Below are 113194 nucleotides of genomic sequence, written 5' to 3'. Positions count from 1 at the left end.
AGTATAGGTATGTAAAAGTGTTGGTTTTTATTTTTTGCACTTCCATAAATTATAATTTTATGGTTCTATATTATTTAATTTCTATTACTATCCCAGGATATCTATTTCTTTGTTTATTACAAGAGAAATGAGTACTATATTCATACTGATTCCATAATACAAACAAATACTCACATTCACATTGATTTTCTGTGTAACAATGGTGAATTTTCTGAATCCCATATCTTACTCAAGGTGGCGCTGATGTGTCAGTGATTGCCGACTTACATTTGACATTGCTATTAGATAAAGAAACAACATGGAAGTAAACTATAGCAAGTGTAACACATGAACAGTATGATATGACTATTGTCATTTGGGTGTGCTACTGAAATTATGTAATTGTGCATCTGTTTAGACTCAAATAGCGAGTGAGAAAATACTCATGTGTGTAGATTATGTGTTATGCGTAGCTTAATATGTGTTTTATGTGTAGCTCAATATGTGTTTGACAGCCAGTTGCATCTCATGAAATTTCAGTGTGAAAGTGATGAATCCTGTTCTAGATTTGTCCTTTATTTGTTGCATTTTCTCTTTGATTTATGGAAAATAAAACATCAAAATATATTTTATTTTATTATTTTTTAATTGTCTTGAAAATGTTACAATGTCTGGGCATTTTGTAGATCAATTTTTGATAGATATACATGCCGAGTCTCTAAAGACCCAAATATGTAAGAGTGTTTGGTGAAATTCCCATTTAAGGGTTAATTAGATGAATTATCAGATTAAAAAATCTGCGTTTTATGTAATTAATTCGATTAAAAATTGTAATCGATTGACAGCCCTAGTAATTTTTTATTAATGAACATTTGCTTGTAGATCTTTTTTCTCTCTCCCCTTTTCTCCCTAATTTGGAATACCCAATTCCCAATGCACTCTAAGTCCTCGTGGTGGCGTAGTGACTCACCTCAATCCAGGTGGCGGAGGACGAATCTCATTTGCCTCTGTGTCTGAGACCGTCAATCCGTGCAACTTATCACGTGGCTTGTTGAGCGCGTTACCGCAGAGACCTAGCGCGTGTGGAGACTTCATGCTATTCTCCGCGGCATCCAAGCACAACTCACCAAGCGCCCCACCGAGAGCGAGAACCACATTATAGCGACCACAAGGAGGTACCCCATGTGACTCTACCCTCCCTAGCAACCGGTCCAATAGGTTGCTTAGGAAGCCTGACTGGAGTCACTCAGCATGCCCTGGATTCGAACTTGCGACTCCAGGTGTGGTAGTCAGCGTCTTCGCTTGCTGAGATACCCAGGCTCCCTGCTTATAGATTTTTGGTGTTGTTTAAGCATTTACTGTTTGGTTTTTATCACATAAGCAAAACAAAAGAATTTTTTTATTTTATTAATAATATTTTATTGTTACGTGTCGTAATTCACGTTTATATTCAGCAATAGCAACATCTAAAAAAATGTAACTTCAAAGAACACCAAATGTCTTATGACTGCAATTATTATTATTATTATTGTTTTGCAACCTGGTGCTTTTCTTTAACCTAATGCACTTATAATTAATGTATGTCTGCATATCTGTAATTCTTTGTTACCCGGAAATAAAAAATGTAATTTTGATGAAATAGTAATGAAACACCTGGAGCCACCAGGGGTCAGTTTAACATTGAACAGCGTTATCTGTAGAGCGGAAGAGGTAATGTTCTTTTTAAAGGCGGGATCAGGAAGCAGCGCAGTGTGAGTCTGTGAACAGCGAGGCGTCCGTGGATGAGAATTGAATCCTCTCAATGGTAGTTTCAAGGTATGTTGTAAACTAGTGTAGCCATAAGTCTGATTATTAACCAGAGAATCACTTACCGTACAGTTTGCTACTGAGGTTATAAGTAATTAAGCAGATTGTAGTGGCGTGTGTCTGCAGTTGTGTGGAATGACACGACTGAAGAATGAGACAACAAAATCGAATTTCATAAAACTTTAAATCTATCGACTGATTAATATCACTAATAAGATTTAATATTTACTTCTCCGTCGCAATTCTATGATGCTTTTAAATGTATTAATACAATTTACGTGTGTGTTTTGCTTGCAAATTTGTTTTCACTTTCCTTTTCGCGGTCATTCAGTGATATACCAACACTATCCATCCATAGTGAAGGATGAAGTTAGAATTATAAATCAATTTTTTTTTTTTTATTATAAAGTGCACTGCACATCGTTTTCTGGCTGGACTAATTTTTGTTTAGCTGTGATTTATAAAAAAGCAGAAATGTGGTATTTGAACGTGCTTTTTTGACGAATATGTAGACGATTATTTTTGAGGTACCAAAGAATTATGTGTGCTAATCTTCCTTGTTCTGTTGTTTCTCTCTTTAAGCCATTGAAGAAAGTCGATTTGGGTAACACAAATCAATAATGTCTTCGACATCACAAAAACACAAGGACTTCGTGGCAGAGCCCATGGGGGAGAAGTCCGTGATGGCACTAGCAGGAATTGGTGAAGTGCTTGGAAGGAGATTGGAAGAGAAGGGCTTTGACAAGGTAAGATATACTGTAGTCAACCTTGAATTTGAATTGTTGGTGTTGTGGGATTGAAATGGCTTGTTTGAATTTTTCTTTCACTTTGATTTTTCTTCCCATAGGCATATGTTGTTCTAGGACAGTTCCTGGTACTGAGGAAAGACGAGGAGCTGTTTCGGGAATGGTTGAAGGATACATCTGGTGCAAATGCCAAACAGCAAGGCGACTGTTATAGCTGCCTGCGAGAGTGGTGTGACTCTTTCCTGTAGTCGTTTTTTTTTTTTTTTTTTTTTTTTTCACTGTTGTATTTTCATCATATTTTGCCCCCACATGCCGAATACATTTTCCTCGCTTCATCAATTTGACCATTTGGACATTGTTTGGATGATCCAGTGCTAACATTTAGCCCAGAATTGTACATTGTTATATCACTATAATGTCTTTAGATTGGGATATTTACAAGATCACAGCTCCTTTTGTGTGTTGTTCAAAGCATCATTCACCATTTCACACGATGTTTAGTATGGAGAGGGATTGTTTTTTGGTTTTTTTAGAGACAAGATTCATTTTAAATTTCTGTATTTGCTCATCAACAAAACAAAATGAATTTGTCACATGCAATTCGGTTGAAAGGCTGTACATAATTGCATACTACATTTGTGCAAACACACTGATAATCATTTTCATGGTAGCCTGCCTTCTCTGTTTATTGTGATGTTGTTTGAAGGTTTTAACTGACAATGGCCAAATTGTATCACAATAATAAGCTTTTAAAGGTTTAAGTTTGTCACTGTTTTCAAATATCTATTACCTTAGAATAACATGTATGATGGTATCATATTGCCATGTGGTTTTATGTCTCCAACCCTCAGTTGTCTTTAAATAAATTAAAATGCCTTAAAATTATGGATTATTATTATTATTTTTTTTTCCTCAATGCATGTGTAGCCTTTTCAATGGCTCTATAGTTCACAATTGCTGCTCTCAGATGTTTTAAGTTGCTCCATGGGTAGTCTGTAACAAACACTGACAAATATGTTCTCATGGCTCTAAAATCTGAGTAAGGAGCAAGTTGTGAACCTCTTTGTGCATTTTAATCCTTTTGAAATAAAGTATAAATGTAATGACAGGGTGTGGTGTTTGGTATGAAAATCAATATTAGATCCAGCTCACTCTGTGAAATCATGTTCTGATGGAACAAGCTAAAGATTGCATTTATTTTAAACTAGGTTATCTTAAAGGGAAAGTTCACCCAAAAATTGAAACTTTGAAGCTTCAAATATCACGTAAAGACAATAAAAGGAATAAGAATGTGATTTATGGTATAAATAAAATGACTTTGATCTATTGATCTGTTTCTCACCCTCACTTATATTGCTTAAGAAGATACGGATTAAACCACTGGAGTTTTATGGATTACTTTTATGTCACCTTTATGTGATTTTTTTTGGAGCTTCAAAGGTCTGGTCACCATTCACTTGCATTGTATGGACCTAAAGGGCTGAGATATCCTAAAAATCTTTATTTGTGTTCTGCAGAAGAAAGTCATACACATCTGGGATGGCATGAGGGTGAGTAAATGATGATTTTTGGGTGAACTATCCCTTTAAAATCACACCTGCAATATGTTTACCAATAAGTCATATACCCAACTGTATTGTGTTTTAACATTTTTATTCATAACCTTATTGGATTCTGTCTGTAGTATTTTAATCCATCACTTCGGACCACAAAATGCTGTTTTGACGTTCTCTTATTTTTCTCCAATAATTTATGCTTTATGCTAACAACTCTAATTTCCATCCCTTACTGTATATACCACTATTTTGAAAAATGTGTGAATAGGACATCATTTTCCTTTTACAAACCCCTTTAAGAAGGCTATATACTTATGTTAAGTATTAAAAGCCTCACTTTCTTACATTAATCTAAACTTTAAATGCTATACCATTTATCCAGAAATCTCTACCAGCTTACATAGCCACCACAAACAAAATTTAATCAAAATGTATATACAGAATCACTGTATTATGCTGTGTGAAGAACTCCATAACATAGAGAATGTTTTTTAAATATAACAAAAATTGAAATTACTTAAATATCCAGACCCACACCTATTTCCTTTTGACTGATTAAAAAACTGTGCTTGCATATGTGTGTATGTGGCGTTCTAGCTGATCAATTTGCATCAGTCTTTGTTTATTTTTTCCTGTGTGCCCTGAAAGGACCAGGGTTTCCCATTAAACAGGAGAATAACAATGAATATCCTCACACTCATGATTTTCTTACATTTCGGCTTCTGCACTGACAATTAATGATAATTAGCATCCATTTCTCTCCATTTTATTGAAGCGTAATTTTGGATTTATTTGGCTGTGTTGTGTCTTGTCAGGTGTTGTGTTGTGTGATGTGCATACACAAATCATTATAATTTAAATGAGACTAATCCTGTTCTTCATGTGTCCTGCTTAGAGAAGAGCACAAAAGAACTTTTTCTCTCTGAATGGGTTTTCTGAAGTGGGCACAGGGGTGATGAAAGGGTCCTCACATGCATGGGCATCACAGTAGGCCATCAAGTCTGCTGCTGCCTTAGAAACCTAAGAATGCAGGATAGATTGTTAGTGCTTATGTTAAATGTATTTAGATATAGGACAGCTATTGATTTTGATGTAACTGAGGATAATGATCTTAAAGGAATATTCCGGGTTCAATACAAGTTAAGCTCAATTGACAGCATTTGAGCCACAATGTTGATTACCACAAAAAATTATTTCAACTAGTCCCTCCTTTTCTTTAAAAAAAAAAAAAGCTAAAATCTGGTTTCCAGTTGTCACAGTCTGTCTCCCTCATGTTCTTCAAGGACTCTTATTTTGAAGTTTTCCCCTGGACTACATCTCCCATAGTTCACTGCCCTCATCACGTCCATCTGCTCCTCATCATCCTCACTTGTATTTTATTCCCTCATTAGTTCCTTTTTGTATAAATATCCTCTAGTTTTGCCCATTCCTTTGTCAGTCCCTGAAGTGTTACATTGCGTTGTAGCTTTAATTTTTTTCCACTCCAGTGATTGCTATTAAAGTATTTATTCCTGCTTCTCCACTCCACAAACCAACGTTACACCAGTGTGGCACTTACAATGGAAGTGAATGGGGCCAATCCATAAATGTTCAAATTCACTGTTTCAAAAGCCACAAGACATTAACAATATGCATGTTAACAAGATTTTAGTGTGATAAAATTTCTTATTTTCTGTGTAAATTTATTTCTAATTTTGTAATTTTGTTGCCATGATGATGTAGTGCTGTAAACACTTAATCCCTAAAATGACTGTTAAGTCATTTTTAACTTTACAGCTCAGATAATGAGTTTTCACATAAGGGTTAATGTAAGTGCTTTTATAAGCTTTTTATTTATTTATTTTTTGCCTTTTAAACTCTCCAAATATTGGCCCCATTCACTTCCATTGTAAATGCTTCAATGTAATCTCAATTTTTGCTTTTTTTTTATTTTTTATATTTATATATATTTATTTATGCATTTGGCAGACACTTTTATCCAAAGCAACTTACAGTGCCCTTATTACAGGGACAATCCCCCTGGAGCAACCTGGAGTTAAGTGCCTTGCCCAAGGACACAGTGGTGGTGGCTGTGGGGATTGAACCAACAACCTTCTGCTTATCAGTTCAGTGCTTTAGTCCACTATGCCACCACCACTCCACTTATGGGTGAAATTTTTAAAAGGACAGATGATTTAAAATTATTATTTTGTGGTAATCAACATTATGCCACAAATGCTGTCAATGAGCTTAACTTGTATCTTTGTCATTGCTCTTTAAATGTATATTTCACCCATAAATGGTCATCCTTTACTCACCCTCATGTTGTTCCAAACTTGTATGATTCCTTCCATGTAACACAAAAGTCAGACAGAATGTTAGGAACTAAAAGCCTCAGTCACCAATAACTTTCATTGTAAAAAAGATACTCTTAAAAAGTAAAAAAATAAATAAAAGAACTCTTCTTTCTTTCTTTTTTTTCTTTTCTTTTTTTTCCATGAAAGAATGAACGTCATATGAGTTTGGAACAACATGAGGGTGAGTAAATTATGAAAGAATTTACATTTTTGGGTGAAATATCCCTTTAAATTTTAATGAAAGCAAGCATAATTTGAGAAATACTACAGATAGAGTTTGTCCTTGACTATTTATGCTCTTTATTTGGAAAATAAATATATTTACAATACACTGCTCTATACCTGCACCTTTATTCATTTGCTAGGTTGAGGTCAATGTTAAAAGATTTTTAAGCTGTTGAATGCTTCATATTATACTTGTAGGACATCCTTTACCAGTGAGGATTATAGAATTAGGTCATACCTATTAACCTGATTCTAGATCTTTGCTCACATATGATACAAATCAGGCTTCTGGTTACAGACTAATATAATGAATTCATAGGCATGCAAAATTATAATTGATCTGGTTCTACTTTAACACATTTTGCTCTTGTTTCACATTGCAACTTTCACCTTGATTCTGCAAAAACTGGCTTCAATCTTCAGCTGTTCTACCAGCTTCCTAGCCTGACCGACGCTCATGGTGCTGTTCACAGGGGTGTCTCCTTTCATCCTGCCAAACACACAATTTTTATATTTGGGTGAGTTTTCTCTTTAATATCTATCTGCAGAATAATAAAACAATCAAGATCCAGCCTCTTTTTTTTCTCTCCCAATTTGGAATGCCCAATTCCCACTACTTAGTAGGTCCTCGTGTTGGTGTGGTTACCTCAATCTTGGTGGTGGAGGACAAGTCTCAGTTGCCTCTGCTTCTGAGACAATCAATCTGCGCATCTTATCATGTGGCTTGCTGTTCATTACACCGTGAAGACTCACAGCATGTGGGTGCTCATGCTACTCTCCGCAATCCACGCACAACTTACCATGAGCCCCATTGAGAGCAAGAACCACTAATCGCGACCACGAGGAGGTTACCTCATGTGACTCTACCATCCCTAGCAACCGGGCCAATTTGGTTGCTTAGGAGACCTGGCTGGAGTCACTCAGCACACCCTGGATTTGAACTTGTGACTCCAGGGGTGGTAGGTAACGTCAATACTCGCTGAGCTACCCAGGCCCCCAATAAAGGTATCTTGATTAATGCTGTATAACGCTACCACTGTTAATATACTGTTTTTAGCAGGGGTGTGAAAAGTACTCAGAAATTATACTTAAGTGAAAGTATGGATACGGAATGAAAATTTTACTCAATTCAAAGTCCAAGTATCTAGCCAAAAACATACTTGCCTGAAAGTAAAAAAGAAAAAGAAACGTGTCTCCTAGCTAGAGTGAAATCAAGAGAGGAAATTGTGTGAGAGAGGATGTTGTTAAATTCAATTGGTTTGTTAAGTCGCCTTTTTACTGTCTCTCACGGCTGTCATATTTCTTCCCCAGTGGCATTTGCAACCTGGTCACAGAATCATGTTACAGTAACTACATTTTTGCAAAATTATTTTTATGTGGCCTGTTGTACGTAACACGGCAATTTCCTGGAATGAACAATAATGACTTTATCCCCTTTCACTCAAATAACGAGTAAAACTGCAGATTATCAGTTCATAAACACTTGCTTTTCACCCTGTTCATCACACAATGCTATCTTATGACATCTTAACACTTTTACTAGAGCACATGACTTATTTTAACATTTGCATTACATAATCAACTACATTTATAAGCTTGTTCAAGTGTGATCAAATGGTGTGGTAGCTCAACTGATAGAGTGTTGCATTTGCGATACAAAGGACCAGAGTACGAGTCTTGAAGTGCACAAGAGTCAACACGTGAGCCCATAGTGTCATAGAAGCACCACAAAATGACATGGTTGTGTTTTTCATTTCACGTTTGCTTTTTCTGACACTATCGGTTAGGTTTAGGTTTAAGGTTTAGGGTAGGGAGGTCGGTTTTGTTGATTTAAAACTTATTTAGAGTATTGACTAGAGCATTAACCTTAAAAACCTCATCTGTTCGGGAGAACATTTCACTCGCTTCTAGCGCCACACAGTGGAAATTTCACTTCAGAACTGCCCTGAGACCTGTAATGAGCCACATAATTTAATTTTGCAAAAATGTTGCCACAGTCATGCAAAATTCTTTGCATGGGAGAAGGCACACACGAATTGCATGTCAGAGCACCCAGCCCACTGAGACAGAGAAAGATAAATAAAAAAAATAAATAATTAATAACATTTCAAAATAAGCTTTCAAGAAAGTTTATAATGTTATTGGTTTTGTGAATTGTTTTCTGAGGTTTGCTACCAAACCTTGCTGTTGAGCAAATGGATGAATTCAATAAAATTCATAATGATTATTTACTCAGATTCCATTATTTTTTTAATCATTATTATCATCATTATCATCGCTGGTTTTATGGTTATTATTAATAGTTGTCTAACAACAACAATAATAATTCAGCAAATAGGGAGTAGAAATTCATAGATATGATTTAAATATGAAGGCAAGTGTAGAAATAAATGGCATGTACACATTTAATTTCAAAAGCCTTTTGTTTTGCAAATATATATATATTTGCAATGTGAATGATCATTTTTGACTACATAACTTCATAAAGTTTAGGACAAAAACTGTAAGTGTTTCTCAATTCCAACTCATAGTTTTGAATGAATTCATCACATTCAATCGGGCGGTCACATTCGTTCTCTTGTCACACAAATATATCAATGCATCTGAAGTTCAAATCAGATCCTAATTTTCACCTCTGCAGATGGTCGAAACTCCACACAGCCACCGTGCAACACTCCATTTAAAATGACTGACCTCTAGTCTGTCATCTGTTGTTTGTCAGATATAGTAAAAGGGCGGCTTTAGTCCAGTAAGACGAAAGAAAATTATCTGCAAAAATGTAATGAGTACTTTTCAAGTTTAAATAAAATTGTATGGAGTAAAAAGTACTATTGTTTCTTTGGAAATGTAATTAAGTAAAAGTACAAGTATTCCGTTTAAATTGCACTCGGGAAAAGTACAAATCCCCAAAATTAATAATTACACCCCTGGTTTTTAAGGAACAAATTATGTGCAGATTCTGTTTATAGCACACAGTCTCCAATAGAAGCCTCTTGCATTTTGAAGCTCTCATATACAGTACCTCTGCTTCACTTCCTGTCTTTCATCTCTTGGTATCATTTACTACTGCTTTGCTAAAAGCTGCTGCCCTAGAAAACCAAAACCTCACCTTGGATTGTGATGATCTGATAGCAACACATTTCATTATTCTGAAACCTCAATGGATTCACTGTGATTTCATTCATTTCCAGTTCATGATTAAAAATCATCATGTACAAATTGGTACGGAATTATTTATTTTTATCCAAAATATCAATATAGCAACCTAATGTGGTCTTTAAGTAGCCTTAATTTGAATAGTATTCCAGGAGTGTATTGGGGCATGCCGGCCCCATTTTGCACATATTGAAGGATGTGCTCACAGGCAAACCGATCACCACGTGAAATGCACCATATTATTTTGAGAAATTACACACAAAATTCACCACTTTTGATTGTAATCTGATTAAATGTAATGTGTGTGTGGGCAGGTTAGGGTGGTTTACGAGGAAATTTTTTAGGTTACAAACTGGTAATTACAAGGGTATTATGCTATAAATGTGGTTTATTTCTAGTGTCCCCATAATTTAAATCACTTAAAAAACATACTAAACAAGGTTTTTTTTGAAAATGTAAAAATGCAGAATGTTTTTTGTGAGGGTTAGGTTTAGGTGTTGGGTTAGGGGATATAATCTATTGTTCCTGCAGTATAAAAATCATTATGTCTAAGGATAGCCACACCAACATGTGTGTGTGTGTGTGTGTATAAAAAACACTAAGCCAGATACATAAATGACAATCACAGCTGCTCAAACAGATATAAGTAATAATTTAGAAGATCAACTAAACCATTGAATGTAATGTGGTAAAAATAAATCATGCATTGACATTAATCAAATGAAACAAGAAAGAGAGGAAAAAAACCAATATATTATAAAAAGTCGCAAAATAGAAAATGGGAGTAAACTGAGAGCAAGAAGCAGAAAAAAAGACCACAGGGGTGTATTTGTCTATTTCTACCATTGTGGGCCTTTAATATTACCCTCGCTCTCCCTTCCCCCTTTTCTCCCTCTTTCTTACCCTTGATGTATTCCTCTTGTGGTGATGTCTCTCTCCTCTTCTTTCCTTCTCTTTCTCTATCTGTCTGTGTTGTTGCTTTCAGTGCAGCCGGACCGCACCCTCATAGACTGTGTGGATGCTCCCCAATTCTGTACAGTCCTGTGCACTGCAATTCTGCTACAGTGAACACCAGTCTCTTGGTACATACACAAACTCCCCTCTGCAGTTAGTGGAATGTGCCAAGCAGAGGGAGGGGGGCTCTACTGAAAGTGATTTATTCTGTGGGGTTGCTCATACCATTTCTGCAGCTGCATGGAGTGGATGTAGGGGGAGCTAAATGTAGTGATGGCTTTTTTAATTTTTTTTACTAAAATCTCACAGAATAGATTTGCATTGAAAAAAACAACACACTTGATACCTATATATATTTCTTTTGATAACTGTCTGTGCTCTCTTGCTGAAGCTCATGAATCAGTGAGCCTTCATTCTCTCTACACTGTTACCATGGGAACTGCTGCAGTCTCAGCCTCTTTGTCTTGTACTGTGGCACCATTTTGACTAAGTGGTCTCTCCCCACCTTGGTTAAGATCTTATACCCCCCTCCACATCTTTATATGACCCTCCCACTCCATTCATTCACATGCAACATTCACATTGCTGCAAATCTGCCCCCTAGATTCCTCCTGAGAAATGAGAATACACTCTTGTGTGAAATGTTTGGCTGGGAAAATAAAAATAAAGGGCAGACAAATTCTTAATAGTCCTCACCAATCTTAAACATTAGATGTTTTGATAAAGATTTAAGGTGAAGCATTTGTTATTAAAAATGATAAAACAATGGACATATATTTATCATTTTTAGAATACCTTGCTGTAACATTAGGGGAGCACCTCATTTGTTTTTGCATCTGTCTGCACTGTTTTTCAATAGCGCTGTTCAGCTTGTAGACCAAAAACCTGGAAAAGAATTCCTCATTGGGTCCCTTCAGGTTTTTCCTATGGGTCTTTATAACGGGGTGTGGCAGGGAGGAGGGCAGGGCCGGGTCGTGATGCTGCACACCCGGCCCCTAATCAGGCTAATTAAGCCCTCGAGAGGGATAAAGGCGACCAGAGGTGGCAGTTCGAGAGAGAGAGGGAGTTACGGGCAGCTGCCCTGTATATGTTTATGTTTATGTTTTTGTCTTTTTGTTGAATTAAATATTACTTTGTTGCTTCATCCAGTTCTCACCTCCTCCTTTCCATTTTACCTTGTTACATGGGATTTTTCAACTTATGAGTAAAATAAGGTCTGTGGTAAACATTACTTGACGATACATGGACATTTTGCTTTACAACATAAATTACACACAGTAACCAAATGTGAATTTTGAAGCCGTATTGAATTACATACTTAAAAACAGACACACACACACACGGTGGCTTCAAAATTCACGTTTGAGGTATGACTGTAGTTTGAAAGCATATGTAAGCTAAACAGATAATTAATACATGTTTTATCTTAAAGCATATGGTGAAAGAAAAAATGAGAAAGAAAGAAATATTAAAGAAAGAAAAGAAAAAGAAAGACAGACAGACAGACAGACTGATATAAAAGAAAGAAAAATGTACGAAAGAAAGATATAAAAGAAATAAGAACAAAAGAAAGAAAAGTAAGAACGTCAGACAGACAGACAGACAGACAGAAAAGAAGACAGAGAGAGATGGACCAATGAAGCAGAGCTGGAACTACAAGCCTGCTTTGACTGCACTGATTGGTGTGTTTTTGAGGCTGCATACACCAATCTGGACGAGCTCACAGATACTGTTACATCATATATCAGTTTCTGTGAGGATATGTGCATCCCTACTAGGACTTATTTAACGTTTAACAACGACAAACCATGGTTTACAGCAGAACTCAGGCAGCTTCGTCAGGCCAAAGAGGATGCTTACAGAGGTGGGGATAAAGTCTTGTACAATCAGGCCAAGAACACACTGAATAAGGAAATCAGAGTGGCTAAAAGAAGATACTCTGAGAAGCTGAAAAAAAAGTTTTCAGCTAATGACCCTGCAACAGTGTGGAGTGGCACAAAACAACTTACGAATTACAGGACTCCTACCCCCAACCCTGTGGTGGACCAACAACTGGCTGATGACCTGAATGTGTTCTACTGTAGATTTGAAAGGCCCAATCTCACACCCCACACCCGCTTTGACCTTCACTTCACACAAACACCAACACCTCCTGCAACCCCCCTCATCCCCCCTCCTGCTACTTAACCTGCACTTAAGATCTGTGAAGATGATGTGTGCCGTGTCTTTCGACAACAAAGATAAGGAAAGCACAGGGCCCAGATGGCGTTTCACCTGCATGTCTTAAATCCTGTACTAACCAGCTGGCCCCCATCTTCACACTGATTTTCAATAGATCACAGGAGCAGTGTGAAGTTCCCTACTGTTTCAAATGCTCAATCATCATTCCTGTCCCAAAGAAACCAAAAATCACAGGACTTAATGACTACAGACTTGTCGCCCTGACGTCTGTGGTCATGAAGTCATTTGAGAGACTGGTTTTGGCCCACCTGAAGGACATCACTGGACCCTTTCTAGATCCCCTTCAATTTGCTTATCAAGCAAACAGGTCTGTGGATGATGCAGTCAACATAGGATTGCATCATATCCTGCAACATCTGGACAGACCAGGGACATATGCAAGGATCCTTTTTGTGCACTTCAGTTCAGCTTTCAACACCATCATCCCAGCTATTCTCCGGACTAAATTACACCAACTCTTTGTTCCCACGTCTATCTGTCAGTGGATTACCAGATTTCTGACAGACAGGCAGCAGCTTGTGAGACAGGGGAAATTCACTTCCAGCACCTGTACAATCAGCAATGGTACCCCCCAGGGATGTGTGCTCTCCCCACTACTCTTCTCCCTCTACACCAATGACTGCATCGCCAAGGACCCCTCTGTCAAGCTCCTGAAGTTTGCAGATGACACCACTGTCATCGGCCTCATCCGAGATGACGATGAGTCTTCATACAGAAGGGAGGTTAAACAGCTGGCTGTCTGGTGCAGTCAAAACAATCTTGAGCTGAACATGTTCAAAACAGTGGAGATGATTGTGGACTTTAGGAGGAAGACCCAAACACTGTCCTCCCTCACCATTCTAAACAGCACTGTGGCAGCAGTGGAGTCATTCAGGTTCCTGGGCACTACCATCTCACAGGACCTGAAGTGGGAGACCCACACTGACTCCATTGCAAAAAAGGCCCAGCAGAGGTTGTACTTCCTTTGCCAGTTGAGGAAATTCAACCTGCCACAGGCGCTGCTGATACAGTTCTACTCAGCAGTCACTGAGTCTGTCCTCTGCACTTCTATAACTGTCTGGTTTGGTTCAGCTACGAAATTGGATATCAAAAGACTACAAAGGACAGTTCAGACTGCTGAAAGGATTATTGGTTGCCCCCTGCCCTCCCTTCAAGAACTATACATTTCCAGAGTGAGGAAAAAGGCTGGAAAAATCACTCTGGACCCCACTCACCCTGCCCACTACCTTTTTGAACTGTTGCCTTCTGGCCGATGCTTCAGAGCTCTGAGCACCAGAACCGTCAGGCACAGGAAAATTTTTTTCCCCCAGGCTATCCATCTCATGAACAGTTAAAACTGCCCCACTGAGCAATAATTAATGTTCAATACATAGCTTAGTCTTTTTATATTATCCAACACATCCAACCTCTTCTGCCATTACATTCCCTTGCACTGTATATAACCGATTTGTATTTAGATTTGCACTACATATGTGTATGTGTGTATGTATATATGTGTGTGTCTGTGTGTGTATGTATATGTATGTATGTGTATGTATGTGTGTGTATATATACAGTTGTGCTCAAAAGTTTGCATACCCTGGCAGAAATTGTGAAATTGTGGCATTGATTTTGAAAATATGACTGATCATGCAAGAAAACTGTCTTTTATTTAAGGATAGTGATCATATGAAGCCATTTATTATCACATAGTTGTTTGGCTCCTTTTTAAATCATAATGATAACAGAAATCACCCAAATGGCCCTAATCAAAAGTTTACATACCCTTGAATGTTTGGCCCTGTTACAGACACACGGTGACACACACAGGTTTAAATGGCAATTACAGGTTACTTTCCCACACCTGTGGCTTTTTAAATTGCAATTAGTGTCTGTGTATAAATAGTCAATGAGTTTGTTAGCTCTCACGTGGATGCACTGAGCAGGCTAGATATTGAGCCATGGGGAGCAGAAAAGAACTGTCAAAAGACCTGCTTAACAAGGTAATGGAACTTTATAAAGATGGAAAAGGATATAAAAAGATATCCAAAGCCTTGAAAATGCCAGTCAGTACTGTTCAGTCACTTATTATAAAGTAGAAAATTCGGGGATCTCTTGATATCAGGCCAAGGTCAGGTAGACCAAGAAAGATTTCAGCCACAACTGCCAGAAGAATTGTTCGGGATACAAAGAAAAACCCACAGGTAACCTCAGGAGAAATACAGGCTGCTCTGGAAAAAGACGGTGTGGTTGTTTCAAGGAGCACAATACGACGATACTTGAACAAAAATGAGCTGCATGGTCGAGTTGCCAGAAAGAAGCCTTTACTGCAATGCCACAAAAAAGCCCCGTTACAATATGCCCGACAACACCTTGACACGCCTCACAGCTTCTGGCAAACTGTAATTTGGAGTGACCAGACCAAAATAGAGCTTTATGGTCACGACCATAAGTGCTATGTTTGGAGAGGGGTCAACAAGGCCTATATTGAAAAGAATACCATCCCCACTGTGAAGCATGGTGGTGGCTCACTGATGTTTTGGGGGTGTGTGAGCTCTAAAGGCACAGGGAATCTTGTGAAAATTGATGGCAAGATGAATGCAGCATGTTATCAGAAAATACTGGCAGACAGTTTGCACTCTTCTGCACGAAAGCTGCGCATGGGACGCCCTTGGACTTTCCAGCATGACAATGACCCTAAGCACAAGGCCAAGTTGACCCTCCAGTGGCTACAGCAGAAAAAGGTGAAGATTCTGGAGTGCCCATCACAGTCTCCTGACCTTAATATCATCAAACCACTCTGGGGAGATCTGAAACGTGCGGTTCATGCAAGACGACCAAAGACTTTGCATGACCTGGAGGCATTTTGCCAAGACGAATGGGCAGCTATACCACCTGCAAGAATTTGGGGCCTCATAGACAACTATTACAAAAGACTTCACGCTGTCATTGATGCTAAAGGGGGCAATACACAGTATTAAGAACTAAGGGTATGCAGACTTTTGAACGTCTATTGTGTATTCTATATATACTTTTTCTTTTCAATATTTATTTATTTTGTATTCAATTTTTAATTATTTAAAAAAAATCTTGTTGCTGTTTTGTATTGTTGTGTACTGGAAGCTCTTGTCACCAAGACAAATTCCTTGTACGTGTAAGCATACTTGGCAATAAAGCTGATTCTGATTCTGATAATCATGTAAAAACGTGCATGTAAACGTGCTCAATATTAGTTAATTCCATACCCTGTGCCTCCTTATTGACTGTCCATCCAAAGCTTTTTATTTTACTATACTCATATTCCCAACACTTTTTTAACTGGAAGTCTCTCCAAATGACCCTTTAAGGTAGTCCAATATGTCATATATGTCAGTCCTTCGAATTCAGACCCTGCTCCTGCCACCCCCATAAAAAAATCCTGGAACCGCCCCAACCCCCATCTCCACTTGCATTGCTGAAACTGGTGATGATCTAAATGCTCCACAGCATATGCGCAAAGCTTGTGATTGTTTCGCCTCTATCTTTTTCAGCCATGTATTAAATGCTGAACTATATATCATACTTACGTAATCTATAGCTGATCTAATTAATGCACAATATATATTTCTAAGTGACTGACAACTTGCACCCCAGTCAACTCCTGCCAAGCATCTTAATATGTTGATGCCTTTTATACATTTCTTCAGCATCTGTATATGCACTCCAAATGTCAATTTTGAATCCATCCATATTCCCAGAAATCTGATAACTGTCACTTGTTCTAGATGATGTCCATACATATTAATATTAACTATAGGTGTGGCTTTCTTTTTAGAAAAATTGATTACTTGTGTTTTGGCCACTGAGAATCGAAAGCCATTTATTGGCCCAGAGACTATTTAGCAGATATGGGCCACTTTTATTCAAATGAATGGGAGAAATCGCCCAACGGTTGTCGAAAAGGAAGTCCTGCCTTACAGGTAAAAGAGCCAATCAGCTTTTAGATAAAGATATCGCTTGTCAATCAAATAGAAGATGCGCATTAGCTAAACTTGCCTGAAAAATAGTGTTTTTTAGCGTGATCTGAGCCAAAGAAGCACAATGTATAAAACCATTGTTGTCAGGTTTTACTTCTGATTTGAAATATGTTCTTTGATCGTAATCTTGACCAACCGTTTTGGAGATTCTGGTCTTTTCCCATTCAAGTAGATAGGAGCTGTACTTTTATGATGCTTGTTTCCACAGAAAATAGCTGCCTAGCCAGAGAGTCTGTTATTTACTGAGATGACAACCTCTGCTGCTCTATCATAGGAGAGCGTAACGGTCAACTAGTGTGTTAGGACCAGTGTTGGGTGTAAGTAATTAATTACTGTAATTAAATTACTTTTTCCATTGAAAAAGTTAAAGTAAGGGATTACTCTTAATTTTTCAGTAATTTAATTAGTTACTTCTGCTGTAATTGTGATACTGTATAGACTATAGAACAATTCTATATAAAACAATAGTGAATTTAAAATCGAAATGTCTAACATCAATAAAAATAAAAATAAATAAATAAAAAAAAAGAACCTTTCTAATAGTGTACCCACAAGCTTTGCCTAAAATAGGATAACGCGGCGGTCCCATAGACATGCAATAAGCGGTACACTGGCGAGGAGACAATTGGCCGTTCTTTAATGGATGTATAGGGAGGAGATGCTTCCCGACGGCGAATAAACTAATTTTGTGAGGAAACAGAGGAATTGATCACCTGTTCGGTCTTCTTCAACATGTTCTACACTAAAAAATCCTTTTGGAATTAATCTATGTGTGTGTTTACTACGATAAATTTAAAACAAGACATGGGAAATTTTGCGACATGTAGGTTTCAGTTTACGGTTCTCTCAATTGATTTGTAAGGTGTCCGCAAACGTTGACTTACTGTCGTAACACGCTAGTAGACCGTTACGCTCTCGAATACGGTAAATCAGAATGAGAAAGCGCGAAGGCTTTTATTTATATATAGAAGATCTCCGAAAAAAACGGCCGTTGCCTCCTCGCCAGTGTACCGCCCATAGAATGTCTATGGGACCGCCGCGTTATGCTATTCTATGCTAAGCTTGTAGGCTCTCAATTTGATAGAAAGGTTCCAGCCGCTGATTGGACTGAGTTGCCTTGAAAGCAACTTTTGGCTGTGTAAAGTTACAAACAACGTTACCTTTTAAAACTCGTCTCGAGACACTTGCATTCTGTTATGTTAGTTTTCTAGCTTATTTATTTTTTTAACGCAAGAACTCGTTCTCTCTGAATGGCCCTCTATAAATAGCAATCTAGCTTGGAAATACATGACTGCATGGGCACCACCTATTCTGAAACGCATTAAACGTAGATTAATCGAAATATTTGTACCTCTTGAGTTGCCGTATGTGTGTTTCTCTTACACCAGCAGGGGCGTGATAGTGAAATGCAAACACTTGTTATTGTGGTCTGTGTACATTAAATGACAAACATTCACTTTTGTTTTGCCTAAAATATGTTTTGGAGATCTGCTTCTCTGCCAGGAAACGCGTGAACTATGCGTCACGCCAACCCATGAGAAGAAGAGGAGAGGAGTCGGTGCACTACAGTTCGTCAGTTTGTTTCTGAAGCATAAATATGTATTTGTCCATGGCGTGTTTTAGAATTAAAGGTGAGCTGTCATTTTTCCCCTCCTTGATAATGGTGCTTTACAGCAGTTTAAAAGCAAGATAAATGCATTGACCGGGAGGTATTGCAGCTCAAAGACACTAAAAAACATATATGTGTGTGTTTGAAGTCGTGGGCTTTATTTTTTACATGAAATATATAGTCAGCAGCCTATATGTAAACACATTTGTGCTTTTCATACTCTGTGTAATTGTTTTGCACAGTTGTCTATATTGTCAGTGTTCTGCAGTCTGAGCCTATGATGAATATTGCATTAGTAGTCCTGTATTCCTCAGGGGGGGAAAAAATTATATACTCACTAATTAAATTGGTTAGTGGATATATTACACTGTTATTAAATGCATTATAATTATATTGCAGTTTAAGTGTTAATAAGTATATCATGTTTAATTCTGTCCTGTTTCTCTTGTTCCATTTTAGGGCACTGTAGGATTTCACCAAAAATAGCTGAAGAATGGAAGAAATGCAAATTCATTTAGTCAGACAAGAAACTGGCAAATCACATACTCACTCAGTCAAAGTATTAGGATCCAAAGTTGATTTTTTTTGTTTTTTAATTTTAATTTTTTCTTTATTATGATTTTGGTTATCTTGACCTTTTAACCCCCTTAATATTCAAACCATTAATTCTCACTAGATGACAATTTTTAATGTAATGATGCAGGTTGGATTTATAAGTGGATCATAGTCTGGGGTTGTGTGAGGTGGTTTGTATGAGTGAAGTGGGGCAGAGCCCTTTGCCTGCAGTAGAAAGGCTGACAGGCAGACCCAGTGCAGAGATCAGAGGACCACAGCCCAGACGTGTAGGTGAAGGTTTGGCATCTATGTATGCTGAAATGGGACCATTGCTGCTTTGGCTTCAGGACGTGGCAGCTGTGACCCTGCTGAGGGCACGCAGGACGCTACTAAGGGCTGCCATCCTTTTCTGTGTCCTGATGCTTCTCCTCTGGGTCTCCATGTTTCTTTATGGAAGCTTCTACTATTCCTACATGCCCACCGTCAGCTTCTCCACACCAGTACACTTCTACTACAGGTGCAGATACAGCAGTGCTAATCGGGAACATTCCTGTCTTGTTCTGACAATGGTCTTGCGCACGACTGAGTTATTAATTAGTCTGGTCCAATGAGCAAATACTGTTGGAGGCATTACTAGATTCTCTGTATTGCATATGAAGCTGATACCTGAAATTTTATGACTGCTTCTTGTTGATTTTTTTTCTTTGTTCTGCTTTTTTAGAACAGACTGTGATCCTTCTGATTCAGTCCTCTGTTCTTTCCCCACGGCTAATGTCTCACTCTTGAAGAATGGCAAAGACCAGGTACACAATCCCATAATCAGTAAACTGGTATCATTCAAGGGTAAAAATGTGAGTACATGTAAGGCATACTTATTAAATCACATTATCAGATAACAAAATATCAAACCAAGTAGCAGCATTTATTTTATAGATAGCTTTTAAAACAAAATTTTTCAAAAAAAGATGTATGTTAGGTTTAAATGATAAAACATTGATATACGGTTCAAAATGAAGTCAAAAGTTCATGGACACTTTCTGGATGTCAGTCTTGGTAGAAATGTGATGAACTACACCTGTGGTTACTTTATTAGGGCACCTGTGTGGGCACACTAGGGGAACATTTTAAAGGAATATTCCGGGTTCATTACATGTTAAACTCAATCGACAGCATTTGTGGCACAATACTGATTACCACAAAAAATTATTTCGACTCGTCCCTCATTTTCTTAAAAAAATGCAAAAATCTGTTTTACAGTGAGGCACTTACAGTGCAAGTGAATGGGGCCAATCCATAAACTTTAAAATACTCACTGTTTCGGGGCCTGGGTAGCTCAGCGAGTTTTGATGCTAACTACCACCCCTGGAGTCATGAGTTCGAATCCAGGGCGTGCTGAGTGACTCCAGCCAAGTCTCCTAAACAACCAAATTGGCCCAGTTGCTACAGAGGGTTTAGTCACATGGGGTAACCTCCTCGTGGTAGCTAAAATGTGATTCGCTCAAGGTGGGGCACATGGTAAGTTGTGTTTGGATGCCGCGGTGGATGGCATGAAGCCTCTACACACACTACGTCTTCGCGGTAACGTGCTCAACAAGCCATGCGATAAGATGCGCGGATTGACGTCTCGGACGCGGAGGCAACTGAGATTCATCCTCTGCCACCCGGATTGAGGCGAGTCACTACGCCACCACGAAGACTTAGAGAGCACATGGGAATTGGGCATTCCAATTTGGGAAAAAAAATTAGAAAAATACTTACTGTTTCAAAAGTTTTACCACATGACGTAAAATATCTGCATGTTAACATGATTTTATTGCTTGCTAAGCTTTTCTGTGTAAAGTTCTATCCAATTTTACAACTTAGTTGCCATGACGCCGCAACACCGTAAACACTAAAACCTTAAATGACCGTAAAAACAACGGTTTAAACAACTTTACAGCTCAAATAACACATGCATTTTACAGAAGAATTAATGTAAGTGCTTTTATAAAATTATAAGCTTCACATTTCTGCCTTTAAAACCCTCAAAAAATTGGCCCCATTCACTTCCATTGTAAGTGCCTCAGTGTAACATTAAATTGAGCTTTTTTTAAAGAAAGGGAGGGACAAGTCGAAATAATTTTTTGTGGTAATCAACATTGTGCCACAAATGCTGTCGACTGAGCTTAACTTGTATTGAACTCGGAATATTCCTTTAATTGTGGCCTAAGAGTGTAAATACTTTTTGGGGCCACTGTAATTACCAATACACATCATGTAGCACTCATACAAATTCTCGAATTAATTGAGCTAATTCCAGTATGCCAGCTATGAACAAACTTGCAAACTTTGCCATGTACTGTATGTAAAAAGCCCAAATAATGCTGTACAATGGTAATTTTAACAAAGGGGAAGAAAAATTACACTTTTTGACACCATGTAATTAATATTTGCTAGTTGATGTCAGTATAAAAATGGATCATATTTACAGCTAAATTAATTTGTCTTTTTCTGTCTTATAGGTGATGATGTCTGATCAGGCCTACAGGATCTCTCTAGAACTGGAAATGCCTGAATCTCCAGTTAATGAACAGCTCGGTATGTTCATGGTGAAAATTACCTGCTATACCCGAGATGGGACAGTCATCTCCTCTGTGGCACGCTCAGTGAGTGAAGAAAAATACATCTTAACTCCCTGTTGTTCATTCTGTGTGGATAATTAATGGCTGATGTTAATTTGTCAGATTTTTTTTGTCAGTTTTGGCTAAACATACCAGCAACTTTCTGAGTTTTTCATTAATTTAAAAGAGGCAGTTTTGAAATGCCTTAAAGGGATAGTTCACCCAAAAAATTTAAATTCTCTCATCATTTACTCAACCTCATGCCATGCTAGATGTGTATGACTTTCTTTCTTCTGCAGAACACACATAACATTTTTTAGAAGAATATCTCAACTCTTTAGGTCCATACAATGCAAGTGAATGGTCATCAAAACTTTGAAGCTCCAAAAAGCACATAAAGGCAGGTTTCCCAACCACTGTGCCACAGCACACTAGTCTGCCATGAAAGATGTGCTGTGGAAAATTATCAAATTCCACAAAATAAATAAATGCATGAAAAATAAAATTATAATTTCAGGGATCCAAACTCCTCACCTTTCAGAGAAATTCGCCATTTTGAAACCATAATCGGCCACTTTTGTGATTGTGAAGAGCTATGATTAATGCAAAGGTGATATTTATACGCGTTAAGGGTCTTTCACATGACTCGCGTCAGCGCTGCAGAATACACTGAAGTCTATGAAGTGACGCCGCTTTACACCAAAGTGTTTTTCACACACACGTTTTTGCCTCACCAATACTAAGCAACATGAAATATTTAAAAACTGTCCAAATTTGTGAAGAGACATTGAATGTCTCATAATTTATTTTAATTCAATATTACCTTATTGTTTATGAATATCAGAGACTCCAGTTATTTAACTAATTTAAATTCACCAAGAAAACGTTTAGACCTAAACATAAATGACTCCTTTTATTGCTTTCTGCTAACAAAGCAACTTTTTTCTCTCTTCCAAATACATGTTTTCAATGTTTATTGTGCACACCTCCCGCTTTCTTGTGTGGCAAACTCATAAAATCGCCCCTCTGTGACGCTTTCTGCAACTCTTGTCATGTGGAGGGCAATGCGGCGCTTGACTCTGGCATTGAACGGAGTGTTGATGCCTCGTCTCAACTCATGTGAAATGCTCTTTACAATGACAAAAGAACATTATTGAAACTCAGAATTATTATTTGTCTGTTATTGTGGTCTTTTCTAATAAAAGCCATGCTCAGCAGTTTAAATAGGCTACTGTAGGAAAATGATACAGTAGATCTGCTTTGTGTTTATAATTCTTATAATGAAGTCAGTAGATTTGTAGCCATGCAAGTTTTAATAAAGTAGAAGGTAAGGACATTATTGAAGCTCACTATTATTAGACTATTATTGTTGTCTTTTTGGATTAAAAATAATGCTCAGACTGAAGGAAGACTATAGATCTGCTCTGTTCTTTTAATGCTTAAACACTATAAAGTATCTTGGTAGATTTCGGTCATGAACGACTCAAAATGATTCACTGACTCACTCATAGCACATAAGACGCTCATTTGTCGCCACCTAGTGACATTTCCAGAATGGGTCACTGAACTAATCAGTTAATAAAATTGAACACATTTGTGACGGAAGCAAGCCTCACCAAAATACTCTTTATTTTGCAGCTAATTCTGCACAATTGTGCAGTTAATTTGATATACTTGAATCACTAACATCGCTGGAATTGGTGCTTTTAGCTTATATAAAAAATATCCCTGGAAAAAATGTTTGTGGACCAGTGATTGTCTCACCTTTTTCGCCCCTCATGAATTCTCATCCCTGTAATTTGCTGTGGCATTGCAAGAACAAATCTACAAATTAGAAAAGAAGAACATTTTTTGTTTTTTCATTTCCCAATTAGCGCTCATGCCACCTGTGACCTCATACAGTGTACCTATATGGCTTGTGTTTTTTGCATAGCTGAGTTTCAAACATTACAAGTAAACATGCTACTAAGATGGACAGAAAACATGGACAAGTTCTTGAAAAGGAAAAATATTGACGATGGTTATGTGGGATAGTGGTGTGCCGTGGTATTTTTTATTTGTAAAAATGTGCCATGGCAGAAAAAAGTTTGGGAAACACTGGTTTAATCCATGTCTTCTAATGCGATCCAATCGCTTTTGGGTGGGAACAAACCAAAATATAACTCCTTTTTCACTGTACATCTTGCCATAGCCGTCTCTAGGCACGATCATGATTTCAAGCTCTATTACACTTCCTAGTGCTTGATGCATGCGCAGACTGTATATTGTGTATTATAGTGAAATCTTTTTTTATTTTTTGGTTGGTTCTACTCACCCAAACCGATTGGATAACTTCAGAAGACATTTATTATACCACTTGAGTCTTATGGATTACTTTTATGCTGCCTTTTTGTGATTTTTGGAGCTTGAAAGTTCTGGCCACCATTCACTTGAATTGTATGGACCTAGAGAGCTAAAATAGTCTTCTAAAAATCTTTGTTTGTGTTCAGCAGAAGAAAGTCAAACACATCTGGTATGGCATGAGGATGAGTAAATGATTTTTTTTGGGGGGGGGGGAGTGAACTATCCCTTTAAGGGTTTGGTGGCTCTGGTTAAAGGATATGAGTTATTTCTCTTCTATTTATTATAGGAGCATTTCTATTTGTAAGAATCACATTTGATGTTTACAGACACACATCTAACCTTATCAACTCTCAATAAATGGGCATTTACCTCATATTAGCACTCATTTAGTTGTTCTGTGTTTTTTTTTTCCTCATCAGACAATGCTGCACTACCGTTCTAATCTGCTGCAGACCATGAGCACACTGCTGTTCTCCCCCCTCCTGCTGACAGGTGTGTCTGAGCAGAAACAGCTCATCGAGGTGGAGCTCTTTCCTGATTTCAGATCAGACCTTGTGAGTTATCCTTGGAGTATGTTACAAAACTGACCACAAGACTGACAACAATTATGTGATTATGAGCTTTGAGATTTTTAGTTTTGAGAAATTCTGCATTCATGACTCAATAAGAACAAAAATATATATTTCATACAATTCTAAAGTTTGTCAGTGGTGTCTTTCACATATACAGTGGAGTCAAAAAGTCTTAGACCACTATTGAAAATCCCAGCTGTATATATCAATACATTTATACAATGTAGCCAATATACAGTATAACGCAGGCATTATGTTGATCTGACCCCAAAATACCAGCCTGCCATTGGTGCTGTGATCGAGATTCAGTCCCGCAGGGTCCAGATTTATTCTGTACAGCTCAGGATCCATGCCTACTTCACTGGTATTAGGTATATTTACCATTGTTTTGAGGCATTCATATTTTCATTCACACTGACCAGATGTACAGTAAGCAAAGTTTTGAGAAGATATTTTAATGCGAAGTGACCATCCTGTAATTTTCCCCATGACCATCCTCTCGCAACAGATATCTCCTGTATAATTTCCCTGTGATGTCAGCAATTGTTGGAGTGGCCAGTAACTTCACCTTCCTCAGTGTGATTGTGCTCTTCAGTTACCTGCAGTTCATCTGGGGAGGGCTGTATCCCCCAGACCAGGTCAGAGTGAGGGTACGCCTGTCTGATCTATTTAAAGGGACAGTTCACACCAAAATGAAAATTCTGTCATTTGCTCCCGCTCATGTTGTTCCAAACCTGTATTAATTTGTTATACAAAAACAGCCTCAGTCACCAATCTTTTTCATTGCATAGAAAAAAGATGCAATAAAAGTGAATGGTGACTGCGACTAAGCATACTGCCTAAATCTTCTTTTGTGTTTCACGGAAGAACAAAAGTCATTTGAGTTTTGAAAAACATGAGAATGAGTACATGATGACCGAATTTTCTTTTTTGGGTTTCAACTATCCCTTTTTACCCTTTTCACATTTCCATTGTATACATTCCAAATGTCTGCTTATGTCTCATTTATGTATGTAGGTTATGATGGGAGACTCAACACGTCTTCAGCGGAGGAGGGAAGAGGCACGTAAACGCATGCACTCATCCTCCAGCACTCCCAGTAAGAACACAGTTCAGTTCAGACTTACATATACTGTACCATATAACAGCAGCAAAACACATCAATCACTAATACACACTTCTCCAAATGTCCCCCTAGACATGACATATGGAAGAGACACCAGTGGACCAGCAGACCCTTCACAACAACCCAAACAAACGGTTTTGCGTAACAAAGGTAAGTGAGAACATGTCTGACAAAAGGCATCTAAAGACAGCCATGCAGTAGATGCTGCATCTCTAATAGTACATTATTTACATTTCTTATGTAAGCTGATTTTATGCACAATAAGTGCAATGATCAACACTGTTAGGGAGAAAATACAATTAATAACACAAATAATTGTGCCTACTGCAATCTGGAATACTATGTTGAGACTGTAAAGGATTGATAAAGGATTGATCCTGCTCTTTAAACTCTTGAAGGTGTGCTCAACTGTATAATGCATCTGTATTATACACCGATCAGCCACAACATTAAAACCACCTGCCTAATATTGTGTAGCTCCCCCTCGTGCCGCTAAAACAGCACCAACCCACATCTCATAATACCATTCTGAGATGCTATTCTTCTCACCACAATTGTACAGAGCGGTTATCTGAGTTACCGTAGACTTTGTCAGTTCGAACCAGTCTGGCCATTCTCTGTTGACCTCTCTCATCAACAAGGCGTTTCCATCCACAGAACTTCCGCTCACTGGATGTTTTTTGTTTTTGGCACCATTCGGAGGAAATTCTAGAGACTATTGTGTGTGAAACTCCCAGGAGATCAGTAGTTACCAGCCCGTCTGGCACCAACAATCATGCATGCGATTATCTAATCAGCCAATTGTGTGGCAGCAGTGCAGTGAATAAAATCATTCAGATACGGGTCAGGAGCTTCAGTTAATGTTCACATCAACCATCAGAATGGGGAAAAACAATGTGATCTCAGTGATTTGGACTGTGGCATGATTGTTGGTGCCAGACAGGCTGGTTGAGTATTTCTGTAACTGCTGATCTCTTGGGATTTTCACACACAACAATCTCTAGAATTTACACTGAATGGTGCCAAAAACAAAAAACATCCAGTGAAGGGCAGTTCTGTGGACAGAAATGCCTTGTGGATGAGAGAGGTCAACAGAAAATGGCCAGACTGGTTCGAACTGACAAAGTCTACGGTAACTCAGATAACCGCTCTGTACAATTGTAGTGAGAAGAATATCATCTCAGAATGCTATTCTGAGATGCAGGTTGGCGCTGTTTTGGCGGCACGAGGGGGAGCTACACAAAATTAGGCATGTGGTTTTAATGTTGTGGCTTATGTGCTGTTATTACACTCTTGTCCAACATTTGATGAATTACAGCCAAGTTAAAACTTAACATACATCATTTGGTGAAATATCATGTAATGATCTAGAAAATGAACACAAACATCTCTCTTAACCTCCTGAAACCTGAGCGTGACTGCTATGTGCATTTTCCATTTCCCTTTTTGATTTGTAACTATTAACACCTAATACAAATGCAAAAAAAAAAGCTAATACTTTTACTAAAAATGTATTTTACGAGACTAAGTTGTAAAATGTTCAATAATACCAAGCTATAAAACAGTGTTTTTTTTTTTTTGTTTTTTTGATGGCCCCCCTACTTCATCCCCCCACCCCCCCCCATTTGTGACATAATTTTAAAGCGGAGATTTTGTTGTTCCAAAAAAAAAAAAAAACATAAAATACAAAACTCAATATTTGTGTTATTTGCTTAATTTGCTCAATGCAACTTTGATGCATTGCATAATTTTAAAGATTTGTTAATAAATTCAGCAGGCTTACGCGTCCTGAATGTGAGACCAAACTTTGCGTTTCTTGAATTCAAGCAGATGGAAGGCTATATCTGGGGACTATAAAATGAAAATGCGTAGACAGAAACTAATAATAAAAGTGATGTTAATATATTTTACATTTGCCTTTTTGAACATTTTAATTTATTCATTAATTATTTATTTTTTATAGTTTTAACATTGTATATGTAACAAGACCATAGTAAATACATGGAAGCATGGATCTTCTTCACTACCATGGTTAGCTGTAACATGATTTCTATAAAACAAACTATGGCATTTTTGTAATCATAAACAGTAGACCTACTCTAAACACATGTAAAAACAATACATTCAAAATATAAATATTTGTAAGTTGTAACAAAAATGTATTATATTCCCTCACTCCCCTAATGTAGCTTATGACAAATGTAATAGAGCTCAAGTAGTGATATGATCATATTTATTATCTAATAAATCCAATTGATAAAGTACAGTTAGTGTTACTATAGTAAATTCAAGGGTGGTGATGTAGAATTCTGTGCTAAATTCAAATGGTTTCTGCTTCTCGTGCTTTGCTTCTCACTGTTTCTCGCAAAGCTGCGAGTTTAAGAGCTCGAGCTTTAAGAGCTTTGCACTCGCAGTGCTCTGTCCATTGAGCTGTATCCATCTACAGAGCCATACTCTGCCTACAGAGCCTGTGTATTTGACGCTGCTAAACCAGATACTTCAGATGCATCGCTAGACTTCAAAATCAGATGAACCGCGGTACAAATGCGTACCAACCCGTAAAATTGAGAACCAACTGATATATTCAAGTCTAGATAAACGTTTTAATGCTTAAGAGGAACTTGACTATAGATTTGATTATTATGACCGATAAACGCCCCCCCATTTGTAATCTAACGCCCCCCTCTCTATTAATTTGCTCTCAGTACACCCTGGCATCCTTTGAACGCCCCCAGTGTGGTACCACCCCTGTTGAGAACCCCTGCTATATAAAGTCAGCTTTTTCAATCAAATTGTTTATGTTTCTAGAAGTGTTGCTTATTCATGTTTTTGAGACGTTACAGACATTACAGTTGATTTTCTGTAAAGCTGCTTTGGAAAAATGTGTTTTGGGAAAAGCACACACACACAAAAAAACCTAATCAAATAAAAATTATTTGACTTGTTACAATTTTTTTTTCAACTTTGGCAACACATTCTCAGTGTTCTCTCTTTTCACTGTCAAACCAATAAGAGATTGCTAGTGCTGAAGTATTTTACCAATCAGAAATTAGCATAATCAATTCTAATACAAGTAAGGCCAGCATCGTTCAGTCACTGCCAACCATGTTAAAATAAAATGATACATTACCTACATACCGTAACCTACACTACCCTGCCTACACTACCCTACCTACCGTAATCTACACTACCCTGCCTACACTACCCTACCTACCGTAATCTACACTACCCTGCCTACACTACCCTACTTACCATAACCTACACTACCCTACCCTACCTACCGTAACCTACACTACACTACCCTACCTACCGTAACCTACACTACCCTACCTACCGTAATCTACACTACCGTAACCTACACTACCCTACCTACCATACCCTACCTACCGTAACCAACACTACACTACCCTACCTACCGTAGCATACATTACCCTACCTACCGTAACCTGTACTACACTAATCTACCTACTGTAACCTACGCTACCCTACCTACACTATCCTACCTACCGTAATCTACACTAACCTACATTACCATACCTACCATAACCTACAATACCCTACCTACCATAACCCACACACCGTAACCTACACTACCCTACCCTACCTACCGTAACCTACACTACCCTACCTACCATAATCTACTCTACCCTACCTACCCTAACCCTTACCTACCCTACCTACCCTAACTTACACTACCTACCCTTATCATAACCCCATAACCTATTGGGGCTAGGGGGAAACAGATTCCAACGGGGAACACGATTCGATGTACACTTGATTTACGTAAATGTTCTTAAAATAAAAATTAAGAAAGTTCTTAGGATAAATTATAAGAAGTTCGTAAGAATGTTCCTAAGTGCAATTCTTGAAGAATTCTAATATTTTCTTAAGAACATCTTAATTTTTTTCTTAAGAATAAAAAGACAGGCTTTGACATTGTCTGATCAGCCTGCTCATGGGCTTGCCTTGTCTATTAGCCTACAACAAATTCATTACTTCAACACTGGTAAATTGTAAAGATAAATTTATCTATTAATCTTTTTTTTTTAAAGTAGCAAGCACCTAGCGATAATTTTCTTGAATGTAAAGTACATGAGATGTTAGTTTAATAACATTAACCGTCAAAGGAGAACTGACTTGCTGCTAACCATTTGATAACTTTTAATTTGATATGGAGGAAAAGAAAAGAAAAAATAAAAACTTCAGGAGACAAGAGCTGTATGCTCTTGTTGAGGAAATTGCTTAATTTCCAAATTACTTAATTTGCTCTTAGTACACCCTGGCATCCATTGAACGCCCCCAGTGTGGTACCGCCCCTGTTGAGAACCCCTGCTATATGAAGTCAGCTTTTTTAAATCAAATTGTTTATTATGTTTCCAGAAGTGTTGCTTATTCATGTTTATGAGACGTTACAGACATTACAGCTGATTTTCTGTAAAACTGCTTTGGAAAAATGTGTATTGGGAAAAGCACACACACACACACACACACACACACACACACACACAAAAACCTAATCAAATAAAAATTATTTGACTTGTTACTTTTTTTTTGTTTTTTTCAACTTTGGCAACACAGTCTCAGTGTTCTCTCTTTACACTGTCAAGCCAATAAGAGATAGCCAGTGCTGAAGTATTTTACCAATCAGAAATTAGCATAATCATCGTTCAATCACTGCCAACCATGTTAAAATAACATTTAACATTATAAATTCTGAATCTATGTACTGAATGCCATTGCCACATTATCTGCAGCCTGAAACTGAACTTTTCATAGGAAGTTTGGATTGAATGCACTTGGCTTCATAGGAAATATAAATAAGATGCTCCCTTGCTTCCCATTTAGTAAGTGACTTCACCTCTAGTGTGCTCTCTGTCAGCACAAGTCTCGGAACAGTTCAAAATGCACCTTTTTTTTCATCCTGACTCCATATAAATTCTCTAAAAGCAAAACATTTTTCTCAATGTGAAAATGCACAATAAATATAAGATTTCTAATGAAAACCTTGTGCTATTGTCCACTATGGTGTATGTTGTGTTTAGCAGCATGGCGTTTTGCGATATATCACTCAAATTTAAAAAATGGAATATCAGATGAAACTAGAGACTCTAGTGTTTTGACTCAGATAGGTTTCAATGTAAAAACCAGATATAGTTTTGTTGGAGTTTCTCCCAAAGACAAACACTGCTGTGATTGGTGCCATGTTGTTTTGTCACATGACTGACAGCACAGAGTCTTCTGAACTGAGATTAGTCTGTTTAAATTAAATTAAATATGCGTTGTGTATAGCGAAGCCAAAATACAACATCCGCGCATGTTCAGCGGGGTCATACGTGGGTAAACAATATTCTGTTTACCGTCTGCTCTCCATGGCAATAATAGTGCAACATTAATTGTGCCAGGCAATTTTGTGAATAAGGCACAATCTATAATTGCTTAATTGCTTAAGAGCTTTATTTGCATAGAAAGGAGGCATTTTGACTAAAAAGATTGACAATGACTTAAATATGCATGACACAGTGTTATATCAGCCCAGATTGCACCTGGTTAAACAGAATTACTTGAAGATTATTTGGTGCAACATTTTAGTGAATAGGCCTCTGTGTGTTTCTGTAGGTGAGCTGGACACACCTAGTGTTATTGGTACAGATGACCTGATTGACCTGCAGGAGAATGAAGCTGGTAAATATATCAACTCAAAACATTAAGAATTACATATTTTCCAGACCAGGTCAATTATCAGTGCTCAATGGTTAATGTTGCAACGTCTCTTCCCTTCTCCCTTCAAAAGTTCAGGACTCCTCTACAGATGACACTCCCATTTTCCTTGAGTCCCCTCATATTGCAGAGGCTAGCTTGAATGAGGAGGACCCAGATCATGAGCAGAGGGAAGCAGGAATAGGGAATGGGACCCAAGAAGGAGGGACAGCCCAGCCACAATCCTCAGACACCAGCCTTAGACAAAGGCAGGGACCCAAGATGGGGCTCTGACCAGTGTGGGCCAAGCTCTGAATTCAACCACATACTCGCATGCATTCTGTTACAGTACAGCCTTATGTCACTTATACATCTAGCTAGCGCATCCACTGGCTGATGGGCACTAGCAAGAAAGTGCAGTTGAGACATTCCTTCTGTAATGCAATGTATTATCATAAGAATTGTTTTGATGCATTTAGAAACAAGTTTACCTCATGAAGCTGATGTGAAGCTCCATAAAGAGAATTTCCTGCTCTGCTGCTTCCCTTATAGGAATACTTCCTAGTGGACGTGAAAGGCAACTTTTAGAGATCTGTCATGCCTAGAGTACAGCAGAATGCATACATTTCATCTTTGCAAAACAGCATCAACCATATTGTCTCAATCTATTTAGATGAAGTCACACATATGGGATCTGCACAAAAGTTGATGTTTTAATGTATCTTTACTGAGGTCTACAGTTGTGTCATGATATCTGCAGTATAGTGTAAAAAAAAAAAAAAACTAAAATTCAGATGTTTAGCATTTTACGGAACATAAAAAGTTGGATGCAGTTTCACGTTAGGAAGGATATGGAAGTTTTTATTTATGTAAATATTTATGCAAATTATATAGTTATATACAAAGTTATAGATACTCAATAGATACTCTAATAATCTGCTTTTTATAATTTATGCTTTCATGTGGCTTCTTTGAATACCTCAATATTTTGTTGTGAAATGAAAAAGTTCATATTTTGGGTTATGTTTCTTTGAGGGCTTTTTTTATGTTTATCTAATAAATCTGATGTGAAAACTATTGCTTTTCCATTGAATTGCGCACCACAATAGATACTCATTACAGACAACAATAGGCGGCGATGGTTACCAGAAATAAAACATTGCACCAGGGGGTTCGAAGAAGAACTGTGCGCGTGCGCGCGCATGCGCATTAAGACGTAACCGATTAAGACATTAAACCTTGCTAACAAAGAATCTTTGTTGCAGGTTCGAAGTGTTTCGAAACGTTTCTCTTAAGTTCTTCCGATTTTGATTCATTTTCAAAAGAGGAAAACAACGACTGAAAAATCTGATTTTTTAAATTCAGAATAGCCTAAATAGGCTTCTTAAAATATGGCGACAGCAGACGACTCGCACTATTATAATGGTGAGTTTGAGCCGTTAGCATACTCACATTAGTTTGAGTTATCTAACATTACTGTTGTTTAATTGTTTATTCGCAATTTTATTGCAAGTCGTATACCGTTTTCTCGCTCTCTTGGGTTTGTTGTTGCGTAACGTTGCTCTGTAGTTTACATAAGCAACATTTAGCAAACTAGCTTGTGTTTTGTTGGTGCGTGTTGTGTTTTTTATGAACAGTTAGTTTAGACAAACGGCAAATAATCGTGCTCTCAGATGATTATGCGTTTCGTTTTTTATTCAGGGATTTTGCTTAAGACTGAAAAGTAAATGTAGTAGCAAGACAAACAGGCCTCGTGTTGCAGTGATGTGTCTTGAGGTCACTTTGAACTGCTTTGTTTATAATCAAAGGAACACGAAATGTCCAAGAATCAGTCAGGGGAGTTTAAACGTATTGTTGCAAATCTAGATGATCTGCTCTTTAACACCTGATTCAATTGATAAGATAGTAGTAGACTAGAGTGCTACATGACTAACATGCGGACGGACGGAGGGAGGGGGCATCAGGACCAGGGGCCGGTGTTCTGTCGAACTCTGTTTCCCCACAGCAGATCTGTATGGGGGGAAACAGTATCTGATGGTAACTTTCTCCGCTGTCAGAATGCGTTCCCCCATGCACAAACCTAAGCCTAACCCTTCCCTACCATACCTACACTACCGTAACCTATACTACACTACCCTACCTACCGTAACCTATACTACACTACCCTACCTACCGTAACATATACTACACTACCCTATCTACCGTAACCTACACCAACCTACCTACCATAACCTATACTACACTACCCTACCTACCGTAACCTATACTACACTACCCTAACTACCTTAACTTACACTAACCTACCTGTCGTAACCTATACTACACTACCCTACCTACCGTAACCTACACTACCCTACCTATCGTAACCTATACTACACTACCCTACCTATCGTAACCTATACTACACTACCCTACCTACCGTAACCTATACTACTCTACCCTACCTATCGTAACCTACACTACCCTAACTACCTTAACCTACACTAACCTACCTGTCGTAACCTATACTACACTACCCTACCTACCGTAACCTACACTAACCTACCTATCGTAACCTATACTACACTACCCTACCTACCATAACCTACACTACCCTACCTACCGTAACCTACACTAACCTACCTATCATAACCTATACTACACTACCCTACCTACCGTAACCTATACTACACTACCCTACCTACCGTAACCTACACTAACCTACGTACCACAACCTATACCTCACTACCTTCTCTACCGTAACCTACACTACCCTACCTACCGTAACCTACACTACCCTACCGTAAACTACACTACCCTACCTACATTACCCTACCTACCTTAACCTACACTACCGTAACCTACATTACCCTACCTACCCTAAACCTTACCTACCCTACCTACAGTACCTAACCATAACCCCATACCCTATTGGGGCTAGGGGGAAACGGATTCCGACGGGGAACACGATTCGATGTACACTTGATTCACGTAAATTTTCTTAAGATAAAAATTAAGAAAGTTCTTAGGATAAATTATAAGAAGTTCGTAAGAACGTTCCTAAGTGCAATTCTTGAAAAATTCTAATATTTTCTTAAGAACATCTTAATTTTTTTCTTAAGAATAAAAAGACAGGCTTTGACATTGTCTGATCAGCCTGCTCATGGGCTTGCCTTGTCTATTAGCCTACAACAAATTCATTACTTCAACACTGGTAAATTGTAAAGATAAATTTATCTATTAACCTTTTTTTTTTTTAAAGTAGCAAGCACCTAGCGATAATTTTCTTGAATGTAAAGTACATGAGATGTGTTAGTTTAATAACATTAACCGTCAAAGGAGAACTGACTTGCTGCTAACCATTTGATAACTTTTAATTTGATATGGAGGGGAAAAAAAAAAAACTTCAGGAGACAAGAGCTGTATGCAAGGAAGCTTGATAATAATATCACGTCGGAAAGTAAGAGGCAGGTAAATGGGAAAGGGTGGCGGAGGCTGTCTCTGCTGTGGTCAACTCCGATAGGGATGTGGATGGTGGTGAAAAAGAAAGTCTCAGCTTTTTAATGTTATAATTATGTTTCTATGAACTCTAAAGTTCACGGACAGAGTGAGCGCTATATGCAGCACATCCGTTTGAATTGGCATGATTGGTCACCACATTAATAAGCTTCAAAACAACATTTGTTGTTTGAATTTGGTGATAACATTTACATGGTTTACAAGCTGAAAATAAAAATATAATTGTACACAAAACAGTCAAAAAACATTTTTCGGTCTAAAATAAAATTTTTACACAAACAGCCAATTGCATCTTCAGACTCAACATCACATTTAAAACAACCCAGTAAATTCATTAAACATCTTACCTTTTAGAATTTAAGACAACTGTGAGGTTATCTTAACTTTTTAAGATGTTATTTACAACGATATTTAAGATTTTTGTTTTTCGAGAATTTGAATGCTTATGTTTTTTCTTAAGAAAACATTAAAAAAAATTAAAAAATAATAACTTTCTTAAGAAGATTATTCGGGAATACATAATATTCTTAACTTTTTACTTAAGTTACAAATTAAGAAAATGGTAGTTAAGAAGAAATTTCTTAAGAACATTTTGTGAATCCGGCCCCAGGTTTTGGAAACTCTGCTACACATACAACATCAAATCCTTACATGTATTTATTAGTATGCCAGAAACACACCTTCAGTTTCCGTTAGTGACCAAGCAGTGCATCAGCACTGGTTTGATTAGGGATTAAAGCATGAGCCCTTTGTTTGTTAAAATTAAACCTTATAACACCTCTGACTAATTCATCTAACTTCATCTAACTAGCCTCCTGCTGTCTTTCAGAGCACGATGACCGTGTTGGAGGACCAAAGCATCGCAATCGGAAAGGCAGAGGCCCTTTCAGAGCACCCATGTACAGTGATCAGATGTCCAGGCCAAGACATCGAGGGGGTCACAGTGGGGGTGGAGGGCCTGGTCCCAGGTCAAGATTACAGGATGATGATGGAGATGTAAATATGGCGGAAGGCTCACAAGACTCCCAGCGTAGATTGTGAGCACTGTGATGCATGATTATAAGTAATTGTTAAGGTACATGTCAGGATTTTATATTATTTAAAAAAAAATTGTTTTTACAGTAATCCATATGGGCGGCCACAGAATCGGCGTGAGGAGCGTAATCGCAAGGGTGGACGAGGAGGAAATGGAGATAGTCGGGGTCACAGAGGTCATGGATCCAGAGGAGGCGTCGGTGGTGGTGGAGATGGAAACCACAAGAATTGGTTTAAAATAACTGTTAGTACATTAGACATCAATCATAAATTAGTTAAAGCTGCACTACGTAACTTTGTGCTCTCTATCGACATCTGTGGTTGAAATGAAAAATTGTAAGCACTTTGCAGAACAACACTTTACGTCATTTGAGTTTCGGCTCGGCACTGCTCTTCTGGTGGATAAATCTCATGATTTGAGCTTATCTGGACATCGCCTCTGTGTGATGATTGGGAAATATTCAAAGCTGGAGTCATAACGTGCTATTTTCATGTTGATGTAATGTTATACAATTAAACATTTAAAACTGAAATATTACTTGCTTTGAAGATAAGAAACACTCCTATTTACATATTTTGAATGAATACATTTGACACTTATAGCGCTTTTACATATAGAACAGGGGACTCTCCTCAACCACTAGATACCGGTATATTTTAATATGATTATTCAAGTGTTTTATCTAACATTAATGTTTGTATTGTACTACACATCAATTTAAGAGTTGAAACTTGTGATATGGCTGATATGAGTTCAATAGAAGACTGTATTATATTGCACAGCCTCAGTTGATAATGCAAGTGAACCGTAATACAACAATAGTATGCCTATGCAATGCACCACTGTAAACTAAACATAAAATGAGGATTTGATAATGAAGGGGACAAAATATACTATATTAAACATGAAAATAATATGCTTAAATATGCAATATAAAAGTCATAAATATTAGTAAACATGTCACAGTAACTTCACCGGACAATGTAGATGCATTGCGATTGGATAACACATGAGTAATGTTTGATTTATGTAAGCATGACAAGCAATATAAGCTTCAACAACCCTACCTGACAACAAATCCAAGTATTATAGCAGGTTAACAACTTCGCCAAACGGATAACAGATAAACATCCATCTAGACTGCAGTGATGCTGTCCTGAACTGTGTGAGTGTGACTGAATGGAGTTAAACAACGTTGTTCATTTCTCCAGCCAGAACATGAGACAGCCGGTGGTACTTTACTGTTTTTACAGACATGACTTAATGACGCGAGGATGAACGTCATGATTTCACGCCAAATCCGACCGCACTGCTCCAAGTTCAAATAATTTTTATAGGCTTACCGTAGAGAATCAGGGTAAGGTAAGAACACTGTTTTGAACACTGATCGTTTATATACTCAATCAATAATGACAATTTGTTAATTTTTAATGAACAAATCTTACGTAGTGCAGCTTTAAGCAGTTAAACTTAAGGCTTTTAAAGCATGTTTATGACATTTTCTTAATGGAATAATTTATTGTACTTTTGACCCCAGATTCCTTTTGGGAAAAAATATGACAAAAATTGGATTCTGCCAGCGCTTCAGAACATCTGTTCCAAGCCATTCCATGCAGTTCATGTAAGTAACTCTTGCTGTTAAAGGACTTTTTGACCCAAAAATGAAAGTTCTTCATGAGTGCATGAGAAGCTCGTTCTCAGTGGTTTGCGTGTTCATGCTAGAGCTTGAGTTGTTTTACATAATTTTTTTTAAAAATATATTAAAAAAATATATATTTCAGTAAGTAAAAATTTAACGTTTTCTTTGGCATAGTACATTATACTATGCGTAGTGTGCTAAATGTATTTTTCCTCTTTTTTTTTTTTTTTCTGTCACAGTATCACACAGATGGCAACAGGGCCCAGTTTTACATTGAAGATTCCACAACTGCTAACGCTTTGGTTAAAGTGTCTCGGCAAATTACAGACAAAGATGGATACAAGGTAAAATACGCATCTTGACTACACCAGAACTACCATAAAGTCAGAAAAGCAGTTGCACTACTGTAGCCATATATCCTAGTGATATTAATATTTCTTAAATTATAGAAACCTGATTTTTAAATAAACATGAAAATTATATCAAGTTGTATGTGCAGATTGGGTAAATTTCTAGTGTTTGCAATTTTGTCTCATTCTCTTTGATGGGTAGGTGTCAGTTCTTATGAACAGCTGCCCGCCACCCACTTTGATTAATGTTGATCTGAAGCCTGAAGATCTGGAGCATCTGAAGGTGAGTGATGATTCCTTACAGTAATCTTAGAGAAATAAGAGCTTAGAGGTCACTGGAACATGCAAATGCAGATTTATCAGGTGAATTCAATATAATCCCATTTATTTATTGCAGTACTGGGGTTAATCTACGTATATGCAGCAAACCTTTGATTTTCTTTGATGCTTGGAGCAGTTGTTCTAGTTTTAGACTGTTTCATTGTTAGTGTTTACTTGGAGATTACTGATTTAATATACAATAACTGACTGTCCACTGTACTTTGTTTTTTCATTAGCAATGCATGGCAAAGCGCTTTGATGGATCTCAACAGGCTCTAGATCTAAACAACATCAGAGTTGACCCTGGTAAAACTTTCATACACCCTTCTTCCTCCAAAAAACAACAACTTCTCTTTGATTAGTTAAAGAGAGAGTTAACCCAGATATGAAAATTCTCTCATCATTTACTTTATGCCCTTATGCCATTCCAGATGTGTGACTTTCTGTATTCTTCAGAACACAAAGAAGATTTTTAAAAGAATATCTTGGCTCTGTAGGTCCATACAAGGCAAGTGAATGGTTACCAAAACTTTGAAGCTCTAAAAAGTACAAAGGCAGCATAAAAGTAATCCAAGAGTCTACAGTAGTTTAATCTCTGTCTTCAAAAGTGATCCAATCGATTTTGAGTGAGAATAGACCAAAATATTTTTTCACTATAAATCTTGACATCAGCAGTATCCTTGGCGATCATGATTTCAGGATAGATTAAACTTTTTAGCGCGCTCTGCACATGCGGCAAGCACTAGGAAGTGTAATCGAGCCTGAAGTCATGATCGTGCCTAGAGACTGCAATGACAAGATGTATTGTGAAAAGGAGTTATATTTTGGTCTGTTCTGACCCAAAACCAACTGGATCGCTTCTGAAGACATGGATTAAACCAGTGGTGTCGTGTGGAATACTTTTATGCTGCCTTTGTGCTTTTTGGAATTTTAAAGTATTGGTCACCATTCACTTCCATTGTATTGACCAGTAGATCTGAGATATTCTTCTAAAAATCTTTGTGTTCTGAAGAATATAGAAAGTCATAAACATTTTGTGTGGCTTGAGGGTGAGTAAACAATGAAGGAATTTTCATTTGTGCGTGAAATATTCCTTTAAGGGCTGTTGCTCAATTGTTTGTCCTTTTCTGTCAGATTTGGTTTCTCAAAACATTGAGGTCACATTGAATAGGAAGAACTCCATGCAGGGGGTCATCAAAATCATTGAGGAGAACATTCCTGAGGTACGAAATGAAGAGATTCTACTCGTACATGATTCTCCAAAAACATTAATTCTCCCAAAGCTAAGCTCGTTATTTAAATAATTAAAATTAAGATTGTTCATGTTTCTTCCCCCCCCCCCCATTTACAGCTGTTGTCTCTTAACTTGAGCAACAACAGGTTGTTCAGACTGGATGACTTGGCTGATATTGTCCACAAAGTTCCCAACCTGAAGATTCTCAATCTTTCACACAATGAGGTATGATTTTGCTCAAAGACACCTGTAAATTTATCTTTCACTAGAGTCTTCTCCAATATAACACTTGCTTCATTATGTCCTCATATGTTTGAAGCTCAAGACAGAGCGAGAACTTGATAAGCTGAAGGGTCTGAAGCTGGTGGATCTTTCATTGGGGGGGAATCCTCTGTGTGGCCACTTCAAAACCCAGGCAGACTATGTCAGGTCAGTCTTCGCTGCAGTTTATCTGTGCAATACAAGACACAATAGCAGAGAGAGTGTGTGTGTGTATGCATGTACACATGCACAAACACATACCCCTTGTGGTTTTTCTGTTTGTCTCAATAGTCCCACCTTGAAAAGAGTGCTTAAGAGTAAATACGACTTCTGTGAGGGGGTGACAATGGCATTTTTAAAGATAATGGATAGAGTGCCAATATGATGCGACGTTTTCAATATCCCTTTAAAGATTTTACCAGTCCACCAGTGAAGTGTATGATTTTTGTGGATCTGTAACTGGTGCCTAAATTCACCTAAATGTGTCTAAATCACCTTGGCACGAACTGTATTGCGCTTTGAGCATAGAATTGAAATTCATCAGCTCATCTAGAACAATAAAGGTCAGGCAGGAGTAAGGAGAGTCCTAGTATGATGTATCCTTAATTTTTTAACAAAACCATGTTCTTTATATCACATTTTAAAGACCACATGAAATCAAAATTGAACATATTTCTTAATTGCATTTGGTCAATGCACATTATTCTAAAGAAAAAAGTAATCAGTCTTTAATCTAAATGTAATAACGTTCTCTGCCTCTGAAATGACTTTTCTGCTGAAGGCTGTCTAGGTGGGAGAAAATATCAACCAATAATATGATAGCCTTACATTTTTCGCTGTGTTGGTATAGCACATCCACTTTTCACGATGCAATCAAATCCTATTATATGGATGAAACCAAGCCCTCCTTTACATTATTTTGAGCTTAATATTCTGTTTTGCCCCAAAATATGCCATATTATGGAAGTTACATAGGGTTAGGGATGGAAATCGTAAGGTATTTAACGATTCCGGGTCCTTAACGATTCTTTTAGTACTTTGAGGAAGAAATATGAAATGCAATTATCATTGCATTTACTGCTATCAGCAGCCTGTTGCTAAATGAGATTAATTCAGATTTCATCAGAACAGATAAAACAAAATTCTTGCAAATGTGCATTTACACAGACTTTTTAATGTGGCACAGAGGCAGCACAAATGCAATCCAAAGTCCTAACTATATGTGTAAAAAATTTATTTATTTTTTATTCATTTTTTTTAATTTTAAAATACCACTTATTACAAAAAGCTAATTTAATATGCATCTTTAACTAAACACTGACATATGAACAACCAGACAGTAATTACCCTGGTTTAAGTCTCACAAGCCTTAATAACCTATATCACCGTTACAGTTCTTTTTCAAACGTTTAACCATTGTGCATGTCACATTGGTATAGAATTGCGTGTGTGTGTATTCCAGTAATTTGTTGTAGCAAGACTTGTCCATCTTGTTCTTATTTGTATTTTTCAAACTTTTGCTTAATCTCAGTGTTGCCAGCATTTCTCGTCTATCCATCTTGATTTAATCACTCAACCGTTGGCCCTGTAGCACTTTGTACAGAATGCAGCTCATCAACACCTTTTAGAAGAGAGAACATTTTAGCATATTTGAACCCTAATTACCAGTATAATAGAAATAGAATTAAAAATGGATGTAGGGAGCAGCTGTAACATATGTGACCTCCCAGATTGTCCATGGATAAGTTGGCAGAGAAGAAAAAAAATGTACCCCTGGAAATGATGCACTTTAAGTACATGTACTTGCAAGTACTCCATCTTTGTAAAACGCTGGGACCCTCCTTCCTCCACCCACCCACCCTGCACTGCGTCTAACACCTGGAGCACTGATGCTGAGTGGCCAGTGAGAGGCTGGTTAGCCAAAGACGGGTAAGATCCCACCTTTTAACTCTGGGACAACCTAAGGCAGGCACAGCTGCAAAACTGGCCACAGCAAGCAAGTTGAAGATGAAAATCACAACCAAGGGAAGAAGAATCGATATGTCTACTAGGAGATACCGTGGGTGGAGAAGGAGAGGGAAGGTTTTTTAAGAAAAACCTTGTCAGACACTGCTCAGAAACTGAGCTTTGGTGCATAGTGCACAATGTAATGAATATTCAGAGAGCAAAGACGGTTATATACTCTCTCTACCCGTTTCTATATTCTGAGACGGAGGATAGTTGGTCAAAGTGTGCACTGTGACTACATTCATGATCCTCATCCTAGACCACTTTGGAAGAAAAACATCAGATCATCAATTCTTAAAAGAAAATCCAATCACACTGGAGGAGGATCACAGGAAGCAAGTTTCAAATGTCAATTTCAATGTAGATATAAACTAAAAATAAAACAGACTTGGTATAAAATGACAAACATGAAAAGGTGTCTGGGCTCAATTAAAGCTTTAATTATATTTGTGAATAATTCCCCTGCTGTTCTTAAATTTAATAGTAGGGTCCAAATTAAGTAGGCTGTATAACCTATACACCTTTTCAAGCTTTGATGCATTCTTATTTATTATACTGTGTTCTGTACAGAGGCTCAGGGTTCAACTTTTGTACTTATTGAGATTATTCCTGTCTGGTCTCTAACTGAATATCTGGTCTTTGACTTTCCTCTCTATGACTGACCCCTTAAATCTAATCGACTGCTCCAAATGCTGCCAATATTTTTCTTGTTTTAGTCCCATTGTATTCACAAATCAGTCACAAAAGCAGGTCAGAGAAAACAATCACAATCGCATCTTAGTTACCTGTACTATCTTGTATTCCACTTGCAATAGTCGTCTTCATCACTCTGGTGCTGCATTCATTTATAGATATTGAAATGCACTGTGAACAAGCGATGTCAGTTTACCCTTTTAGTTTTTAAGAACTCAACGTATCAACAACTGTGGATCTGAATGTATCTATGCCGGTGTCCTTCATTTAAAAAAAACATGAAGTCTGTAGAATTTTTGCAGGGCATTAGGGCCTGGTTGTATCAGGAAGATCTGGTCACACTAAATCATATTTATCCCGCCTCAATCACCAAACCCCCCTTCCATTCGGTACACTCCCGAAAAGCACAAAAAATACTGATTGACTGATGGTGTGAGTGTTCAACAACCTCTACCCCTCACAACACCCCCCACCCCCCTTTCCTTGCCCCAACCTTTGCCAGCCTGCATGTGTCTATTTCGGCCTGAAGGGGGGACCGGTGGTAAGTATTGAGGATTGGTAAGTACCATGTACCTGGGGGGATGGGAGGGATTTGAAACAGGACTTTGGCTATGATTAGCTCATTGGTGCCATGGCTTAGCGTCCCAGATTTTAATTCTCACAAATGCAAATACTTGATTAATTACTTGAAAAAACTTCACTATTTGTATGAACTGAAAATAAATGGTGGTTGGTTTTCACATGTAAATTTGGTTACAACCTTTAAAGTTTGTAGAAAGCTAAATTCAGTGAATTACAGTACATTGTCAAACTGCTGATGAATGATCATCTGTAAGTAAATGTTCCTCATAGGCTGTTCTGATGGGTCCACTTTTAATATATTTGTTTTGCACTTAAAATGGCCATGCTCACATATTGTTGTGTCTATGTACATGAGTGTTTGTGTGGGATAGTCTCAGCGTAAAAAAGATTCCCTGAGCTCAAATGTGCACTGTACTAATTGTCTCTCTTGTGTTCTGTCTTTGTGATTGTTGGACAGTGCCATTCGGGAACGATTCCCCAAGCTGCTCAAACTGGTAGGAAATACACTGTTTATCTGTTGGTGTAACCAGAATTTGGAGTCATTTGCTCATTGGCAAGTGTTCATTATGCATCAGATAAATTGTTCTTGTCTGTTTAACGTCTAAACAATAGGATGGACAAGATCTTCCACCCCCCATTGGTTTTGACTTGGAGGTTGCTCCCGCTGCGCTACCCCCTTGCAAGGTGCTTGAAGTTTCAAACCACATAGTGTGAAACTAGTTTGATCATATTTCCCATATGTGACACCCATACTTTAATACTCTGAGCTTATCCTCTTTATTTTACGTTGACCACAGCCTAGTTACTTCTGTTCAGAGGACATCAAGAGCATCATCCTTTGCTTCCTGCAACAGTACGTATTCTTCAGCACGTATACTGGGCACCAGGAATGAGATTTATATGTTTCAAAATTCTCATGTATCTGAACTTGTTACCATCCTACAGGTATTACAACGTATATGACTCGGGAGATAGACAGCCCCTGCTGGATGCCTACCACGATGGAGCTATTTTCTCCCTCAGCATTCCCTACATCGTGCAGAACCCTTCAAAGTACAGTACATTTTATTCCTTTGTTATCTCTTCTGCTGTTGACTCCTATTGGGTGGTATGATCTATACATCTGATCTGTATAAATGACTACCGGTTACTTTGTTTTTGATTTGTGGCTTCCTCTTTGTTTACAGGAGTAGTTTAGGGGAGTATCAGAAAGACAGTCGCAATATTAGGCGCCTGAAAGACCCCAGTAAGTAATTTTATGGTGTCATGATTCATTAAGCATATTGACTAAACTACTTTAGTGGTTTTTTTTTTTTAAACATGATAGGATTAAATTAGGTTTAAAGCAAACTGAATTCTGTGTGACGGTTGTGCTGTTTTGTCTTCCAGCTTCACGGCATCGTTTGCTGAAACATACAAGATTAAATGTGGTGGCTTTCCTAAATGAGCTCCCCAAAACCCAGCATGACATTGCATCCTTTAACGTGGATGTCAACACCTACACAGTGAGTCAAACTTTCAGTTTAGCTCACTAGCTTTATCTTTGACATTCCGATTTGGTGTTGTGATTTCTAATTTCTCTTTATTTCTAGGCAACACTATTGGCATTTACAGTCAGTGGAGTTTTCAAAGAGGGTGAGTTCCTCTCTTACATAAAATTATTTACAATCTGTATCTTCAGGTTCTGATCAGTGATTTGAAATACATCCTTTTTTTTTTCTGTCCTTTTTAAGTGGATGGCAAATCCAGAGACTCATTCAGAGCTTTCTCTCGGGTGTTTATTGCTGTGCCTGCTGGAAATGCAGGGTAAGATTTTGAATGCAGAATTCTTGTTTCATACCAGAAGGTTGTTAAAATACTACAAGGGATATCTTTGGCTTTAAAGATGCTTCATTGATCATGTCATCAGTCTTTGTTGTAACCTATTTTTAACCCCTCAGTTTGTGCATTGTGAATGATGAGATGTTTGTTCGGAATGCAACTACGGAGGAAATTCGGCGGGCTTTTGTTGCTCCAGCCCCCACACCATCCAGTAGCCCTGTACCCACTCTGTCTGCCCCCCAACAGGAAATGCTTGCCGCCTTCTCCCTAAAGTCTGGCATGAACCTGGAGTGGTCTCAAAAGTAAGGACTAAAGGCCAGTTTATACTTGCCTACACTGTAGGCTTGTGGTTTGCATTTCTAGTTCTGCGTTATTCTGCAAGTGCACAGCCAAAATGCTAGTGTATTAAGGAAAAATGCCTTTATTTCTGAAATAATTATTAGTGCTGTCAGTCAGTTTAAATTTTTAATTGCGATTTATTGCGATTAATCGCAGATTTTGAAAGTGCTGATATTTTACTCTAAATATACTTTTCCTGTCTAAATGCATTTGTTTCCTTTTTGGGAAACAAAACTAAATCAAATTGTAACACTATAATGCTTTATTAACATTTTCCAAACAAAGCCTTCCACAGTATAAAGATAGAAATGCACTAAAATAGCACTATTTCAAGTAATATTAAACATTTCCCAAAGTCTAAATGAAAGATTGCCTAATTGAAAGAACTAGACCCCACATAGGTTATATATTCATTGCAATGGGCATTAAATCTCTTAAACTCTCATCCTCCACAATATTAATTTGCCGGTAGACTGTGGCTATCCGCTTTACTACAGCAATCGTGAAGCTGTGTTCATGATTCGCGTCATGTCAGTGTCAAGAGCTACTTTTAACTCCACATGAAAAGCACTTGCTGACAAAAAATGTCTATTCTGAGTTTTGGTGATAGTTAAATTTGCTGTAAGCCATTTTTTTCATAGAAAAGGTATGCAGAAAATTTGTCCTACTCCTGAATGATATTAATGAAATAAGTGTTGTGAGATATCTCACCTGTCTCTGTGACAACTCTGTAAACAGCAAATAAAAATGTGTCAGCAGTCTGTGGACAATGACGCTTTCGACCTGTCAATCATTTTGTGCCTCATCCATAGTATTGTAGTTGCAGTGAATTGTTGAGGTCATGTTGTTAATAACAGTTGTCAGTTGAGGGCGCTATTTTGTTGCTGTTTTTTTAACAACCGTTTCTGAACTATGTTGGTCTCAAAGCTCCTTTTGGTATCTTTGGAGTGCCGGGTTTTGGAAAGAGGGGGCGTGGCTCATCCAACGGTTCAGTCACATCTGGCATTTCATAACATCTCAAATCGCTTACAGCACCTTTAAGACTTAAAGTGCTTTTGTGGTAATTAAAATACGCCTTACATAGGCTGAAAAATACTATCACATGTCAAATAGCGCTAAGAGCTCATTTCTCCATTTTATCACTTAAAGGGAAGCTCTGTTGTGTGTGTTTGGTGTGTACGACAGTGTAATGACACTGGGCAGACACATTACATTCCGCCGTTCCAACCAGTGTCTATGCTGGTTTATGATGTATTAACGGTAAACACGTTAAACTTTAATTGCATGCGTTAACGCATTCATTTTTACAGCTCTAATGATTATACATTACATAAACAAAAGCACTGTGATTAGTGGATTCAAAAGTATTTTTTTTTTTTTTTTTACATTATTTTAGCAATAAGAACGAGTTCAAAGTATGTGAACATGTTGAGACTTGGGTACAAATAATATACATGCTGTCTGCCATGCAGAGAGAAAATAAATCAGGCATATACTGTATGCTTGCTCTTGTGTTGCTTAATACATAAATATTTTGGCATACTTTTGATGCTCTGTGCTAGAAAAAAAAAAAATCATCAAATTAATAACTACTCACTTGACCAATAACCAGAAAATGGGTGTTGTTTTAAAGCATAGTAGCTGGACTTTACAATGCATATAGGCAATGTTACCAACTTTTTAACAGGTGCTTTTTAATTTGCTGACAAATTAAAGTGTTCCTGTTTTCATAACTTATATATTTACTGTACACCATACTGTCAAACATGCGGTCAAGACATTGTGCAGATCGGAAGGTTCTTGAGTAGAATATAAATATGGAGTAAAAGGTGCACTTTAGGCTATGGTGCAGGCATGTGACATAGGTTTGATGCAGAAGCATAAATTAGCTTTAAATCACTCAACTGTATTTTACTACAGTAGAAGACATGTTATTGCTAGATTTATAAATTCATGTTTGTTGATTCACATAATGATTACCTTAATTGTGTATTGGCATGACTCCGTATTTTGAATTTAGGGCTATTAAGGACAGACCGTTAAATCTTTGTTGTTCTTTCAGGTGCCTGCAAGACAACGATTGGGATTTTGACCGAGCTGCACAGATCTTCACTGGGCTTAAGGTACTCCAGCATTGCCTTTTTAACATTGTTCCAAAAGTAAATCTGTCTCATGCAGACAGTTTAAAGAGAAGAACAAAGCATTATTCATCATACATGTGTCTTTTTATTTACAGGCCCACGGGAAAATCCCAGATGTTGCTTTTGTAAAATGAAGAATGTTTGAGTTTTAATTGTCATGTCTACAGATGTGACTAATAAAGTACTTGTTAATTACTTCTATTTGTTTTAAAATAAATGTTACCATCTGTACTTATTTGCGTGTGTTACTGTGGCTGCAGCTGGGAATATAAAACTTGTGTAATATCTCTTTCTCCCAAAAAAAAACCCAAACATGTCAGAACTACATCATAGGAGCACAAATATGCTATTAGCCCGTTACCTTTATATGGCAGGAAATGGTTCTTAAAAAAAACAAAAATTGGATGCAATGGTATGGAAAACTTTTATTGCAGCTAGGTTCTAACAGTTAAATCATATAACGGTAAGAGCCAGGGATTTGTCATATACAGAATTCACCCAACCCCACCCCCCCAAAATAAGAAGCACTAAACTATTGCTCCCAAGTAAACAAGTCAGTTCCTCACTTTGGATTAGTCACAGTTTATGTAATAGTGTTGTTCACTGTTGAGTTTTTCCTTTACACTGTATTTTTGGAATGACAATTGGTCAATCAGGACTATGAAATAAGAGTGACTTAAGTCTACATTTGTTTTAAATATCCCCCAGAAAGTTTGAGGCCAAGCTGCAGGTCAGGCCTGTCCCATCAGGCTCCACGTTGAGCTTCTTGACCACTCCATCTTCAATTAGCATGGAGTACCTTCATGCATACAAATGACATCAGCACCATTCTTGTACAGACAATTCAGGAGAACTGAAAGTTTTACTTCCAAATGAAAATATGAGGGCTAAGCAGATAAGTGTATCTGAGTAAGGAACAAAATGTACTGTTCAGCATTTCTCCTAGTTATCATTTGGCTAATCATTCAGAGGGGACATCAGCATTTGCTTTAACTGTAGCTGTCAAAATTTCACATTTGATGTTTGTCAGCATTCAGGAAAATAATCTCACCTTTGAGACCTCAAATTCCCAAGCACCTCCATCAAATGATCATTGTCCAGAAAGAGATCCACTGCCTGAAAATGATAAAGGACATGCCGTCTTGAGGACTATGGTCTCACAAAGCCAGATTTAATAATTTTCCAGTATAAAATGTTAGGGAACAGCCCATGGATGTGTAGTTTGAGGCTGAAACTATGGCTACAGTTTGTTCAGGGCTGGTAATCAGAAGGTCACTAGTTTGATCTGAGCCATGGCCATCACAATTGTGCCCTTGATCAAGACACTTAACCCCTGGATGCTGCACAGAGATTGCTCCAATGATAGGTGTATAAGTCACTTTGGATAAATTACTTTCTTATTGACATGTAAGAGCAGAAGGGAGGCTTATGATGGTGCTTAAAGCAATTCTCACCTTTGTAAAAGCTCCAGTGGGGTCAGCCAGCATCCGCACCTACATTAAATGGATCAAAATGACTAAATAGATCGAAACATTCTGCCTGTCAAATGCCAAGCTTGTTGAAATTATGCTAATTAAGGGGAGAGTATTTGGCCACCTTGCCATCTGCTCCACTCTCCTTGCCCCAGGCAGACATAACGAATACATCATTGACAGAGATGCAAGCAATCTCCTGCACACCTTTGGCCTTCAAATCTGCAGCCATCTCTATAAACCCTGGGAGATGAGTCTGAGAAAACGTGAGATTGTTATAAGTGGGCACTGGAATTTTTGCACAAAAAGAAACACATGAACACTCAAAACATTCATTTATACATTGATTCAAAACAGTTTAACAGACTTGGATGTTTATGATAAACACACATCTAGAATTGGGAGCATAACAGACCAAGCAGTTAAAGTATACTTTGAGTTAAAGGATTAGTTCACCCAAAAATGATTTTTTTTTTTTTATCATTTACTCATCATGCCTTCCCAGATGTGTATGACTTTCTTCTGCTGAACACATGAAGATTTTTAGAAGAATCTCAGCTCTGTAGGTCCATACAAGTGAATGGTGACCAGAACTTTCAAGCTCCAAAAGTACAGAGACAGCATGAAAGTAATCCATATGACTCTAGTGGTTTAATCCATGTCCACTATTGCGATCCAGTCGGTTATAGGTGACAATAGACAAAAATATAACTCCCTTTTCCCTGTACATCTTGACAGCAGTCTCCTTGGCAATCATGATTTCAAGCTCAGTTACACTTCCTATAGCACCATCTAGCCCTCTGTGCATGCGTCAAGCACTAAGAAAAGTAATCGAGCTTGAAATCATGATCGCCAAGGAGACTGCAATTGCAAAATGTACAGTAAAAAAAGGAGTCATATTTTGGTCTGTTCTCACCCAAAATTGATTTGATTGCTTCTGAAGACATGGAGTCATATGGATTACTTTCATGCTGCCTTTATGGAGCTTCAACGTTTTGGTCACCATTCACTTGCATTGTAAGGCACTACAGAGCCGAGATACTCTTTTAAAAATCTTAGTTTGTGTTCTGCAGAAGAAAGAAAGTCATACACATCTGGGATGGCATGAGGCTGAGAAATTTATGAGATAATTTTCATTTTTGGGTGAACGGTTCCTTTAAGGGAGGGGCTGAGTTCAGGTTTTGTTAATGCCAGCGGATCACATGTTAGTACCTTTGAACATCCAGGAGTGAATGCCCCTGGAACGCCAAACAGCACTCCTTTTTTGCCCTTGAAGAGGTCAGACATTGAGAGCTTATTTCCTGGGTCTCCCTCATGGACCTCAACAGCAGGAAGACGTTGACCAACCTTAAAGGGATTAAAACAGCGCAAATATTGCAACACAAAACAGATTAAAATTTGATCAAACGGTTTTATTTCTGAATCAATTATTTATTGGTGAGCACAGCAACCCAACCACAGACAAAGGCTCTGTTGACAGCAACTGCTCCAGTCAGCTGTGTCCAATTTCAGAGATCATGTGCTGTCATTCACCAGCAACTTTTGTAAAATGTTATATTTTGTTATGCCTGATTTGTGCTATGGCTTTAATTCTATCTTATGGTGCAACAAAACAACAGCACGTATTTCTTTCTCACAGTCATTGGGCATTTTACAAAATTATTATAATGGTTAATAAATATTAAACAAGTAATCTTAAGATTACCTTTGATTGATTAATTAATTAATATATATATATATATATATATATATATATATAAGACGAACGTCTCACTGTAATCGCGTCAGCTGTTGTATTGGTTAAGGGGCCGTTCACATCGAAACGTTTCAGCGTCTCGCTAATTCTTGATTGTCTCGCGCAGGAGGAGAGATGCTTTTTTTAAAGGTTAAAAATAACTTTAACGCGTCTCGTTGCGTTGAGTCAAGCTTTTATTTTATTTTTTAACGCAAGAGCGCATTCGGTCTGAACGGCCCGCAACGCCTTCATTATAATCAAAGCTGAATAAACAGCTTTGTTTATTACAGTTGAAGTGTTCTGGTTGCTGGTTTTGTCGCTATGACTTCATGCAGTGTGGGTGTCAGGCCTACCAGGATATAGTTTACTTCCTCAATAAAAAAAAAAACTCTGGCGTGACTCTGATCGCTCAACACATATTTGAATATAAATCAGAAAAATAAAATCGCAACAAATATCCGCCTCCCAATTCTGGACATGTAATATCACAACCAACATTAAAAAATAATTAGTGCTAATGAAATATGCGCATTAAAATACTAATGACCGCCACACTATTCAAGGAGTGATGCTTTTATTTTAAAGGGCACCGTGCATTAGGCGAAAAGGTGTCAAGGTCACGCGCGCGTACTAACGAATGAATGTTTTGTCAGGTTGTTTACGGTTTGTTTTCTTACCTGAATCGGCATGCTGGTGATGTGTGTAGAGTGTAGCAGTCTAATACAGTGGGAGACACGGACGCCCTTCTGAAGTATCGCAGAGGAAATCATATATATATCAGCTGAGACTGGCACAAGAGAGCAACATAACAGCGCCTGCTATAAAACAGTCATCCAGCCCTCACGCCTCCACATTCACCACCCCGTTCAGTAAAGATGATTTTAATTGAAGGATCTGCTCAGGAGCGACGACTCTTTATTATAAACTTTAGTAATTTAATAAGGATAATATCACTGTTATTATCAAAGCAATAAACTGATTCACTATCTAATTGTTATTCAAGTTAAAACACAATAAAACTTCAGGCAATCACTGACTCCGCCCTCACAGTCTGCCTGAATAACATTATTTTTTCATGATTTTAATCAATAAAAATCTCCTTTTTTTATGCTTAGGATACAACGGGGCCAAAGTCACTTTTGAATTTATTTTCTCCCAAAACACTAAAAAGCCAGTTTACACTGCAAAATATTCCTGAACCATGAGATTATTGCGTGCAGTGTCTAAAGTTGGATTTTGAGGTAATTTGATCTAATATTTAATCATTTTTAAAATGTTGCAAATGTTTTGTCATGCTGTCTGTCCTCTAATGTCTTTAAAACAAATGTCCACTAGATTGAATGCTCGTGTATCCATTAGTAAGAGAAAAGACAGTTAATAAACACCATTCACAGGAAATCTCTGGTGCATTTAGTTATTGTCATGTTGTAGGCAGTTCTTGATAGTGGTGAAAACCTTTCATTAATAGCACTCAGCTGTAGCAATCTTGCGATTTATCCATATTTACTGTCCATACGACTGCATATAATTTTACCGATATACCGCCCCTTGTGGCTACATTGTATACTACATAACACACTACACTAACGTGAAACTGTTACGGGTGTTGGTCAGCCGAGAAACAGCGTCACCGTGTGGCCACTTATGACAAACTGTTGCCTTGTTTTGAAAATCATTTTAAGCAGGCCTATATTTTATAGAAAGAGGTTGATCAGTTATTTAGTTTGTAATTATTTTACTATTTTGTAACAATTTCTCAATAGTTTATTGTAAATAAACATCTCAGGAAAGGGAGTATATCTTAATGAGTAGCTAAACAATAGATCAAAACAAGACATGGCGAAGAGACTCATTGATGTGATGTTGCAGAAAGGTTTACCGGACTTTAGAGGATAAGGGAATATTAGAGTGACCATTATTAAAACTACAGATACTACAGATGAACAAGTACTTATATGAGTAAGAAATATGTGATATTCCTATGAAACTATCCCAATCCATTGCTCTCATTATTAGGCTACAATATTTGTTTTGTATTACAAGTTGCCCTACAAACATAGTCAATGAAAAAGCATTGTTGCATGTAGTGTCTTGCTTTTGTTTTTTGATTCTTGAGTCCTTGTGTTCTTTATAGAGGACATCAAATATAGTTTAGCCATTAAAAGTGTTAATGTTTTTATGCACCAAACACTATAATACATTAATGACCAAAAAATTATTCTTAAAAAAACCCTGATACCTTTAAGCTCCTGCAGATATTTTTGCTATAATTAACTGAAACAGTTCTTCATGTGACAGGTGTGACAGCAATGAGTAAATGCATTAAACACCCTAAACATCTCTCATATTGCCTGCCAGTTTTTCCACAAACATTACAGGTATCCTGTGCAAACAATCCCTGACTGCAAAATTTCACATGCATGTTGCCCAGATGCTGCATAGAATTAGAAATGATGTCTTACTACTTTAAATGCAATGGCCCCATAGTATTTGGACCCTTTAGACAAACTTAAATATGCATGAATGTCTTTGCATAATATAACTTAAATAAATTTGAAAAACAAAAATAAAATAAACCATTTGGCATTAAGTTTAAAAAGATTTTTAGATTTTAGAGCAAAAACACAAATAGAGAAAAACATTATAATATATATAATGTTCAATGAAGACAAAAAGTATATGGCACTTTCTGGTTGGCAAACATAGCAGAATGTGTCCACACTTAATGTGATGAACTACACCCGTGGTTACTCTACTGGGACACCTGTGTAAACCTGAGGGGAATTGACTTCATACATCCACTAAAAATCACCTTCTCATCAGTTTGTTAAAAGTAATTGGAAAAACTGGTTTAGAAATGTTAAGTTAGTTCTGAGAAAAGGTCAATATAATTTGATGCCGATGCCGCTTGGTTTGATATTTTGTTATATGCAATGTTATTCAGACTTTCAAAGTGTGACTTAAAGGAATAGTTCACCCCAAAACAAAAAATCTCTCATCATTTACTCACCCTCATGCCATGCCGGATGTGTATGACTTTCTTTCTTCTGCAGAACACAAATTAAGATTTTTAGAAGAATATCTCAGTTCTGTAGGTCCATACAATACAAGTGAATGGTGGTCAAAACTGTGAAGCTCCAAAAAGCACACAAAGTCATCCTAAAAGTAATTCATTTGACTCCAGTGGTTTATTCTGTGTCTTCAGAAGCAATCCAATTGGTTTTGGGTGAGAACAGACCAAAATATAACTCCTTTTTCACTGCACATCTCGACAGCAGTCTCCTTGGCCATCATGATCTCAAGCTCAATTATACTTCCTATAGCGCCATCTAGCACTCAGGGCATGCGTCAAGCACTAGGAAGTGTAATCGAGCTTGAAATCATGATCGTGTCTAGACACTGCAATGTCAAGATGTACAGTGAAAAATGAATCGATTAGATCGCTTGAGAAGACACTGATTAAACCACTGGAGTCTTATGGGTTACTTTTAGGATGACTTCGTGTGCTTTTTGGAGATTCAACATTTTTGTGTGTGTGTTTTTTTTTTAAGTGTTCAAAAGCGTCCAAAAACCTTTTGGGGCCACTGTATATCCATCTTAATGTGGCTAAAAGTAAACAAGAATAGGCACATCAGACAAAGTCAGACGAGAACAATAATTATTTCAATACTGACAAAACAATTAGGGGTACAATGGGGCTAAAGGCTCAGCTTTTATTAGCTTTTTTTCTGTGTCAGGATTGAAAAAATATGGAGCAACATAATTTGTGTGAAAAGAAATAATAACAGAAGGTTGTTTCGATTAAAATTATTATTATTATTATTATTATTATTTGAAGGTGGTGAGGGAGACTTTTACCCCACACTTGAGGTAAAAGGCCCCCAGGGGGGGTTAAAGTGATATTGTGTAAATATATGGACAATAGTTATAGGGCATAATTTTTCACCTTACGCAAATACTTTTTGAGACAACAAGATTTAATTTATTACTTATTCAAAATAACCACTCCAGAAAAGGGTTAACCATTTTCTGTTAGTTTCAAACACATTTGGCATTTCATAACATCTCAAGTATTGTATAAACAAATTAATCACCATTGTGATTGGATCAGTCAATGTGAGCCCACTTTGAAAATTTTCATAACAAATGTATTCACCACACTTAATAAAAACAATGTGCTTTATGGGGGCTTTATCCCCTGCAACAGAGGCACTTTTTACCCCAAAGTACCATCCTTTCACTTATTGGACAGTTATTAAAAAACGTACCTTGTACAAAACTGAAAATGATAAATAAGTATTGGTATGCTCATGAGCATTGCCTACAACATGACAATAACTGAATGCACCAGAGATTTCCTATGAATGGTGTTTATTAACTGTCTTTTCTCTTACTAATGGATACATGAGCATTCAATCTAGTGGACATTAGAGGACAGACAGGATGACAAAACGACATAGAAATCCAAGGACAAGTGATGACATGTGCCAATTTATTACAAAACACACTGACACTGACAAAATGTTAAAATACCTCTATTGTTCCTGTGGTGGTTTAGTGTTTGCCTTTTCTTCAGTGATTCAATATGAAAAAAGTGTTGAAATAAGTTACTACTGCAGAACAACTGAGCTTTAAAAAAAAAAAAAAAGCACATACATTTACAATCATGTGACTTAAACACAAATACCAGAACAATAATATTAATAAACATCCGCAAATTGAGTAAAAAATAGATTTTAATCTTTTAAATACAACAGTTTTGAATACAAATATTGATTTGATCTTTACCTTTTGTATTATTACTATCGACTGTTATCACTAGTGTTACTGTTGAGGTTTGATTTACAGTATATCAATATACAGAAAAATGTGAAAACAAACATTTTGGTAAATTCTGGTATTGCTCATTTACATAAATATACACAGACACACAAACACCTAGCCATGAATTGAATTTATCTCTCAATCATGTTACGCTCTAATTTCAACAGACAAAATGGCTTATTATAATGCTTAGCCTTATCAAAACACTACTGTAATATCATTATTATATTAGAGTTATTATTGACACAAACATCGACATATTTTACAGCTGTCTTTGAATGGACCCACTCATCCATGGTTATGTACACATTCCATGACATCCCAAAACCCAATTAGGAGATATTAACTCCTGTGTACAAAAGAGAAAACATACTGAAAAGGTTAAAAAAAAAGAAAAAGAAAAAGAAGAGCATATTTTATCTTTTTTTTTTTTTTAGCTGTATAAATTGAATTGAAAATTAAACAGATTATATTGAAGATCGCCAAAGTTCTCTTAACAGACAGACTTGGCGGCATGTTTGTAAAAGAAAGAAATAAGAAGGAAAGAAAATATGAGAAAGTTTTGCAGTTTTCTGTAACACTGTGTTTGTTATAGTGCATGAAATCTGCAATATTGCCTGAACATTTTTGCAAAGAGAGAGAAATATAACTTCTACTGGCAAAGTTAGTATGTAAATCACAAAAAGAGAAAGGAAATCTAAAAATAATTCAATACAAAACAGACATTTCATAACATTCTCCCAAATGGATTGCTTTATTTCAACACCAAACCTGAGGCCAAGCTTCATGGTGGATATATGGAAAAGCAAAATTAAATTCAGCCAGAAATAGATATTAACCGATTCAAAAAATATCCTGAAGGCCTGAAAAACTATTTTTTGGAGTAATAATCTGCAAACCCAGATTTAACCTAATCTTGAGCTTTAAGTATTTTTAAATAGAGATCAACCTTGGATTGTTCTTTTCAGATCAGAATGCATTTTTATCTGTGGCCTGATGCTTACGTATATTTGCTATTAGCTGACGTGCACATACAATCATTGCTGCTAACAGTATGCAGTGAAAATCACCCTGAAGATGTGGCGTCACCTCAGAGGTCCAACTCTGCAGAACAGTGGTTTTCATTTTTGTACTTAATGTGGTAAGAGGCCAAAGAGGCAACTGGCTTTCCTCCTGTTTTTTAAATGTGTATAATAAATAAAAGGTAGCGGAGTTGCAGCACTCTGAATGGAGTATGATTGCATATAATACCAGACAACTGTCTGCAAACAAACAGCAACGAACAGACCACACACAGCAGTAAAACCAACAACCATCTTAAAAGAACCAAAAAAAAAAAGTCTAAAACTGATGGCTCTGGTTGACCCCATATAGCGAGGCTTTCCAATTTGAATTAAATGTTGCTCTGAGCCACAGAAGCTTTCAGTATGAATATCACACAGACTTAAAACCTCCTGGTTTAAACGAACCGACAGAGGTCGTCCTGCTGCATCCAGGTATAAATGGAGGATTAGAGTATGGAATATTTTCTTCTCTCCAAGGAGTGAATGAAATTGTCTTTCAGTCCCTTGAAATGTTCCAGAATGCATTTGAGCTGAGTGACTCAAACAGTGCTGGCTCAATCTGTCACTAGCAGGCCAGTGTCATGTTGTCATCTGAAGAATTGAGGACATCACTGATGCGAAGAGGTCCCACAGAGTCTTCTAAATTAGAACCAAATGCAAAAAACTCAGAGCAAAACAGCAAAAAGTACAGTAGAAGCTGGAGATAGCTGACCTACAGGAGCTAAAGACTCCTCATTTACCCTGATTTAGATGCAAAATCGTCAGTTCAGTTCAGCTCATCATATGCACTTTGCATTTTAAGTACCCATAATCTCTCATTCACACAATCCACATCTATAAATGAAGATGGATAATCCATTGGAACAACTGGCAAATCTACAAAGGACGGCGGTGTAGGATGAAAATCATTCTCTACAATCCTAAAGCAACATCCTTTTTTTTTTTAATAAAATTGTCTTTGCAATGAGACTACAACACTACTAAATTGCACTTCCAAGCAGGACGTGGCAGACCAGCTCAGTGCAGACATTTTTTAAATGGCTGACATCAAATGAATCATATGAAATTTTTAATATTGCTTTCCATAATATTAAATGTTGCAGTATATTTGCTTGTAGTACCAGTGTATAGCAGTAAACTAAAAGAGTAGTTTGTGTAATCGCTCCTGTAGGTCTTCACTTGTGTTCATCGGTTTTGCATATTAAACCAAGATAAAAAGCTGTTGTAGTGGGACAAAATTAAATAGCACTTGTAGTATGGCGAGTGCATTATAAAGACATTAATAGCTGTACATAAGTGGCTTTTATGCACATTTTGAGGAGGAAAAGAAAGCTTACTGTATGAATTATTGTAACTTGTAGTGCTGTGGTTTCAGATGCGCACGTCTTACAGATTGATTCAGTGGCCAACTATCAGTAAAGATGGAGATATCACAGCGATATCATTGAATCAACTGTTCTTGTGATTCCGTGAAGAGTTCATATTGCTGTAGTCTCAGTAGGCGCTCTTGGCACGTGAATTTCTCTGAGTTTACAGTAATGGTTAAATTCTATAAACACTTACTGTATCTTGAAGAAAGAGGATGGCCATGAAGTGAGAGAATGAATTACGTATTGTCCGTGGTTCCCCTAACACTGATAGAAATATTATCTTTGTCTGAACTGACCCAAATGTTTTCTTTTAAGTTTGCGTGAAATGGTACCTATTGAGTATTTTGAGAGTAAAACCTAATGAAGAGGAGAATTTGTTGTGAAAGACCATTCCTAAGGAGTACCTCAAGTTATTAGCGGACAGCTACAATTACACAAAGCGACTTCATATTCTTCGTATTCAACCCTTCTGTCAAAAAAAGTTTCTCTTTTGGCTTTATTAGCCCTTGTACTTTTTTCTCCACAAAAAAGATTTTGGGCTATCTTTTGCCCATTTTCTTCATCCTTTCTCTCTCATTCATTCATTCATTCATCTATCCAAGTTTCTTCTCTTCTCTAGGGTGAGTCCATCATGGCCTCCAGCATCTCCAGGAAGAGCTTGTGCATTGGCACCCCACCACGTGTCTTGATGCTGTAGAAGGTGGTGAGGGCCCGGCCTGCTGTCTGCCTGAGGAGGGGCAGAGTGAGAAGGAGACGGCCGGCACGCTGGGGATCATCAGGGCGTCGCTGGACCTCCAGCTCCAGAAGAGCTTGGTGTAGAAGGTCCCTCAATTTCTGCACAGCTTCCATGTCCTCAATGTAGACTGAATCTGAGAGAATAGAAGAGAGAGAAGACAATATATAAAGGTGGATGTAGAGTAGGGATGTACACGAGTAATTGACTAATCAACTAGTAGTTAGGCTTTAAATATCCGACTAGTAAAACTCTATTTGAATATCACAATTTGATTTTCCTTTGCACATTTGCCAGTCATAAGCAACAATGCTTCTATCACCTAAATCTTGCCATTTCAACTCCATGCATTGGGTGGTGCTGTGGACACATACACTCACTGAGCACATTATTTGAAACCCTATTGTCCTAATAAAGTGCCTGACGTGGTCTTCTGCTGTTGTAGCCCATCTGCCTCAAGGTTTGACGTGTTGTGCATTCTGAGTTTTTATTCTGCTCACTACAATTATACAGAGTGGTTATCTGAGTTATTGTAGTCTTTCTGTCAGCTCAAACCAGTCTGGCCATTCTCCATTGACCTCTCATCAAGGCGTATCTGTCCACAGAACTGCCACTCACTGGATGTTTTTTTTGTTTTTGGCACAATTCTGAGTAAACTCTAGAGACTGAAAATCCCAGGGGATCGGCAGTTACAGAAATACTCAAACCAGCCCGTCTGGGAACTAACAATCATGCCGCGGTCCATCACTGAGATCAAGTTTTTTCCACATTCTGATGGTTGTTGTGAACATTAACTGAAGCTCCTGACCCATATCTGCATGATTTTATGCATTGCACTGCTGCCACACGATTGGCTGATTAGATAATCACATGAATAAGTAGGTTTACAGGTGTACCTAATAAAGTGCTCAGTGAGTGTACATTCATATATAAAGGCACAGTACACCCAAAAATAAACATTTAGTCATTATGTTAAGTGATCGTATCACTTCAGCAAACATGTATAGTGCATGAGTTGCACCAGTTACTTTCACTGTAGTTTTATGGGGTATTCTGAGTTTGTAACCGGAATAGTGAACGGAGTGAATAGTGACAGGAGTCACTATTGTATGTGCATTATACTGATAGTGGCTATTTATTTTTCAAAATGGTGTCTATTTAAGGTCTGTGCGAGCATTTTTTAATTATCATTTTGGAATCTAGATGTTGTTATTGATGCATATGATGTAACATTTCTTAATAAAACCCAATAAGCTATACATTTAATGTTTAAGTCATTCTCTTTATTTTGAACTTAAATTTTACATTTCAAGTAATACATTTTTTTCACGTGTTAAGAGTATTCGACTACTAAATGTTATTAAATACCTGACTGACTACCGTAATTTATCTCTCTCTATTTTTTATTTTATTTTGGAAAGTTGTGGAAACGTAATGTGAATGCAAAAATAAGAGTTGTTGCGGTGTCAAATAGTTTACTTTTGTGTTCCAAACCCGGAAATGTGAAAAGGGTTTCTGTTGGTTTCTATATCAGCGCTGTGAGAGTGCATGTTTTTTCAAACATTAATTTTTGAATCTAGATGTTATTCATGCATATTGCTCATTTTTTTCAGAAAAAAAACTTAGGTTAAGTTAGCTTATAAAGGTTGACATTTGTGAATAAAACCCAATAGGCTATAAATTTTGTGTACGTGACATTCGTTTAAAAAAATATATATATATACATTTCAAGTAATCTATTGTTCTTTTTTTTTGTGTTAAGAGTACTCAACTACAAAGTATTTAAAATGTCTATTCCTAGTGCAGAGAGCAAGTGGTCAGACTCTTGGTGGGGGTTCATGTTTAGCATGTACACACAGATATGTGAGGTGTAAGGAAGAGATCTTGGGTGTGTTCTTTACAAAAAGCAGGATCCAAAACATGTGACTCCCAGTATTTGCATAACAAATAGAGATTCTGTGGGTAAAGCAGAGACGAGGGTTGTATTTACAGTTTACAGTAATCAAAAGCTCCTTGGGTCTTTCCGGTTGGGGGAAAAAATTCGTACCACCGGGCAGTGATAAGACTGTTAAGTTTACAATTCGAAACAGAAAGGGGTCTGGTCTCAATTAGGTGAAATATGACTCAGATCAGTCTGGTTTTACATCAGAGGGTAACCATAATAGAACCGGAATGAATGAGTCATTAATAGGAAAATGTTGAGTGCAATAGGAAGGTCACCTGAGTTGGTAAGTGCAATAGCCTTCAGCATGACGAACTCCTCACGGTCCAACTGCAAGGCCCTGAAGCGCCGCGCAAGCTGGCTGATGGCAGCATTGAGTTCAGTCAGGCCAGCCACACGAGACATCTCCTCATCCAGCACAAAGTCCTCTGCAAACACCACCTCATCCTCACAACCAAGAGAACGGTAAGCCACCCCCAACACCAGCACCTCCAGCCACACCGACTGCAGCACAGACATCTGGTCTGCCAGGGACAGGGAGAGGAAGCCTGGATGGGGGATGAAAAAGACAGACAGTGGTTAACGGTATACAGTATGTCCACTGGCACATAAGAAATCCGCTCAGTAATGCTCAAAACACTTGATGCCACTTGAGGTCTGTAAAATTAGTGTAAAATGTGTGGTTATCTTCAGAATGGTCTATGACTGCTTTCAATACACAAAGTCATCACACTGAAAAATCTTTTTAATCAGTCTTTATTTGATCTTGTTTTTGCAGTAAAAATATCTCAACATTCTGCTTATAACAAGACACATTTACTTAAGAAGACATTAAATATTGCTTTCAGAGAAATCTAACAAAACGTTAAGGTTTATGCTTAAAATAAATAATAATTATTTCTAAGGGTTAGAAATATAAAATGACTTTCCCTTTTTCATTTTTTTTTTTTTTCTATAGAATTACTTTTCTTTTTCTTGCATTGGCACAAACCTCACTTAATTTTGCTAGACTTCTCTGAAAACAAGACTTAACATGTTAGGTCATTTTGCTTCTTATTTAGTAAATCTTTCTTGTGTTAAAGGGATAGTTCACCCAAAATTAAAAATCTCTCAATATTTACTCACCCTCATGCATTCCTATATATGTTAAGTACTTTCGTTCTTCTGCAGAACACAAAGATTTTAAGAAGAATGTCTCAGCTCTGTAGGTCCTCACAATGCAATTGAATGGTGGCCAGAACTTTGAAGCTCCAAATATCACAGAAAAGCAGCATAAAAGTAATCCATAATATGTATTTTAAACAACACAATTCACCTTGGGTAAGTAACAGATCAATATTTAAATCAATTTTTACTATAAATCTCCACTTTCACTTTTAGAATGTGAAAGTGGATATTTATAGTAAAAAAGGACTTAAATATTGATCTGTTACTTACCCACACCTATCATATCACTTCAGAAGCCATGGATTTAACCAGCAGAGTCATATAGATTACTTTTATGTTTCCTTTATGTGATTGTCAAAGCTTGAAAGTTCTGGTCAGATATTTTTTACTGGAAAATAAGACAAAAAAATGATAAAGAAAATTCTTTGCAGTGCATATATGTGCGTGATTACAGTTGTAAACCAAGTATACATGAAACTGTGCAGACTAAATAATATGTAACAATATGATTTAAGCACTAAATCTACCAGAAAATACAGCTCTTTCGTCAGATTTTGAAATGCGTATTAAAGATGCTACTGCCTTTTGCATAAAAGTTTTGGTGCTCTGACCACTTGCTCCCCTCTGCTGTCAATCCCAGAATCCCCAGCACAAGAGAGAATGAATTGAAGACACCCACTCATCTCCTTGCCAGTGGACACATACAGTAAGCAATGTGCAAAGAACAGGATAAGAGTTGATGATTACTACCCAGACACAACAGATACTCACAATTGTGCTCTAAAATTGGAGCTCTTGAAAATAGCCTGAGACTGACAAAAGCAGTTGAAATTGTGCCTTCCAAGGCAATGCCCTGGACAATACTTGTTGTGGACTTGGACAGCAATTAGGAGAAAAGTCTACCATATTCTTACTCAAACTCGGACTCACCCTCTCCAGTTTCCCTTCAATTATAATGTTTTCTTTAGGCATCTGTTCTCTTCAGACAGGTGTGATTGATTAGCACTTTTCTGCACTTTCAGGCAGTACTGAAAAGTGAGTGCCATCAAATATGAATGTCCAACAAGCTCTAACGTTGTTTTGAAAGCTGCCCTTTTCACAGCCAATGGAAATGTTAGCCTGTTTTAAAGAGCTGTCTGTTACATCCTGCACAGTTTTAACATTAGTACCATTAAACCAATGGTTCTAAACTGGTGGGTCTGAGGTCTGTTCTGATAGGGTTACAGACAGTAGGGAAAAACAATGCTAAAAACGAATTAAAAAAATGTTACTAACAATAATTGTGCATTGAGCATTGCAAAATTATTAGGCTTTTCAACTTTTAAAATGGGGAAGAAAACATTTTCCATTTCTTTTATTTTTAATGTCAGATTGTGGTGCAAATTCATCAGTCACTTGGTAGAAGCTCACTAAATTATGTAGATGTCAGCATGTTGCATTGATACTCAGACTATATTAAATAAGGGTTATGGGTTTTGTCTTGTGTTTGGTCGCCACTGTCCAATGTACAATCTGAGTCCTGAAGCAAAACCAGTAGAAATCATTAGACTACTTAGTTCTATTGAAAAAGTTTTTGGCCCTTAAAAGCAACTGTGACTGACAGGCATAACCAAGTGGTAGCTTTACCGATGCTTAACTTCAGTAACAGGAGCGTGAGTAACTCGTAGCTCGAAACAAGAATAGCCTCCTTGACACTGTCTCCTTGCCAACGCTCTTGCTGTTCCTCTTTTTGTTCTCACTTACCAGGAATGTGCTTGGCCCAGCCGATGATGACAACTAGTTCCCGGTCAGCCAGGTCACAGAGAGTGGTGAGTGTGCGCTGGGCCGTGTCTGGCTGTAGGGGGTCTGGCATAGCAAACAGCTTTTCTGGCTCCGCCACCAACAGATGAGACACAATAATGCTGGATGAACCTGAGAGACACAGTATTAACATTATTCTGTTGAATGGCCATTATAATTAGGAAAAATTGATCATGATGATTAGGAATGAGCATGAGTGGGGCCTGGAAAGCTCAGGGAGTACTGCCGCTGACTACCACCCCTGGAGTCGCGAGTTCGAATCCAGGGTGTGCTGAGTGACTCCAGCCAGGTCTCCTAAGCAACCAAACTGGCCCGGTTGCTCGGGAGGGTAGAGTCACATGGGATAAACTCCTCATGGTCGCAATTAGTGGTTCTCGCTCTCAATGGGGCGCATGGTAAGTTGTGCGTGGATCACGGAGAGTAGCATGAGCCTTCCATGCTGTGAGTTTCCGCAGTATCATGCACAACAGGCCACGTGATAAGATGCGCGGATCGACTGTCTCAGAAACAGAGGCAACTGATGCTTGTCCTCCGCCACCCGGATTGAGATGTATAACCACGCCACCACGAGGACCTACTTAGTAGTGGGAACTGGGCATTCCAAATTGGGAGAAAAGGCGATAAAAAAAAATACAAATATATAAAAATAAAAAATAAAAATAAAAGGAATGAACATGAGTACCTAAGTACACTGAAAAGTCATAGTGATGATCGATCATGAAAACAATAATTGCAAAACTTTTGAGATGCTTTTATAAAAGCTATTGTACCAGTTGCAGTATTGCCAGATCTCACAAGATAAAAAAGGGACCTGGTCTGGAAAAACATGCTAAAAATTAGAGTTGTCTCACCCAAAATAAGCAAAAATTTTATCTTTTTTCCCCTTGTGAGGGAATTATCAACATAGGAATCATAGCAAGCATAGTATACAGTAGCCTATATAAAATAACATCTTTTCAATAAATGTATTCTTAATATTAAATATATGCCCAAAAATATTTTAAATACATTTGGAATCTAAAATCAATTAATTGTCTAAATCTCTCTCTCGTGCATACACGCACACACTGCATGGGCCGTTTGGACAAAACGGCATCTTATGTGGGACAATTTTTGTATTTTTTATTATTTAATAACTGTTTAATTATTTTATTTTAATTAATTGTTTTAAGTAAAGATCTGCTTCTCGGTCAATACCGGCTGCATCAAATCTGTATCAATGCATTATATCTAACAATAATTCAGTGAAGACTAGGAAACAACTGAGAAATTAATTTTTTTTCATGCATGTACAGTTTATGTAGTAATTATATATAATTGCTTAAAAGGTATATAGGCTATACAGCAGCCTATGTAAAATAATGTATTTTCAACAAATGTATTCTGAATATGAAATATATCCCCAAAAATAATAGGCTAATGTTATTAACTGTTCTTTTATTTCATTCTAACCGGTTACCATTTGGAAAGGAGGCTGCAGAATGCCAGAATGAAAGAATACAGTTTCTGCTCAGAATGAACAAAAATTAAAAACATTTCATTTTCAATCCCTGTTAAAAACACAGCACTCATGTAAAGTAGATTTATCTTTCGAGTACTTGTGTAGTCAAAATATCCAAAATGCACATCACTAGTTATGAAATCATTTTAAAACATTACATTGAATTACCTTTCTCTCCCTCCTTCCTTAATGGTATTGGTGCACTCTGGTACGTGGCATTTTCCACCTCTGGACGTCTTTTGTACTTCTGCCGCCCACCTCTGACCCGGTCCAGACGAACTCCTATGGCAAACACACACAACATAGAGAGAAAGAGGATTAGGGCATTCATTGGCATTGCCTTTGGATTACACTGTACATTGTTGAGGTAATTAGGTATTGTAAGACAGAGAGAGGGTTGGTCGTTTTGGCCACCTCACCTTCTTTGAGCATGCCTACTTTGAGGCACTTGGTGAAGCGGCATGCCTGACAAGCTTTCCTGCGGCGCTTGGTGATTTCGCATTCATTGGAGGCTGGACAGCTGTACTCAATATTGCCTAGAGTGGATGAAGGTAATGATGTTAGACGAGCTTTCAAGGACTCAAATAACCTATGTACACCTGCTATTTAGATGTGTTTTGGCCAATCCTAATCAGATCTTAATACAATGTGTAAATGGCACCAAAGACCAAATGGCTGTTTTGACTCAATGACAAGTGAATCCGTTACACAGTATGACATGCTCACCCTGTATGGTTCTTTTGAAGAAAGCCTTACAGGCTTCACAGGAAGCCACTCCGTAGTGGTACCCGGAAGCCACATCTCCACACACCAGGCATAGCCTTTTGGGAAGTGTGGTTAGGGCATACTTGCAGCGGCCGCCCCCGCTACCTGTAGAGCCCTCCTCGGCTCCATCTGCACCCTCCTCCTTAAAATGGCATCGTAGTGCGGGCGTGTATAGTGGTGGGGAGTAGCGTCCAGTGCCTTCTCCTCTGGATCCGCCTCCTCCACTTTGTGAGGAGTCTGAGGAAGCACCTCCCGGGCTGGTCCTCCCACCAACACCTCCTCCTCCCTCGGGACTGCTGGGTTCAGCCTTTATGTACAGGTCAGAACGTCGCTCTCTGGAAGACATGATCCCTGTGAAAGAGTGGAGAAAAATGTGAGACAACAGGAAGAAGAGGGACCTTTGCTGTTTTAGTTTTATCATCACTTGAAGGTCCCAAAGACTTTAAAACAAGACGTTTAAGTGACAGGATAAAACATAAGCAGTTACAAGGGATGTACCAATGTGACTATTGATTCTTTCTTTCTGGTACTTGCCTATACTTGTATTTGAACTAAGCACAATTACATGCACGATCTTACACTGATTATGCTTAACCTCGTGGGATCCCGTGCACAAATGCGTGGAAGTTGTATTTAGGCTTCGCTATACGCAACACATAATTTAAATTCATTTAAACCGACTGATCTCAGTCATGTGACAAAACAACATTGCCAACAAAACTACACCTGGTAAGAAACTGAATTACGTTTTTGAATTGAAACCTGTTTGAGTCAAAAGATTAGAGTTTCTAGATTCATCCTATATGCAATTTTTACCATTTTAGCGATATACCACGAAACGCCACACTGCAAAACGCAATGTACACTAATGTGTACTTAAGCAAATTTTTTCCTTAGAAATCCTATATTTACTGTGCATTACCATATTGAGAATCAATGGGTTCATCCAAAAGCTGAAAAATTTTGTTTTCATAGGCTTTATATGGAGTTAGGATGAAAATAAGGTGCATTTAGAATTGTTCTGAGACCAGTGCAGACAGACAGCACACTGGAGGTTAAGTCTTTTACTATGTAGCTAAATCCATTCAATCCAAACTTCCAATCAAAAGTTCAGTTTCAGGCTGCAGATGATGTTTGGATCACTCAACATGTTTGTCAGACATGGGATTATGGTAATCAGTATATAGATTCAGAATTTATAATGTATAATTTTATTTTAGTCCTGGAAACATAATAAACAATTTGATTAACAAAAAAAAATCAGACTTTCTATAGCTTGGTATTATTTAAAATTTCACAACTTAGTCCCGCTGTCCACAAATGTTGCCATCAATTTTTATGAAAACGCTCTAGATTTTTTTTATTTATTTTTTTACTTGTTTATTAGGTGCTAATAGTTACAAATCAAAAAAGGAAATGGAAAATGCACATAGCAGTCATGCTCAAGTTTCAGGAGGTTAATAAGGTGACAACGTATAAGGTCATATGAGTAAGGTCACAATCAGTTTATGGTATAAACCAATCAGCAGACATAGATTTCTGCCCATTACCCTGATTTCTCTCCGCATGTAAAACCTTTATCGGCATTCTTATCGGCTTATCCAATGTGCACAAATGCTGTGTGCAAACGTTGTGCACATGACTGTTTACACTTTGACGTCAAAAGGAAAGAAAAATCTGATTATTTCAAATCTCATGTAAATGGAGGTTTCTTATATTGTTTTTTTTAAGTTGATTTTTTATCGTTATCAGAGTATTGTTGCTATTTTCAAGTACAGTGAGACTGATGATTTGAGAGTAGTGTGTTTAATATTTACATGAACTGTTAACTCCACTATTAATACCATCAAAAGAAGGACACTAGCTGATCAGCAAGGCATAAAAAAAACAGCTTTATTTTATTTTTTTTATGTATAACTATCTATTAAATAACAGATAGGACTCATATCAGGTGGCCTAATTAGTTTAGTAAATACAGATAACTCCTTTTTAACATCAGTTTCATGCATAACAATAAGAGCTCATGCTACTTTCACTGGGTTTAACTCTTTATAGCATCAATTCAGTGTCACAGAGTTGGTGCTGAGCACTGCTGATCAAGTAATGTACTTGTGTTACATACAAGATACATACAGTTTGTTTTGATGAAAATGATTGCACTCCCTTTCATTTGGTTGTCATGCATGTGCATGAGCGAGCAGACAGCAATTGAGTGCAGCAGAGGCAGTGAAGAGTAAGTACCCTATGCATCTTCACTTGCAAGTAGTGTTGCCAGTTGCATTGGGTTATTTATTTTTTTAAATAACTAAAATTAACCAATTCACTACAATTAATCAAACTTCCCAACATTACTTGAGAGAGGGTATTCTAGGAAAATACACTCGCTCATGAAGTTATCTGCTCACACAACTACAGCTCTACACAGGCAATGCATTTAGATGTCTTTAATCTTGATATGTCTCAGATTTTGTTCTGCAGCAGGTGATTCTTTGCATAGTAATATTAATATTTATGTAGGCTGCATTTTAACAAGTACGAATACATGAACACAGTATTGAAGCTGATGCAAGAATTGGTATCATTGCATGCCTAGCAGTTACAGTTCAGGAACAGCGGGACACACATACTGTCTGTCAAATCTGATGTTCAAAGAGAACAGGATGGTTGTCAGAGTAGATACAGCAGGTGTGAAGTGAAAGAAATTACTTAACATGTACATAAACCAGACAGTAACAATGACCATTCAATGTTACATGTCCCTAATCGTTTACTAAATATTACGCTCTGTACAAAGTAACCAGAATCCATGTTATGTATGCACAAAATAATAATTATTATTATAATAAATATAAATTAACTTTAAATATTGCTGTGCAAATCCACCAAAACTCAAGATCAAGACTCTAGATTCTTGAGGAAGCAGCTACAACAAGGCAACATGTTAAGTAAATGAAAATGTATAAAACTGTATCAAAAGGGCTCTCCTAGAGAGCAGACAGCACATGTGCATGGCTGAATTCTGCTCAAAGTCTGTCATAATCCCAGTGCCACGGCCTCCGCCCAAACCAGATTAGGGTCATTAATCCAGGAGTGAGGAGAACCAATCCTCTAATTATACACCCAAGAGATGCCCAACTCTCAACCACCCTACGGCCCCCACAGTTCATGAGCCCCTCTCAGGGACAAAATGACATATGATGCCATTTCTTAAATGTGCTGATTTGACCATTTTAAGCATTTAGCAAAGAGCCCACCCCATTAGCACATGCAAAATTACCCAAGTTGCAGAATGACTGCCAAGTGGGGAACACAACCAGCCACAATAGCAGCTCCTCTTGGTTGTGGACCTGAAAAAATGTTGGGCTGCTAGTCATACATCAAGGCTACTGTACATACACTGACTTGTATTATGGTCATGAATTGTCTCCGTCCACCTTCATCTGTCCTCAACCCACACAATATCTAAATGGGGACATAACATGGACTTCTATTGTTTTTATATAAAGCTATCTATTATTACTATAAACTAAACCTAACCAGACACTATTAAGCAAAGGCAGACCACTTCTATTAAAATGAATGTGAGAAATTGGAATGCCCACCGGTCAACAGATGTAGAAAGGAAGTCCCACCTTAAAGGTAAAAGGGACAATCACCTTATAGATACAGGCATATTTTACAGCTCAATCAACTCGAGAACACACATGCGCATTAGCTATACAAGCCAGGACCATTTTCAAATTTTTTTTTTAAAGAATAATCTGAGGTAAAGAAGGGCAATTTATGTTTCCAATGTTTTCATATTTTACTGCTGATTTGAAATATGTTATTTGATCGTAATCTTGACCAACCGTTTTAGAGATCTCGGTCTTTCCCCATTCATGTACAGGTGCATCTCAATAAATTAGAATGTCGTGGAAAAGTTCATTTATTTCAGTAATTCAACTCAAATTGTGAAACTCGTGTATTAAATAAATTCAATGCACACAGACTGAAGTAGTTTAAGTCTTTGGTTCTTTTAATTGTGATGATTTTGGCTCACATTTAACAAAAACCCACCAATTCACTATCTCAACAAATTAGAATACATCATAAGACCAATTAAAAAAACATTTTTAGTGAATTGTTGGCCTTCTGGAAAGTATGTTCATTTACTGTATATGTACTCAATACTTGGTAGGGGCTCCTTTTGCTTTAATTACTGCCTCAATTCAGCGTGGCATGGAGGCGATCAGTTTGTGGCACTGCTGAGGTGGTATGGAAGCCCAGGTTTCTTTGACAGTGGCCTTCAGCTCATCTGCATTTTTTGGTCTCTTGTTTCTCATTTTCCTCTTGACAATACCCCATAGATTCTCTATGGGGTTCAGGTCTGGTGAGTTTGCTGGCCAGTCAAGCACACCAACACCATGGTCATTTAACCAACTTTTGGTGCTTTTGGCAGTGTGGGCACATGCCAAATCCTGCTGGAAAATGAAATCAGCATCTTTAAAAAGTTGGTCAGCAGAAGGAAGCATGAAGTGCTCCAAAATTTCTTGGTAAACGGGTGCAGTGACTTTGGTTTTCAAAAAACACAATGGACCAACACCAGCAGATGACATTGCACCCCAAATCATCACAGACTGTGGAAACTTAACACTGGACTTCAAGCAATTTGGGCTATGAGCTTCTCCACCCTTCCTCCAGACTCTAGGACCTTGGTTTCCAAATGAAATACAAAACTTGCTCTCATCTGAAAAGAGGACTTTGGACCACTGGGCAACAGTCCAGTTCTTCTTCTCCTTAGCTCAGGTAAGACGCCTCTGACGTTGTCTGTGGTTCAGGAGTGGCTTAACAAGAGGAATACAACAACTGTAGCCAAATTCCTTGACACGTCTGTGTGTGGTGGCTCTTGATGCCTTGACCCCAGCCTCAGTCCATTCCTTGTGAAGTTCACCCAAATTCTTGAATCGATTTTGCTTGACAATTCTCATAAGGCTGTGGTTCTCTCGGTTGGTTGTGCATCTTTTTCTTCCACACTTTTTCCTTCCACTCAACTTTCTGTTAACATGCTTGGATACAGCACTCTGTGAACAGCCAGCTTCTTTGGCAATGAATGTTTGTGGCTTACCCTCCTTGTGAAGGGTATCAATGATTGTCTTCTGGACAACTGTCAGATCAGCAGTCTTCCCCATGATTGTGCAGCCTAGTGAACCAAACTGAGAGACCATTTTGAAGGCTCAGGAAACCTTTGCAAGTGTTTTGAGTTGATTAGCTGATTGGCATGTCACCATATTCTAATTTTTTGAGATAGTGAATTGGTGGGTTTTTGTTAAATGTGAGCCAAAATCATCACAATTAAAAGAACCAAAGACTTAAACTACTTCAGTCTGTGTGCATTTAATTTATTTAATACACGAGTTTCACAATTTGAGTTGAATTACTGAAATAAATGAACTTTTCCACGACATTCTAATTTGTTGAGATGCACCTGTAGATCAGAGCTGCTCTTGTATGCCGCTTGTTTACAAAAAAATAACTGCCCCAGAGCATTCCAAAGATGGCCGACAGTGGACTGACTTGCTAGAAAGACTTTGCCCTAATCAGAGATCTGCACATGGGCGGGTACTCGCAGGTACCCGACGGGTGAACCACTAATTTTTGATGTAATGGGTGGAAAAATATTTACATTGTCATTTGCGGTGCGGGTCGAGAGTCAACAGGCACGGGCGGACTGCGGGTCAAACAGCCAAGGCTATTTTTTCTAAATGTCAAATAGTGTTAATCTTTCTCATCTTTTTTCTGTTAATTGTCACCATAATGTTATGCTATGTGGCTATTTTTCTTAAATGCTCCAACTCAGAGTGCCTAGTGTTAGTTTGATTGCTTGTGTGACGTGCACTAATAAACAATTTTTGTCTACTTGATGAAGGCCCTAGTAGATTTATTTTAATGCAGGTGCGGTTCAGATCATGGCCTTTGTTAAACAGGTGGCGTACCGAATTAAATTAGCGCTGCAGTCGGATAACGGGGTCAGGTGTTCTGTTAAGTACTGCGGATGCGGGTTTACAAAACGGGAACCATGCAGGACTCTGGCCCTAAACCTAACCCCTAAACTTTTTGCATTATTAGAATTTAAAAAATGATAATTTAATTTAAGATTGAAAAAAAAATAATAATAATGTAATTAGGACATTCCAAAATGACCCCAAATAAAGGTTTGGTCCTATTTTGGTTACTTTCTGGTACAAATTTGTCCAAAAACTATAGCTAAGTACACACACACACACACACACACACACACACAATTCCCCTTTTACCTCCTTATGTGTGATATGTTGCAACTTTAGCCAGTGTGCAGAATGCAACCATGCTCCAATGCCTCTAAGTCCATTGTACTTTCTGCCAAGCACATATGGTTCAAGCACTTACATAACACCTGAACTTTGACCTTAAGCTATACACCCCACCCCAACACAGATGCACCCTCTACTAGAACAGAAAACGTACATGATAAATAGGGGACATAGGAGAAAACTTTGTTTATTAATTGAAGTAAATCCACAGGAACAGTTCTGGAATTGACATTTAAATTGTTCTCATCCCTTAAGTTTGGCTTTTTTAAAGAGTAATGAAAAAAAACAAAAGCTACTGAACCTAGTAATGATCATATGGCTCCAATGAGGTACGGGGGGTTGGGGTGCGACTGATTCAATAACGCGATGTGATATCAAACAGCGATCTCTAAATCCCTCTTCAAATGAAAGAAACCGGAAGAAGGAAGAACCATCATGTACAAACAATGAGGGAAACCCACAAAGAATATGCGTAAACTGATCGCGCGGCACTGCCAACGACCGTCATCACACACGTGCGTCTGTGCGGCAGGGGTTTAGTGCCACTTCCGGTTCGGATCATCATCACAGAACCAAAGGATTTTAAACTGTGGACTCGTTTGAAATGTAAAATGTGGAAATCAGTGATATTTTGTCCGCTACTTTGCACCTTTATCCACCGTGCCAAACGTCTTCCTAGACGTCTATATATAGCTTGTACAGCTTAAATGTATTCGCAGTTTGTCACATGTTTATATGAAATCACCCGCCCCCCCCGCTATAATATTTCAGAAGGTTTTAATGTCCAATTCTGTGCCACTCTTTAGAACCAACCAAACTAGCTTTGCCAAAATGAGCTTAGCTTTCGCTAACTTACCTTTACACAGCTAAGATATGTCCCACCTCCTCCAAACCTCTACCGATGTAATGTACCCCCAAAAATAGCTATTTATGGACGTCCTGGCTTTTTAAAACAGATTTGTACATCCATAAACATGGTTAAATAGGTAGGATTAGTGAGCAGTGCTGCTGTTGTACGCATCTTTGAACTTCACGTTTCCCCCAAACAAACGTGAGTCATTGGATGCCTTCAGGAGGGAGGAGAGTTGCTCTTGGGCAGCCACATAAACAAGCTCATTTTTACAAAATACATTAAAATAATTACGGGAATTGATTGATAAAGACAACAACCTTTGCACTGCTGACAGATTATTCAATAATATAGTAAAAGTGAAGGGAAATGAATGAACCACTGATGAAAATAGTTTGTTTTTCTTGTGCTTGAGGCATTTATGTTAATAGGCTTGATGTACTGAGAAACAGAAAAGGCCAGACCGAGTCAGAAATGTAAAATATAGCAAACATAAACATAACAAAAATGATATTGTAACACTTACCAATGAGATTGTATTCATTAACATTAGTTAAATACATTAGTTCACGATCAACACTTGAATTTCTTCACTTTGTCACTTATTAATCTTGGTTAATGTTAATTCCAACATATGCTAATACATTTTTAACATTAAAAGTTGTATATGTTAACATTAGTTAATGCATTATGAACTAACAATGAGAAATGGTCAATTTATGAATTAACCAAGATTAATAAATACTGTGAAAATTTTGTTCATTGTTAGTACATGATACCTAAAGCATTTACTGATGTTAATGAATAGAACCTTTCTGTAAAGTGTTACCAATTATATGAAATTAAAGACTGATTCATGTTCATGTACATTGATTTATCTTTATACTTTAGATGCATAACTGCTAACTTAAAATCCTCAACTGTTTAGCAACAATTAGCTTACCTTTTCACTCGAGTAGATGGTCTTACGTACACTGAAAATCTCTCTCTTTTGGTGTCAGAAGACTACAGGTCAGTTCAAACTGGGCATCAGGAACCCTGCCAAGAAGAGAAAATTAGTGAGACATTAACCAATTTAAGAGAGTGAATAAACATTCAAGTGCATATTATAGATGTATTCCAAAATAAGGCCTATCAGTGCCGGCCTTACCTATTAAGCGACACTGATAGCACTGGCCGTATATACAGTATGCACACCAACAGTCCTATGGAACCTTTTAAAACTACAAAAAAATATATTATTTAAGCATTGAAGAAAAGGCATAAGTATGCAAATTTGTCCATTATATGTCAAAGAACTGCCATGCTGATATAACTCAGACAGTTGAAGTGCTTCTACGGGCTCAGACCCAACAAAAGTGCCTCTGGTAAGTAACCTCTAAGTTTTTTCATTAAAACCTGTTTGGGTCTAAAGAGTAGCATCTCTAGTTTAGTTTGATTTGCCTCTTTAAAAAAAAAATCATTTATTTTTCACGCGTAAGCGCGATGATAAACATGATGTACACATACGTGTATTTTGGGACATTATTCCCACAAAAGTTGAAAAAACATGTTACTTATTTTGAATTACTTTGCACATTAACAAATCTGTGGGTTCTTTCGCTTAATTTTAAAATAAATGTTGTCAAATTTTATTTTGTTATCACTGTATTCACTGTGCATTTTCACATTGAGAACAAATGGGTTCATCCAAAAGCTGAAAAGTCTTTATATGGAGTTAGGATAAAAAATAAGGTGCATTTTGAACTGTTCTGAGACCAGTGCAGACAGGCAGCACACTGGAGGTTAAGTCATTCACTAAATAAGGTGCAAGGGAACAAGGGAGCATCCTACTGCTTTCTATGCAGCTAAGTTTATTCACTCCTAAAATCCAACCAAAAGTTCAGTTTCAGGCTGCAGATGATGTTTGTACTTAGACTCAGAATTCATAATGTATAATTTTATTTGAACATTGTTGGCAGTAACTGGACGATGCTGACCATTACTTTGAATCAGAATTATTTATGATAAATTCTCATGTAATGTATGTAACATCTCAAAAACATGAATAACTAACACTCCTGGAAACATAATAAACAATTTGATGGAATTTTTTTTTTTTTATTTTAAATCAGATTTTCTATAGCTTGGTATTATTTAAAATTTCACAACTTAGTCCCACTGTCCACATATGTGGACATACATTTTTAGGAAAACTATTTGCTCTAGATTTTTCTTTTTTTTTTCTTTGCTTGTTTATTAGGTGCTACTAGTTACAAATCAAAAAGGGAAATGGAGAATGCACACAGCAGTCACGTTCGTTTCTCAGGAGGTTAATTTGGTAATTAAATTATTTCTTATTCATTTGCACAGTCATGGAATTTTATTAAATATATGTATCAATTTGTGCATGTGAATGGTATTTGATTAGAAATTCCATTTTTGTATTTCTGAAGCAGTTATGCCTGTGCTAATAAACCATAGTTGATATTTTTGCATTTTTAAGATTTATACTTTTGAATAAATTTTACTTTTTAGACTTGTTTATTTGCGCAATTTTAAGCTTTCTTACTTATTGATGTTGGGTGTACTTGGTTAGGTGTACCTGTAGGTAGGGGGGCCCATTTTGAAAATCTGCCTAGGGTCCCCAAACTGCTAGGGCTGGCTCTGAGGCCCATAAATGATACTCCTAATTGTATCAGCAAGTCTAATGCAATAGGCACATTTTCCTAACAAATGGCTAAATGATAAATAAAAGAGAAACCAACATTAGCCTGAACCATATCTTCTTGAAACTAAAACTAAATTAAATGCCCCATAAAAGCTGTGCACGTATCCAAAATGTACTTCATAATGCCAGATTTAATTGAGACAACATTAATGTAATAGTGGTCTCAGCATTTGGACTTGCATACTGATTTATATCTCCCTTGTTTAAATAAAACCTGAGAGCCTGGTCAATGTCACAGAAACCCCTTTGTAGGACTTTATAGCCTGGTTTTAAGCTCATAATAATCTGTGTCTATTACACCATATCCATGTTTTTTCCCTCTCCACGATTAGGCACAAAATGCTGACAGAGAGAGAAACCATTTCTTTGTCTTCCTCCCAAGCACCTATTCACTAGTCTTGCTCAATGTCATGCACTCTTTGCACACATTCGGACACTTGGATACTCTCATATGATTTCTGTACACAACATTCCCCCTCCCCCTTCCGCGCTCTGACACATTCCAAAGGTCAAAGTCACTGGAGGGGTTTGAAGGACAGGCACAGTAACTCCAAATGGTTTCTGTGTGACAGCAAATATAGATAAAAACAATGTGGTTTACAGCTGAGAGATAATTTACTAAGTTCAAAGTAATGTAATAATATAGAACGCAAGATGAAATATGGGCAGGCAATAGCCTGGATATGTCTCTAGTATTTTCTGTTTTACTTTGATGAAATACAACAGGCATTTTGGTACAGGCATAGCTGAAATTGTTATACTTTAGAGGGTTAAACATTAGAACATACCAATAAAAATGTTATATCGTAAACTGACAATCTGAGTTGGCAAAGTTGTCTTACCATTAACAGAGAAAACCTTAAAGCCTAAAAAATGTGCTCAAAGACATCCACTGAGACGACTCGGGTTATAGCACCCCCGATATATATTTTAGTGACCCTTGTTTCTTTGAAGATCATCTGCAATAAAATAGGCTAAGTCACTTGGCATGACAAACAGCATAAATTAATAGCTTTTAATTAACAATCTCTTTTGCTTCTATTTTTAAATTTACAAAAGTGTAATAAAGTTCATTGATTAAGATTTCAATGTTGCAGTTCTTCTTTAAGGTTAGCTAAAGACTGCTATTTGTCTTTTTATGTCAAGTGAGGTTACTGATTTATTTTTGAAGTACACTAGGTAGGGACAGGTCTACTTAAGATTGTGGCCTATGACATTTCATATCATAAGCATCATAACTTCTTAATCTTCTATTCTTGTAATTGTCATTTGGTGCTATGTGTCAAATTAAAGCATAGTAGCAGTCATCAATTGATTTCCTACTGTAAAGTTTACTGGGTAAATCTGATACTCAGCAGGGAAATCAGAGATAAGTAGTGTGTGTTAGCCTTTAAACTTCGGATACAATGTGAAAGCATGCGACTGTAGAGCAAAGGCTGTCAGAGCAGACCTGAAAAGGTGACCTTGTTCACCGAGCCTTAACCATTGAAAGGTTAATTACTAAACTGGATTACAACTTCTTAAGAGCAGAGGTTCTCCAACCCGTCCAAGAGGGGCCAAGTGGTCACCATGCAGCACATCAAAGAGAGTTTCTACACAGCTATTACTACAAGACAAATTTTATCACATATGCACCTACCCACCCAGTAGACTCACATGTGACTAATCTCAGTATTTGAATACCGTTCTATATCAATGCAATATGTCTGACACACAGTCTATAATGCTGCTTTGGAAAAATTACCATAGTCTTGTCCTCTCTTTGAACTCTGAAACTCTAATTGAATTCCTCAGTTTTTATGAGAATTACATTACTTTTTCTAGACATTTGGCACAAGTAAAAACTGCCTGAGAGCACAAAGAGTCACTGATTGGCTGAGCATCTGACACTTTCGAATAATTGATTATGACAATGCTTTTGCTTCCAATTTAATATAAATTACAACTTTTGATTAGGTTGAACTGCGTGACCACTGAACACTAAAGGCAGCTTCTCAGAGGGCTCCTATACTTTTAATACCCAAAGAAAAGTATTGCATTCTTGTACCAATTTTATAACATCAGTCACGACGTAAATTGCCTTGAATACAAGATTGCGAAACAGATCTGTCGCGTCTAGGCAGTTGTTTCCAGACTGAGGTGCTGCTGTACTGGCAAATGCGACATGACTTGAGTACTAGAGTCCGAGGTAAAAACCTTACTCGCTGACACAATGTAGGGGCTAGGGGACAACTCGATCAAGGTCAGCCTACTGCAAAGTGTTACTGCGGACTTTTTCTTTTTTATCTCCCATAGTCAAAAGCGCATCAGAACCTCTCATTTATATGCAATGAATACAGTCAGGCAATAGAAATATTATGGCTTAAATTGAATATAGCAAGACATGTTCTAATGTTGACAGTAGTCATGCAAACAAACTATCCCAACACACTGACCTATTTATAGTGTAAAGTTTTTAGTGTTGAAAGGAACAGAAATATTAGTGGCGCCAGTGATAGACTGTATGACATCAGAATTATGATTATCAGTCTCAATACCAGCGATCAGTTGCACGCACTTTAAAATGAAACATGCTCCGACCATCAGTTTAAATGTGAGCGACGCTACACTCGCATACAATAATAAAGTACCATTGCGTTGCTCGTTGCCGGCTGGATGCATCTACTTACCAGTATTTCAGAGAACATTGCTGGTGTGAGATGCCTTGAAGCCAACCAAAGAAAGTCTTCAACAAAACAGTCAATCCGATTTTTACATATATATTATCACATACATAGCAGCAATGTATTTGGTCATAAAGGCCGATTTACAAGCAGATGCTCTGCCTATTTGCTGAAGTGGGTTGCTACCTTAAATATGCGCTACTTTAGCCATTCTGGTGTTCTAATGAGTGAAAAAATAAGGATATGTGAAATCAAATAAATTCAATAATTCGTCGATATCTTGAATCAATGGTGGCGCGGATACAAGTGCAATCAATTGAGCCAAAGTGTATGTTTAATCCATATGTTTGATTCGCTCTTCACTGGACTAGTTCCCCATATTGCTGTTTCAGTTGTCACTGGAAGCCTGAATCCTGCCTTCCGCTAATACAGCTGAGATCCTGGTTACGTATATCCTCGTTGTTTCTCCTCCCTCTCCCCGCTTGCGTCTGTTGTATCTCCGTTACGTCCGCTCGCGCTGCCAATCGCGCTTCCTCGCGCCTCCGTCACCGGCAGCAGCGCTTGAAACAATAAAGCAAATTTGACCTACTGTATATGTGACTCACGAGTTAATACACTTTTGATACGTTAGCTGAAGCTTTTTATTTAGGTTTCTCACAACCTGGGCTATTTTAAGGACTGCTCGAGGGGTAAATGAAACGTGGAAACCTGCTAACTGTCAGATTGCATTTGAAGGCAGTTTAATCACCCACCTGACGAAATAACTGTCATGATTCGTGACTAGTAGCCATATAATTCGGCCTTCCCTTGGGGTTCTTGAAAGCTGCGCTATAAACATTGAATCCCATCCTACCCAGCTATGAATTTTGGTTCCAAGAACGTTCGTTTATGGGTACAAAAATAGAACCTAAAGAAAACGTTCCGAGAACGTTCGTTTATGGTTACAAAAATAGAACCTAAAGAAAAAGTTCCAAGAACGTTCGTTTATGGTTACAAAAATAGAACCTAAAGAAAACAATCCTAAAACGTGAGGAATAAATAAATAAATAACCAAACGGGAACCAAATGCTAACCTTAAGAGAAAGTTCTGTTTGCCTATAAACTCTGAAGCTGGTGTTAAACAACTGTGGTCTAATATTGATGTATTTCAGTTTTACACATTCTGTCATTTATGAAAGGAAGTTACACCATTAAACATTTTCCACGAACAAAAGGGCCGTGTGAACCCGTTTTTGTGTTTGTCTGAGCTCCTTTTCTAATGTTTTTCTATGTAAACATGCTAGTGGACGTTTTGGGCCGCGCCCGCGGTCTTTACGGCATCTCTGAAGCTGTTATAAACTCTGAAGCTGTTGTTGTCTGATGTATTTCACTTTTACTTAAAGGAAGCTACACCATTACAAATTTTCCACGAACAAAAGGGACGTGTGAACCCGTTTTTGTGTCCATCTGATCTACTTTTCAATTGTTTTTCTGTGTAGGCTAATCATGTGCTAATCGGACCTTTTTTGTCGCGGCACGCGCACTACTTTACACCATCTCGTGCAGGATCGCCGCGTTTTTTAGAAGTCGTGTTGGGTAAAATAAATAAATAAATAAATAACGTCATCTTTTAAAAGTGCGTGAGACACATCCGTTCTCTTTTTACTGCAAGAACGCGTCGGATTTCAACAGCCTCTTGCGTGATTTGAATCCAATCTCAAAATCATACAGACTAAACAGCCTTTTATGAACGGAACGCAATTGGATATGCTACTCATTTAGGCTATTTGAGTGTAGCTCGTCCAAATACGAGGCAGTAGTAATAATGCAGCAGAGTGCATTTGTCTCATAAATGCTCACGACACAGCTGTAAATCACACATCGCTTTAGATGGCATGGAAAATGTCAGTATGCTCTCGGTCTTGTGACACTGACCCAACTTGCTGCTCTAGGCCTCCCATAGTCAGCTGGTTCGTAGTTTTGGGCTCTGGGCCAGCGGCGCAGAGTTCACAGTGACTGCGGAGAGAGGAGTAAAAGAAAGAGAGAGACTACAATCCTCACCGTAACCTGATCACGGCAAAGTGTTGAGAGAGAAAGAGAGCTGGGGTGCGTCTCGAGATAGTACTGCTGTAACGGAAAAGAGTCCCGTGTTAAGGAAATTATTACAGTGGTCTATTTTAGGAATGCACACCAGGCAGCGTGACTGAAACCTGCCCACCTGCCCAGAAAACCGTGTCATTTTTGCAAAACGGAGTGAATGTCGCATTAATAGAGACTATGACATAAGAATAGAGACTGAAAAAACATTATAGATGTTTATGCGTGTGTTTGTGTCGAAGCAAAATGCACGAGAAAGGAATTAAAACTCGGAAAGGAAACAGGAAGCGTCAGTGTTCCCGTTGTCATTTAGAACGTACACGCGACCTTGAATCAAGGTCATTCTCCGACGCAGCTTACGCTGCATTTCTATGAGCTTCATGCTACCGCATTCTGTCTGAAGCTGAAATGCCCTCGTTATTTGCAGTTCTGTCAGTTTCACTGTTTGGTAGATGTTTTACAACACTTTTACAGAACATCTTGAGACCTTTTCGGATGGAAGCTTTTGTGTAAATTTGGTTTATTGCTTTACCACAAAAGGTCACACCTCGGTGCTCTGGAATTCTGACAGAGGTCATGACCCCAGAAACAGGTGTGAACGACTACACAAACACTAATAGCCCCATAGACAACAGCTGGGAGGTGAAGGCAATGCAATACGGGTGCACTGAATCATTCTCATGTTAAACACCCTCAATGGACACCTTTTTCTTTTCAACAAACTCAAACACACACGTGCTTCATGTGTCCACAAAGGGAGGGTGCCTGCACTTAACATTTTAAATTCAGTTGAGTCAAACAATGGCTTGATGTGCAAAATGCAGACAAAAAAGGCCCTAACCAGCTATTTTAAAGTGTCTTTTCTGTAAAACACCAGTTTGCAGTTTTAATCTTTTGTTTTCATTTAATCAGGGGTTGTAGTTATCCTAAAATGAGTTTGGTAAGTCTTAACTACCACTCTTAATTACTCATCCTAATAAAAGCACGCATACTATACCTTGATATAACCTGTTTTTGATTAATTCTGAATGCAACACAGACTTTCTCCATTCATGTTTAGGACAGATTAGAGTGATCAATAATGAATCCTACAAAAAGTATCGAATAGTGTCATTACATTTGAGTGAAACAAGCCTACAATTTTAAGTCGCACTGCAGCACCATCTAGCGGTGATGTGATTATCCAGCAGATAAGTGGATTGTGCCAGTCTGCCGACTAGTGACGTCTATGTACAGAGTGTCCTCGAGTACAAGGTCATATGTTTCCGTGCACGAAAGTTGAGACATCCGAGCATGTGGCGCAGTTTAAGCTCCTGTAGTGTAGCAACAATCCGATAACAGTGTACAATAATGCCAATGAGAGGTCAAAACAGAAGAAGAAGAAGAAGAAGAAGAAAAAGGGTAATCAAGGAAGAATAACAAAATAAGTAAAATGAAAGAAGTAGTGAAAAGTGATTGTTAAACCATTTTGTATTGAATATATATATATTTTTTAGTTTTATTTCTGTGTCTCATATTAGTCTCGGTACCATCAAGGTTATCAGATTATTCTGTCATTTTCAAAGTCAAGTCATGTAAGGTCATTGAATTATGTACGTCATATATTTATATCATTTACATCTTTGATCTCTTGGTTTTTAGTGTATTTTTTGGGTTTTAAAGCGCTGCCTTGCAAAGAAAAGACACAGTAACTACACATTTGGTCAAAATCAAGTCTATTAAAGGGATAGTTCACCCAAAAAGGAAAAGTCTCTCATCATTTACTCACATTCATGCTATCCCAGATATATATGACTTTCTTTCTTCTGCAGAACACGAACAAAGATTTTTAGAAGAATATTTCAGTCCTGTAGATCCATACAATGCAAGTGAATGGTGACCAAAACTTTGAAGCACTAAAAAGCAAATAAAGTCAAGCTCGATTACACTTCCTATAGCGCAATAAGTGCTGGGCAGATTACTTGTGAATTGTAATCAGGTACTGATTATAAATTACATGACAAAAATGCATTCAGTAACAAAATCTCATAGATTACATTTTTGGGGTAATCTAATCCGATTACTTTTGGAATACTTTCAGCCTAATTCTATTTTATTTTATGTCACATGCATTTGAGTAGGATAATCATTTTAACATAAAAGTACAAAGATGAAGAACATGTATTCCATTCTTTATTACTAACAAAAAGAGCCTCACAAAAAGAGCTCCTTATGACATTTTTAAAAAGTACATTAAACATTACATTAATGAAATAAACATTAAATCTAACAGTAATGACAGTGCATGGCCAGATGTCAAGTTCATTTTAAGTGCATAAAACAATAACAGCATTACAAACATTAATGACCATAAAATCAACATAAAACGATCATAAAATGAACAAAAATGAATGATCATAAAATCAACAGCAATGACATTGCCTAAGTCAAAGCTTTCATCTAAAAACACTGAAACAATCTGAACCCTTAATGATTACTAATAGTCCATCGCCTCTTCCAAAGCTGAGGTGCTAGATATTATGTTTTGGACAGCAAGAATATTTAAAAGAGCAGAATATTTTAAAACAGCAGAGTTCCACCGAGTCACATAAGGAACAATTGTGTCAAGTTTCATGCAGTGGACTCGTATAGTAGAGCGATGCACATTTTGCAGTTGAACTATTGTGCACACTGTGGGCAGGACCCTCAGAGATGGCATCCACTAGATCCTTTGAAGCAATTAATTTCAATGTGTGAGCTGCACACCACTGGTGAGGTAGTAACTACTTAGTAATAGTCCATCACCTATTCCTTAGCTGAGATGCATATATTACTGTTGTAACGTAAAAGGAGCACATGCTCAAAATGTTCATCTGTGAGACTATTGCGCTTTGGGGTAAGAACATGATATTGATATGAAAATTATCAATAAATTATAAAAAAATATATTGCTGTTGCCTTGTTAATATGTAATCATGTAATCTATAAAAAGTAACTGTAGTCCAATTACACGTATTTAAAAATGTAATTTAATCAAATTACAAGGACTTGATTTTTGTAATCTGATTACATAATCCAGATTACATGTAATCCGTTACTACCCAGCATTGAGCGCCATCTAGCGCTCTGCTTGCTGAATCTGTCCCCGTGTGCCGTTGGTCAAACAAAGACATATTCCCGCCCCATCTCACACCATTGGTTGAGTCAGTGTTGTTGTGTCTGGCTGGACGGGTCTCTCAAAACAGTGGACATTTTATAGCGCCACAGAGTCACAGTGTTTGCAGTTTTCGAAAACAAAATAAGCTCCAAATTGCTTACAGTTGTCTGCATTTTTAGATGGGATAGGACGAAATTACATACTTCATGAGTTACGCTGATGGTGTTTTGTGTTTGTTTGAGTAACACTGTGCACTTTCTCTACATATGTATTAAGTATTGCTCCCAGAAGTACCACTCTTGATGAACTTTAAGTCAGTATGTGGCCCTTTGTAGTTACTACAGTGATTAATAACACAACTTTAAAGTAAAAAAGCTTTTATACTTCTATAGTTCCAGAAGGTCAGTATGTCAAGTTTATATACAGTAATTTAATAATATAAATTGTAGTGAACCATAAAATATGCAGCCATTAAAATGAATTTTAATGTAATTAAATTTAACATAATTTGTTTTTACAGTGTATGAAAACAAAATTGTCGTCATTCAAGTTATTCTCTCGAATATGACTTGACAAATCCACAACACAATAATATTAACCTTAAATAATGACTGTAGACTATAGAAAAGTGACTGTATCATTAGTTTACAAAAGAATTACCAGTATGTTCTTTCAAAACTTAATCACAGGTGCAGTGCCAGTAAAGCAGTGTATTTATTATTATGTAAGTACAGCGACAAAGGATCATCCAATTTTTGGGAGTATAGATTTATAGTAATTCTCAAAATATCTGTGGAATTTGATGCACTATTCAGGTGTGGCCAAACTCTGTTATCAGTGTGTGGCACAAAGGTCCAACATTGGCACTTTCAGTGTTTGCTCCTTAAAAGTATCTGAAACATAAATCAACCCACAGTTACAAGGATATTCCGAGTTTAATACAAATAAAGATCAATCAACAGCATTTGTGGCATAATGTGGCATAATGATTATCACAAAAAATAATTTAGACTCGCCCCCTATTCATTTAAAAAAAAGCAAAAATCATGGATACAGTAAGGCACTTTACAATGGAAGTGAATGGGGCCAGTCAATAGACACAAAAATACACATAGTTTCAAAGGTGTAGCCACAATATGCAAACATTATTCATGTTAACATGATTTTATTGTTATAAAATTGCTTACTAACCTTATCTGTGTAAAGTTGAACCCTGAATATTACTTTAAGGCTGGATTTGTGTTATTGGTGTAAATTAACATTATGAGGCACTAACAGTAGTAGCCAAGTTTTAGATACATAAATACAAAAACTCATGAGAAGCTATCCCCAATGTAAGGTGCGTCAACCAGTACAGATGGGGATTTCTGCCATTTGCAGTGGAGTCTTATTTCAGCACTCCATGGTGCATTTTAAGGTAAGCTTTTAGCACAGGATTATGGCAACCTCACCTACTGAGTTGGATTACATTTATTTCATTCACAGTTGCTCAAGATGTTTCAGCTGTCATTCCTAATGTAAGTATGTTCTTATTTGGCTTACAGAGCGGTTTCTTGTGAAACTGAGGTCTCACTGTCATAGGTCTGAATTGTAGTAGAGTGATGCTGTCAGTGATTTAGGCTGTAACTTGTCCAAATAAATTCTGACACAAACAGAGCTCAAAGAAAATGCTGTTTTTAAAAAACATCAAGCAACGATTATATCGCATTTGTATTCTGTGCCATGTGTACTTGTAAATATGATCTCTATATTCTGGCCATAAACTCTAAAGATTTTGAAATGGAAGCAGTAAACATATTCAATGATCTGAAATCTATAATCTGATAATAATGATGAATACAACTTAAAGGTATATTCCAGGTGCAATACGAGTTAAGCTCAATCGACAGCGTTTGGGGCATAATGATGATTACCACAAACATTTATTTCGACTCGTCCCTCTTTTTCTTTAAAAAAAGAAAAAATCGAGGTTACAGCGAGGCACTTACAATGGAAGTGAATGGGCACATTTTAGGAGGGTTTAAATTCAGAAATGTGAAGCTTATAATTTTATTAAAGCACTTACATTCATTCTATTAAAACCCATGTATTATTTGAGCTGTAAAGTTGCTTAAATCATCGTTTTTAGGGTTTTAGGGTTACATTGTCACATCGTCATGGCAACAAAGTTGTAAAATTGGCTATAACTTTACACAGAAAAGGTTAGTAAGTGTTTTTATCACACTAAAATCATATTAACATACATATTGTTTATGTCTTGTGGTTAAACTTTTGAAACAGTGAGTAATTTAATGTTTACGGACTGGCCCCATTCATTTCCATTGTAAGTATCTTGCTGGAACCCAGATTTTTGATTCTTTAAGGAAAAGGAGGGACGAGTCGAAATAATTTTTTGTGGTAATCAATGTTATGCTACAAATGCTGCCAATTGAGCTTAACTTTTACTGAACCCAGAATATTCTTTTAACTCAGGTAGCTGATTCTACTGAACGACTACTGGTGACATACCTTTTTTATTAGACTGGTACAAGTATCACGAAGTCGTGATGAATTCAAATAAATAAACAAATGTAATTATACATAGTCTGAGGGTATTACATAAGCACACGGTATAAGCTTTTAAATTCTTACCAAATTGTCTCTTTTGTTTTAACCTTAAACCCAATGGTGGACACTCCCAGATAGGGAATATATAAGAAAGGCTCCCGCTCAGCTCATTCATAGTTCAACTCTTCTCATTTTGATTCGAGTTAAAGGAGAAATCCTTTTAGAGACTTACCGAGGGAAAATGGACCATGTATTCCTTTTTTCCATCCTCGCTCTGCTGCTGAATCTCTCTCAAGCACGTCCTGCTATGGTAAGATCCGCGACTCTCAGCATTGAACATCTTTGTTGCATCCCTTCCTCCTTCCCTCACTGTGTATCTGCTCTCTCAACAGGTGTTGACCAACAATCAAAGTGAGTTTCTATTCAACTCTTGTTTGTGTGTTCATCTCTAGGTTATTATAACAAAGTGTGGTTTAATATTTTCATTTTCTGTTCAGATATTCACTCAGAGAAGCATGATGAAAAGGATATTTCCTCACAAATTCTGGAGGCAAACAAAGGTAATAGTTATTCATATTATTTCTCTGAAGGTGATTTTACACAGGTGAGTCAAGGCTGCTCTAAGCAGGTTCTGTGCCTGCCCAAAATTCTGTTTAGATTTCATGCCATAGTTGTATATATGCTACCTCATATGCAGCTTCTGTGCCACTTTTGCAATGTAAAGATGGAGTAGGAGACTTTTGGAGTAGAAGATTCTGGATGTTATGGGGCAAGTATTATCTCACTCTCATTGTTTTGATGGTTCAGAGATCAGCCATTCGCTGCTGGAGGGCGATTTGGCCATGCCTAAAACAAAGAATGCCATGAAATGCTTGAAAAACTACTGCAGATGGCCAAAAAACACTTCTGGACTGGTTGAAGTGCCTTACACCATTTCTGCCTCCTACGGTGAGAGACAGGAAATCGATTTGTATGTATATTGTAAAGTATTTATGTATATCAAAGTCCAATAACCTTCATCTGGATTTAATTGTTGTTTACCTTTTACCCAGATAACAATACGAAGATGATGATTGTAAGTGCGATGAAGAGCATTGCCAATAAAACCTGCATTCGTTTTGTGCCTCAAAGCAATCAAACTGATTACATCAGTATTGAGAGTCTGACAGGGTGAGTTTGACCAAACCTGTATAATTAACTTGATTCATGTCTGAAAAATGTTTTATTCACTTTTCATGCATAAAATGAACCTTATTACTAAAAAAAACAAATTTAGAACCATATATTTATCATTAAGTTTGCATTTTAAATATACAGTGATGAGTCGACTTGTAAAAATGATCCTATTTTTTCATTTATCTAATTTAACATTTTTTTTTTTTTTAAACATATATTATATTGTCAGCATAACAATGTGAAATAAAAGTTGAATTGAAAAAATAACATGAATATCAGTATTTGGTTCTGTGTTCTCCTTTTGGTTTAATAACAAACAGCATGCACTTGAACTGATCCATGTTATTCCAGCATGATTTGAGAATGTTCCAAAAAGCATCTTGTGTGATTTAATGAAAGCAAAGAAAAATAACCTTTTGTTCAAAGGAGCCAGTGGTCAATGTCAAACCTTTTTCAGGTTTAAATTAGATTTTCAATTCCAGATTTTCAATGTGGACTTAAAAAAGCGCTGTATTTCCATTTTATGCAGGTGCTGGTCTTATCTAGGAAGAATTGGAGGTAAACAGAGTATATCTATATCTGTGAGTGGATGTGTTAATCATGGAATCATTGAGCATGAGCTTCTTCATTCTCTGGGATTCTACCATGAGCACACCAGGAGCGACCGAGGCCAGTATGTCCGTATCAATTGGGAGAACATTGCACCAGGTTAGAGGCTGTGTGTGAAAGCAAAGTGCAAAGATCTCAAATTCTAGAGTTTTTTGAAAATTGAAAATTGAATGAAAATTTTATTTTTTTCCCATTTTGCTTAGCCTCTGTAAGCAATTTTGAGTTGAAGGACACAAATAATTTGAATACCACTTATGACTACACCTCCATCATGCATTATGGAAGGTAAAACGTCACCTTTATTTACAGTATTTTGAAACCAGGCTTCATTACAAATATAAAGAGTGCATGTCACTCTCCATTTTTCAGGACTTCCTTCACCATACAGTCTGGGAAGGAAACTATCACTCCTATTCCTGACTCATCAGTGAAGATCGGACAGAGGGTGGAAATGTCTACCATTGACATCCTGAGGATCAACAAGCTCTATGAATGTGGTTAGTATATTTTATGCATACATAAGAATCTGCTCACACTACCACAAGACTCACATACAGTATGTAGTCTTGTTTATTTTAAACAGAATGTTAGTCAGTTATCTGATATACTGTTCATAAATACTGCCATGCCAACTGAATATAAATTAAATGTATTTTCTTTTAGCTGCAGGTAGATTAAGTGGATACTGAAGATATAATTCCATTGAAAGACAGACTGCTGAAGGGGTTACTACAGCACTGCGTCACTGGAATACATCTCCCCCTTCCCTCTTTGTGTGTAACTTCACTCTATGAATGTAATGGACTGACTGCAGGCTGTATTTCAATAAAACTTATTAAGAGCAACTCCTGGTCCTGGAAGAGTCAGTTAATGAGAGCTGATGTGGTTTCATGTTAGTTCCTAGCAGTATTGAACATCTCAGGTTACTTAATAAAAGGAAATACACACGCCATTTACACTCATGCCTAGTCTAACTATCTGTGCGCAGATTGTCTCTATAACAGATTTAAAAGATACATGTGCACATCATTTTATTGACCAGTAATAGAAAAACATTATGCTCAAGTTTGACACAAGCAACAAACTGAGTTGAGATGAGTTGGATTATTAAAGGATTAGTTAACCCAAAAATGAAAATTCATAATTTTCTTACCCACAGGTTCAATGTTAGTGAAGCTACTTTGAAACACTCATCATTTAAAGTAGTTAAATGACAGCACTCTTTTAGAAAAGTAGTTAGCTAAGCTTCAAACTGCTAACAAAATGTAGCTTATTGCTTTGAAGCTATTTAAGGAAGAACCATCAAAGATTATAAGATAATATTTAATTCTGCAATCAGAACAGTATATATCAGGCCCAAAAACAACAATGATCTCAAATAGGGTGACATTAAACAGTTAGGGTGACAAAATTAAATTGAACATACAGGTAAATACAAATAAATACAAATACTGAATACAAATAAATATATACTACATATAAGAGAATAGTACAACCCCATTATCCTGTGGGAAGGAGCTAAGGCAGTTATACAAAGTGAAACTATAGCATATAGTTTATATTACAGCATATAAAAAGAAACAGAGAGACAAAGAAATAATGCTATTACAAAAAAACAAACAAACAAACAAAAAAATATTAGAGATTTAGAATCTAGACATAAGATAAGTGGAAATGAGAAAATACTGAACAAATTAAAAGAAGGGGAAAATTAAATCAATTACTATCTGAAAGAATCTGCAAAACCTTGATAGTTACCAAACAAAAGAATCATGATAGTGGTCCAAAAGAGCAAAGGTTACTGGCATATAAATTAAGAAAACAAATAAAAAAGGCAACAACTGTATAGTAAGAGTTAAAAATGAGAAAGGGGAAAATATTTTAAAAATCAATCATATGGAAGACCATATGGGAAGGAAATACAAAGTATTTTACAAAATATTGATTTAAATGAATTGAAATGTGAACAAAATACAAAGCTTATTAAACCAATTACAGAAAAACAATTGAAATTAGCCATAATGAATTTGAAAAACGGAAAATGTCCAGGTAGTGATGTTTTTTTTTTTTTAAGAATATCATAAAGAGTTTATGAAAGATCTTAAACCTAGTTAATTGGGCATAGGAAAACAATGAATATACTTCCCCTTGGAATTCCTACATCATCACATTAATATATTAGGAAGGATAAAAGAATGTGCTTCATACAGACCAATATCTTTATTAAATACAGACCACAAATTGTTAACATCAATTATCCCCAGCAGACTGAATAAGGTAATATCATATCTAATTAATCCGGACCAGTCAGAATATGTGACCAATAGGTTATCAGAATCAGAATCATAAATGTAAGCCTAGCAGCTGTACATCATCGCACCATTAGCTAGGTAACTCCTAGCCAATCACATGTAAGCCAATGCTTTATAAGTCTGCTCACAATCTATCACATTTCGTTTCAGTGTGCTAACACGGCAAACTCCACCACCCCACCACCACCAGTTGAGTCCCGTCCTGCACGGGGGTAGGCTCCTCGCCCCTGCCTCCTATCTCTGGCAGGATATGACGGTTCCGAGTACAACTTCTTCGGACCGCCAGACGGGGCTTACGCCAAAGAGAGCCATTAGATTTCTGTTTTATATTCATCAAATAAATGTCATCTTAAATTTCACTCAAGTCTGCAAGTCTTCCTGATAGAATGAGCTTTATTGCCAAGTATGCTTCCACATACAAGGAATTTTTCTTGGTGACGGATCTTCCAGTGCACAAACAATACAACAACAAGACAGAGATAATAATAATAAAATAGAATAGTGAAATATTGAAGGATAATGTGAGACGTACTTTAAATATTATAGAATACGCATGTAAAACTCAAGCACAAGTACTGTTGTTGACCTTAGATGTGGAAAAAGCCTTTGAAAGGCTTGCATGGCCATTTATTTTTAAAACCTGTCAAAAATTTGGTTTTCATGAAAAGTTTGTGGGTTGGTTAAAAATTATGTATAATAAACCAAAAACAAGAGTAAGAGTTAATGGGACTATATCAAATTAGTTTAATTTATATAGAGGGACTCGGCAGGGAGACCCATTGTCTCCCCTGATCTTTATTATAACTGACTGATTATTAAAATGGACAGCCTGTTTTTTTTTTTGTTTTTTTTTTCTGTAGTGTCTTTAAATGGTTTTGATGATTGGTTTATGGTTTTTATTTTGTCTTTAATAAAAAAAATATTGTATCTAGAGGAACCTGCAACATAGTTTCTATGATCTAGTTATATTGATAAAAGCACTAAAAAGTAATCTCAAGTTGCTGATACTACAGCATGACTACTTACCTCTCTCTTAAAGTAGCAAAACCATATGGATAACAAGATTGCTGAAGCCTTAGTCTGTTAGCCTAATTTTCAAATATACATATGTAATCTTAATCAGTGGGTGAGGCTGACATAATCCCATGCTAGAAGCTTTTCCATTCTTTCCAAACTGTCTGTGTTGTTTTAACATTAAACCCAATGGTGGACACTCCTAGATGGATAATATATAAGATCCTCTCAGCTCCATCACAGTTCAACTCTCAGTGAGAAATCCTTATGAGACACACTGAGGAAAAATGGGCAGTTTATTCCTTTTCTCCACTCTCGCTGTGCTGCTGAATCTCTCTCAAGCACTTCCTGCAACGGTAAACTCTGTGTCTCTCAGCACTGAACATCTTTCTTTGCATCCCTCACTTGTTCACTCACACTTACTCACTCTGTATCTCTCCACAGGTGTTGATAAACAATCAAGGTGACTCTTGTTTGTTCCTCATCTATAGATTATTAATTTAGATCAATATAATACAGCATAATAAAGAAAGTGTGGTTTAATATGTTCATTTTCTGTTCAGATATCCACTCTGAGAAGCATGATGGATGGGATATTTCCTCAAGAATTCTGGAAGCAAACAAAGGTAATAATTTTTGCGTTAGATTATCTCTCTAATATGATTTCAACTGGTGGGTCAAGATTATTTAAATTTTTTTATTCAGACTGAATATCATCCACTTGTCATGTTAATAATTTTACATATTGTTGGATGAATGCATGGTAATATTAATAATTTTCAGTGTTTGATTATAAGGACATTTTTGTTTTCTTTTGTACGTTAACAATTTTGGTATTGTTGGGTTGTGTCCTAAAGCTAAACCAGAACCACTGTTATAGTTTGCTGAAGAAAATGGGGAAATCATTTTCTCACTCTCTTTGTTTTGATGGTTCAGAGATCAGAGATTCGCTGCTGGAAGGAGATTTGGCCATGCCCAAAACAAGGAATGCCATGAAATGCTTGAATAACTACTGCAGATGGCCAAAATCCAGTTTGGGAATGGTTGAAGTGCCTTACACTATTGCTGACTTGTTCTGTGAGTGATAGGAAATCCACTTGAATGTATGTTTGCATCAAATACATTAACCAGCATCTGGGTTTATTTGTTGTTTGCCTTTGTCCTAGATAACGACGAGAAGACAATGATTGAAAATGCGATGAAGAGCATTGCAGAAAAAACCTGCATTCGTTTTGTTCCTCGAAGCAAGCAAGTCGACTATCTCAGTATTGAGAATCTAGTAGGGTGTGTTTGACCAAATCTGAATAGTTTAATATACATTATCTCATAATTTAACCATACATTTATCATGAAGTTGTGATAAATTCAGTATTTTAATTGAACAGTGTCATTGAGTACAAAAATAAACAAAGTTTTAGAATTTTGAAACATTTTATGACATAAAAGGAAAAATAAATGGTTAAGATTCCACACTATTTCTAGGTCACAAAAAAAGCTAATTTGTGACATTGACATGTTAATTTAACACACAAGATGCTCTTTGGAACATTATGAAATCATGCTGGAATAACATGGATCATCAAGTTTTGCACAAACTTGTGGAGTCCATGCTAGCTTGAGTGCATGTTGTCATTAGAGTGTTAGTTCACCAAAAATGAAAATGTTCACCTACAGAGCTGAAATCTTTCTTCTAAAAATCTTTGTTTGTGTTCTGCAGAAAAAAGAAAGTCATACACATCTGGGATGGCATAATTTGTAAAATGCAAAGCAGGAGCATTTTCTACAAGTGGTCTTTTCCCTATGTGCAGGTGCTGGTCTTCTGTGGGAAGAACTGGGGGTAAACAACAGGTGTCTTTGTCTGTGGACGGATGTGTTAATCATGGAATCATTGAGCACGAGCTCCTTCATTCTCTTGGATTCCACCATGAGCACACCAGGAGCGACCGAGATCAGTATGTCCGTATCAACTGGGAGAATATTCCGCAAGGTCAGAGGATGTGTGTGAAAGGAAAGTGCAAAGATCTCAATTTTGTTTTCTTTTTCTTTTTGTGCAATGAAAACCATGTTTATTCCCTTTGAACAGCATCTGCAAACAACTTTGAGAAGAAAGATACAAATAATTTGAATACCCCTTATGACTATAACTCAATCATGCATTATGGAAGGTAAAACATCACCCTTATTTATTTTGAAAACATGCTTCTTTATCAATATAAAAAAGTGTATGTCACGTTCCATTTTCAGGACTGCCTTCGCCATACAGTATGGGAAGGAATCCATCACTCCTATTCCTGACTCTTCAGTGAAGATCGGACAGAGGGTGGAAATGTCTACCATTGACATACTGAGGATCAACAAGCTCTATGAATGTGGTGAGTATATTCTTTGCATACATTACAGGGATAGTTCACCCAAAAAGCTTAATGTTATCCTCAGCCACCATTTACATTCATTGTATGGAAAAAAGATGCAATAGGGACTGGTTGAAGAACATTTCCTGTTGTGTTCCACATAAGAATGAAAGTCATTCAGGTGGACATCATTTTCATTTCTGGGTGAACTATTCCTTTCAGCATGCCTGCACACATAAACATAGACACAAATATAGTCTTATTTATTTTAAATGTTAAGTTGGTCAGTAATCTCATACACTGTACAAAATACTGCCATACTAATGAAATAAAAGTGAAATGTATTTCATTTTTTACCTGCAGGTATATAAATTGGAAGATTAAACCCCAGTCAAATACAGATTGTGACAAAATAAAAGAGGCTACTACAGCATAGTATCACGGAAATGCATCTTTTCTTACTTCTATGTGTGTAAATTTACCACATAATGTAATGGACTGCATTGCTATATTGCAATAAAACTTGTTAAGAGTGACTCCTGGAAATCTCAGTGATGTGGTTTCATGTTATTTCCTAGAATTGTTGAAAGTAAGCATTAGTAGAGATGAGTTGGAGTATTAAAGGTATGGTTCATCCAAAAATGAAAAATGATGTGATCATTTAACACAAAAGCAGATGACAACATGAGGGTCAGTAAATGATAGCAGAGTTCAGAATTTTCATTTTTGGGTGAACTATCCCTTCAAAATCTGCATCCTCCAAATGGAAGGTGTCATTCCTTTATTGTCAAGTTATGAAAAAAGGAAAGGAGCAAAAGGCACACAGCATAAAACAGTAAATGAATCTGTACACAGCATGTGCAGTCACAATAATCAGAGAGTTTATCTGACTGCAAAACTGTCCATTATATGGCACTAAGAATCTAATCATGATTGACTTTCTGCATATGTAGTTATGAATAATGGTCATTTGACCACTATCTGATTACCCAATAAAACTTCTCACTCGTTCCTTCATGCTGAGTTGTCCAAGATGGGACCTGATCCTTTTTTCCCCATCTCATTTTAGGCACCCAGATAGTTTCAGACTTCACTGGTATCCGTATTCTTCTTTTTTTGCTATAGGCAAGAGTCCCAGTAAAATCTGAGAATAATTTAAGGTGCCTTCACAGTAAAGCACAGCATACCCTAATGCTAGCAGTAGCAAAACTTTATTCCAGTGACACATATTACATGTCAAAGAGGAGGACCGAGGCTTTTTTGAGGAATAACAAACCCCATGAACAACTTGCTTGCTCACAGCTTCAGTGGAGAGGGGTCTTTTTGCTGAATGTCTCCATTTGGCTTAATATCCTCTAGTTCAGCTGGAATGGTTTTGATAGACTTGGGTGTCTGTGGATCCTTTTTCCAGTGTCTCCTTTGACGTCTTCTTTTGGGCTTGTCTTTAGAAACCGGATTGGATTCAGGTACATCCAGGAGTGGATCCAGGTGAATCTTCCCACTCACCGCATCTGAGGACTCGTCAATGTAGGCAAGATTTTCCCCAAAGTAATCCAAGGGCTGAGAGATAATGGGATCTTTGGCCATGTTTGTGGCTTTGGGCTTTTCCTCTTTCTCTATATCTTTGAAGACCCCTACCTCCGGGACCTGTTTTGTCTCTGTCACCTCTGACTCAGTCTCAGAGCTGCCCTCTGACTTGTCGGACGAGTAAGAGCTGGATTCTGATTCATTCTCCCCCCTTCCATCCTCTCCACCTCCACCCGATACACTCTGGCTGTTGCTGCGTCTGTGGCGCCTGTGGCGCCGCTTTCGCCTGGTACGCTTGAAAGGATCTTCCAGTTTTCCAGCTATGTTAAAATCCACGGACATGTTCTGAATGTTCTGGGTCCAGTCTGAGGCATGTGCCCTCAACTCCTCCATCTGAGAGCAGAAAGTAGGGCAGGAGAAATGGAAAGGCTTGAGAATTATGGAGAGATTTGTATATCACACAGAGCAGAATGATAGAAATTTGATTTCAGACTTCAGACTTCAGGTTAATAGGAGTTGTTGAAATGAATTATGGATGTGAAGGAAAATGGAAGGAAGGTAATCATGAAGATAGAAGGGATGGGAATTGAGAGAAGCATTAATAATCTGATTTCCGTTGCAGTGTTGGAGAGATGCTCGGGGAGTTTAACCAGGCACTGCCCTTACTAAAAAATGGCATAACATATTTAGTATTTAAAAATTCATTTGAAATATTGATTTAATTGTAGGCTTACCTCAGCACGGGTTTTTTTTATAAGAACCAGAATCCAGTTCCCAATCATGGAAAGAATGGACACAAAGTAGGCTAAACCAAACAAAATCCAGAACCAGACCAGAGGCTTGTACCAATTATCTTGACCCTCATCACCACCATTACCTGATGGACAGGAAATTCATGAAACAAAGAAAGAGTGACTCAGTGACTGGAATCAAGTATATGTTTCTTGTACAGTCAGGGATGGACTGGCCAATGGGAGCACTGGGTCATCTTATGGCTGGCGATCAAAATTTAGCTGAGGTGTGTCATTTCTGTGACACTGGTGTCATCTAATATAGTTTTTCAAGCATTTCATAGCATTTTTTGTTAAGGGCATGGTTTTTGGTTTTCTGCTCAAATTAAAAATTTCTATATTTCTTCCTTATTTATTGTCGCACACCCTTCTGCTGTCACAGAAACACTAACAGATGTATATACATTCATATTTGAAATGTTTTATACATATTACTTTAGCGCAAATAATGTACTTAAAAGTAATTACTTTATTTGAAAGTCAGTAACTGTAATCTGATTACAAGAATTTAAAATGTCATGTATTACACTACTTTTTAGACTAAAAAGTAATTATATTACATTAACTAATTACTTTGTAATTGGATAAACCCAACGCTGGGTGAGGTATGTTTAGCATTGCTAGTCACTTTGTAATTTCTGCTCTAGCACTGAAAATCTCAGTCAGAATGTACTGCTAAATAATGTAGGAAATGGAGCCACCATTGATATATCAATCAACACATTTAACATCAGTCCCCAGCAGTCAGAAAACTGCAATGGCTGTTTTTTTATGCAAGGTTTCATTAAAGAAACTGCCCCAGTGGGTCGCTGGGTAATTTGGGCCAGCGCGTTGCTGTGCAAGAACTGGCCTGTCCTACAGGCGATATAGGCGGCCGCCCTGGGCTCCAACATGCCAGTGCGGACCCATTACAAAGTGAATACTATAAAAAATCTGCAAGGTGAAGATAATACAGTGGCTTTTATTTTGAAAAACTGAAATGACTCTTATTTTGAAATTACTTACACATCATAGTGCATTTCCTCTAAATAATCAGAAAATGACAAATAACCGCATGTTACAACAAATACAATAACAGCAGCGTTTATAAAATCTGCAAACAGTAAAACTATGAGCAGTAGGCTACTTAGTCATTTGCATAATTTATTCATACCGCAGGGAGCTGAAGTGCTGCTTGCTGAATAATGACAAAAATGCAGAAAATAAGTCATGAAAAATATTGCTTTGTGGTTATTTGAGTCTTTGAGGCTCACTTTGTTTAAAGGATAACAGAAACAGTGCTCGTCAAAGCATAGGGCTTTTCACTTTTTCTCAAGAATAATATAGGGAAGGAATTAAAACACTGCAGGTATAAAAACGCAACAAACTCACATAGAGTGACAATATGAGCAATTCATCTGCTAAATATCTCCAAAGTTCTACACTTTAAGAGGTAAGTTTATTTTGTTTTACATATATTTATATTTGTTTATATTTATATATGTACATATTCTGGCCAACTTTGTTTAAAAAATGTTTTTTTAAAATAAACATTTACACATTTAAGTGAATAATTGACATGAAATTTTAAGCATTGTCATCAGTGTCCTGCTGTGTGACACTTTCTTCATCTAACTATTTGAAACAACATTTTATGATCTTGTATAGCTATATATATATATACATATATAATATATTATTATTATACTTGTTGTTTCCTCAACCTCATATTAACTAAGACAATAGTTTATTTGCACTTCTAGAAAAAAGTTGAAAGGTGATTAAGATCTTTAAAAACTTTGAAGAAATGCTGACTTGTCACAGCACCTAAAATACGCACTTTCCCTTGTATTTTCATGTACATCTGTATGTTGGGAATAAAGTTTTCAGACATGCCATTTGTCTGAGCTTTAAAGTGCTTATTTTAGTGCTTTCTCTAAAAAAATCCACTCATCACATTTACAGTGGTTTTATATGTTTTAAAGTTATGAATTTTTTTGCACTGTGTGACCCATTGTCACGACTAGCAGTCAATAGAAATGTCTTTTTTTTTTTTTTTTATAAAAATACTGAAATTGGGCCAGAAAATGTAATCAATGTGCATGTGTTATAGTGTGGTGTGTTGCGGGCCGGGTTTGGTGGGCCGCTCTGGGCCAGAAAGTCCACTTTTTAGTCCCAGTCCGCCCCTAGAAACTGTCATGGGGAAAGTAAGTCTTCAGTAAAGGCTAACCTCTTATTGGGGAAGTCAAAAGCCAAGAGAGATGCTTACAGAATTGAGTCTTAATCACTTTGACATTTCAGCCTGATCTCACAGTCAATTTGAAAACAGTAGGCTGACTTTTCTTGAGCGAACCGAAATACGAAACACTGCCCCCAGTGGCCGAATCATAAAGTTTTTTTGAAGGTAAGGGAACGTGTGAGCTCAAGTTTCAGGATGAAATGTCTACAAAATGGCAGCAAAAGTATGTTGTAAAGTGAGCTGTTTTTAGCTGTAAATTATGTAATACAGTGAAGAGGAATGCATAACTCTACCCACAAACCCTAACCTCACTGTCAATGGAGTGAAAATGTAATCTTAGAGGGAAAATGGAATATCCAAATTGCACTTGTCACAGATTATGCAAACACGATTACTTTCTTGGTTTTAACATGGAAAGTGAACCCAGGTCTCCCACGCAGCTGGAGCAACGTGCTAACATTTGCATCACAGGAGAAGGTAAATGCAACTGAACCGATGGGAGATGGTGCTAGACAGTGACTGCATAATGTTGCTGATGCCAGGGTGCTGGAACATTCAGAAACAACATGCCGACTTCCTGTGTGCTCATGTTGGATATTTTAAAATTAAAATGCGAGCTACTTATTAAACAATAGTTGCCAGGGGGGCCTGGGTAGCTCAGTGGTAAAGACGCTGGCTACCACCCCTGGAGTTCGCTAGTTCCCAGAGTGTGCTGAGTGACTCTGCGTCTCCATGGCAACGTGCTCAACAAGCCACGTGATAAGATGCGCGGGTTGACGATCTCAGACGCAGAGGCAACTGGGATTCGTCCTCCGCCACCCGGACTGAAGCGAATCACTACGTGACCATGAGGACTTAAAAGCACATTGGGAATTGGCCATTCCAAATTGGGAGAAAAAAACAACAAAAAAAACAATAGTTGCCAAGTGAGGAAACAAACTTTTATCCAGTGGTACCTGCAACATAGTCTCCAAAGCCCACAGTAGTGAGGGTGATAACCACAAAATAGGCAGATTCTAGCAGAGTCCATTTTTCCACCTTCTGGAAGACTAAAATTGGCACAAAGACGAAGAGAACACAGCCCAGCATGATGGACAGCACAGCGGTGATGACACGCACGATGGTTGGGCTCACCTTCCACTTCTGAATGGAAAAGATAAAGAAGACTGAAGAAAAAAAGATACTGAGAAGCTTGAAATGAATTAATGCAACAAAAGTTTTGCTGAAAAATAGTAAATGCAAAACACTTAATGTAAATGCTAAACCAACTTGAAAAACAATATTTTTTAAGTTTCTATTATTTGTAAAAATAATAAAGGTTTTACCCAGATCATTAAAGGAATAGTTCACCCAAAAATGAAAATTTGCTGATAATTTACTCACCCTCAGGCCATCCAAGATGTATCTGAGTTTCTCTCTTCATCAAAACAGAATTTAAGACTTTTAGGATTTCACTTCAGGCCTCCTCCTCTAAACAATGCAAGTGAATGTCCTCCATTTTTTGATGGTCCAAAATGCATATTTAGGGTGCATCAAAATGATCCACACGACTCCAGTCGACAAATAAAGTTTTTCTGAATGCAAACGATTGATTATTTTTAGAAACAAAACAATACTTATATACTTTTTAACTACAAATGTTCACTTCTGTACATCTTTGTGAAGTGCGCTCATGAGAGGGATGACGTAAGCTCGTTGTTAAGGTCACGCGTCACGTGGAGGAGGCAGGAAGCATTGTTTACATTGTTTTTTTTTTCATTATTATTATTTGGAAATGATTTTTTATTTTATTTTATATTGTTTTGAAATTGTTTTGGACTGTTTTGGTTTGTGAACGGCGCTTGGTCTGTGCTCTGTGCAAGTTTCTCTTGTAAACAATGATGCACTTCCTGACTCCTCCTCCACGTGATGCGTGACCTTAACAACAAGCTTACGTCATCCCTCTCATGAGCGCACGTCACAGAGATGTACGGAAGCTAACATTTGTAGTTAAAAAGTATATATGTATTGTTTTGTTTCTAAAAATAATCAATCGTTTGGGTTCAGAAGAACTTTATTTGTCGACTGGGGTCGTGTGGATCATTTTGATGCACACTAAATATGCATTTTGGACCGTCAAAAAATGGAGGACATTCACTTGCATTGTTTAGAGGAGGAGGCCTGAAATGAAATCCTAAAAGTCTTAAATTCTGTTTTGATGAAGAAAGAAACTCAGATACATCTTGGATGGCAAGTAAATTATCAGCAAATGTTCATTTTTGGGTGAATTATTCCTTTAAGTGAACACTTTCTCTGTAAATGTGGTAAAGGGATAGTTTGACCAAAAATGAAAATCCTGTCATCATGGAACACTAAAGGAGATGTTGGCAGAATGACAACCTCAGTCAACTGAAACTAACATACTGCCAAACATCTCTTTTTGTGTTCCACGGAAGAAAGAAATACATATTGGTTTAGACATGAAGTTGAGTAAATGCAGATTTCATTTTTTGTTAACCCATCACTTTAATGATTGAAATGTGAGATCATGTTTATCATCATCTCCATTTACCCATAAAAGAGCTTCAACTTTAGCAATGGCATTGCTCAGCGAAGTCCCCAGACGATCTCCTGCAGCACCAAGAAGAAACCCAAACAAGGGAATACCCACCAACGTATACCAGATACAGAAGAACTGACCCCACGTTGTCTTTGGAGAGATGTTCCCATAACCTGGACCACAGACAAACACTCACTGTGATCTGAGGACAGATATTTTTAGACATCTCACAGTGCCAATGTTCCCAAGAATGAAGAAGGTGTGCTCAGCCAGTGATGTGTCAATCCCATACCAATGGTAGTGACAATGGTGCCACAGAAGAAGAAAGCACTGGCCAGGTCCCAACTAGTGCTGAATGTGGCATTGCTGCTGGGCTGAACTCCAACACTGATAGCATCTGCCACTTTCTATATGGAAACAAAGGAATATAGAAACAATGTATTATTCAGAGGACAACTATATTGCTAAAAGGTTGCTCTTTAAATCCAGTAGATTTAAAGGAGATCTCAGTTATGTTTTATCTTTTTCTGTGATGTTTCTCATTAAATTCCTTCGAAGAAATACAAATTAACACGAATGACACTGTTGTTGAAATTCAGTAGGATTATATAGTTTATTGTAGATATCATAGCTCAGATAATTCGGTTTTGGTGGTATTCATGAGAAATATATTAGTTCATATTGAAATCTCTTGACTTGATTGATCGGAACACAGTTTATGACATTGTTAAGATCTCTTCTGTATCTCTAAAGGAGACAAATGTGAGGTTACATAGGCCTTTTTTCTCAGGAGAAAAATCTGAGAAACAGATGAAATTGGAAAAGTCTCCATGTGTTATCAATTTAATCTCATTGCTGTCATGGAGAAATAAATGAAATATTAAAGGGATAGTTCACCCAAAAATCTAAAATTTTTTTAATCATTATTTACTTACCCTCTTGTTGTTCCAAACCCATATGACTTTCTTCCTTCCTTAGAACACAACTTGATGTAATGAGTAAACGATGACAGAATTTTCAGTTTTGGGTTAACTATCCCTTTAAACAGATTTCATTTGTGATTTTTCAATCCTATAGGTAGACATAAAAAACTTTCTGAAAATAATGAGAATATGCTATTCTGTTGTACTATGTTTTCAATGTACAACAGAAAGTCAGTGTATCCAATAACATATCAAATATTCTTGAGAGGGCATTTGAAGCTAATGTTTGCCAGACAATAGGATTTTTCCTTAAAGTTGTGTCATGTATACAGTAACTTACATTTAAAAACGTGTCCAGATGTTTATGGTTCACACAGGTGTTGTTGCCTAGAAACTCTTGAAGGGTGTTTTGCAGTTGGACGTGGTGGGCTTCCTGATATGGGGTCTCAAGTGCATTGAACACCAGTGCCCCCATCACTAAGTACAGGAGCACCCCAGTCAAGATCAGTGCAAGGGTGGAGCCATGCATGATTGACTGTCTACTGGAGTCTGTCTGTTTCTTTTAGTTTCTGCAACTGGAGTGTGTCCTTTTTGGTATGGGACTGCAAAACCAGTCACATCCATTAAGAGAATTGCAAGCACTTGATCATAAAAGCTTAACCATGTCCACATAAGAATTTTTACCAATGATTGTGGTCAAATCCATTATAGCTTCAATATTAGTCTTGGTGTAATTAGTGTTGGTGTCGGAATTTCATTAAGAAAAACTTAAAACCACAAACCTTTCTTTTTCCTCCTTCCTTTTCCAGCTTTTCCAGCTCAGTCTGTGGCAGTGGCTAAGGATAGAGTCTCTGAATCCGTAACCATGTGGAAACCTCTCGTCCTCGCAATCTAATTGAAGGGACACTGAGGGGACAAGTGTATTGAAAAGGAGGTACACCATGTGGATATTAAAGTCAAGTTCATAATATACACTGAATGAAGATTGGTATACGTTTGCATAACAACATATTCCAAACCATTTACAGTGGCCCAAATTAGTATTTTGAACGCATTAGTCACACTAAAAAATGTATGAATCCATTGCATTTGATAACTATAATTTTTTTATTGAAATCATACCAAGGAGATAGCACAGGAGAGTCAGATAAAAAAATAAATAAATGGGAATAGCAGTTGTATACATATAATACAAATAGCACAAAATGTCAAGTAAACAGTAACATACAGTACATAAAATGAGCAGATATGCAAAGTTTGAACTTTGATGTTGGCTTGTCTGACAGACAGACAGACAGACAGACAGTTGAACAATGCCTATTGCTTAATAGTTTGAAACCTGTTTTTGTGAAATGTTTTAAATAGACACATTTAAATGTGAATAAATAAACCTATTTATAAATGGACAAATAAATAAACACATTTAAATGTGTTTATTTAATTCATGTTTTAAAATGTACTTATATTTAGCAATAAAACAGCACATTAATAAGTCGTTTTTAAATGCACTTTTTAAATTGTGTTTTAAAAAGCATTCGGCAATTGCTTTTCTTCATTCATTTGCCAGTTGCTTTTCTTCATCCATTTGACAATTGCTTCTCTTTTTTGTTTTCCTTTCCTTTTCCATTTGTCAATCCATACTTGCTGAAGCCCAGGAGTGCTATTTGAATAAATAAGTCAATTTATAAATGGACAAATAAAAAGTCTGTTATTTTAAATTGTGCATTAATAAATCATATTTATTTCATGTTTCAAATGTCATTAAATGTAGCTATAAATTAGTACATTAATGAGTCTTTTAAATTAACTTTTTAGTGCACTTTAAAAGCACATTTAAAATTGCATTTTAAAAAGGTATTTGGCAATTGCTTTTCTTAATCCATTTGCCAGTTGTCACGGATTCACCAGGCTCTCTCGCCACACACACACAGCCTTCCCTCTTTCCCGGATACTAATCACCTGCACCTGTCTCACATCACCACGCTAATCAGCTCCCTACATAAGCCACACTCACTCCTCAGTCGATGTCTGGTCTCCCATGGAATACAGACTCACTTACCTGCTACATACCTGTTCTCCAGCAAAGTCTTCAAAGTTCCACTCCAGCAATATCCAATGATTTCTCCAAGGTTCCTCTCCAATGTTTCCAACAATCTGCTTCCCCTGTTTCTCCTCTCCTCGTGTCCCTGTCTGATGTTTGTGAGTGTGGCTCATCAAGGACTTTCACTTCCTATATGAACACAGACTGTTATCAGTATACTGCTCATCATTTACTGTTCAACATCTTCTGATTGATACTCACCTGTTTACTTAAACTGTGTGTTTAATAAATACCTGCCTTTGGGTTCAAACATCATCTTCGAGTCTGGGTTTCCGTTACAGAAGACTAGACCTGCCAAAATCATGAACCCAGCAGGTATAACACCACCGGATCCATTTCATGAGCTGGTAGACGCTCTCCGTCGTGCACTTACCCCTCCGGTTAACCCCGCTGCACCAGAGATCACAAACAGCACTCCCTCCCTCCGCTTCTTCTGCTATTCTGCCAGTTCCATGGTCAATCCAGCACTATACTCAGGATCAGCGGAGGCCTGCAGCGGCTTTCTTCTCCAATGTTCACTCGCCCTAGAGATGCAGCCGCATCATTTCCGCACCGAGCGGTTAAAATTTCATTCATTATCTCTCTGCTTGCAGGAAGAGCGTTGCAGTGGGTTCAATCTCTCTGGGAACAAAACAGTCCAGTCACTCAGTCGCTTGAGAGCTTCATTAAACACTTCAAGGAAGTTTTTGGATGCCCTGCAGGAGATTCATCTATCAGCGAACTTTATAACTTTATAATCTCCTTCAAGGTAGAAGTTCAATTAATGACTATGCTCTCAGATTTCATACACTAGCTGCTTCCAGCAGATGGAATGAGCCCGCTCTTCTCACAAGCTACCGTCAGAGACTCTAACCGAGGCTGCGGCTGCATCTCTCCACTTATGACAATTCAATGGGGCTAGAGCGTTTCATCCAACTCTCCATCCACGTGGCCAACAGAATGAAAGCCTGCCTGAACGAACTACCTGCCCTGCAGCCTCCGCCTGTTCTGCACCAACAGCCTTCTCTCCGCTCTCCAGAACCAGACAGTGAACCTATGCAAGTGGATGCCTTTTGGTTGTCCTCGACAGAGCGCTAACGGCAGCTGACCCAGCGATTATGCTTGTATTGCAGTGGAGGGGTACACGTCATCTCTGCATGTCCCATTCGTACCACATGCCCACTGGTGAGTCACGTTAACACTCCTAATGTCAGTTATTCACCATTATTAACCAGTGTGACGCTTACTGCCTTTGGTCTGTCACTTACAGTATCCGCTCTCCTCGACACTGGATCAGCCGGCAACTTCATCTCTGGTGCACTGTGCTGCCAGTTGCAGCTCCAAAAGAGACCCTGTTAGTCCAACTTCAAGATTCACTCCATAATCGGCAAACCTCTGGGCAGAGGAGTCATCTGTCACTGTGTTGTTCCTGTCAAACTTCAAATCAAATGTTTGCATTATGAAGAAATCATTCTACTGGTTCTGGAGAGCTCTACAGCCAAAATCATTTTAGGACGTCCCTGGCTCATTCAACATTCTCCCGTTATCTCCTGGTCCACCAGAATCATCCTGAGGTGAGGGCCCCAATGTTTTCCTTCCTGCTTCCCCAATCGTCCTACTCCAAGACCCATGGCTTCAATCAAAAGATCTCCTCTTCTCCATCTCAATACCACCTCTGTCGAAAGTCCAACTAGTCAAACTTCTGTGGAAATACCACCCTGCTACTCCCACTTTCAGGATGTCTTCTGTCCCCAACGAGCCTCTCAACTACCTCCTCATAGATCATGGGACTGTGCAATAGACCTCCTACTGGGGAGCCAGTGCCCTGTGGTAAGATTCAGTTGTGCTCAAAAGTTTGCATACCCTTGGAGAATTGGTAATATATGTACTATTTTTAAAGAAAACATGAGTGAGCAGGCAAAACACATTTCTTTTATTTCTTATGGGATTCATATTCAACTGTAGGTTATAACAAAATGGCACAATCATAAAACAAAACATGGCAACAAAGAAAAAAATTAAATGAACCCTGTTCAAAAGTCTGCATACCCTTAGTTCTTAATACTGTGTATTGCCCCCTATAGCAGCAATGACAGCGTGCAGTCTTTTGTAATAGTTGTCTATGAGGCCCCAAATTCTTGCAGGTGGTATAGCTGCCCATTCGTCTTGGCAAAATGCCTCCAGGTCATGCAAAGTCTTTGGTCATCTTGCATGAACCGCACGTTTGAGATCTCCCCAGAGTGGCTCGATGATATTAAGGTAAGGAGACTGTGATGGCCACTCCAGAACCCTCAGCTTTTTCTGTTGTAACCACTGGAGGGTCAACTTGGCCTTGTGCTTAGGGTCATTGTTATGCTGGAAAGTCCAAGAGTGTCCCATGTGCAGCATTCGTGCAGAAGAATGCAAATTGTCTGCCAGTATTTTCTGAAAACATGCTGCATTCATCTTGCCATCAATTTTCACAAGATTCCCCATGCCTTTAGAGCTCACACACCCCCAAAACATCAGTGAGCCACCACCATGCTTCACAGTGGGGATGGTATTCTTTTCACTATAGGACTTGTTAACCCCTCTCCAAACATAGCGCTTATGTTTGTGACCATAAAGCTCTATTTTGGTCTCTTCACTCCAAATTACATTGTGCCAGAAGCTGTGAGGCGTGTCAAGGTGTTGTCGGGCATATTGTAACCAGGCTTTTTTGTGGCATTGGCACAGTAAAGGCTTCTTTCTGGCAACTCGACCATGCAGCTCATTTTTGTACAAGTATCATCATATTGTGCTCCTTGAAACAACCACACCATCTTTTTCCAGAGCAGCCTGTATTTCTCCTGAGGTTACCTGTGGGTTTTTCTTTGTATCCCGAACAATTCTTCTGGCAGTTGTGGCTGAAATCTTTCTTGGTCTACCTGACCATGGCTTGGTATCAAGAGGTTCCCGAATTTTCCACTTCTTAATAAGTGATTGAACAGTACTGACTGGCATTTTCAAGGCTTTGGATATCTTTTTATATCCTTTTCCATATTTATAAATTTCCATTACCTTGTTACGCAGGTCTTTTGACAGTTCCTTTCTGCTCCCCATGGCTCAGTATCTAGCCTGCTCAGTGCATCCAAGTGAGAGCTAACAAACTCATTGACTATTTATACACAGACACTAATTGCAATTTAAAAAGCCACAGGTGTGGGAAATTAACCTTTAATTTCCTTTTAAACCTGTGTGTGTCAGCTTGTGTGTCTGTAACAAGGCCAAACATTCAAGGGTATGTAAAATCTTGATCAGGGCCATTTGGCTGAGTTCTGTTATCATTATGATTTAAAAAGGAGCCAAACAACTATGTGATAATAAATGGCTTCATATGATCACTACCCTTAAATTAAAGACAGTTTTTTTTTTTTGTATGATCAGTCATATTTTCAAAATCTATGTTAAGATTTCACAATTTCTGCCAGGGTATGCAAACTTTTGAGCACAACTGTATATCCCCTCTCCATCCCAGAGCAAAAGGCCATGGAGGAGTATATTGAGGAGGCCCTCAACCAGGACTACATCCGGCCATCCACATCCCCTGCTGCTTCGAAGGATGAAGAAGGATGGAGGCCTGCGGCCATGCATAGATTATCGCTCCCTCAACAAGATTACTGTCAAGTTCCGCTATCCGCTTCCCATCGTCCCGGCAGCCTTGGAACTGTTGAGAGGAGCCACTATCTTCACCAAGCTGGACTTTCGCAGCGCGTACAACCTCATTCGGATCCGGAAGGGAGACGAATGGAAGACCACCTTTGTGACCCCTACAGGCCACTATGAATACCGGGTGATGCCATATGGCATGGTCAACGCCCCTTCTGTGTTCCAGGGGTTCATGAATGAGGTGTTCCGGGAGTACCTCCATCGGTTCGTCCTGATCTACACTGATGACATTCTGGTGTACTCCCGGAACAAGACCGACCACATTCAACATGCCGCGCTTGTGTTGGAAAAGCTGAGGAAATTCCATCTTCCAATCCAGACGTTACCACCAGAAGAGCCACACTGATGCCTGGAGATCTTCAACTCCTGTTTACCAGCCCGGGCAGAAGGTGTGTCTCTCCACGAGGGACATCAGGCTGTGCCTCCCATGTAAAAACCTAAGTCCCTGTTACAATGGTCCCTTCACCATCATGAAACAAATAAATCCAGTCACATACCAACTCCAACTCCCACCTCAATATTGTATTCACTCTACATTCCACGTCTCCCTGTTGAAACCTCACCACCCATCTCTCTCTCCTCAATCCACAGAACCTGGTCCGGTTGACAAACCCCCCCTGCCGCTGATCCTGGAAGACAGACCTGTCTACATCTTGGACTCCCGGCACCACAGAGGTCATCTCGTGTACCTCGTGGACTGGGAAGGCTACGGTCTTGAAGAAAGATCATGGGTACCTCGAGACGACATCCTGGATCTGACCCTGCTCACCAACTTCCACGACACTCATCGGGAGGTCCGTGGAGGGGGGGGTAATGCCACGGATTCACCAGGCTCTCTCGCCACACATACACAGCCTTCCCTCTCTCCCGAATACTAATCACCTGCACCTGTCTCATCACCACGCTAATCAGCTCCCTACATAAGCCACACTCACAACTCAGTCGATGTCTGGTCTCCCATGGAATACAGACTCACTTACATGCTACTTACCTGTTCTCCAGTGAAGTCTTCAAAGTTCCACTCCAGCGATATCCAACGATTTCTCCAAGGTTCCTCTCCAATGTTTCCCACGATCTGTTTCCCGTGTTTTTCATCTTCTCATGTCCCCGTCTGATGTTTGTGAGTGTGGCTCATCAAGGACTCTCACTTCCTATATGAACACAGACTGTTATCAGTATACTGCTCATCATTTACTGTTCAACACCTTCTGATTGATACTCACCTGTTTACTTAAACTGTGTGTTTAATAAATACCTGCCTTCGGGTTCAAACATCATCTTTGAGTCTGGGTTTCTGATGCACAAATGGCTTTTCTTTTCCGTTTTTCTTTTCCTTTTCTTTCTCCAATTGAAAATCGAGTTTAAAAAATGCCATTGGACTGTTGATTCGTGGAGGCAACTAATGAACTTTTGACTCAGTTATAAGACACTCCCTCTCTCCCACGTGCCACTGGAATAGGATGTAAGACGGCCTGTCATTGGACGATGGTATGAGCAGTTTACGTGATATTATTGGATCTGCGAATCCTGCGCATAAGAAACGGATGCAAAGCATATCAGAAATTAATGGTGGCTCGTTCACTGTTGCTGTGAAATGCTGAATACAGCCCTACATGAGCGTGCACAGTGATACATGTCCAGGATGGGAGCTGGTAATCGTGATGCTATCAACAGAACCAGCCTCCCGACCCACGACTGAAATGTGCAACAACTGCCATTTGTCTCACCATACTTCACCGCTTGAGGTACCGAGCCGATGAAGAATACCGCCAGATCCTGTGCTTAAGCAAATGCTTCTCTGCACTGCCTGACCTCACAGATATTCACCGGTTTCATTACTGTATGACCACTCTCTCTGCCATATATGTGAACAAAGCCCATATAATGTACCTTCTGTGCACTGTGAGATCATCGATCATAAGCACTGGGACACAATGTTTTGCTAAACTGTTTCTGTTTATAAAGCTAAATAATGTGTTACCTTTTGTTTACACAACCAGAAGGTTTTTTTTTCTTCCAGTAAAAGTTATGTTCAGTGACATGGTTTCATTTCACACAATTCTAGCAGTGAAGGAGTAAAACACTTGTTGGTTATTGCTTTTTTGAAAATTCCTGGCCTAAATCTTGGACATTACCTCAAACATCTTTATTGTTACGTTTAATGACATGATAACATGAAATAAATCTGAATTATTAATGCACAATTTTATTGTTAAATATAATAAAAATTTTAAACATGAATTAAATAAGCACATTCAAATGTGTCTTTTTATTTGACCATTTATACATTTATTTATTCAGTTTTATTTTAGTTTTTATTTACAAATTAATAGATTGATAATTTATTCCTTCATTCTTTTTTAATTGGCACTCCTGGGCTTCAGCTTGTATGGATTGACAAATGGCAAAAGAAAAGGAAAAGTCAAACAATAAAGAAAAGCAATTGGCAAATGGATGAAGAAAAGCAACTGGAAAATGGATGAAGAAAAGCAATTGCCAAATGCTTTTTAAAACGCAATTTAAAGGTGCATTTAAAAATGACTAATTAATTATCGGTTTTATTGCTAAATATAAGTACATTTTAAAACATGAATTAAATGTTAAATGTGTCTATTTATTTGTCCACTTATAAATTGGTTTATTTATTCACATTTTTATTTTCAAATTAATAGATTGATCATTTATTCCTTCATTCTTTTTTAAATGGCACTCCTGGGCTTCCATAAAAGTGTGCTGTTTCTTTAAAATAAATACCTCTTGGTTTGATATTCTGCCATTTAATGCAGATAAAAATGCAATAAAAAGGCATTTTTAAGTGTGTCTTGAGTGTCCAAATAATTTTTGGAGCCCTTGTATGGATTGCAATAAAATCTATTTAAAGACACGTTTGCTGATATAAAGGAAATTACTTTGATGGCATGCTGTCAAGATATAAAGCACAAAAGCCCTGGTGCTCAGCGTGAAGATGTTTAGAATGCTTTCCTAACTTTAAACAAATGTATTTTTGGCTTTTGATGGACTGCCTTACTGACAGGTATCACAATGTAGTTCTATTCTGTTTGTATAGATTGCCAGGTGACTCCAGTCATGTCACAGAGGTCACACCTTCACATGGTCCTGTTGCGAAACAAAACCATGTGTGGGTGAGACAGAACTCATCTGTCTTCAGTTGTTACTTAAGTGGAAGATGTGCCATGACTTATGAGCAGCAGCCACAGGACATTAACTACAGGCAGTGGTAGCTCAGTGGTTAAGGCTCTGGGTTACTGATCAGAAGGTTAGGAGTTCAAGCCCCAGCACTGCCAAGATGCCACTGTTGGGCCCTTGAGCAGGGCCCTTGACCCTATCTGCTCCAGGGGTGCTGTATCATGGCTGACCCTGCACTCTGACAAAAAGTATTTCACTGTATATGTGCAAATGTATAATGTGTGATAAAAAAATAAAAAAATTAACCAGCTGTTTGGTGAGTTGGGCTTAAAGACACACTGGTTGAATTCTTTATAAGAAGATGCCTGTGACCTGTCAGTACAGAAGAGGAACTCAACTACATGCTGAATCAAATTACAGACAGTTATAAGAAGCACTTTAGCACTTTATCAGTAGTGGATAAATGATTAGGAATAGCTTTGGCAGCTTAACAGTTATTGATCATAGCAAAGAAATTAGTTGATGTTGATAAGGTTTTTGTTGCTTACAGGTGAAGTATGTAATTTCTGGGCTTCAAGCGACTCCAAGTCCCCCATCTGCCATTAGTCATGCAAAAAGCATTTGTTGAGCCAATGTGGCAATATTGGGCTGCTGTGTGTTTGCTCAAACAAACGGTTTGATAGCGCCACAGAAACACAATATTTAAAACTTTTGAGCAAATCAGCCTGTGAATGGATTAATTATAGTTGACTGCATTTTAAGCTTGGATAGGAGAAAGTATTTTAACATTGAATACATTACACACTCAACCTTTTAGTGGAACCATTTTAGTGGTTTGTGGGATCAAAAGATTTAACAAAATTGATATTTTTGTTTTATAGTATCAAGGGAGATGTTTGTAATCCTATACACTCTGGGTTATATTGAGGGAATTATTTGTGTGTTTACGAGTCAGTGGCTAACTCTGCCTGTGTGTGTGTGTGGGCGGGTTTGGGTGGTTTACGAGGACTTTTTTTTAGGTTACAAACTGGTAAATACAATGGTATTATGCTATAAATGTGGTTTACATTTCTAGTGTCCCCATAATTCAAATCGCTTTAAAAACATACTAAATAATGTTTTTTTGAAAATGTAAATATGCAGGATTTTTTTTTGTGAGGGTTAGGTTTAGGGTTAGGGTTAGGGGATAGAATCTATAGTTTGTACAGTATAAAAATCATTATGTCTATGGAGAGTCCTCATAAGGATAGCCGCACTAACGTGTGTGTGTGTGTGTGTGTGTGTGTGTGTGAGAGAGAGAGAGAGAGAGAGAGAGAGAGAGAGAGAGAGAAAGAAAGAGAGACCCGAGAAGCTTCAGATGCCAGGAGGGGTAGATGTCTGTGGCAGTTATTGGGTTCAGAGTCTGATTCAGAGTGCATAAAGATCTGCTGACTGCATTGCTGCAAGCTCACTATGAAAAAGTGCTTGAGTGACTGAACAGGCAAATACTGTATAAAGACATTCAGGCTAATAGATGTACTGATTAATCAAGCCAGACCCAATCATATGAATTAATGAATAAACCCCTCACTCCAGTAAAAAATATATACATCTAATTCCACTCTGCGCAAGTCTAAGAAGATTTCATGGTGTGAACTTCCAATGCTTTTATATTTACTCTATATATTTGGTTACAATTGTACATTTCTGTTGTAATTCACTTGTTAATGACAAATGTCCAAAATATGGATCATTTTAGATCAGTTCAGTAAGAACATAGTAATGTCTTCATATGCATTAAACACATGACTTGATCATACATATAATATTATTGCTATACTGAGATTTGATTTATGCCATTTGAATTATTCCGATGTTTACACTATACTGGATAAGTCAAATATTTAAACTACTCCTTCAGTGTTCCATGGAAGAAGGAAAGTCATATGGGTTTGGAACAACATGAGTGTCAGTAATTATGGTTAGTAAATAATGAAAAAAAATGTCATTTTGGGTTTAAAATCCCTTAAAATATTTTACATTTCCATGCACAATAACTGAAATGGAGTATAACATTAAACATGCATGCAAAACACAGCCTAGATAAATCAGTTTGTCCAAAACTTCATACAAATCATCACAGAACCATGCAAAGAATAACTGATTCACATGCAGGAGTCTGACACTAATAGTTGCACTCACATTAGCATTATTAAAGAATGAATTAGGAGCAGATTCTTACACACAAACTCTAAAGCCTATCTCCCACCTCAGACATGGTCCTGCATGTCCAGAGTGCTGCAGCCGCAAACTGCAAGATTCCTTCCAGGCAGTCACTATAGAGGGTAAGTGTGTGTGTGTGTGTGTGTGTGTCTCAGAGAGAGACTGTTGCTGAGTGCCTAAAAATGAAAAGGTACTCAATCAGAGAGTGACCGTATGTGAGAGAGCCAGCATGTTTGTGGGGTTTGTGTGTGTGTGTATGTGTGTATGTGTGTATGTGAAAGAGGGTGGGATCTGAACAGCAGAGAAGGGCTGCTACAGCGATGGAGAGGGATGGAGAAAGAGAGACAGGAAATAGAGAAATATCGGGAGAAATAGAGAGGTAGAGAAAGGGTGAGGTCGATGCAGATATTGTAAAAAATCAGCTAATTGCAATTTCAGTTCTGAACACTCTTTTCCTGTTATTCCTCTTTTTTGTGTTTACCCCCAGTTCAGTTTAGCCCAGATTAATGTTAT

General features: G+C 37.7%; 9 protein-coding genes across 15 annotated transcripts; 5 read left to right on the top strand and 4 right to left on the bottom strand.

The window, feature by feature from the left end:
- Positions 1-1667: 1667 nt before the first annotated feature.
- Positions 1668-3637, top strand: LOC127429076 (barrier-to-autointegration factor-like). Of its 2 annotated transcripts, XM_051677861.1 has the most exons (3): positions 1668-1794; positions 2368-2531; positions 2633-3416. In XM_051677861.1, exons 2-3 carry the CDS (start codon positions 2406-2408, stop codon positions 2777-2779), a joined length of 273 nt encoding a protein of 90 aa, XP_051533821.1. In that variant the 5' UTR covers positions 1668-1794; positions 2368-2405; the 3' UTR covers positions 2780-3416. The 2 variants fall into 2 exon arrangements, with proteins under 2 accessions (XP_051533821.1, XP_051533822.1); XM_051677862.1 differs by lacking the exon at positions 1668-1794 and having other exon boundaries at positions 2400-2531; positions 2633-3637.
- A 1200-nt stretch (positions 3638-4837) lies between these two features.
- LOC127429078 (guanine nucleotide-binding protein G(I)/G(S)/G(O) subunit gamma-3-like) lies at positions 4838-10876 on the bottom strand. Its single transcript, XM_051677863.1, has 3 exons — positions 10708-10876; positions 7039-7138; positions 4838-5107 (listed from the first exon to the last, which is right to left on the bottom strand). Exons 2-3 carry the CDS (start codon positions 7135-7137, stop codon positions 4979-4981), a joined length of 228 nt encoding a protein of 75 aa, XP_051533823.1. The 5' UTR covers position 7138; positions 10708-10876; the 3' UTR covers positions 4838-4978.
- Positions 10877-17874: 6998 nt separating this feature from the next.
- LOC127429068 (seipin-like) lies at positions 17875-32285 on the top strand. Of its 2 annotated transcripts, none has more exons than XM_051677847.1 (11): positions 17875-18625; positions 19063-19675; positions 19880-19961; positions 21660-21803; positions 24521-24655; positions 24953-25044; positions 25182-25311; positions 25691-25772; positions 25872-25949; positions 31416-31481; positions 31591-32285. In XM_051677847.1, the coding sequence occupies exons 2-11, from the start codon at positions 19356-19358 to the stop codon at positions 31788-31790; spliced, it is 1329 nt and encodes a 442-aa protein (XP_051533807.1). In that variant the 5' UTR covers positions 17875-18625; positions 19063-19355; the 3' UTR covers positions 31791-32285. The 2 variants fall into 2 exon arrangements, with proteins under 2 accessions (XP_051533807.1, XP_051533806.1); XM_051677846.1 differs by having other exon boundaries at positions 25182-25323.
- A 395-nt stretch (positions 32286-32680) lies between these two features.
- LOC127429066 (nuclear RNA export factor 1-like) lies at positions 32681-47649 on the top strand. Its single transcript, XM_051677842.1, has 21 exons — positions 32681-32921; positions 35824-36031; positions 36117-36273; positions 37568-37651; positions 37909-38013; positions 38222-38302; positions 38577-38646; positions 39475-39563; positions 39692-39799; positions 39894-40003; positions 43575-43611; positions 43730-43801; positions 43915-43970; positions 44063-44170; positions 44305-44363; positions 44507-44622; positions 44710-44752; positions 44851-44923; positions 45058-45240; positions 47340-47400; positions 47514-47649. Exons 1-21 carry the CDS (start codon positions 32888-32890, stop codon positions 47550-47552), a joined length of 1893 nt encoding a protein of 630 aa, XP_051533802.1. The 5' UTR covers positions 32681-32887; the 3' UTR covers positions 47553-47649.
- A 262-nt stretch (positions 47650-47911) lies between these two features.
- On the bottom strand, positions 47912-51601 carry LOC127429072 (peroxiredoxin-5, mitochondrial-like). The gene is made up of 6 exons (XM_051677855.1): positions 51303-51601; positions 50103-50237; positions 49015-49146; positions 48873-48911; positions 48470-48534; positions 47912-48217 (listed from the first exon to the last, which is right to left on the bottom strand). Exons 1-6 carry the CDS (start codon positions 51393-51395, stop codon positions 48112-48114), a joined length of 570 nt encoding a protein of 189 aa, XP_051533815.1. The 5' UTR covers positions 51396-51601; the 3' UTR covers positions 47912-48111.
- A 3493-nt stretch (positions 51602-55094) lies between these two features.
- On the bottom strand, positions 55095-80456 carry LOC127429069 (steroid hormone receptor ERR1-like). Of its 5 annotated transcripts, none has more exons than XM_051677850.1 (9): positions 80261-80456; positions 74124-74196; positions 73917-74011; positions 65753-66142; positions 65446-65562; positions 65195-65308; positions 63469-63636; positions 60837-61106; positions 55095-58752 (listed from the first exon to the last, which is right to left on the bottom strand). In XM_051677850.1, exons 4-9 carry the CDS (start codon positions 66135-66137, stop codon positions 58499-58501), a joined length of 1308 nt encoding a protein of 435 aa, XP_051533810.1. In that variant the 5' UTR covers positions 66138-66142; positions 73917-74011; positions 74124-74196; positions 80261-80456; the 3' UTR covers positions 55095-58498. The 5 variants fall into 5 exon arrangements, with proteins under 5 accessions (XP_051533810.1, XP_051533809.1, XP_051533811.1 ...); XM_051677849.1 differs by lacking the exon at positions 80261-80456 and adding an exon at positions 78353-80243; XM_051677851.1 differs by lacking the exon at positions 74124-74196.
- Positions 80457-86266: 5810 nt separating this feature from the next.
- On the top strand, positions 86267-88753 carry LOC127428739 (hatching enzyme 1.2-like). The gene is made up of 9 exons (XM_051677319.1): positions 86267-86415; positions 86498-86516; positions 86603-86665; positions 86913-87053; positions 87158-87275; positions 87811-87989; positions 88094-88175; positions 88260-88387; positions 88554-88753. Exons 1-9 carry the CDS (start codon positions 86347-86349, stop codon positions 88577-88579), a joined length of 825 nt encoding a protein of 274 aa, XP_051533279.1. The 5' UTR covers positions 86267-86346; the 3' UTR covers positions 88580-88753.
- A 3007-nt stretch (positions 88754-91760) lies between these two features.
- Positions 91761-93698, top strand: LOC127428579 (hatching enzyme 1.2-like). Its single transcript, XM_051677007.1, has 6 exons — positions 91761-91842; positions 92153-92293; positions 92383-92500; positions 93025-93203; positions 93300-93381; positions 93461-93698. Exons 1-6 carry the CDS (start codon positions 91761-91763, stop codon positions 93690-93692), a joined length of 834 nt encoding a protein of 277 aa, XP_051532967.1. The 3' UTR covers positions 93693-93698.
- A 1141-nt stretch (positions 93699-94839) lies between these two features.
- On the bottom strand, positions 94840-112860 carry LOC127429115 (potassium channel subfamily K member 4-like). The gene is made up of 8 exons (XM_051677926.1): positions 112728-112860; positions 102348-102471; positions 101906-102167; positions 100935-101049; positions 100655-100815; positions 99060-99246; positions 95829-95971; positions 94840-95487 (listed from the first exon to the last, which is right to left on the bottom strand). The coding sequence occupies exons 3-8, from the start codon at positions 102092-102094 to the stop codon at positions 94864-94866; spliced, it is 1419 nt and encodes a 472-aa protein (XP_051533886.1). The 5' UTR covers positions 102095-102167; positions 102348-102471; positions 112728-112860; the 3' UTR covers positions 94840-94863.
- Between the last annotated feature and the right edge of the window lie 334 nt (positions 112861-113194).

The sequence above is a fragment of the Myxocyprinus asiaticus genome, chromosome 38 (assembly GCF_019703515.2).
Source record: "Myxocyprinus asiaticus isolate MX2 ecotype Aquarium Trade chromosome 38, UBuf_Myxa_2, whole genome shotgun sequence".
Lineage (NCBI taxonomy): Eukaryota > Metazoa > Chordata > Actinopteri > Cypriniformes > Catostomidae > Myxocyprinus > Myxocyprinus asiaticus.
The sequence above is the reverse complement of the archived record's forward strand: the minus strand, read 5'-3'. Positions and strand labels throughout refer to the sequence as shown.

Bases quoted from the DNA above. Each gene is read 5' to 3' on its own strand.
- LOC127429072 (XM_051677855.1), bottom strand. From the start codon at position 51,395: ATGATTTCCTCTGCGATACTTCAGAAGGGCGTCCGTGTCTCCCACTGT. The intron at 48,912-49,014 runs GTGGCCAAATAC...CATTTAATGTAG, and splicing joins AGAGTGGAGCAGATGGCAAG to GTGCGGATGCTGGCTGACCC. The intron at 48,535-48,872 runs GTGAGAATTGCT...TATCATTTTCAG, and splicing joins CCACTGGAGCTTTTACAAAG to GCAGTGGATCTCTTTCTGGA.
- LOC127429115 (XM_051677926.1), bottom strand. From the start codon at position 102,094: ATGCATGGCTCCACCCTTGCACTGATCTTGACTGGGGTGCTCCTGTAC. The intron at 101,050-101,905 runs GTAAGTTACTGT...GTTTCCATATAG, and splicing joins ATCTGGACACGTTTTTAAAT to AAAGTGGCAGATGCTATCAG. The intron at 100,816-100,934 runs GTATGGGATTGA...TCTGTGGTCCAG, and splicing joins CACCATTGTCACTACCATTG to GTTATGGGAACATCTCTCCA.
- LOC127428739 (XM_051677319.1), top strand. From the start codon at position 86,347: ATGGACCATGTATTCCTTTTTTCCATCCTCGCTCTGCTGCTGAATCTC. The intron at 87,054-87,157 runs GTGAGAGACAGG...CCTTTTACCCAG, and splicing joins CACCATTTCTGCCTCCTACG to ATAACAATACGAAGATGATG. The intron at 88,388-88,553 runs GTTAGTATATTT...ATTTTCTTTTAG, and splicing joins CAACAAGCTCTATGAATGTG to CTGCAGGTAGATTAAGTGGA.
- LOC127429069 (XM_051677850.1), bottom strand. From the start codon at position 66,137: ATGTCTTCCAGAGAGCGACGTTCTGACCTGTACATAAAGGCTGAACCC. The intron at 65,309-65,445 runs GTGAGGTGGCCA...TGTTTGCCATAG, and splicing joins AGTAGGCATGCTCAAAGAAG to GAGTTCGTCTGGACCGGGTC. The intron at 63,637-65,194 runs GTAATTCAATGT...TGTGTCTCTCAG, and splicing joins AAGGAAGGAGGGAGAGAAAG to GTTCATCCAGCATTATTGTG.
- LOC127429066 (XM_051677842.1), top strand. From the start codon at position 32,888: ATGGCGACAGCAGACGACTCGCACTATTATAATG. The intron at 32,922-35,823 runs GTGAGTTTGAGC...GCTGTCTTTCAG, and splicing joins CGACTCGCACTATTATAATG to AGCACGATGACCGTGTTGGA. The intron at 36,032-36,116 runs GTGAGCACTGTG...TTGTTTTTACAG, and splicing joins CAAGACTCCCAGCGTAGATT to TAATCCATATGGGCGGCCAC.
- LOC127429068 (XM_051677846.1), top strand. From the start codon at position 19,356: ATGAGTGAAGTGGGGCAGAGCCCTTTGCCTGCAGTAGAAAGGCTGACA. The intron at 19,676-19,879 runs GTGCAGATACAG...CTGCTTTTTTAG, and splicing joins CCAGTACACTTCTACTACAG to AACAGACTGTGATCCTTCTG. The intron at 25,324-25,690 runs GTACGCCTGTCT...TTATGTATGTAG, and splicing joins CAGACCAGGTCAGAGTGAGG to GTTATGATGGGAGACTCAAC.
- LOC127428579 (XM_051677007.1), top strand. From the start codon at position 91,761: ATGTTCATTTTCTGTTCAGATATCCACTCTGAGAAGCATGATGGATGG. The intron at 92,501-93,024 runs GTGTGTTTGACC...CCCTATGTGCAG, and splicing joins AGTATTGAGAATCTAGTAGG to GTGCTGGTCTTCTGTGGGAA. The intron at 93,204-93,299 runs GTCAGAGGATGT...CCCTTTGAACAG, and splicing joins CTGGGAGAATATTCCGCAAG to CATCTGCAAACAACTTTGAG.
- LOC127429078 (XM_051677863.1), bottom strand. From the start codon at position 7,137: ATGAAAGGAGACACCCCTGTGAACAGCACCATGAGCGTCGGTCAGGCT. The intron at 5,108-7,038 runs GTGAAAGTTGCA...CTGCATTCTTAG, and splicing joins CCAGTTTTTGCAGAATCAAG to GTTTCTAAGGCAGCAGCAGA.
- LOC127429076 (XM_051677862.1), top strand. From the start codon at position 2,406: ATGTCTTCGACATCACAAAAACACAAGGACTTCGTGGCAGAGCCCATG. The intron at 2,532-2,632 runs GTAAGATATACT...TTCTTCCCATAG, and splicing joins AAGAGAAGGGCTTTGACAAG to GCATATGTTGTTCTAGGACA.